The 144179-nt window shown below is 36.2% G+C and overlaps 1 protein-coding gene across 2 annotated transcripts; it reads right to left on the bottom strand.

The window, feature by feature from the left end:
* Window positions 1-67509: 67509 nt before the first annotated feature.
* Window positions 67510-141979, bottom strand: LOC149578278 (glycine-rich RNA-binding protein 2, mitochondrial-like). Of its 2 annotated transcripts, none has more exons than XM_089828071.1 (4): window positions 141577-141979; window positions 68260-68328; window positions 68011-68117; window positions 67510-67917 (listed from the first exon to the last, which is right to left on the bottom strand). In XM_089828071.1, exons 1-4 carry the CDS (start codon window positions 141698-141700, stop codon window positions 67783-67785), a joined length of 435 nt encoding a protein of 144 aa, XP_089684197.1. In that variant the 5' UTR covers window positions 141701-141979; the 3' UTR covers window positions 67510-67782. The 2 variants fall into 2 exon arrangements, with proteins under 2 accessions (XP_089684197.1, XP_089684201.1); XM_089828075.1 differs by having other exon boundaries at window positions 68011-68090; window positions 141577-141970.
* Between the last annotated feature and the right edge of the window lie 2200 nt (window positions 141980-144179).

Here is a 144179-nt window from a genome sequence, read left to right as displayed (position 1 = left end):
ATCAAAATAACATCTAAGTAAACAATGATAAACTTACACATAAATTCCTTCAGTGAATCATTCATGAGCCTCATGAAAGTGCTTGGAGCATTGGGTAGCCCAAAAGGCATGACTAACCACTTGTACAATCCTTCTTTGGTCTTGAAAGTAGTCTTCCACTCATCACCTTCTTTGATATGAATCTGATGGTACCCACTCTTCAAATCTATCTTTGTGAAATACTCAACTCCACTCAAATAGTCCAAAATATCATCCATCCTTGTTAATGGAAATCTATACTTAATTATGATCTTGTTGACAACATGATAAACTGTGCACATCCTCCATTCTTCATTCTTCTTTGGTGCTAATATTGTTGGTATAGAACATGGACTTGGACTCTCTTGAATCAACCCAATCTATAACAACTCATGAACTTGTCTATTCAACTCTTCAATTTCTGTTGATGTCATTATGTGCACTACCTTGTTTGGTAAACTGGCTACTAGAACCAAATCCATCATTTACATTATCTAATACAATATCAAAAAACTCTCCCAACATATCTACAACTTCCACAGGTACCTCCTCTACTTCATCTTTACTATCTTTTGGAATTATGGAAAAACACATATTCTCACACTTCATATCTTTGAGAAACTCTTCTCCATCAACAAAACATATTCTGGTAGAACTACATACCTTTTCTTCTTTCTCCTTCAATGGCTTTAACTTGTGTTTCAGTCCACCCTTGGTCAGAGTGTAGGTATTTGCTCACCCATTGTGTATTGTATGTCTATCAAACTGTCACAAACTACCTAGAAACATATGACATATGTCCATAGGTATGATATCACATAGTGGCTTATCCTAGTAGCTTCCAATCTTGAACTTCACTGATAGCTTCCAATCTTGAACTTCATTGGTCACTTCTCATTGACCATGACCTTGTGGTCATCTTTCACCCAAGAAATATGGTATGGATGTGGGTGTTTCTGTCTCTTCAACTTCAACTTTGAGACCATTATTTTTAACACAAAATAGTCAGTACTTCCACCATTAATGATCACATCACAATGATTATCTTCACATCTACACTTTGTGCAAAATAAGCTCCTTCTTTGATTAGGTTCATTCTCACCACTCAATAGGACTCTTCTAGTTAACTAGGACTTTTGATCTGGCATATCAACATGTGCAACTTTGTCCTAGCTTTTTATTCTTTGATATATCCTTCCTTGGAATTAGGTACATTCAAATTCTCTATGCCCTTCTTCTCTGTAGTGAAAAAATTTCCCACGGAAGCCTCCTCTTTTAGATCCTTTTCCTCTACCTCTTCCTCTTTGATCTCTATTGTTCTGATCATAGAAACAATTGGAATTGTTTCCCCTTTGGTTTTGACTACTACTTCTAGCCTTATCCTTGTTCTTCCAATCATCATTACAACCTCCATAGGATCATCTGCTAGATCTTCCACTGCAACCTCTTCTTCTATTCTTGTCAAACTTCTTGCTTAATTTCTTTTTAACTCTTAGGGAAAATTGGTATGCCTCCTCAATATTTTTCATTTGAACCAAACTTAGCTCATCCTGAATACCTGGCCTTAACCCATTAAGATAACACATCACTTTCTCCTTATCAACTTCTGCATGGTTGGTTCTAATGAGAACTCGATAGAACTCTTCAGTATACTCTTGAATTGATTTTCCTTCTTGCTTCATCCCTTGCATTTTCTTCAACAAATCAAGCTCATAATTCATAGGAATGAATTTTCACTTTAGTTTAGCTATCATCTAATCCCATCTAGTGATTTTATCCTTTTCCTTTCTATTTTGTTCAACTGAACCTCTTGCCACCAGATCTTTGCATGTCCTTTCAGTTTCACCTTCACAAACTTGACCCTATCAAGATCATCAATATCTTCATACTCAAAGTACCCCTCTAGCTCATTGATCCAATTGATCAACTCCTTTGGGTTAAGATTTCCTAAAAATGTGGGAACCTCAAACTTAGGTCTTTTTCCAATCTTGGAGATGGCCCTAAAAAGCCTCTCTTCTTCTGGGTTTAGAACTACCTCTACTTTTGACAAAGTGCAAGGCTGGAGTATCCCCAAAGGAGATGCCTTAGCCCCCAGCTATACAACCACATAGCAAAAACACAACAACAAGAAACAACAATGCAAGATATAATACCAAATTACGATAATATATTCATAATATATAACTAATTGCATGCAATGTGTTGAGCTATAAGGCCTTCCTGGTTATAGCCAAATACAAAGCAAGTAATAGTTTTGCAAGATCCCTCAAGATCTAATCCAAACACTAGCTAGTCCAGATCCACACTCTGGTACAAACCCTCAAGGAAGATCTCAACTTGTGTAAGCAAGCCCCCAAGTAATCTCATTGTTTCATAAGCCTTAGCTACTAGCTCTCTTCCCCAAATTCTCTCTTCAAGCTCCTCTTCTTCTCCATGATGGATGAATAATGACTAAAGACTTCCCCACAACCCCTACTTATACCAATCTAAGCCACAAGTCATTCCAAAACACAAATTAAATAACAAATACATATATTAAATGCCACTAAGTCAGCCAACAACAACAATTAAATGATGGTGAGAGGGAGTGATTAGGGAAGAGGGTGGGGTAGTGCGCATTTTCAAATTTTGAAACTTGTCTTGGGAAAGATTCCACAAGGAGGAGGGAATCAAAAACCAGGAATGAAGGAGAGGTTTACAAAGTGTTAAGGGACAATAGAGATTAGAGATGTGATGGATAATGGGGATGGGGACACATGTGACAAGAGTAGAGGTCTGGACAGGCCTTTTTTTCCACCCAAGGAGGATCAGTCTATGGTTCTTTCGACGAAATGGTCATCTCTTTTTGGTGTTAAACCTTCTAGTAAATCTTCCTTTCCTCCAATTAAATTATTTCTAGCTTGGAAAAGGGGTCTTGTGCAATTGTTATTCCAGATGAGCTGGTAGATCATAGTATTTCTTCAATGGCTTCCACTCTGGTCAGAAAGTTTATTGGGCAAAGGCCAAACATATACATAGTGAGATCTTTCACTCAGAAGAAATGGATCCTTAAAGAATAGGTCAATGTTACAGCTATGGAAAAAGGCTTCTTGTCTTTTCATTTTACATCCAAAGATGACTTGTCAAACATTCTATGTGAAGATCCTTGGAGTATTGTTTGATCTATTGTGGTGCTTTAGAAATGGTCATCAAAGTTGGATTTGAATGAATCTTTCTTTGTGTAAGCACCGGTTTGGGTTAGACTTCTAGAGATGCCTTTGGAATTCTAGAATGAGGATGTGTTTGTGGGAATGGAAAATTTCTTTGGGGAACTTTTGTCAATTGACTCGATAAAAGTTTCTAGAAGTAGATTAACTTATGCTAGGATATGTATCAGAGTCAGGGAAGGGGATGATATGCCAGAAGTTGTGAGCTTTCACTCTAAGCTGGGAACTCATACTTAATAGTTGGTTTATGAAAGAATTCTTTTTGCTTGTTTTCACTATTTGAAATCAGGGTATAAGGTGGATCATTTTCCAAAGGTTAAAAGAATAGGATTCCTTCTTCCTATCTGGGAAAGGAGAGAAATATTTGGGAAAAAAGGGATACCAAGGGCGGCCAAAAGACCCAGTTTGTTGAGGTTTTGAATGCCCCAATCAAAGGAGGAAATAAAATGACCCAGATTGATCCTAAGGTAGACAGGAGAGTGGATGATGTCATCTTTGGACCAAAGATTATTGATTGGCAGATCCATTAAAGATAATGGAAGGCCCTACTAAATGATGAAAAGAGCCAAACCTCAGAGTCTCAAGGGAAGATGAGATAGTTAAAAATGTTTTGTCTAAAAGAGAGGAGGAAGAACTAATAAAGAATCCTAGATTCTCAAAATTTAAGGAGGCTAATGGAGAATTATTGGTCCCTTCTCAAGTATTGAGGAAGGATATCAGAATAGAGAATGATGGTCAATCTCAGGAAATGATTGTGTCAGATTCCCAAATGTAGAGAGTGGGGGAGTAAGGCTTGAATATAGAAGGGGAGTCAGGGTGGGAACAACAAGAGGATGTCTTGGGTCTCCCCTTGTCTCCTAGGAAGGACCAAAATATTTCATGTAATCTAGAAAAGAGATTAGAGAGGTATAACTCTGTATCTCCAAAGCCTAAAAAGAAAAGTAGTCAAGAGCCATCCCCAATTTCACCAATTGAGACCAAGACTCATAGTAGACCGGATGTGGGAGTAAGGTCAAGATCAAGAGGAAGGAGATCTTCTAGTCAAGTCAAAAAAAATGAGACCAAAAGAAGTGTGGTGGATGGGAGCCAAAGAACTCTTTTGGAGTGCACCTCTAGTTTTAAATGAAGATAATTTCTTGCAATATTAGGGGTCTTAATGGAAGCCATAAGTAGGAAATCATTAGGAATATGATTAGAGATCAGAGACCTAATATTTTGACGATACAAGAAACTAAAATGAAGAAAGAGAGCTTGGGTAAAATTTCTTTGGGCAATAATATGAGTGGGGAGGCCTCAGATTCTGAAGGAGCATCTAGAGGTTTTCTTACCCTTTTCAATAACAAGTAGTTCAAATTTACCACTTTGTACAATGATGGCAATAATCTTTTTTGTAAAGTGTTTCATATGTTCTCCAATGATATCTGGTTCCTTTTTAATGTCTATGCCCCTAATTCCAAAAGGGAGAGGAATTTTTATTGGTCTAAAGTTTGTGATATGGTTCAGACTAGTAACATAAAAAAAGGTATTATTATGGGGGACTTCAATACTTTGTTGTTGGATGAGGAGAAGCTAGGAGGTTTTGCTCCAAACTAGGAAAGAAAAATGGATCTTTTCAATTTTATAAATAGCCTAGCTTATTTGGATATGGATCTATCGAGTGGTGCTTTTACCTGGTCCAATAAAAGAATTGGTAGGGATTGCATTCAGGTTCAGTTGGATAGAGCTCTTATCTCTTTGGACATGCTGCAGTCTTTCTGCTACAAGTTGTCTCTAATTCCTAGAGTTTTCTCTTATCACTCCCCTATTTCCCTCTTGGTTGTCTCTATTGAACCAAGGAGGAACTTCCCTTTTCAATTTGAAAAGATGTGGACTTCACATCCAGACTTATTGAATAAGATAAGCCATTGGTGGGGGATGGAAGTGGAAGGAATGGAAATGTTTAGAGTGGTGAAGAAGTTTACTAATGTGAAATGAATGATAAAAGTCTGGAATAAGATGGATTTTGGCCATATTTTTCATGATAAAGATGACCTATCTATCAAACTCACCTCAATTTAGGATACTATCCAATAGGAAGGGTATAATGATTTGAACAGGAATGTTGAGTTGTCTATTCTGACTAACCTGCACAATATTATAAGTAAAGAAGAGAAGTTCTGGAAGTAAAGATCAAGGATTAATTGGCTGAAAGAGGGGGATCAGAACACTAGGTTCTTCCACATTTCTACTCTAAAGCATAGAGATAATAACAAAATTTTAGGATTAAAAAAGGGGCAGGATCTTTTGACTAAAGAGAATGAAATTTCTACTGATATTATTTCCTTTTTCTCTTCCCTTCTATCCTAGGATCCCTTGTTATCGGAGCTAGACCAAAATGAAATTGTCTCTTGTCTTCCATAGATAATCCAACCATATCATAATAAAATTTTGAGGGTTATTCATAATGTGCAGGAAGTCAAAGAAGCTTTATTTTCTCTGCCTGTGAATAAGTCCCCAAATCCGAATGGTTTTCCAACTTTTTTTTTCTAAATATATTGGGAGGTGGTTATGGAAGATGTGGTGAAGGCTATCCAGGAATTTTTTGGAGGAAGGAGCATTTTGAAAGAGATCAATTCAACTTTTTTGGTCCTTATTCCTAAAGTCCCAGGGGCTAATTCTTTGGATAAATTTAGACCTATTAGTCTTTGTAACTCTTTCTACAAGATTATTTCAAAGGTGCTAACCTCTAGAATTCTTAAAATTCTTCCTTTGATCATATCTAAGCAATATATATGATTTTTCCCTAGTAGAAAAATTTTAGATTCGATCATGATGGTGCACAAAGTGATTCATTCTATGGAAGCTAGAAAAATAGATGGAATGCTCCTTAAGTTGGATCTTTCTAAAGCCTATGACTGGGTTGACTGGACTTTCTTTGGTTCGATTCTCCAGGCTTTTGGTTTTGATCAAAAACTTTGCAAGCTTATTTCTCAACTTATTTCTACTTCTTCTCTTGCAATCTTGGTTAATGGAACTCTCTCTAATTTTTTCAAACCCGTGAGAGGGCTTAGGCAGGGGGAACCTCTTTCACCTATGTTGTTCATTATTTTGGCTGAATGCACTGGAAGGTTAATTGAGAAGTACAAACAAGAAGGGAGACTTAAAGGGATTAAACCGTCCTCAAGGTGTGATCCTTTTTCCGATTAGCAATTTTTGGATGACACTATTATGGGAGGGGAAGCTTCAGTCAAGGAGGCAAAGGTGATGAAGGAGATTCTAGATTTGTATTCTAGAGGATCAAGATAGCTTATAAAATTGGATAAAAGCTTAGTTTTCTTGATTAATACTCCAGAGGATAGGCAGAGGAAAATAGCAAGGATACTTGGGTGTGGAGTGGGAAAGCTTCCTTCTAGTTATCTTGGTCTCCCTTTGGGTACTAAGCCTCCTAATTCCTTCTAGAATGGGATCATTGACAAATTTAGTAAGAAGTTGGTGGGATAGAAAGGGGCTTCTCTTAGTCAAGCAGGCAAGTGCCTTTTGGTTAAATCTACTCTTCAGAACCTCCCAATGTATGTCTTGAGCCTCTTTAAGATTTTGATTAAATTTGCAGAGAAAATGGAAAAGATTCAGAGAGATTTTTTGTGGTCAGGTCTTGAAGGTCAGAAAAGATATCCCCTTGTGGCTTGGGATAATGTATGTCTTCCTAAGAGCTTTGGGGAACTAGGAATTAGGAAATTAAACCATCTCAATATGGCTCTCCTAGAAAAATATATTTGGTGCATCTTTAATAGTATAGGGGAATGGAGAGATATCTTTGTTAATAAGTATATCAAAAGACCAACTATTCAATTCTTGCTTAATAATGAGAACATCTCGAATGGGTCTGTTATTTGGAATCATATTCTTAAGGCAAAAGACCTGGCCAAGGCTAAGGCTATTTGGAAAGTGGGTAATGGGGAGAAAATCCTCTTCTGGTAGGACAATTAGTTGATTCAAGGACCTCTTATAAATAATCCAATATTTGAAATCTAGGCTAATGATTGTATTAGGCAATTTGGTTTGAAAGTTAGTGATAACATAACTGACTAGGGATGGAGAGACTTGTCTTTCATCTCTAAGGATCTCAAGCCGATTATGACAATGTTGAACTCTATGGTTATTAACAATAAGAGGGATGAGTTAATATGGGGAGACAACTCTAATGGTTGTTATTCAATGGCTTTGGGTTATAACTCTCTTTGGAGCTTGAATGAGAAACGCCCTTGGGTGAAAACCTGGTTACCTGGTCTTACCCCAAAGATTAATATTTTTTACTAGCTGACCTTGCAAGACAAAATTCTTACTTAAGATAATTTAATAAAAAGAGGACATATAATGCCCACTAGATGTATCCTATGTAAAAACCAATTAGAATCAGTCAACCATATGTTTATCCACTGTCCTTACTCAAGGGAGGTTTGGGACAACATAACAAAGAATCTTGGGGTAAGTTGGTGCAAAATAGGTATTCTTTTGGATTTCTTTTGCCATTGGATAAGTATGTTCAAAGGCTTAGATTTGTAGAATTTAAGCACCTGGACTTTGCCTCATTTCTATTGGGGATTCTGGAAGGAAAGAAACAATAGAATTTTTAGAGATAGAGAGGAACCAGCTTATGTTCTAGGGGAAAATATTTACAAAACCATGAAGGAAAATTACCAGCTATTGAAAATGGTGGTAACAGGAAGGAGATAGATAAGGACATGAGAACAAAAAGACAGGAGGTTAAATGGCTGCTCCATCCTAAGGGATGGCATAAAGAAAATTTTGATGGTGCAACAAAAGGAAACCCTAAACCTTCGAGTTGTGGAGATATCATTGGAAATAATTATGCAAGAGGGGTGGTGGCTTTTTCTCATCCTTTGGGTTTTTAGACTAACCATTTTGCAGAAGCCAATGCTACTCGCCACAAAATGAAATTGGCCTTAGACATGGGGATTAAAAAATTATGGTTGGAGGGGGATTCTAATAATATTATTAGATGTATTAAAGGAATCACTCAACCTTCATGGACTATAGCTAATCTTATTGAAGAGACCCACACTTTCCTTGACAATTTTGAGTGTGTCCATGTCACCCATGTTTATAGGGAGGCTAACCTCGTGGTAGACTGGTTTGCCAATGAAGCAGTGAAGCAAGATAAGCTGATGATTTGGAATTTAGGATGAAATATTCTGGAAGAAGCGAAGAGTCTTATTGATTTGGATAAAATCTAGGGAGGTACGATGGAAATCTTATTGTAATAATGATCATAAATGGTAGTTTGGGTGTAAGTTTTTGCAATTATGGTGTTTACGAAAAATGTGGTCAGGTGAGGTTATCTATGTCATATTGACACATTTTGTGGGTCAATTTTTTCATCCTCCACTATCTTTTTTGGGGTACCAAAAAATATTCTGGCACTTATCAAAGTAGCAGAAACCAGGGTGTTCAAAGGCTTGAGAAGGGTTCTCAGAGGTTGGCATTTATGAGAATTGTTGGTGTGGAGAGTTCTAAAATGGTGGGGGAGAGAAGTAGGGAGGAACCTATTGGTGAAGCAGAAAAATGGAAACAAAGGGAAAAATTTTGGGAGAAATTGGAGAAGGGAGGTGTAGTGAATTATATTGCTAAACTCCATGGTTTCGACCCAGCAGTCACTAACAGTATGGTAAATTCTAGGAAGGATGGGAGGGTTAAAGTGGAGGGGGTTTTGTTTCATATTATAGAGGATTTCATCGCTCTTGTTTTTGAAATTTTGGCTAAGGGGTTCAAATTTTATAGAGACAAGAAGTTGTCAGCGAACACTGTCAAGGATTTCACAAAGAAATCGAAGGAGAGGAATGAACTGGTAAAATGTGAAATGTACTATGAAGTGGACTCTATCAAAAAACTATGGAGGTATGTTTTGTGGGTTGTTATAAAGTACATTTCTTTGGATACTAGATTTGACCGAGTGAGAACTCACCACTTTGTTTTTCTCAATCATTTCCACCATGGCATCAAGATTTCTTTTCCCTTTTATTTATTTATTTCCATGAATAAGGCTATCACTGGGTTTAAGAAAAAAACCTCAGTGAATCCTACCCTACATGAGGGATTATTGCTTCTAATTTATGAGCATTTTAAAGCTCAAACCATTAGCAAATCTCCTCTGCATGGTGTAGAAGCTTCTGGGGATTCAAGTAGCTCTAGTTTTTCCTCTAATATGGAGGATGTCCAAAGTATTAGTTCAAAGGGTGAGGAAAACATCTTTAGTGGAAAGAAGGCCAAAGAGTCAAAGAAGATTCTACCCTTGTTTATTACCCCTAACAAGAAGAGCCCTAGAGGACATGGGTCTAATACTTCAGGCAAGGGCAATCAAGATGACAATGAGGATGGGGAGAATATGAAATTTGATGAAGAGGATGAGCAGGAGACAAAAATTAAGAAAGAGGAACCAGTCGCTAAAAAATAGAGGAGGTCAAAAGAGAAGGATGTTGAAGGGACTTTGGGTTCGGGGCTAGATATCTCTGACATTCCTCTTTCCCCTATTAATCCTCAGGAACAGGAGAAGGAAGAAATTTATGGTGAGGGAGGAGAGGTGGTTATGAAGGATAGGTGAAAGGCTTGGAGAAATTTCAATGTTAGAACTGCCAAAATGGGTATTTTTAGAGAGACAATGAACCCCAAATTATGGAAGAAAAATAGGGTTAGCTCCAGTTCGAGGATCTCGTTGATCCAGCTATGGTGGAAATAATGGATAATGCTAGGGAATATAGCTTTAACCTATTGAATAAGGCTAGAAATAGCATGATCAGTAATTTCAAGTCAATCAAATGGCTTTACCACGAATTAGAAGAGTTCAAAGAAAAAATTGGCCATATGGAAAACAAAATGAAGGATCCAAATTTGGGAAATTAGAAGGATCAAGGGGATCATCTTAGTTTGGCTGAGAAGAGAATCCAAATTTTGGAAAACTATAATTATAATCTAGCAAATCAGATGATTTCCATTCTCAACTCTATCAATGATAACATTTTATCCCTCACTAGAATGTTGAAAGCCAGAGGTCTACAGGATGAGGCTGAGAACAAGGGTAGAGAAAGAGCCAAGATGGAAGAGGATGTGATGATGAAAATAACTTTTAGCAACTTGGATCGGGAAGGTCAGAAGATTCAAGAGCAGATGGCTGAGGAGACTCACAAAGTCTATGAAGTAGCACAGATGATGCAGGAGCTCGAGCAAAAGACAGACGAGTAATCTTGGTTTTTTTTTTTCCTATCTTTTGTTGTTAGTTTTTTGATGTTTTTTGTCAAGTTGGCTTTTTTTGGTTCTGGCTTTTTGGTTGTAAGTTGAACTAGCCCTTTGGTTGGCCTTTGTTTTATGGTTGGGCTTAACTTGCTTATTATCAACATTTGACTTGTTTTTTGGCTGGGCTTTTTCTCCTTATTATCAGCCTTGGATATGTTTTAACTTTTGGGTTTCAAGGCCCCTATAAAACCTATTTTTCTTATCAAAAATAATTAAATGCCCAAAATTGATATCTAAATAAAATCGTGATATCTCCTAGGTCAGATAGAATTAGAACTCATGCTTCAAATTGTAGTTATTACTCTAGGCCCTCTTCAATCCTTGAAATTTTTATTCTCTAAATCCTTTTGTAAAATTAGTTACACGGCTTACAATAGGAACCAAATTCCTAAGCAAGGTTGAGCTCCTCCCAAACCATGTGGAGCAACCAAACACCATGTCGAGTAACCAAAGACCATGTCAAGCAACCATAGACCATGCCAATTCCCAAGAATATGTTGAGCAACCATAGAACATGTTGAGCAACCAAAGACCATGTCAAGTTCCTAGTGTATGTTGAACACTAGTATCTTCTTTGACTAAGTACCAGTCCAAGCACCCTCCAAAGAAACTACCGAGCCTCCTCCCATGAACTCCAAAGTAGTCACCAAGCAAACCCAAGATGCTCCTGCATCAGACTCCCCAAGTAAATATAAAAGTGTGTCCCACACTTTGATGGCCAAAGAAAGAGCAACAACCAACTTCATCTTTACCAAAGGCTCCCCCTCCAACAAGGCCAAGAAAACCAATATGCATATCATCCACATCTGCATCATTCTATAAAACACCAAAATCTCAACCATCTAATCAACATGCTCACACCCAAGAACAAACTAAACATAATGCTTAACCAACAAACCTTCATCCACATCAGCAACTAGTGAATCCATATCAGTAGCAACAAACCCCACATCAACAGCAACAAACTCCATATCAGTAGCAACAAACTCCACATTAATAGCAACATGTAGATCTCCATCACCACATGACAAAATCACAACACCAACAATCTCATTGCTCATAACAAGATGCTATGCAATACATAACTCACCACCAACAACAACCAGATCATCCACAACCGAGCACTCTGCAATTTCCATGCTAGACTCAACCAACTGATCATGAAAACCAACCTCTATCCTAGCATCAACAAGGATAGGAATATCTTTAGCAACAACCTCTAGCTGCTCTGCAAGTTTTCTATTAGACTCCATAATCTGATCAATAAAACCAAACTCAACTACCTTAACCTTGGTATACCATCTTCTCTCACGAACAAGTCTCTTAATTGGCCAAATAACTCTCTTTCATATCAGTAGACTCCAACTCCACAAATAGCTATAGAATTCCTTCCTCACCCCATCCTTAACTCAATTAGCCAAGCTAGTTTCAAACCAAGCAGACATCTTAGAAAACCTTCTCTCCACCACATCACAGAGATTCACAATCATCTCAAGGTCGAATCCTCACAGAGCCATCTCCCAAGATCTTCGTAAACCCTCTATAAAAAATCCTTCCCACACTCCTTCTGATATCCTCAAATTTTTTACAAGTCAGATCACATCCTGCCACATTGCATGAACAATCAAGAACCACATCACAAGTCTAGGACCACAGATCTGCAATACACAAACTCTCTAAGATCATGCCTCAACAAGATCAGTCTTCCATCTTCACATCCATCGATCCATCTGTAAGCCCTCTGCAATGCCACCTCACAACCAAGAGATCTAGGACTCTAGAAAGAAAATCCACCACTAGATCAAGATCAAATCATATCCACTTCTCCACCCAAGTCCTAGTGCGAACTACCTTAGCTTCAATGATCTATCTACACACTCAGGAACAACCTTTGCTCTGATACCACCTAGAGCAGTGCAAGGCAGGAGTATCCCCAAAGGAAATGTCCTAGCCCCCAACTATACAACCACATAGTAGAAACACAACAACAAGAAACAACAATGCAAGATCTAATATCATATTACAATAATATATTCATAAAATATAATTGATTACATGCAATGTGTCAGGCTATAAGGCCTTCCCAGTTACAGCCAAATACAAAGCAAGTAATAGTTCTAAAAGATCCCTCAAGATATAATCCAAACACTATCTAATCTAGATCCACACTCTGGCACAAACCCTCAAGGAAGATATCAACTTGTGCTCACAAGCCCCTAAGCAATCTCCTTTTTTCACAAGCTTCAACTACTAGTTCTCTTCCCCAACTTTATTCTTTAAGCTCCTTCTCTTCTCCACGATGGATGAATAATGACTAAAGACTTACCCACAACCCCTACTTATACCAATCTAAGCCACAAGTCAGCCCAGAACACAAATTAAATACAAATACATAAATTAAATGCCATAAGTTAGCCAACAGCAACAATTAAATGCCCAAAATTGATATCTAAGTAAAATCATGATATCTCCTCACTCTGATGGAATTAGAACTCATGCTTCAATCTGTAGTTAGTAATCTAGGCCCTCTTCAATAAAATTTTCATCCTCTTAACTCATTATGGAAAATTAGTTACATGGCCTGCAACAGCCACCAAATTCCTAAGCAAGGCCAAGCTCCTCCCACACCATGCCGAGCAACCAAAGACCATGCCGAGTAACCAAAGACCAGGTCGAGTCCCAAGACCATGCCGAGAAACCATAGACCATGTTGAGTAACCAAAGACCATGCCAAGTCCCAAGACCATGCCGAGCAACCATAGACCATGTCGAGCAACCAAAGACCATGTCAAGTTCCTAGTGTATGTTGAACACCAGTATCTTCTTCGACCAAGTACCAATCCAAGCACCCTCCAAAGAAACTACAAAGCCTCCTCCCATGAACTCCAAAGTAGTCACCAAGAAAACCCAAGATGCTCCTACATCAACTTTAGCATTTTCTTCTTCTTCTTCCTCATCCTCACTTTCATCTCTTATGAGAAGATTTATTCCTCTACGCATTTGTTCTTCCAATGCTTGAATTTTTCTTTAGAGGGATCAGAAACCCTCAGGCGTAACACCTACAACTCTTCCACCACACTCTCTTCATGGAGGCATTTTTTGCACTTTCGCTAAAACCCTAGTGCAAACTACCTCACAATCAATGATCTGTTTACATGCTCAGCCTAAACCAGAGTCCTAGTGTGAACTACCTCATAGGTGGCGATCTATCCACACACTCAAGAACTCTAGCTCTAATACCACATGATGAAGGGTGCTCCCCTTAGTACCATAAACACATAATAGAAACCAAGAAACAATAGCAAATGTAAGAACAAAATATGGACTTCTTATTTGTGCCACAAATGTGGAATTACAAAATTCACAAGTACAATATGCTAACCCACATGGGCACCTTCATTACAGTAATTTGCAAGACTATGTTGTGAACTACCATCCAGAGTTGTCCTAGACAATGTTTGGGCCTTTCTTAAATAGGCAATTTTATGCCACCCAGGAAGGTTCTAGATGCTCAAACTTAATACTTAGGGTTGATAGACCCTAACAATACATATAGAGTCGGATAAATACATCTTTGACAAATTATTGTAGAAATTTTAGTAGCCCAACTTTGGAAGGCTATAACTCTCAAACCATTGCTCTAATTGGCTATTATAACCACTTTTCAGAAACATCAGCTCATGATCTACTAGCCTAAAATTGTGCAAGTTCCCTTTTGTTGAGTTTTTGGACCTCATCTGGGCACTCTAAGGCCTCCAATTGTGAGCTTGAAGATTTTTCTACAAATTTTTCCACTAAAAATTTGCAATAACTTCTTCAATACTTAAGCTGGAGCAATAAGATTTTTATGGTAGGATTATAATTCCAAAATGAACCTTCATGTAAAAAATGAGAACATTATGAGCTCGTATGAAAAACTTACTAAAAATAGCAAGTTCCCATAAATAGTAACCACCCTGTCTACTAGTCCTTATTAAAATAGAAAATTCTAAAAAGAAAATATTTTTGGGTGATGCAAGATTGCTCTTACACACAGGATGCTCCTATATCATTTTTTTTCTATTCATATTTTTGTAAATCCAATTAGGTTTGTTGAGTCTATTTGGAATCAATTATTTATGTATGTTTGTATGTATGTGTAAGGTTGCAAAAATAGAGTGATGGTGAAAATAGTTAAATCCACACCTCTCTTTTCCATAATTGTACATTTGGGAAGGAAGATACCCCATTATGCTCAAGGGAAGACTCAAGCACTAAATTGGACAATGATCATTCATTGAATATTTAATGATGGAAATGAAAATGATAGAAAAATGTAATGTAAATGATAAAATAGATAAGATACTCAAAAACTAGAATAACAAAACTTACTTAAATTTGAAATGTATAGAAATAAAAACTATAATGGTAATTTGGATTATAGCTTGCAAAACTTGATAGCTTGATTGTGAATTTGTAGATCATGAATGTAAAATAATAGTTTCCAAAATGGAGTGAGATGTGGGGGTTTTATTCTCAATCCATAATTATGGGATTAAAAAATAATCTAGGTTGACTATAGGATCAAATCTCTTGCTTATACTTTGATATAGAGCCTTGGGAAAATTTGGATCCCAATCCTCAAGGACAGAATGCCAATGACATTTTGTGCCTTGGAAAATAAGCCAAAATTTTGGAACTGTGTTAGGATAGGTGAAAAGATGTGAGGGGAAGAATAACAGGTTGTTAACATCAAGCATAATAGGCATTCAGAACTCACAATCACCCAATGGTGTATAATATATCTTAATAAAACATCCAATTATGGATACTAACTATTTATAATGATATAGTATGTATGTATAAATATATTAAAATGTAGGTGAAACATGGTAGGTCTAATCATGCATATTACATATCAAACCTACTAGATTATTCTATTTATTCTTATTAGGAATTGAAGGATCAATGCTTGATTCAACTTCAATCCAATCGAGGTAGGAAAGAGTTGAATGCCAAGTGGTTTGAAATAATGCACTCTGTTGTATTTATTTGGTAATATGATATGTAATAAGGCTAGGTAAATATGTGATACTGAACAATAATTATAATTAATAGAGAGTTATAGGTCTAATAGAATAATATATAATATATATTAAAAAAAAATGGATGTTCAAAGATGAACTTGAATTTTAAATTTGGGCTCATAATATTAGGACTAATCCAGGTTCTTTTATTTCTAGATTAAGCTATTTTCAAGTTTTCATCATCAAATTTTTGGATCATAGTACATGATCCATCATCAGGATGAAGCAATAGCTAGATTGAAAGAAATACAGAACACCTACAAAGTCAAAACTTTAAATAGAGACAAGAAGAGGAAATTAGGTAAAGGGGAAGAGAAGAGGGAGAGAGTAATGACTAAAAATACCCAAAAACCTACAAAACTAAAAAAACTAAGAACAATTAAGAAAGAATAGTATAGATATATAAGAACCTAGATATAAATAAAAATGTAGAATACACATGAGAAAATTTGTTCAAATAAGGACAAGAAGGATTAATAAGGAAGCAAGAATCTATATGTGTGTGCATGTAAGATGTGAATAGGAATAAAATACATAAGATCATAATATAATAAGTTATAACAAAATTTAAAACTAATCTAAATCTATAGTCAATTTTGAAAACCTAGTGTATTCTTTTCTGTGAAGTTATAAACTTTGACATTAAAAATATTCAAAAGCATTATTTTCATATCAAGAAATTACCAAGCATGTGAATAAGAAATAGGGTCCCAATCTAAATCGTGGTAAGATTTTTTAATTTATCTTTTAAATTAAATTTTATGGGTTTGTTTCTTTGAAGTGATGTCTACAAGGGTAGTTTCAACTACATCCTTAAAAAAAAATCCTCTTTCCCTATCCAAACACTATTGCAAAGCTCCAATTTTGGCACATGTAGAGATGGGTGATGGAAAAGATTGTGTATGGTTTGGATTCAAGAATTCCAAATTATATTTGATTCAAATTTGTTAAATCATTGTCAATGTGCATTTTATTCATATTCTACAATGAAAGTATTAGATAGACATATTTGTTTTGAGGCATTCTATCAAATAGTTCATGTGATTTGTCTATGCTTCCACACTTTTGCATAGATGAGTGCCTAAGATTTTACAACTAAATTTTATTGATTATAATGTCTTTTCTATAAGATGATCTTATTCTATAACTTCCTTTGTCCTCTTTTCTTTGGCTAGAAGGGCTAAAATCATATCCTCTAAAGTCTATGAGGTGATTTGGCTAAGTATAAAGATAACATTACTATATTTAGAAGATAGGCTATTTAAGAGAATAAGAGAATGACCTTAGCATCATCATCACCAGTCAGAGCCTTATCTTTTTCAAGTTTCCTAATGAGGTACCTTAGGTTACTTATATGGTTTGACATTGGTGATACCATTCTCTAGTTTGATTAAACAACAAAAATTTTAAGAAAAACTTTACCTTAACAATTTTTGCTCCACATAACTTGTTTAAATTATCTCAAATATTTGTAGATGATTTATCTAAATCTACATGATGAATCTTAGATTTTGCAAGATCAAGATCAATAATAGCCTTGGCTTTGTCATCTCTATTGCACCACTCCATAAATTTACTTGCATTTGTAGGTAATTTTTCCTTGTCACTTAATATCCCCCATAGGCTTTTATTTATTAGCTACATTTATATTTATATTTTCCATATATAAAAATTAAAACCTAAGTATTTATCTAATAAAATCTCCATTGAATAAAAACACTTCCACTTTTAAATCAAATACTATGTATTGCTAAGTGAAAGTGTATACATACAAAATCAACACATGATTGTACTATTCACTACACTAATCTTTCAATTTTGTACTCGTGGTAAGAAAAAGATGTTAAATTATGTGTGCTCAATGTGTTATTTGTCTCCATAGACCATTCTATCATAGATATCTCTCACACCAAACCGTTGTCAATTAATTGAATATCAATAAGTTTCTTGAGAGTAATTTTCTTGTGGCATGTAGAATAATTTGTACACCATTAATAAATTAGATTTAGTTGATGGATGCCTCACTCATATCATAATTTCCATACAAGGTCAAACATAAGTTCAATATCATCAACAAGTGGTGGAAGCCCCTACACTTTCTAGTGGCAAGTGCAAAGATGGGAGTTTAAAAACTAGTGCCACCTCAGTATAATGACTAGACCCAATAGGAAATGAGAGTGATAACTAAATAGAGGAGAGTAGTGCAAAAGGAAACAAATCCATCTATGGAGGTTACAGGGATAATTTACTCAGTTATAAAGCTATCAGCACCGTAACATATTCTCTATAAAATAAAAAAACTCACATGACGTGTAAAGACATCAAAGAATTTCATAATAAAACTACATTACTAAGAAAGTTGGTAATGGAGGATTAACATCATTGAAATAACCATTGTTTCTCTACTACAAATATCCAAAGTGTCTCTGACCATCATTGATCACAAACAAATTACTGCTCAGTGTTCTTATACCAAATGATAGAGAAAAAATGATAAAATGTTGTTGTGTATCATTCATCAAAGTAGAGAAGGTTTTGTACAATGCATGATTCAAATAGTTGGATGGTTACGAACCAATATATAGGGTAAAAGAACAAACCTGTGTCACCTTTTATAAAGAAACGAGATATTAGAATGTGACAATTCAACATTAATGTTCAAGAAAAAAGGTATTTGTGTTTAGAATATGAAGATGATGTAAATTGATGAAATGTGTAGAATTGGATGAATTTTATGCCTATAGTTTTTATAATTTTTTTGAGTAAGAATTTATTCATTTTACTCTATTTTGAAGTCCCTTTTTTAACTGTAAAAAATATAGGGTGTAGTTCCTGTCAAACAACTATATGCAAATCATTTTTTTTGTTCTGATTTGAAAATATCTTATAGATGACATGTATAGCTAGGGAATAAATAAGAAATAATTATTTTTGATGTATATTTTCTTTGTTATAAGTATTCAAATTTGACCTTATCAGAATCCAATAGTTTTTCCTCCCATCAAAACTTCCCTATCAAATATACACCTTCTTGAAAAAAAAATTACATATTTGTGAAGAGGATTCTCTCCTCTAGAGATAAATATAATTTTTTAATTTTTTTGATAATTTATTATTTTTTTCCTTTTTTAAGGGAGCATCTTCTGAAATGTTGAAATGTTGACTTATAATATTTTGAGATTATAACATATTATAACTAATCAAAACACTCAAAATTTTATATAATGATGATATTGAACCTGAGATCTATAAAAGGGTATTTTTAGTTTTTGAAAAAAAATTGAGTTTTGATAGAGAAATGAGATTTGACCAAAACAAGTTTTGGTATCCTAAACGGTGACACAAATCTGTGCTTTTACCTTATAATTGGACAATTACCAATGGAGTACAACCCAATTATTAATACAATGTTATACTATGCATACAATTATGCCAACACGTCCTAGAATCATTTCCTTTATTCCTAGACAACTAAGTATTAATTTAATAGTTTGACAAATTATTTCTTTTGAAATGAAGATAAACTAAATTAATTTCAAAGGCCCTACTATATAACTCATAATGCAAAAATGTACATTTTCATTCTCCCTCTTAAATATTATGGCCCAAAAACCTTATCTTTATTATTACATATAAACACTTTCACTTCTAGCACAGTTATCTTATCTTCCTATTTATGTAACTTAGTTGGAACAAAGGTTTTCATACAAGCTTTTTATTTTTCTTATAATAGGTTGTACACTCTCTTTGTATGTTAAGATTCTTTTACATTATAAATGGGCACCTAATACACACTTTCTTATTAGGACAAATTTAATTGTGATCTTAATTACATATAGGATGGATTAATCTTGTAATTTATATTAGACCTATTTTACTTACTCTACTTTTATAATTTATTTAATTGGATAGGATGAGATAATAAGTTCAGTTCATTCCATTTTTTTTGGAAATCTATTTTTTCATTCCCCCTATACATTTGAAGACTCGAAGATTATCCCACTATTTTTCAAGAATGTTACCTTTTATTTAATCTCATTAGATATGAAAACCTTGATTATATATATTATAGTTATTTCTTTCATTTATACAAAGTAACGCCCCACTTGGGAACCCAAGAGAAATTAACCTATTAATTTATAATGTTTATTAAACAATTTTCCTTTCCTTAAAGGTTTATGCAACATCAAGATAACAATACGGAAGCAATATAACACATACACACCAAATACACATAAGTAATAAAAATATAGTATATGTTTCTCAAGGGTTCCTTCACATTGAGTCATGTGAAAGAAAGTTTTATTAATTAAGTTTAATCTTAAGTATAGTGTCCATAACCATGATGAAATAAAATATACATAATCTCCTAAGTAAATACATGTAAGTAAAATTGATACAATGAAGTGCATCTAAATAAATGACATCAAGGTATGTAATAATCACATAAGTACAATAGAATACAGTACATCATCCCATAAGAACTCAAGATACAAGATAAATAAATACATCAACTAAATAGAAAGTCTCCAAAATAAGAACAAAGATGGTACAATTGCATCAAATGAATGTCCAACATCAGTGCAAATTTGTGGGGGAACCCAAAAGGTAAGAAGTCACTACCTCCTAGCCTCATGGTAACTTGTTCAGACCCACTCCCACTATGCATGGAAGATAATGTACGATCCATAAATGGATATCACACCACAAAATTGATTCCTAGGAAAGGAATCCTAAAAGTTCTCTCTCCTTTAAGGGTACCAAAAACTACCGATAAAGAAATATAATAAACGTTGAAAAGATAATCAATCAATAGAAAATCCTCATACCAAAGTCAAAAACTAGATACCAAGTCCAACCTAAGTATCAAAGCCAAACAAACAACCACTGAAAGAATTTTTAACTTCTAAAATAAATTTTGATTGTCAAAAGGATATAAAACCAATCAAATAAATCACTATCATCAATGAGAGTCAACCACCAACAATAAATAATAATCCAACAATAAATAGAACTCAACATTAAGAAACACCCACTAGAGGCAAATACAAAATCTACGAGGAGACTCGCACTACGTACTAGGGAGTTTCATCACATGATCAAACTACTTGAGTTACCTTGGATTGGTCTCTCACTAGACCCTAGACCCTCAAGCACTAAGTTGCTTGGATTGGTCACTCTATACCCCAGACACTCAACGTGACTCATATAGAACCAGAATACCCTCTCATAAAGATGAGGAAAACTAATCATACCTCTCACTAGGTATCATTGCATTCCCATTCTTAGCCTATATAAGCATTCAAGACATGGGCAAGGCAACATCTCTAATTATCTTTTTAATGTTTTTCTCAATATTTTGATTACAATGTTATCACTTATTACTCAACTTATGATAGGTTACCCTAACACTGACCACTTTGGGGCCCAACCCCATTGTAAGTCACTCCCATAGAATGCACCTAGACAACATCTCCTAAGCTCACAAACTACAATTATTTCCCATGCCACAAAAGAATGATAATAAACTTGGTTCTATGACAGACAATCAATACCCACATTTGTTCTCAAAACCCAAAATACCATAAATATTATCAAAGCCTAAATGAAAAATATGAGCCTTAATGAAATCAACATATAAAGTAACAATGCAATTTACCATAGATTCCTAAGTGGTCAACTAAATTACTGCAATAAATAACATCACCCAAACAAAACAAAAATAAACACACCCAACAACTATTCACAAGATCAATCTCAGATGTATAAAGCAATTCTACTTCATATAATGACCTAAAAAAATATTACTAAAGCCATGCCACTCACATAATTACTGAAATATAAGAATATTGAATTTGTTCAATAAACTTAATTATAAAATATTATATTATATTTTTAAAGACTATGTAATAAATATATCTATAAAATATACCACGATTAATTTACAGAAAATTCATGTATACACAAACTCAATTTAGAATCATATTTATGATATATATTGATATCAAATAATATATCTATTCCACAAGAAAATTTAACTATTTAAAAGACCATTTACATGCACAAATATAAAATAAATTTAAAAGGTTATATAGATTTTTTCTTTAATTAAAAATTAAAAACATTTATATGTATAATTTTTTTCTTAAGACAAAAAGATAATTAATATCATATTAAAAAGACATATATAATAATAAATTTTAGAAAAGGGTCCTCTCCTTCCCACATAAGAAGTGTAGTTTTCTTTCTATAAAACCATAAAACTTCTCTCCATGATGTAAGGCCATAAAGTCATAAAGGAAGCATGGCTTTTTTTAACCAAAAAAAAAAAAAAACTACTCACATGAATTTGATTTTAAATATAATAAGAAAGATATCTAATTTCCCCCTAAAATGTGTCACTAAACTCGAATGGGTGAAGATTCAAAATAAATAAATAAAATAAAATATGAATTTTCTTGGTGTGGCTTGATTTAAAATGACATAGGTGGATATAATTTTAAAGACTTTGATCAAAATAAGTTTGACCTCCACTTTAAGGCCCTAGGTGAGAAAGTTTCATGATCTAAATACTTTATCACGTTGCATTGCTTAGTTTTCTCAAGAATTTAAACTCTAGATTGTATTTTGTTTTGGTTAGTTTTAGTTGTTAGCCTATAAATTCCTTCTTATTATTTTTTAGCCAATAGGCTATTTGTGGGAACTTTGTTCCCGGAAATTAAAATTTTCACAAAAAATTTGCAAGAGTTTGGCCGAAAATTTGAAAATCCTTCCCGCTAATTATTTACCGGCCAATTTTTATCTCCCTCCACTTTTAACTATTGTTTTGACATTTATTAGTTGTTATCTCCACTTTTAACTATTATTTTTCTTTTTCTATTTATTAGTTATGATCTCCACATTAGCTCATGTTGTGATCTATTCAATTAACTTTTGATTTTTAAAATTGATTTAGATTTTAGTTTTTAAATTATTTTAATTTTTTTTAATATTAATTTAATTTTTTCTTTAAATATTATTTTTTAGTTTCTATAATTTATTCAATCAATAAAATATTTATTAGACATTTTTTTTTTTTGTATTTCTCTTATTAATTTTTCATGATAGAATTTTTAATGGGTTTCTTTAAATGATTATTTTTTCCATATTTGATAAATTTAATTTAAATAAATAATGTTTATTAATCTATTTAAAAGATTTTAGTAAATATTATGTTATTTAAATTAAAAATTATTAATAATTTAATTTGTTCACATAAGATTATAATTTAAATATCCACTTTTAACTTCTTCTTTTTTCTTATTTATTTAAAAAATAATTACTTGTGATCTCCACATTAGATTATGTTATGATCTCTATTTATTAAACTTTTGATTTTTTAAATTGATTTAGGTTTTAGTTTTAAAATTACTTTAAATTTTTTTTTTTATATTAGTTTAGTTTTTTTCTTTAAATATTTTTTTTCCAATTTCTATAATTTATTTAGTCAATAGAATATTTGTTAGAGATGTCATTATTTTTCAAAAAAAAAAAAATTATAATTCTCTTATTAATTTTTCATAATAAATTTTTTGATGGTTTTTTTTTAAATAAATTTTTTTCATATTTGATAAATTGAATATAATTGTAAAATATTGAAATTTTTGAAAGCATTTTTTAAGCAATATTCAAATTTTTTAAATATTGTAAATTTTATATCAATGTTTTAATCTTCAACATTTTTATTTTTGTATTTTCATTTTAAAAAACTTATATTTACATTATTTAATGTTCATTCTACATTTGTCTCTTAAATCTCATCTCCTATTAGCACACTCATTGCATTTACAAAAGCATACGACTGCTAGTTTATAGTCTCATGTGGATTTGTAACTCTTATTACTGTAAAATGCAATGTTAGGGGTTTTGTTTCATGCAATAGAATGTGTTTGGTTCATATTTAGTCTACTTTCTTATGGTAAACTATTTATTCAAGTTTCATGCAAATTATACTATGAGTATAAGATTATTCTAAATGTTTTCAATTTTTTTTTATCTCATTCAAAATAATCTTAAAAATTCTAATTTCAAAATTTGTAGGCTACATGTGACTAGTTCTTCTAATGGAAAGGTTCTTGAGAGTATATGTGGAGAGGAGCAAGGAAGTGTGAGGCAAGATTCCCATTCAGAAATTAGAACCCGTCCTTGTCACTATTTTAATCAAAAATTTTGATATTTCCTTATAATCTTTGTCAAGACCCAGTTTCATTTCATACTCATTATTTCAAACTCTATTATATTTTTTAAAAGTTTTAATTTTTCATTATATACTTTGAGTTAAAAAAATTAGTAACTATTCAAGAGATGTTAATGAAGGTTTCGCAAAGTAATACAAAAATGAAGCTTCTCCACCCAATTGTGCAACAATTTTATTTTATTTTAATTATTGAAAGTTTGTTTATTATCTTAGACTTTAAAAAAATGATTGTTTGTTTGTTTCTAATTTTCAGTTTTATAATAATAATTTTCTAACATTTATTTTAAACTTAAATTATCATTGTATAAGACATGTATTTTATCATTGATTTTTTAATCTCATAATTTTATTTTATTTTTTTATCAGTAAGAGGCCAAAGCCAAGATTAATTATTATGTATTATTATTAATTATTATTTTATTAAGCATAGGTAGATTCGATCCCAAGACCTCTTCGATAAGAGGCTCACAATTTATCATTGTGTTGTAGGCTCTTGCCTCATGTTTAATCTCATAATTATTAATAAGATTAACTAGATTTATAAAAATAAAAATTAATATAAATAATTTATTTTATGAAGTTAGTTACAAATAATAAATCAAAAAATATATATTATTAGTAAATAATAAATTTAACATATTTATATTTAATTTTGATTGATTTTTTAAGAAATTGTGTAATACAATTATATAGTGAAAGACAATACAATCTTATGTGAAGTAATGCTTGTTCCTACCACCTCTATCTATTCATAGGCATTCCAATATATCTATCCACATGTTATCTCTATTCACATGACATAAAAACATTAGTTAACTATGCAACATTTCACATAATGAATAAAAAATACTATTAAGATAATATCTTAGACTTTCTATAATGATCAACTACTTGTATGTAGTTCGTCTTTCACTCTAGATAGGAATGTTTCCTATCATGTCTTCAGTTTTGTTTCTAATTTCGTCTTCAGTCTATGTTGTTTCTTTTGAAAACAATGTCCTTATAAAGAACACATTTGTTCCTCTGTTAATCAATCAATCATCTGGAAATCCATTAATCTGCCAATTCTTGAATTCTGTAACATGGTATCAGAGCCAATGCTTCAAATTTTTTTGAAAAATTTATAATTTCTATTGAAATTATTTGTTACGTTTTTTTTTAAATTATTTCTGAGATTTCACCAAGAACCCAGCTAGGGTTTCTGCAAATCGTGGTCCAATTCTAGTCGAATCTGAAAATCACATTTTTTTTGGTGTCCAATTTTGGAAAAATGTGGGTTTTGTTTTGAAAAATTGTAGCATCAAATCACGAATTTTCTATTGATGTTTTTTTCAAAAACAAGTCAGTCTAATTTCACACCTGAGTCTGCAAGTTTGTGCAATATTGTGAGTTATGCACACCACAACAATCGTCTCTGCTCGTAACCTACTGGTCTACAAAATCCATGCCTATATCCTTGGGAAAGCTCACGATTTTTTTTTGTAAATCATGTCCAAATCATGTGCATTTGAAGCAGCTCACCTCTGTATATTTTCAAGCTCATTTGACAGTAAAATCATGATTATAGGGTCAAGGATCAATTCGTTTTGTCTCCATTCTTCATCGTTTGCACTCTCCCTACGAAAAAATCTGCCATTATAATCAAGAAATCTGAATTTTTTCAAGCTTTTTTCAGCCAAGGCCCTTTTTTTTGAAAACCTAACTTGGGGTTAAAAAAAAATTTGTTTTCAAATTCTTGGTGGGTTTTTCAAGATCTCAATTGGGTCTTCATCAAACTTTTGTGGGTGCCTTGTTTTTTGTGCCTCAATTTTCGAACCGATGGATTTGAAATCTGACTTCAAATTCTTTATGGGTTTTCCATCTACTCTTCTAGGTACTTGTCAATTTTTTTTGGGTCAACCTCAACATTGCCTTGAACTTCATGCAAATGGCATCTTTGACTAATCTGATGTTGGAGGGCAGTCTATGATTCAATGGCCACAATTATAACCACTGGAAGTAGCGCATATTAACCACTGGAAGTAGCGCATATTAACCATCTTCAAGTATCATCGTTTGGATGAGCTTGTTCTAGGCACAAAGATTTGTCCGACCTCCGACCAAGCAGAACAACACAAGTTTGATGATCACAATCGAGAGGCTGCTATGCTTCTTAAGCTCTCTGTTATCGATGATCAACTACCGCAGATTCCTTCCGACAAGTCAGCTACAGAAATCTAGAAATATCTGAAGGAGTTGCATGAAACATCTAAAAAGAGTCAGGCATTCTTTCTGAAGAATCAATTGTTCTCCATTATGATGGATGAACGCATGTCCTTGCAAGAGCATCTAACAAAGATTAAGAAAATCTGTGATCAGCTTGAAGCTATTGGTTGGAAAACGGAGGAAAAGGATATGGTAGTCATCACTCTGAAAAGTCTACCATCGTCCTATGAGAAATTCATAGAAACACTCAACATTACGTCAACTAATGTTGATCTGAAGTTTCTAGAATTATGCACCAAACTTCTACAGCAGGATCGTTGGAAACAACAATTTGGCAACAGTGCTTCTACAGCCTCCTCAGAGCAGGCATTTTTTGCAAAATCCTTTCAATAGAACATCAGCAACCATCAATCTTCTCAGCCTTTCCAGCATCAACCTTTTGCTCAATCCCTAGATAGCTCTACGAAGCAAAATGTACAGTGTAATTACTATCACAAGTTTGGCAATATGAAGTTCAAGTGCTGGAAACATTTGGTTGCCCAAGCAAGGCAAAATGCTTCCTAGCCAATAGCACAAGTTGGCGAGCTTCCTGATCAAGGCAAAGCTACATTTTTCACCTTCTGAATCTATTTCTATTTTTTGGGGTTTGTTGATTTTCTCCTCAAAAATCATATCATGTTGTTTGTAATAGGCAAGGTTGCATGAGATTCTGGGTTTTACTATTTCTCCACCAAAAATGAAGTTTTGCAATTGCAATTTGTTTTGATTCATAGCACTCTTTTGGCAAAACTTCTTGGTTTCAGCATTTTGTAGATTCAAGGAGGGTCTCAGTTATCCTAGACTATTCTAACATCCATACGTTGACCATTAAGAGAGGGTATTAAGATAATATCTTATACTTTCTATAATGATCAAATACTTGTCTATAGTTTGTCTTTTAGTCTAGATAGGAATGTTTCCTCTCCTGTCTCTTTTGTCTTCAGTCCAGATAGGAATGTATCCTATCCTATCTTCAGTTTTGTTTCTAATTTCATCTTCAGTCTACATTGTTTCTTTTAGAAACAACATCCTTTTAATTCTTTATAAGGAACACATTTGTTCCTCTATTAATCAATCAATCATCCGAAAATCCGTTAATCTACCAATTATTGAATTTTGTAACAAATGCTACCCTAACATTATGGTAGTTTATATCAACTTTCCAAGAAAGCACTTAAAAAGGAAAAATATGATTTTTTATTAAATTAGAAATGAAAAGGAAAGAAATAAATTTAGTTTTGGTTTAGAAGATCTTGAAGAAATTTTTATTTTTATAATATGGAATCAAAGGAGGACTTCTTTAAATTGTATACCGGTTTTTATTGAAATACAAAATATAATCCTTCCATTTAACTATTAGTTGTTCTATTTATTTTTTATTAACCAATATGTTACTATGTGTACTTAGATGTGGCATTCTTTTTGTTTGATATCAACCTTTAATTTTTTTACTAGCCTTCAACTTTTATGGGTTTGCAACACTTTTGACTTTTAAGGAATCAAATAGATCAATTTGCTATTCTGGGATCATATTTTTTAAATCAATAAGGAAAGCTATATAGGAGTAAAATAGTAGTAGTTAAATATGAAGAAATATTGTACAAAAGTGTTGGGATTGTGTGAAGTTGATGCTCTTAAATTTTATTTTTTAATTGATCTATGTAAAGAGGTATAATGTCTTAATGTAAAATAGGAAGGATATCATGTCTAACTTAAATCAAACTAGAAAAAATAAAATTGCATCCTACCAACAATGAAATAATTTTGTTTAGGTTGAGAAACACAAAATTTCTAAATATAATGTGAAAGTGCCAAATAAGATAAAAACCTAAATCACTAGGAATTTTTAGACGTCTCATTTGAAAGAATATGACATATTAAACAAAGAATTTTGTTCTATCATCATTGCAAAAAAAGTTGCTTTGAAAGTTTTTTAAAAAAATATTATGTTTCTTTGAGTATGCTCTAAATTTACATTTAAAGTCAAGAAGTGGGGGATTTCTTTACTCAACATAGATTATGTGGAGTAAGTCCATGTCATCATTGTACATAAATTATCTTGTCAAAGAGAAGATAAAATCATCTTGGAAACTATAACATGTTTTTTGGACCTACACTAAAATATACATTTTAAGTCAACATATAAGATGTAGAATAAGTATATATCACCATTAAAATAAAATAATTTTGAAACTATTGGCTACATTTGGCACTATTTAGCGCATCATGAATAATTGATCTAAGACATCTTCATCATGTACTCGAGTTCTATTAAGGCCAACATGTCATGTTCTCATCCCAAGTGGGCCAATATTTCACATTTTCCCTCTTTCACAAGGGCAAAAAGGCATCTTTGCAAAATGGTGAATTTTTTTACCATTTTATATTTCCTTCTTTTAGATCATTGTAGTTAAGTTCAAAATAGATATAGATCTCCACTTTTCAATTTCTTCTTCCATCTCACTAGAGTGAAACTTGTGCAAAACCACACAGTCAATAGGTTAATGCCAAGTTGGCAAGGTGGGATAACATGTCATGTTTACCGATAACATAACTTGTTGATCCTAAGAGAGTTTTATCCTATGATGAAGATCTCTCAAATTAGTTACCTATGGTGAGATAAATGGTGGGAAGAGGTTTAGAGTGCAACACTAATGGTACAAAGTTTACGATACATAAGGTTGAGGTTATTTCATATATTAATGCTTCTCTCCATCCATTTGTCTCCCTATCTCTTCAATACAATATATCTAGGCCTCTCCTTCTCTTTCATTTCCAAATACACTTGATTATATGATCATATCCCTTATAGTAATGACAAGAGTACTCTATGCTATTGTCCCTTCATTTGTAGAGTTCTAGACCTACAATGATTTATAGCAGGATGTGTTCATAAAATATCCAAGCAGTGGTTCATAACATGACATGTTCACCACAAATCTATATAATGGTTTGTAACACGATGTGTTGGAACAAAGAAACAGTTGGATGGTCCCATAATCACTTCCAAGAAAGGTCCCCCAACTATACTTGCTACTAAACAATAAGACCAAAATACTGAATGGTTCAAAGAGATGACTGTACTTGGTCATGGAATGGAGATTGTCAACTTAAAGGAAGTTGTGACTCTAATTTATCATAGTAGACCCACCAATTTTAATTATGTGATTCCTAGGAAGTTAAATAAATTCCTGAAGTGAACCATGAAATATAAAAATGGGGATAACATCATGTACTATCCCACCCTATATATGACATGATGTGTTACCATACTATAACATATCTTAACCCATGAAGAAATGTATTAAGTAGGTTGTTTTTGATGGGCTATGTAGTTGGAAAAATAATTGAAAATATTTTAGAGTTTTTAAGATAACTCTATCACAACCAACATATCATATCATATTATCTACGAAATAGTGAAATGGGATAACACAAAGGTTACCATAGATAACTTGGCACATTAACTGACTATGACAAATTTTAGCCTATTGAAAATTTCTTAAGTTGGTTATTTGTAATGGGTTGGATGGAGGAGAGAAGGAAAGGAAAGGGAGAAAAGTACAAAGAGAGAGAGAGAGAGAGAGAGAGAGAGAGAGAGAGAGAGAGAGAGAGAGAGATAAAATGATATGAGGGAAGTGAGATAGTATCATCTCTTTATGTACCCCTCCATATCCACCTCTTGATGTACCCATCCATATATCGCACCCCAATATTTCCCTATCCAAGTTTCTCGTGTCACTCTCCCCCTTAGGATTCTTACCTCTCTATCTATTTTCCCACATTCAACACATCATAGATAATCTTTGATAATATTTTAATGGGTTTAAATCTATCATAGTGCGTTAACGTGTCAGGTTTTGGGCAGTTAACCTTCATATTAACCCTATTTTTCTATTTCATGATAGGCTAATTTAGCAGCCTAGGAAATAGTGAAATCTTTCACTATTTCCTTGGGTTCCCTTTTTCCCCATGGAAAAACAAAAAAAAAAAACCAGTTAGGTTCATCAACATGGCAGGGTTAACATTGCATGTTATTCCATCCCATGGTTTCTTCAGCTGATTGGAGATAGTTATACAATAATCACAACTTTGAAAGAGAAATTTAAAAAGATCATCAATCTTAAAGATTGAGTGAAACTGGTAAAAATACATGTTGGCTATTTTTACCCCCATTCAGAAAATTATAGATAATCCATTTGAGAAATTTTTAATGGGCTAAAATTTGTCACAGTGCATTAATGTGTTCGATTTTTGTTGAATTTGATGAAAGATCAACCCTACAACTCCCAAGAACCACCTGCATGCAAACACCTATCACAAAAAGAGAGAAGCAAAAGCTATGGAGGTTGGAATTCCCATATCTATAGATGAGACATTCTTGATGAGCAAAAGATAGATTGCTATTATCAAAAGTGAATTGTCTAATAATTACAAAGAGAGATCATCCTTATAAAGGAGATTGAAACTCAAAAAAGGTTCAACCTAGGCTGCATAATAATAATTAATAAAAGAATTAATTATTATATGCCTAAAAATTAGCTTAAGCAAACTAGAGTTAATTAGAAAACATCTAATTACTCTAACACCCCCTTTAAGATAAACTTGGGGAGTAGCTAAAAACCTAGAAACTACTATAGAAAGTAGATTAGGGTCCTGACAACAAATGCTAATGAGGTATCCAAGCACAACCAAATCTCTGAAAATAGGAGAAATGGAGAAAACCACATGGAAAAAACCCTACTCCAAAAAGAGATGGAAAACATGCTAAAAGGAACTAGTGAAGAACTGAGGAAGCCTCCAAACTAGAGAATGTCCTAGAAGATAGGAACAAAAGATGATCATGAAGAACACCACTAAAGCATGTAGAAGCTGCAAAGCTCTGTCAAAAGTAACTATTGATCTGAAGAACCTCCATTGAAATAGAACCTAAGTAGGTAGAGAAGACTGTAATCTGCATCAAATCAGGAGGCACACAAAGACAACAACTGGACTCAAAGATACAGATGGCATGAAATATCAAAGCCTGAAGAGTTGATCCTAACCAAGGAAGCATGATAAAAAACAAAAGAAACCCCCCCCCCCCCCCCCTAATGCAGACAAGGGTGAGGTGACAGGCAACTGGAAAAGTAGGCCAAAAAGAATTGTGTGTCAAGAAACCACAATCAAGATGCATCAAAAGAGTACAAATTTGTGTACTAAGGTGATCAATCTTAGACATGTCATGAGGCTAATGACATAGAAGGAACACTCACTAGACAAAGGAAGATGGTAAACAAAAGCAAAACATCAACCCCTCATGGCACTTTGATTAGAGTAGTGCATGTGCAGTAAGGTACAATATTTGGTGAATCCCAAGAATACAATAATCTGCATGAGTGTCCTTAGATGACATTGCTCGAATCAGAAGGAAAAGCAAGGAAAAACAACTAAAACAAAAATACAAATGCAATATGGCACTTTATTTCAGTGTGTTTGCAAGAATACATACAAATGATGTTTAAATAGACCAGAAGAGACATAAAAATAATAGAATAGATAGTACAAGTCATGACAAATCATCTGAAGCAACTAAATTGATTCTCAGTCTTGAAACAACCAAGATATCCATCAAAATGCAAAAATGCAAAAGACTAAATAGAATGTGTCTGGAGCAGAACTTGGGAAGACAACCAACATCACTGAAAAGAGCTCGAAAAGACCTTTTAAACGATATAAAGAATTCCCAAATTAGAGATCAAATGCTCAAGATATGTCTCCCAGAGTACAAAAAGGAACTTCTAACTTTGATAACAAAAAAGTCATAAAAAAACATTAAAACTAAAAATAACCTATACCACTGTGACAAGCTCGAAACCATCTTTCTAGCGATATCTCATTTTTGGAAAACGGAGTCCATATGCCCGAGATATGAGCAAAAAACCAAAGGTAGGTCCAAACAGATCTCGAGGAGGTGACAGAAATGTTGATGCAGTGCTGACATGGCACTGACATCAGCAAGTGGCAAGCCCAAATTTGATGAGAAAATGGTCATCAAGGTAAAAAAAAAAAGCCAGAAAAAGATCCCTTCTCGAGAAAAAGTCCAACCGCCAGAACACAAAGGGTCGGTTTTGGATTAAAAATCGGTGGCCAAAATGGTTGCCACATGTCAAAACTTGTGTTTAAAAAAAAAACAATTTTGTATATAAAAAATGCAATAGAACCAATAGTATGGGTGCCACGTGGTCACAGTAGAGCCGAAAAAATAGGCACCATATCAAAAATAATGTGTCATTTAAAAGACACAAAATTCGCCTACAAACCACCAAGAAAAATCTCCACACTACCAAAGTTTGAGTACAAACATTTACTCTGCCAAATTCATGTGTTGATTGTGCGGAATCCAAAAAATGGAGTGAAACCTCATGCATGCCAAAGCTTCAAAGCAAGATATGTTCGTCCAAAAAAATTACTCCACGCAAAACAAATCACAGGGTGTGAAGGTGGGAAAGTCCTCAGACCGATGGAAGCGGATGTGGCCAAAACCTCCCCACCAAGAACATGTGAGGCTGTCAGCAACAAGAAATCACTATGAACCACTAATTTTCCAAAAGACAGGACAAGCCTAGAAAAAGAGAGAGTGCGGGCTGGCCAGTAAAACTAAAATATGGTTGTCCAACAGCTGCCATGTTTCTCAAAAAGGAGCCCAATAAAAGAATGGAAACCATGAAACTCAAAAGTTGCCAAATAATCCATTAACACTATTGAGCAAGTGTACTCCGCATTGCAAGCGCAATGAAAGCCTCACTGATAGTCAATCCATAAGAAAGCCCAAGCGTGCTCCTTCCTCCAGTCGGCCTCCTTGTGCTTTAGTCACGAGCTTGGCCAAAATAATACAGGGGCTTGTGATTTGACGGGGTAGACAAGACAACAAGGACCTACCTGAAAAATCATGCCAAAAATGAGGCAATAAAGCCAAATGAAAGCCCAATCAGCACCCAAAAAAGGTGGGGCGAGAGATTAAAAAAGGTGAGAAGCCACTCATGAACTTCTGTAGCTCAAGATGAGAGTTTGAGTGGGAGTAAGGCCCAAGTAAAAAGAGAAAATCTCATATCATAATGCAAGAAATTGCTAGAACAGGCTTGAAACCGCATGTCTTGGAAAACGCAAATAAGAGATTCTTGACAAAAGCACTCAAACTGTGTGAGGTCACTACTAATACAGCCATGTGGCAAGGATAACCACCAACACTCTCTTTTAGCCAAAAATCATGGGCTAGAATAGCTTTTGTAGATGAGGGACCACCAACAAGGACAGATTGAAAATTGCCAAAAAACAAAAAACGTGCCTCTTCAACAAAAGAAGAAAGGTGCGCATCAAAAAATGTTTGCACTCTAATGCATGGATTCCAATGTGCAGCTAGTAACTACGCTAAAAAGAGAAAAAAAAAAAAAAAAAAGGCCTCAAGATAAACAAAAAAATACAGACCTTCTTATGCAGGCACGTGAGGGTATGACAAGTTTAATGCACTCCCCCTTTGAAAAAATCAACACCTCCCTCCTTGCTTGTATGCACATGTTGAAAGCCATGCAAAAAAACATTTTTGTTAAAAGGAAACCAAAAAGATTACCACTTCTATATTTTTTATTTTTTAAAGAAATCGTTGTCTCATTTTGTGTGCCCAAGTCAATACAACTTGGGTGTAAAAAAAATTGCCTTTGATTTCAATAACATCCAAATTAGACATATTTTATATGGAAATGGGGGGTTTTTAGTGATCTGAGCTCAATAGTGATGTCCCTTTTTTCTCAAAGTGCCTCAAAAAATAGTGACCCCCCAGATCTGATAAAAAAATTTCTATAAGGTTGGATATGAAAATCAATGTCAAATCTCTCAAGAATAGAATAGGGGTATGAAGATCTGGAGCTCTGATACCATGTTGAAGTTGATGAAAGATCAACCCTACAGCTACCAAGAATCACCTGCATGCACACATCTGTCACAGAAAGAGAGAAACAAAAGCTATGGAGGTTGGAATTCCTAGATCTATAGATGAGACATTCTTGATGAGAAAAATGATAGATTATTATTATCAAAAGTGAATTGTTTAATAATTAAAAAGATAGATCATCCTTATAAAGGAGATTGAAACCCAAAAAAGGTTTAACCTAGGTTGCATAATAATAATTAATAAAAGAATTAATTATTATATGCATAAAGTCTAGCTTAAGAAAACTAGAGTTAATTTAAAAATATCTAATTATTCAAACAATTTTTTGAGGTTAACCTTCATGTTAACCCCATTTCTCTATTTTGAGAGAAGTCAATTTGGTAGCTTGCAAAGTGGTAAAACCTTTTGCTATTTTGTTGAGTTCCCTTTTTGCCCATGGAGAAATGGAAAAATCAATTAGATTATTTTGCGTGGCATGGTTAACATTGCATGTTATCCCATCTCGTAGTAAATATTTTTATTAAGAGATAGAAACACAACCACAGACGAATAAATCCTTTAAATCAGACAGTGTCACTATTTTTTAACAAATGATAGAAGAACCCAACAGAATTGTGAAAGTTTTTGCCATTTCATAGGTTGCCAAAATGACCTCCTACAAAATAGTGAAATGCATTATCACGAAGGATAATCCCCCACTACGTGCAATTATCTTGTTAACTACTAAAAAGATGCATGATATGAAAATTTGACAAACATGACACTAGGGAGGGCCCATAACCCATGTTGGTCCAACAGAAGAAGAACACATGGAAAAACCCTTTGAAATGGTTTCTCCATTTTGAAAGGCGCAAAAAGGAATCCTTGCAAAATAGAAAAACTCATCATTTTGTAAGGTGTAATAAGGAACCTTGCAAAATAGTGAAATATGAATAACACAATAGTTAACCACTGATTTGACATGTTAACGCATTGTGACATATTCCAATCCATTGAAGATTTCTCAGATCAATTATCTGTGGTGGGTTGAATGGGGGCAAAAAGCTTTTCTCAAATGTATGACAAGTTTGAAACTTGGGCATGATTTCCCTTAGATTGTGTTCCTAGTTCTTAATTCCTTTTCTAAGGGTTAGTTGGCGGGGGGGAGGGAGGGGGCCTATTGACACCTATTACCTATCTCTTACTTGAGGTAAATTTGATCTTCTTGGACCATTGACCTCTTCTTGGAAATGTATAGATCTTTGCATAGGTTCTCTTACACATTATCAAGGTGAAACAAAAGAGAGAAAAGTTTATTCAAACAAAAACTCTTATTATAAATAAATATGTCAAAGAAATGATACCTCAAAATTACCAAATTACCTAGTTCATTTTGGGTAAACAATAAAGGGAAGATCCGTTGCCCTATCTAGGCTCTATAATTGGAAATTTTAAGTTTCCAATGATAAAGAAACTAAAAAACAAGTCAAAGAACAACTTTGAGAATTGAATTATTTTTGAAAGAAATTTAATAGCTCTAATTACATTTGTAGTTGTTAATCTTGTGAGTTTGATATGATCTAATTACATTTGTACTTATTAATCTCAACATGGTTACATTGTAGATATGAAATTTTTAATGTGTTGAAATCTGTCACAATGAGTTAACGCGTCAGGTTCACGATAGTTTTTTATTAAGTAAAATAGGTTTTACAGGGATCCTGAAACCCAAGAGTTTTTAAAACATATTTGAAATATAGATATAAAATAAAGTCCAACACCCATGCAACTGCCTATAAAAAGCCAAAAACTAACAACAGGCCCACGGCTAGGAGACAAAAAACCAACAACCCTATAAAGAGACGAAACAAAAAGAGAACACTAAAAATTAATTCTCCTTATCAAGAAGTTGCAAAGTCTCTGCAGCTTCATTGTCCTTCCGGTTGTCTACGCCCTCCTAGTCCTAGTTCTAGATGTCCACCTAATCCCTGGTCTCTTTTTGATCATCCTCAGCCTGCCCAATATCCAAGCTGGCCTTCTCCATCGCATCCCCGCCAAATCTAACACTCACTAGAGAATCCCCCAGGCTAACAATATTCTCGTTCAGGGTATTCAATGTGGCAATCATCTAATTAGCCAGGTTCTAGTGTGTGGATTCCAACCTTTAGACTTTTTGTTCAACCTTGGTGATTATTGATAAGTAGGAGATGATTTCCACAGCTAGTCAAATTGTGATGTGAATATCAGGATTTACCTAGATCCAATGAGTGCTAAGTGTTCCATTTATTCTCATGAGAGATGGATTCATGTTGAATCACTACTCATGAAACATGGGTCATCGAGTTTGACTCAAAAATCACACAGTTAAATCCTGATATTCACATCACAATTTGACTAGCTGTGGAAATCATCTCCTACTTATCAATTGACGAGCTTAAGGGGCTTTCTAATGAATGGTTCATAAGGCACAACACTTGGTGAAGGTTTTGCAAATGGGGTTGCAAGCTTTGGGTTTAACTGTGGAGGAAACTCCGTAGTTAAGCACGCTCAGGCTGGAGTAGTACTGGGATGGGTGACCTCCCGGGAAGTCCCGGTGCTTCACCCCTGTGAGCATCACCTAGATCCAATGAGTGCTAAGTGTTCCATTTATTCTCATGAGAGATGGATTCATGTTGAATCACTACTCATGAAACATGGGTCATCGAGTTTGACTCAAAAATCACACAGTTAAATCCTGATATTCACATCACAACTTGGTGATTATGTCCTCCTAGTCGGTATTGTGTCTCTCGATGTTGTTGTGCCCCTGGTCACTGATATTTTTCTGGTTTCCTTCCTAACTTCTTTTCCCATTGAGGACTTCAATTTCATGAAACAACCATTTGATAGACCAAAAATTGTCTGTCATGTTGTTCTTAGCATTGTTCAAAAGGTTAAACCCAGTTTCCCATGCACTATATGAGATAACGACTATGGCCGGATCAATTAGATCATCATAGTGGGCATTGCCATATAAGTCTTCCATCACTTGGATATTCAACAGTTCCCTAACAATCCCCAAATTTGTGGTGTTTGTGTTAAACTTCCTCCATGCCCTCCTCCTGTTCTTCGTTATCACTTCCCTTCTTTTTCCACCAGCATTTCTATCATCTCCTCAGGTGGAGAAAGAGCAGGGCGAGAGGTCTCTAGAATCTGGACATTGGTATCTTCCTGCAGTGAGGCCTCATCAGCTTTTCTTTTCCTGGGGTTCCCTAACATATCAGCTAAAACCTCCTCCCCCTTTTCACTTTCCCTCCCCTTCACCTCCTCCTTCACATTTTCCTCCACCTTCTCCTCTTCCTCTAAATCTATCTCATCATCTTCATCGTCATCGTCCTCCTCCTCTAGAGGCTCAGACTTGGGGGGAATGAGGGGAAGGCTTCTAGGGCTCTTTCTACAGGGGATGCAAGCAAAAGGGGTGACATTCCTTTCTTCCTTAGGGATTTTTCCTTTACAGGAGGTATTATCCTCATCATCTGATGTTATGGTGTGCACTTCCTCAGAGTCTGAACTCCCAATTTCCTCATATGCACTCCCAGTATCATCAAGGGATTTTCCCCTTGTCTGAGTCTTCAGATACTCATAGACCAAGAGGAGCAATCCTTCGTGAAGGGCAGGATTAGCAGTGGGTTCATCTTAAAACCCTCGATACCCTTTCTCATAGAGGTGAAAAGATGAAAAGGAAAAGATATTTTGATACCATGCCTAAAATGATTAAGCAGAACGAAATAATGTGTTCTGATCCTATCAAATCTAGGGTCCAGAGAAATATATTCAATGACGACCCTAAAGACATACCTCCATAGCTTTTTAATGGACTCCATCTCGTAATACATCTCCACCTTGATTTTTGCAAAGAAGAATAATGAAACATGCAAATTTGAATCACTGAGTAGATTCTCTGCATCACATAAGGCCCAAGACCCAAGAAAGTTAAGGTCATAGAACAGAAGAAGATAGATAAAGGTAGGAAATTTTTAAGTTAAAATATGAATATGAGGAAGAAGAAGAAAAAACATCAAAACTCACACAAACTAACATTGAAGAGAAAAAAAGAAAAGAAATTGAAACAGGATTTGAAAAAGATAATTGCAAGGATTAAGAATGAACGAAAACTGGATCAAACCCCAAGATGTAACTAATGATGTTAATTAGTTCTATAACACTGTTAGAAAACCTACAGGGAACATAACCTACTGTTGGATCATAACCTACAGCATATCACATTTACCATTGAGCCTATGCAACCTACAAGGAACATTGGAAATTACTTGTGTGATCTTACTTGCAACCTTAGCATGCATGGAATTTTGATCAAGAGAGGATAAGATACTCCAATATTTTATTCTACGATTAATATGGTCATAAAACACACATCAACACTCCCCACATACAATGATTTTACAGTCTAGATTATTGTCTCGCATATTTTTTGTTGAGGAGTTCTCCGTCCTAGTTATGTTTCAGTGAAGAAATCTATATATTTTATATATATCAACATTCTTGGAACTTTCTGTGTAATAACTTGGTAGTCATCCCCTGAAAGTTGAGGTTATATTGATGTAAGATATGCCTGGCTGGATACTACTGGATTAGGGTTTTTTTCCTGTATTGAGGACTATCATATGTTTACTGCCCTAAACTCTGCCACCATTTAAATTTAAGTAAGAAGGATGCCCCTTGTGGTCCGCAGAAGAATGCCATATTAACCTTCTCCATGTTTAAAATTTTATAGAAAAGCATTTATTGCAAGTGCCAATAACCTTGAACAACTGCATCAAATTTCTCCATGTTCGGAGGTTGTTGCTTTGTAGTGTTCTGATTCTATGGATTGTTGGCTTTTTTGGTCTAGTCCTATCTCACTGTACATTCCCTAGTCTAGTTCCATGGTTGAAACTAAGTGTTTCCTCTTCTAAAGGGCTTATAGAGAATCTGGTCACATAGATCTGCCTGCGAATAAGGAAAGTGTTGGTTTGGGGCCTTCGATTTTGTTTTTCTCACTTCTATCTACAGATATAGGTGGTTTACTGACAAAAGTGAATGTTATCAAATTATTTGTGTGCTTGAAGACATGAAATGGGTTTCCAGGAGAGTTATTTACTATATTTTCCTATATCTTAAAGAGTATTTCCATTTCCTCCATTTTCGAGTCTCCAAGGACAGAAATAGAAATGATAAGACCATAGTTGATGCCATTATTAACATAACATCAAAGCTAACTGATTAAAGTGTAAATATTTAGTGATACAATAAATGCTACAAAAACTTTAAAATGTGGAATTGTACAAGTTAGTGCCAAGAACTTGATTTGATCCTCAAGACATTGCTGGAACTATTGAAAATTGTAGCTTGGTCATGAAATTTATGAGAAGAATTTACCAGTATCAAGAGGTATCAGTAAAAGATGCAATAGCATCCATTTCCCCTTTTAAAACAAGAGCATCAACAAAATTATCCAAGCCTTCACCCTGCATTATATCTTCAATAGGATGATGAGTTATCCCAACTCGGTGATCTGTTACATATAGCCGGACCCACTCTAGGGTCTGACTAATTGCTCTACATTGATGGGTTGATTTGAGATCATAAGAGTGTTTTTATCTAATGAAAGAGGATTCTCTACACATATTAAAAGAGACAAAACCCATGACTACACTGGCAAGGGTCTGTAACTTTATCAGCATTAAGTGATCTGGCGTGAATGCCACCAGCATCAATGTGAAGAGGTTCAAACTTGTGAGCACATTGGATAAACAAGGGTACAATTGATGTAGATAAGTTTTATTTGTGAATAGAATCTGTATTGAATAAAATGGGGTACATAATTGTTGTATCAGTTTACACAAACTCTAGCATAGTTTTAATTGTGTGAATTATTTTGAACTATCTCTTTTCTATAATTTTGCCATTCTTTCACCCATTGGCTAAATGGTTTCTTGAAGACTCTACAAGCTTAATTTTTATGAAAAAAATTAAAAGTGAAACATAGGAAAAAGAGGCACTGAATAATTGAGGAGCTATAGTCAAAAGAGAAGCCAATATAGTGGGGCCACCAGTATCACAATTACTTGAAGGCTTGTTCGAACTGGCAGATTCTCATTTTATGGATAAGTGTTGAATAGAAATTATTATGTAATTGTGAGAAGCAAAGAATCCATTATCAGCTATCTCAATATCTTTTTGCATTATGGTGTAGGTGATGGATGCTTAAACAGGGGAATAGAAATTGAAAAAATGTTAGATGAACTGGCAGACTCTCTGGAAAACATTAAAGCTATGGTGATGGAAAACTGGTGCAAGCTAGTGGTTGATCGCCTTTGCAGGGGGTCAGTTGAATCAAAATTGGAAATGGCAAAAGCTCTTGCAAAATTTGATCTTGATGATAGCCGAAGAGATTCATTAATTAATGCACATGTAATAGAGGCTTTAGTTGACATCCTGAAATCGAGGCAACTTGAATCAAAGCTTGCATCTCTTAAAGCTTTGGAAAACCTTTCATGCAAATCCAAAGCATCAAACCCGCAGTTGGGGAATCCACCATGAAGCTAGCCAATGGCTAGAAGATTATAGCTTAAAATAGAGGTGTCTAGCAGTGAAAAGAAAACTCCCAAACCAATAAACAGAACATCCACGCAAGGCATGTAAGGTGGGAGCCCCTGAGGAAAATTATATGTTACAAATTCCAATCACATTGAAGATGATGTGCTGAACAACGAAAAGAAGGAGATATAACAGAGAGAACCTTACTATTCCGGTAGAGGTTGCACTGAAGCTGCCAAACACTGCTGGAACTCACACAGTAAAATGCTAATCGAACGTAATCTTCAAACCCTTCCTTTGCATGTAATGGCGCCACAAAATGCAGTATACGACAAACATTGACCGCACAGCCTTTCTTCCGATCACGCAAGATTGAAATTAGGGCGCGGCAAAGAGCTTGTTTTTAATTTTGGGAAAGTGTAAGTTCGTGTTGGTCGAAATTTCGACTAACACGGGCTTCTAGTTTAAAAAATTATATACATTGCCTGCATAAAACGACCAATTTGACCCCATTTTTTTAGGTGGTCAAAAATTCTGGTCTAAAAATGGGGTCAAATGTACTAGTGTGAGTTTCTTCCTTTCATCTTTGTCCTTCACAAATTCTTTGACAACATTGGCCGACATTTTCTTATCCCTGAAGAAGTTATTCCCTTCCAGAGGGATCTCTGTAACCTGGGCAATCAACTCTGCATTGACATGGTGGCTAATCCCATCTACTTTCCCATTTTTCCAAGAGTCCACCATTAACTTGGTGATTTCCACATCAAAACTATGGAGCTTCTCTAGAAATTTAGTAGTACCACCCTTTTCCAGCTTATGCCGAACCTTCCTTTTATTTTTCCAGTTCTCCACCTCCCCCAACATCTCCCTTTTGCTTCTCTCACCCACCATGGTTTCTTTTGGTTCAAAAAGCCTCCCACTACTCACAGAATTACAGACTTTGGCTTGCTTTGAAATGCGAAACTCGAAAACATTTTTGCAAATTTTAGTGGTTTTGTTCATGACAGCCCATAAAGCGTGCCAAACGTACACACTATAATTATTTGAAAAGAGTTTTGCATGATTTTTAATAACTCCCAATCCCACATGCAATCTAGCATATCTAACCATTATTAAATTGGGATTATTTTGGTACTTCCCTGGATTAGGTCCTGCCAGATTAAGTCAATCATAGCTGTCGGATAGGCGTCATTGACATGCCACATCATCACCAAATTTTTGGCTACCGCTTCACTAGTGAACCAATTTGCCGCTAAATTAGCCTCCCTGTACACATGGCTAATATGAGTCTTTTTGAATTTACCTAGGTCAGACTTTAGCTCCTCTATTATGTTCACTATAGTCCAGGAAGGCTTAGACTGGCCTTTAAGGCAATTTATGATATTTAAAGAGTCCCCCTCTGGCTAGAGGTTCTCAATCCCAGAGGCCAGGGCCAGCTTAACAATGTGACTAGCCGCACTGGCTTCTGCAAAATGATTAGTTTGATGTCCAAGAGGGTAGGATAAAGCCGCTATACCTCCTCCATAACTATTTTTGATGATGGCTCCACTACCAGCGGGATCGGGGTTCCCTTTGGCCGCCCCGTCAAAATTGGCTTTGTGCCAATTTTTAGGGGGGAATAACCACCTGGCCTCTTGTCTTTTCCTGTCCCTATCCTTTTTCCTAGTTCTGTTGTTCCCACCTTCTTCAATGTTTCCTTCCTTTGTGATAGTGAAGTTCTCCTTCATTGATCAGTCAATTTTCTCAGCAATGACAAACTTGGGAGATTCTTTGTCTCTGAAGATTTGGTTATTACGTTCTTTCCAAATTCTCCAATAAAAGTGGGGAAGGGACCATGAGCTAATTAACTCTATTATCAAGCCAAGGTGTGAGCTCTTCCATTGGCTGAAGAACTCTTGGATGTTAGCCGAGGGACACCAGCTAACCCCAAAATCCTTGGTTAGAAGGTTCCAAACCCTGGAAGAATAGGGGCAGTGAATAAATAAGTGATTGACCATCTCCAAATCATGCTTACATAGACTGCACTTGTTGGGGATAATCTGACCTCTCTTAGCCAGATTGTCTAAACTAAGAATTTTGTCTTGGAGGAGGAGCCAAAAAAAGATGTTGATTTTTGGTGTAAGACCAAGAGTCCAGGCCTTAGCCCAGATGGGTTTCTCCATTTTTCCCACAAAGAGAAATATCCAGAGGCCATAGAGTATAGCCCATTTGGGTTATCTCCCCAAATGACATCATCCCTCTTCTTCTTAATAATTATAGCATTTAGGTTGATCATCAAAGAATTAAGGTCCGGAGATATCATAGATAGGTCATGCCAACCTAGGCCAAATCTATGGTCATTGACTTTCGGGCCATATCTTCTTATGCATAACTCTACCCATCTTCCATAACTAGGATGATCACTAAGAGGCCACAGGCTCATCCAGTTGTCCTACCAAAACAAAATATTCTCATCTTTGTCAACTTTCCATTTGGCCTTGGACTTAGCTAGGAATTTTTCCTATAGGATCTCATTCCATATGTAAGATCCTTGAGGAATCTCAGTCTCATCAAGAAAGAAACTAAGAGATTGCTTGCTCAGGTATTTCTCAATCATGATATCCCTCCATACTCCAGTGCTCTGAAAAATGTGCCAAATCTATTTGGCTAATAGGGTGATATTAAGATGTACGATTTTTCTAATACCAAGACCCCCATACCATTTGGGAAGGCAAACATGGTCCCAAGAAACAAGATGATATCTCTTGTGCTCTTCAACTTCTGTCTAGAGAAAATCCCTCTGAATCTTCTCCATTCTATCAGCGTGCTTTGTTGGAATCCCAAAAAGGCTTAAAGCATAAGTGGGAAGATTTTGGAATATAGATTTCACCAAAGTACATTTTCCTATCTGGCTGAGGGTGGCACCTTTCCAGCCAGCTAATTTTTTGTTGAATCTATCTATGATGTTGTTCCAAAAAGAGTTTGGGGGTCTGAACCCGAAAGGAAAACCAAGGTAAGTAGCTAGAAGGGTCCCAATACCACTTCTCAGGATCCGAGTAATTTTCCTCTGTCTCTTCAATGGTGTGTTGATAAAGTAGACCGAACTCTTTTCCCAGTTTATAGCCTGGCCAGAACCCCTAGTGTAGGCATTCAACAAACCCTTGAACACTCTGGCCTCCTAAACAGAAGCATCTCCCCCCAAAATAGTATCATCCACAAATTTTTGGTGAGTGAAAGAAGAATGACCTGAAGAAGGCTTGAGACCTCACAGACTCCGATCCTATCTTTTTCTCAGATAAGCCTTCACAAACATTCAGCCAAAATGATAAAGAGAATAGGGGATAGGGGATCACCCTGTCTCAACCCTCTCAAAGGGAAAAAGAAATTTGAGGGGGAGTCATTTACCAAAACAAACAAAGAAGGGGAAGAGACAAACTGAAGGATAAGTTTACAAACTTGTGCATCAAAACCAAAAGTCGGGAGGACAGCCATCAAGAAATCCCAATCCACCCTATCATAAGCTTTTGACATATCCAACTTAAGCAAAAAGCCTTCCTTCTTGCCCACCTCAAGAGAGTGAATCACCTTGTGCACCGTGATAATGGAATCAAGAATCTACCTCCTTGGGACAAAACCAGTTTGTTGTGGAGAAATAATCAAATGGAGAACAATAAGAAGCCTAGTGGTAAGGACTTTAGAAATGATTTTGTAGAAAGAAATGTATAAATTGATAGGCCTAAACTTATCCATCGAATCTACCCCTGAGATTTTGGTATGAGAACCAGAAAAGTGGCATTGAGTTCCTTCAGAAGATTTCTGGCCCCGAAGAATTCTTGCACAGCCTTCACAATGTCATCTTTGACTACCTCCCAATACACCTGGAAAAAGAAAGATGGGAAGCCATCTAGGCCAAGAACCTTGTCGCTTAGAAGGGAATTAAGAGCTTGAAAGATTTTCTTTGGGGATGGGATAGCTTTCAACATAGAGTTGTGGTGGGCTTGCAACATAGAGGGGATAGCAAATAAAATGTCCTCTTGGTCAGGCACCGAAAGTGAAGGGTCCTTGGTGAGAAGAGAGGAGAAAAACTGCATAGCTTCTTTCACTATCTCATCATCCTTGGATAGCACAGTCTGACCTTTCTTGATGCTAGAGATCTTGTTGTTAGCATGGTTTTTTAGGGTGGAAAAATGGAAGAACTTGGTATTTTGGTCCCCTTCTTTAAGCCAATTAACTCTTGATCTTTGTTTCCAAAAATGGTCTTCCCTGGAGATGATGTTGTGGAGGTCAGAGAGAATAGACCTTTCCTCCAATCAATTATGGTCGTTATATCCAACTGGTTGGATCTCTTCCTGGACTATGCGAAGTTGATCAGTCTTCTCATCCTTGTCATGAAAAATGTGGCCAAAGTCTGACCTATTCCAGACTTTAATATTTCTTTTCACATTCTTCAATTATTGGGCTACCCTAAACATTGCAGTACCCTCCACCTCAATATTCCACCATGAAGAGATCTTGGTTTCCAGAGCCGAATGGGAAATCCACATTTTCTCAAAATAAAAAGGAAATGTTTGTTTGATCATTAAAGGGAAAATAGAGAGTGATATGGGGGAATGGTCCGATCCCACTCTAGGGAGAAGGGAGCCAAATAGGGGAAATAAGGGCTCTATCAAGACGGACCTCAATGCATTCCCCTCCAACTCTCTTGTTAGACCAAGTGAAACTACCCCCCAAGAGATCAACATCCATGTAAGCCAAATTGTTAATGAAATTCGAGAGGTCTAACTTACTTTCCTGATTCAGAGCAAGACCTCCACATTTGTCATCATCAATGAGAGGTGAATTGAATTCCCCCATGATAATCCCTTTTTTATGTTATTAGATCTAATAACCTCTAATATCTTAGCCCAAAAGGCTTTCCTCTCCCTTTTAGAGTTGGGGGCATACATATTAAGAATAAACCAAGAGTCATCACAATGAATGTGGGACACCTTAAATAGGAGGGCATTACCTACATTATAAATGGTAGAGATCTGATATGCCTTGTTGTTGTAGAGAATCAACACCCCTCCTGAAGCTCCCTCTGAGTCAGTGGCCTCATTGCTCATGTATTTATTAAAAGAGAGCTTGCCTACTACATCTTTTCTCATTTTGGTTTCTTGGATCAACAAAAAATTAGGTCTTTGATCTCTTATCATATTCCTAACTATCTCATGTTTATGAGCCTCATTTAGGCCCCTTATATTCCAAGATATGATCTTCATTTTTTACTTCTAGAGAATTCCTTGATGGTTCTCTGGCTCTCGTTTGCCAAGTTTTTTCTAGTTTCTTCTTGCAATACCTTATTAGATTTTTTCCTTCCTAGATTCTTGGGTGTAACCCCAACATCAGCCTTAACCTTGCTTTTGGTCGTCGCTGGTGACAAAGGGTGGTGGTCTGACCTTGAGACAAAGGAAACAGGCAAAAGGCAATGTTTCATAGATCAATTTTTGAACATGCACTCCAAGTTTGGAGTGGAAAGCCACAGTTTCTAGCATGTCTATGCCTTCCCTGACCACTATGTAGATGCGAGCATAGTTGAGACATCTTTTAGAGGCTATGATTGGATCAATAGATAAAAGTTCTCCAAAAGTCCTGGCTGGCCCTACAAAAACATCTTCATTCCAGAATTCTAAAGGCAATTCAGGAAGCCTAACCCATACAGGGGCTTGAACAAAGAATGATTCATTCAAATTCAACTGAGATGACCACTTCTGGAGAGCTAGTATGGAACAACCAATAGCCCACTATCATTCACATAGAATGTTAGAAAGGTCTTTCGTGCATGTGAATTCAAATGAAAGAAAGCCCTTCGCCATAGTTGTGACCAAAACTTGACCTTTGAAGACCCATTTCTTTTTAATGAAAGTCCTGACATCATCTATGTTTGGTCTAGGCCCCAAAAATTTACCAATCAAGGTAGAATCCATGGATCGAATGCTATGATCCACAACTTCATCCGGGATGGCAATGGCACAAGAACCTTTCTTAGTCTCAGGAAGAGTCTTAATAGGCAGAGAAGAAGACTTACCTGAGAGCTTAATCCCAAAAAGAGATGACCATTTAGAGGATATTGGCTGACTCGCTTTAGGAACCGAAGGAATTTTGTCCATTCCCTTAGGGGGAACATCTGGTCCCCTTCAGCATTCTCCGATTGACCCCCTGTACCAGAAGATGCCTGACCATCCCCGGTCTACGACTCGTGTTTCAGTCCAGGGTTCGAATTCTGACATTCCTAAGGAATCTTGCCTTTTTTAGAATTCAAATTTTGAAACCCTCCCTTACCTCTGCTCGCGCTTGCCATCTTGAACAATTACCAAATCTAGGTTCATGATAGTTAACCTTCATGTTATCCCCAATTCTCTATGTCACGGGAGGTCAATTTGGAAGCCTACGAAATGAAGAGACCTTTCTCTATTTTGTTGGGATTCCTTTTTTCCCTGGCAAAATGGTGAAACCAGTTAGGCTCTTCCATGTGGAAGGGTTAACATGGCATGTTATTCTTCTAAGAGAAAGGCATATAAATGTTTGAATAAAGCTACTAATTTATCTAGCCATCTCCTTCTATTTCTTCCCCAATCCATAAATGTTTTTCCCTTCCTTATTGAACCCCTATATCTCCTATCTCTCCTCCTCTAGGTATTTCATTTCTCTTCCACTCTATTTCCATTTTTCCTAGGTCTCTCACTACCTCATATCTCCCTCATAATAGTTACAGTGGAATTCATAAAGGGAGAAGAATTGAAATACAATATAGGACCACCCTCTAAGCAATGTATCCCTATAGTCAAGGCCTATATTAAGAGAAGGGCCAATGTCAATCCACCACTCATCTCCATAAAGAGAAAGATCATATGGTAAATATAAGTTGATAGGATGGTGATTTTTATGTCAAAGATAAGGGAATGATGTTTGGAGAAGGCTTTAAATTACTTGTGCAACATGAGAAAAAGATAAGTGCATATAGAGTAGATCCAACTAATCATTTTTTCGTCGAAAAGTATGTAAGATCCATTGAATATTTGAAAATTAAGGCATGAAAAGTACATACCGGATGTCTAAACATCCATGAAAAGGAGATCTAAACACTACTAATGCAAAAAATATTAGATCTACATGGACAAAGAAGTAATATAACTTCGGGTAAAGCACACAGCCATGTCACCTTTTATAAAGAAAAACGATCCCAGAACGCAAACTGTTCAACTTTAATGACATAAAAATTGTATTTGTGTTTAGAATTTGAAGATGGTGTAAACTGATGAAATGTGTGAAATTGGATGAGTTTTATACCTATATTGTTTTTAATCTTTTTGAGTAAGAATTTCATCATTTCTTAAATTTTGAAGTCCCTTTTCTGAGTGCAAAAAAAATTGGGTGTAGTTCCCATCAAACAAGTATATGCAAATCATCTTTTTGTGCTCTAATTTGAAAATATGTTATAGATGACATGTATAGCTATGAAAATTGCCTTGACAATTTTTGAAGTTTTATCCCTGTTTTTTTGCCTTAGGAATTTTTTCAAACACTTCCCTTGCAACCTCAGTTTGTTGATGTTTGTTGTTTTGCTATGATTTTTGCATGCCAATGATATTGATGAATACAAATGATTGCAAAATAACTAATTGGAAATCAAAGTGATATGCAACTTCTTTTTATTATTTTCCAAATGCAAGTACATGAAATTCTGATGTAAAATGCACACCTATAGCCAAGAGGTATTTTCACAAACACTTGGTATGCATCCTATGACTATGCAATGAGACCTTTTTACAAACATTTGGCATACAAACTGAACAGCTGAATTAAGTTGATTTCCCTTCAATACTTCAATGTTCATAATGACTGAATACTTTGGTAACAAAAAGACATATATTACTTGTCAAATGTATCCATCTACAATTGCCAAATGTAAATACCAAAAGAACCTGGAATAAGTAGCTGAGATGACATGCTTTTTGGCTTTGCTTTTTTCGGATTTTCTTTTTCGGACTACTTTTTTAGACTGCTTTTTTAGACTCTTTTTTTGGCTCTATTTTTTGCTTTGCTTTTTTGAACTGCTTTTTCAGATCTGCTGCAAAAACTGAAACCTTTCTCCTTGCCAACTGATGTCAAAAATTAGATGCACGGGCTGAACAAAAATCACTAAATATTATTTCCCAATTAATCACAAATGAATTGGTTGAATACCAATTCCTCCACTCCCAACTAGGGTTGATATCTCACAACCAAAATTGGCACTTTAGAGTTTTCAAACCCTCAGGCAAGTATGCAAGCACTAAGGCTCTCAGTACAATAGATGAATATGCAACTCAAGATGTGTAAAATGATCCCCCAGAGGCTCCTTATAAAGATTTCACAAGCAACTCCAAGAAGCTTCTAGAGGAATCCAGCACTTTATTCTTTTAAGTGACTTTTTGATATTTTATTATGTTAGTCACTTTAAAATTAAATCAATTAAATATAAAGTTACTTTTTAATATGTTATTGTTTAGTAACCTTATAAGTAATTAATTTAATATATCTTTTCTCCCTTATTTCTTCCTTTTTAGCCTCCGAGGAAAATAAAGGCTAAAATAAAATAAGTAGCTGGTGCCTGTCAAAAAGGGGACATTACAATCCTCCTTTCTCGAAATTGCTTGTCCTCAAGCAATTGCAAACTCGAGTGCTATAAAATCTGCTCATTCTCCCATGTGGCGTCCTCTGCAGGCAGATCCTTCCATCTCACCAAGTACTCCTTAATCACTCTGTTCCGCAATTTCCTCTCTCTGACATCAATGATCTCTTCAGGCACCAAGACCAAATGTCCCTCCTCATCAAGTGGTGGAAGATCCGTGGAAGAGATAACCTATTGACCTAATGCCTTCTTGGGGCATGAAACATGAAATACATTATGAATCTTGCTCCTCGCAGGCAGCTCTAACTCATATGCTACCTCCCCAATCCTCCTGGTAACCCTATATGGACCGTAGAACCTTGGTCTTAGTTTCTCTACTCCACTCTTTTTAAGAGAGGACTGTCTATAGGGCTGCAATTGTAGATATACTATATCACCAATCTCAAAGCTACGCTCAACTCTGTGTTTATCCGCATAAGTCTTTTTCTGATTCTGTGCCATTACCAGATTATCCTTGAGTGCCTTCAATAAATCTTGGCTTTCCTGAATCGAATCTTTTGCTTTAGGTGCCCTACTCTCACCAAAAGCCATCTCCACGAATGAAGGTGCATCATACCTGTACAAGGCTCTGAAAGGACTCATTCCAATGGACATATGGTGTGTGGTATTGTAACAATACTCTCCTAAATGCAACCACCTGATCCAAGCCCAATGTTGTCCTGCCACATAATTACGCAAGTACCCCTCAACCCACTTATTAACAATTTCTGTTTGTCCATCAGTTTGAGGGTGATAACTGGTACTGGGTGTCAACTCAATACCTGTCAGTCTAAACAACTCCTGCCAAAAAGCACTCATAAACCTACTATCCCTATCATTGACTATGTTCTTAGGTAGCCCATGCAATCTAAAGATCTCCCTGAAAAATAGCTCAGCCACCTGTGAAGCCTTGTACTCTGTCGAAATAGCAAAGAAATGTGCGTATTTTGTGAGCCTGTCTACCACAACAAAGATGTTGTCTCTCCCCTGTACCTTGGGTAGGCCTGTAATGAAGTCCATCGAAATGCTCTCCCACTTCCACTCAAGAATGGGCAAAGGCTAAAGTAACCCAGCTGGATGTGTATGCTCAAACTTATTCTGCTGGCAAGTCACGCACTCCTTCACACATGCTTCAACACGTCATCCTTGAGGCCTTTCCATGAAAACCTCTTTCTAATCTGTCTATAAGTTTTGAAGTAGCCCAGATGGCCTGCTAGGGGTGTATCATGGCAAGATTGTAGTATTTTCTCCTTCAATTTTGATTTTGGTACCAGGTAGATCATATCCTTGTAGTAAATCACATCATCAACTATCTTGTACCTATCATCCTGAATCAATCCATCCATCAACTCACAAGCAAATGTATTCTTGGAGTACTCCACCAATAAGATGGATTTCCAATCTACCGAAATCTTAGAGAGTCAGCAAGCTGAAGGCCTCCTAGAGAGGGCATCTACAAAAATGTTCTTCTTCCCCTTAACATGCTCTATGTCAAAATCATATGCCTGTATCCTGGTAACCCACTTTTGTTGTCTCTCGTTCAAGTCCTTTTGCTCTAAGAAGTATCTGAGACTGTTATGATCTGTCCTCACCACAAATTTTCCCCCAACTAGATACTGCCTGAACTTCGCCAAGGCATGCATAATGGTGAGCATCTCCTTATCATAGATGGAGTATAGTCTCTCAGCTCCCCTCAACTTACAGCTCTCAAAGGCGATAGGGTGTCAATTCTGCATCAATATTACACCAATACCTTCCCCTGAAGCATCACACTCTAGAATGAAAGGTTGCGTGAAATCAGGAAGTGCCAACACTGGACAACTTCTCATCACCTCCTTGAGCTTATCAAAAGCTCACTGCGCCTCTATTGTCCAACAAAATGCACCCTTCAAAGTCAAATTTGTCAAAGGTGCCCCCAATTGTGAGAAACCCTTAACAAAACGCCTGTAACTACATAGTCTGAAGAAGCCTCGTAGCTCTATAAGTGACTGTGGTGTGGGCCAATCTAGAATAGCCTGTATTTTCTCTTGGTGCACTTGGACACCCTCTGTACTGATCACGTGTCCCAAATAAAGAATCTCTCTAAGGCCAAACTCACATTTTGAAGCTTTAGCGTACAAGGACAGCTCCTCCATGATGGTAACGATCTCATCAAGTTGCTGCAAGTGTTCTTCCCAAGTTTTACTGTATATGAGCAAATCATCAAAGAATACCAAGAGGAACTTACGCAACTGTTTGTTGAAGATATGATTCATACAAGACTGGAATGTGGCAAGTGCGTTAGTTAATCCAAATGGCATCACCAAGAACTCATAGTGCCCATAGTGGCATCGAAAAGAAGTCTTGTGCACATCTTGTTCCCTCACTCTAATTTGATCGTAACCTGATCGAAGATCAATCTTTGAAAAATATACTACCCCATGTAACTCATCCAATAACTCATCAATCCTGGGAATTGGGTACCTGTTCTTGATTGTTTTCTTATTGAGGGCTCGATAATCTATACACATTCTCATGGTCCCATCTTTTTTCTTCACCAGGACCACTGAAGAAGCAAAAGGGCTAGAGCTAGGACGAATGTGTCCCATATCAAGCAATTCCTTGATTGCTTTCTCGATCTCATCCTTAAATTTCTTAGGATGGCGATAAGGGGTAGTAATCACTGGCTTGGCCCCTTCTTCCAACTCAATAGTATGCTCGAAGCCTATGTCTGGTGGCCTCCCTAGGGGTATCTCACCAAAACCTTGTCATGTTTGCCCAATAGCTCCTTGATGTCAATGTGGACTGGTTGTCCTGAATATATAGATTCCTTAGGAGTGATCATGCACTCTGCTACCCAAACTATATCATCATGCCTAAAAATACTCTCCATATGTCTAGCTGAAACAATCTTAGGTGCTTTAGATGACATACCTCTAAGCACCACTCTATGCCTATCAGCATCTCAGAACTTGAGTTCCATGGTTTGGAAGTTCTGTGAGTACTTCCCTAATGACTGCAACCATTGGACCCCAAGTATGGCATGGATATCACCCAAGTCAACCACATAGAAATCATCTATAACTGTGTGGTTGCCCATCATAATAGGCAACTGTGGAATCGACTGAGTACAAGCTATGTTACGCCCATCAGCCACCATCACATTGAATCCCTCAAAATCCTCTAGAGGAATTTTTCGCTTGTTCACCAATAATGCATCAATGAAGTTATGAGTAGCTCCACTGTCAATCAATACTGCTATCTAATGACCTTGTAGGACCCCATGAACTCTGAAAGAGTTGAACTTAGGAGCACTGGAGATAGAAGCAATGATCTCATCGTGATTTTCCCCATATGAACCGTTATTGTCTTCCCTTTGAGGTTCCTCTTCCTCAGAACTGCTCTCATCATCTGATATCACCTCAATTAAGTGAGCCTTGCCTTTCCCTAGGCAACGGTGTCCACTAGACCATTTCTCCTTGCAATGATAGCAAATCCCCTTAAGCCGACACTCCTGTCTATAGGCTTCATCAAAGTTCTCCTTATTACTTTTTTTCTGGAATGGCTTCTTCCCCTTATCCTTATGGGATGTGAAAGGCTTGCTAGGAGCCCTAATGCTAGATGTAGAATATTTCATGTCTCTAGTCTTCATGATAGCATCCTGGAGAGAATCTGGTTTGAAGGCCTTAACCTAACCACGAAGAGGCTTTGTCAATCCCTCAATGAAGAGCATAACCAACCACTGTTCTAAAATATATGTCACCATAACTGCCAATCGTTGGAACTCTGTGATGTAAGCATCCACTGAATTAGTCTACCTGAGTTGTGCTAACTCCCTAAGGTGGAGTTCAGGTGAGCTTCTGGGTGAATTCCAAATATGAAGTAATGTTGGCATGCCCCAAGGTGACAAGTCCATGGTACCACCATTCATGTGCTTCACCTTCCAAATGGAGTGTGGCGTACTGGATAGCCTCTGTTTCCATCATAGGATTGAGCTGCAAATATGTGTTGAGCTTCTGAACCCAAGCTCTAGTTTAACCTTTGTTACTTCCATCAAATGATGGTAAGGTTAGTTTTCCCACCTTACGCTGCAAGTTTTGATTTTGCACTCCCCGTTGATTGTTTCTTGGTCTATTTCTCAATTTAAGACCACAAAAGTCTACTAGTGACATGGCAACCTTGAAATCATCACCTAGAGAGTTGTACTCCCTCAAATAATCACCATATCCCTCTTCTCTTACTTGCTCGTCGTGATTTGCAGCACCCTGTTCTCTCAAAAATGTAGGCATAAGAGGCCTAGGAGTAGCTCTACTTGTTGTTCTAGCACTGCTTTGAGCTATGTCATTGTTTTCTTGACCCCCATTGTGTCCATTCTGCCCATTAGTCCTATTATGGTTCCTATAATTTCCATTGTTTCTGTTATCTACTAGCTATCCAAGGATAAGTGACAGTTCTTCTCTTCCTCTTGCCATTTCATCTCTCAACTCATGTTGCCCTCTTGCAAGAGCATTAAGCATTTGTTGGGTATTGCTTTCTTCCATGAGGTCTAAAGGACTTAAGCCCTTTCTTGCCCTGTTATAGAATTTATCCAAAGGATTTATGAATGGAACATTTGGAAACTCTTCACTCATAACCTGTACAAGATGGCAGGAACTTTAGCTCTGATACCACAGTAAAGTGCCTTGACAATTTTTGAAGTTTTATCCTTGTTTTCCTGCCTTAGAAATTTTGTCAAACACTTCCCTTGCAGCCTCAGTTTGTTGATGTTTGTTGTTTTGCTATGATTTTTGAATGTCAATGATATTGATGAATACAAATGATTGCAAAATAACTAATTGAAAATCAAAGTGATATGCAACTTCTTTTTATTATTTTCCAAATGCAAGTACATGAAATTCTGATGTAAAATGCACACCTACAGCCAAAAGGTATTTTCACAAACGCTTGGTATGCATCCTATGACTATGCAATGAGACCTTTTTACAAACATTTGGCATACAAACTGAACAGCTGAATTAAGTTGATTTCCCTTCAATACTTCAATGTTCACAATGATTGAATACTTTGGTAACAAAAAGACATGTATTACTTGTCAAATGTATCCATCTACAATTGCCAAATGTAAATACCAAAAGAACCTGGAATAAGTAGCTGAGATGACATGCTTTTTGGCTTTGCTTTTTTCGAATTTGCTTTTTCGAACTGCTTTTTCAGATCTACTTTTTCGGACTGTTTTTTCGCTTTGCTTTTTCAAACTGCTTTTTCGGATCCGTTGTGAAAACTAAAACCTTTTTCCTTGCCAACTGATGTCAAAAATTAGATGCATGGGTTGAACAAAAATCACTGAATATTATCTCCCAATTAATCACAAATGAATTGATTGAATACCAATTCCTCCACTCCCAACTAGGGTTGATATCTCACAACCGAAATTGGCACCTTAGAGTCTTCAAACCCTCAGGCAAGTATGCAAGCACTAAGGCTCTCAACACAATAGATGAATATGCAACTCAAGATGTGTAAAATGAAACCCCAAAGGCTCCTTATAAAGATTTCACAAGCAACTCCAAGAAGCTTCTAGAGGAATCTAGCACTTTATTCTTTTAAGTGACTTTTTGATATTTTATTATGTTAGTCACTTTAATATTAAATCAATTAAATATAAAGTTACTTTTTAATATTTCATTGTTTAGTAACCTTATAAGTAATTAATTTAATATATCTTTTCCCCCTTATTTTTTCCTTTTTAGCCTCCGAGGAAAATAAAGGCTAAAATAAAATAAGTAACAGGCTAGGGCACAAGAAAAGAAATATTGGTTTTTGTGTATATTTTATTTGTTATAAGTACTTGAGTTCGACCTTATTAGAAACCAATAGTTTTTCCTATCATCAAATCTACACCTTTTTCAAAACAAATTAAATATTCTTGAAGAGGACTTTCTCCTCTAGAGATAATTTTAAATTTAAAATTCTTTTATATGATTTACATAATTTTTTAGGGAGGATCTTCTGAAATGTTAAAATACCTACTTATAATATTTTGAAATTATTACATATTAGTACTAATCAAAACACTGTGAAATTTATATAATGATGGTATTGACTTCAAGATCTATAAAAGGGTATTAATAGCTTTTGAAAAAAATTGAGTTTTGGTAAAGAAATTTGATTTGACCAAAACAGGTTTAGACGTCCTAAAAGGTGACACAAATCTATGCTTTTACCCCTCGAAAATCAAACAAAGGAGGAAAGCGTTGGGTTCTCGAAAAGAAGATGAACACCTAATGCACAAAAGCAATCTAACTCCAATAAGAAAGGGGCACTAGTAGGGCTCACCAAAATGTTTAGGGGAGAATTGAAGGTGTTTAAATAAGATGTGAAAATATAGGGCTGCCACTTTGACACTAACATTCAATACAAGAGAAAGAGGGGCTTCCAAACATAACTCTCAATGTAACTCAAGTTAGATTAGAAAAATCCAAATGGATAAAGGAATGCTAATGCTAAACCTAAATTATATCAAGGAAGTACACAAGAGAGAAAGAGAGATAGTCTTGGACTTGTGGTTATAGGTTTTAGTGTTTAGGAATTAGTATAGGGTTATAGAGTTTTAGGCTCTAGGTTACCATAGTCCTAAACTTAGGGTTAATATTAGGGTTAGGAATAGGATAAGATTAGGGTTGGACTATAATTATGACTAAGATTCTAGTTAGGCCGTGAATTTACATCATGCTTAGTAGAGCCAAGATAGTAAAGTCTCTACTACTTCCCATAGCTCCCTTTCTCTCTCTTACTCTCCTTAAACCCTAAACCCTATGTCTTAAAACTTGTAACAATCAACCCTAAACAAAAAATCATTTCTCCCCTTTTTCCTTTCTTAGATCTCTGCCCCACCCTCTCACTCTTTTTTTGTGTCATCCATCTCCCTCCCTTGCTCTCTACCGTTCCCCTCTATCTTTACCCTGCCCTGTTTCTTTCTCTCCCTCATTTCTTTCTCCCCTAAACCCTATAACCATAAAGTCTAAATTGTATACTAGTCTGTAAATCCTAAACACACCATAAGCCCTACCTTAAATCTTTTCTTCCTTCTCCTTCTCTCTTGCTCTTCTCACTCTTTCCCTCTCTCCCTCCCTTCTCCTTTCTAACTCCCCCCTTTGTCTCTCTCCACCCCCTACCCCTCCCCCTCTCATTGCATTCTCTCCATCTTCCCCACCTCTCTTCCTCTCTCTCCCTTAAATATTAAACCCTAAAATCTAAACCCCTACATAATTTTGATACTAAATCCTATAACTATAAACTCTAAACCTTATACGAGTTCTTAAACCCTAAACCAATAACCATAATTCCATAGCTCTAAATCCTTTCTCACATTATGCCTCTCTCTCTTTTCCCATATCCTTTCAAGCTTAGGTTCCCAATTTTGTAACCTAGCCTCTTTTTATATTCATCACCTTCATTAAGTCTCTCTAATCTAATCCAAATCTCATGAGCAAGATCAAGACCCTTACCTCAGTAAATTTTGATTCTGGAAGTGTAGAGATTAGTACTTCTCTAGCTTATATATTGTACATAAAGATCTTTTTAACTTTATTTCTACATGAGGGTAGATCACTTTCCTTGTTCACAAAAATTTCATTCTTTGTAATCAAGTAGTAGCCAATTCCCATGCAAATCAAATGAGTTTGCATCTTATCATTCCAACTATCATAGTTGTCTCCATCAAATTTCGTACTATCGTTCTTGAATGCCACAAATTTCTTCAAACTTCTAAGCATCATGATCAAAGAGGACCTAATGCTTAGATGCTAATTATCAGAATGTAAAGCCCGCACACACAAATTTTCTTTTCTTTTTTCTTTTTTTTTGGGGGGGTGGGAGGGGGTAGGGGCCAAGGGGGGTGTATATTGCATGCATTCATTCATGATCCATGATTTGGTAAGTATGGATATATTGCATTTATGAAGACATCCTATCGTTCTACAACTCAACATTCAATAAACCAAGTATACATATTTGTGGATATAATGAATCCATATCTAGCCATAAGAGTATGCCAAGTAAGCTATTACTTACATTTATCTTGTTTTAAATACTTATTTTATTTTATTTCAGGGTTAATTCCTATATTGACACTTGACCAAGGCAAGTCTCTTCCCCCTAATGATTTTGCATTCTCCTATGTGCATGTGTGGATTCATGGAGTTTCGAGACCTCCAAATTTAGCCCTCCCAAGTATAGGTCAAACCTATTTTGACCTATACCAAGAGAAGTTAAGCCTTTTTTGACCTTTTCTTGCAAACCTAAGATTAATAGCCAACAAACACAACCTTTAGGTTTGTAGATCCTAATGTGTTCTAGTTCGAACACAATTTGACAAGGTTTCTATCTAGATATTAAGTTGATTCCTCTACTAGCCATCAAGGTGAGTCAATATTCATCTTTCTTCTTTCATAGCAATTTCTTGGATACTCTAGATCTAATATCTTATTGTCTATTATTGTGTAAGTGCTTACTTTGCTTTACTTTACTTGCATATACATTACACTTCTATCCCTACATTCTTACATTTCTATACCTAGATGGAAATGACCCTAGAATGAAACACCACCTTTTAGGTCTAGATCATGCATTAGCATGCCTACACCTACTTGATTTTGTGCTCATTACATTTAGTCTCAAAAAGGTGTTTTTTTAGTAAAGTGGTGGTCTACTATTGATAGCTATTTCTACTTCATACATTTATATATTATAAAATATATATAAGCTAATAGTAGCTGTGATGCAACATGAAAGATATTGAATAAATTATTATATAGTTATATTGTATTAGGTATATGGTTAGGGTTAGGGTTGGTGTTTAAGATCAAGTCAAACTTATGGCTTGGGTTAGGTTTTAGGGTTAGTACTTTATGGTTAGGATATGGCTTCACAATATAGCTAATATTATGATTAGGATTATAGTTTAAGATTAACATCTAGGGTTTAGGATTAGGATTAGGATTATTGTGGGAGTAAGGGCTTACATCATTGTTTGCATTACAGTTGGGGTGAAAAAAATTATTAGGGTTAAAGCTTAAGGCTATAATTAGGATTATCATTTAGGGATCATGATTAGGATTATAATTAGTATTGAAATTAGGGTTCATATATGATGGATAATATAATGGTTGATAATTAGAGCTTACAGTTAATGATAATCACAGATTTGTCTTTGTGATAGTTACTTTTGAAACTGACCTTGTTCGTCCTGTGAACAGTGACAACCGTGCCAACAGTTGGAGAGATTGCAACCGATCAATACCAAATTACAATCTTCCTCTATGTTTGAGAGGGGAAACTCCCTTGTATGGTGGGTGTATTTGATTTTTCAACATAAATGAATTAAAACTTTGAAAGATAGAGAGAAAGCTATTGATGACGAATGCACCACACAACTTCACAGCTTTCTTGAATTAACATAAATCGGTAATAAGTGATATCAAGAGCAACGCTTGAAGGCCCTCAAAACCTTCATTTGATATGTCTTTACATTCTTAGAAGACTAGACCAAAATGTAAATCTTGACAGTCCTTGCTTTTATTCTGGGTTGGTTTTAGCCCTCTTGTTGGGAACTTTGGTTTTTCCCTCTAGTTTGTTGGGTGGTGTTCCATAGTAGTATTAAGATCCTTCATTGTTATATCTTTTGGTCTCTTTGTACAAAGTTTCGATTCCTTTCAAAACATATTTTTACTTAATCAAAACATTAGTACAATGTTGATTCGATAATTCATGAACATTTACACAATACCGTGAAAACAACCATTATAAAAAGAGTCAACAATTCAACATTTCAGGTATGTAGAAAGAGAATCCAAAATGTTTTACCTTTTTATTTCCTTGCACCAAGAACATAAAAGAAATTTTTGATTACAAGAACAAGATCTGTACATACTTTCCAAAAATTGTATTGTTGCCAAAACTCCAACATAAGTGTTCTCTCTTTTCCCAATTCAAAAAAGAAGTCCTCTTACAAAGCCAAAATGATTCCTTATATAGATATTGAGGCTAAGAACTACTCCATAGTTAATAACTACTTCCCAAATACGTGATTTGGGTGAGGTTAATTAACCCCAAAATGATAGAAGTCATTGATTATGGAGATAGAAGATTAGAACCATTATATCACAAGAAGGATAAGGCATTTATAAAGCCTTGTTATGGCTTCAAAATCTGTGTACATTTGAAGATTTTTTGCAACTATTTCACAATCCTTTCCAAACTTGACAGCTATCCCTAAGGGACCAAATATTTCACCTGAAGACAAAGTAATAATACATCCGAATAATTTACTCTTTGAAGAAATCCACTCAAATTTCACCGAAACAATATTGATGCTATCAAATTCTTGTATTGTACCTTCTTCACTCCTACCACTTTTTCATATTCAATATGTATCATGATGGAACAAAAAATCTAGATGCAACTTTATTAAAGAGTTCCCTCTTCGGGTGGCAATATCTACTTTCCGAACAAACAATAGAATACTTTGTACCATCTATGTTCATCATTCGTGACTGTCTACATACTACATGTACACTATATCACTTATCCAATCCATATTTATGGTGACATTGCTTGAGGCATTTCGTCAAACAGTTCATAGGCTATGTCAATGCTCTGTCAACACTATTCTGGTGGTCTTCAATGGAATCGAGCTGGAGGATGAAATTGTCAAACAATTCACATGTCGTGTCTATAATTTGATATGTGCATGCCTTTGGCTTCATTGATGGAAACGATGTCAAGAGTTCACATGCTTTGTTTTTGTTATATTACTACCATTCTGCATGTCGCGAGTTGGGAGGATGATAGACAGATAGTATGACAAAACATGATATACCAACCACCATTTTGAATGTTGTGGTCTGAAGGGAATAAGAGCTCAGTTAAGAAGATTATGTACCTTGTTCATTCTTCTTATATTCTCTCAGCGAGTCATTGAGGTTTGCGTGGCATGGTCTTGTGCATTTGGTCAAACACTCACCATTTGATCCCTCTGATTTGCCTCTTAACCACATGAGGAGAAGGCTCTCGTTCAGAAAAACCAGAGGCCGATGGGACCATAGCATGCATTTGGGTAACGACGCAACTCTATGACATTGTTCAGTCTCACCTTCAAACTTGTGTAGAGTGGTTAAATTGTCGGCATAACCTGATACCAACTTCTTCACCTCTTTGTGTTGAACTTCAAATCAGGAAGCGCTTGTTTTGGATTTTCAAATACTTCTTTCAAGGTTCACAATTTCTATCGCATCTGATGTCCACATGGGTTGGAGCTAGGACCTTGATCATGGCACCACTCACCAAGGCTTTGAATCTTCTTCATTGAGTGCTTTAGAAGTATCAAAGATGAGCGGGTTGGAGATAAGGTATGGGTTGCTTCACATTCTCTTTACAAGACTCTCGACTCTCTAGTGATTCCTCTGCACATTATCTTTCTTTTAAGACTTGAAAACCTCCATCGAATAGCTTGAATATCTTTGTTCTTTCATTTCTGAGACGTATTTTCATATTTTCTATCATAAAGAGGCCTTTGAGATGACTAGTCTTTCGATTCTTATCTCTTAGCATTTAGAAAAAGGAGGCAAATAACTGTAGAAAAAGGAGGTTAATAACTGTTTTAGAAATGTGTATTTTGAGCCTCTAATCTTAACCTTTTTGGATGAGAGGTTAAGGTTAATAGTTCGAAATATGTGTTTTGCAAATTTATCTTAACCCTTTTTAGATGGAAAGGTTAAAATTTCAAACTGAAACACATGTTTTGGAGCCCGAACCTTAACCTCTTTTAAAAGTTAATGGTTAATGATCGAGTCAAAAACAGGTATTTCAATGCCTTCCATTAACTTGCAACAGGTTTTGACTTGGGAGTCAATTTCCAAAAATTCGAAGTGCTAGGGAGAGATAGGAACGAGCCAAAGATATTTGAAAGGTAAAAGTACTTAAAAGGATTGAGGAGAAGCAATCATTTAGCCTTGAAAAAGAAGAATAATCATAATTTTACATGACAAGGATTTTGAAATTTTGGAACAATTTTGATGTCTGGACAACAAATATATAATATATTGAAATAATATTAGATAGTTCATTTTATTTCTATAACATTTTAAACATAAGTAAATTATCTTTTTAAATGAAAAAGAAAAAAAAATTAACGTATTTATCAAAATAGATTATCTAATCAATATCTTTCAAAATAAAATAAAAATTTGTTATTAAGATAATTATGAATAGAATATATATATATATATATATATAACAAATTTAAAAAATTAAATTTTACAAAAATAATATAATAATATTTTTAAAGAAATATTTAGTAATGTTAAATAGGACTTCAATCTATTTTAAGAAAATTGCACTCTAGGCGGGAGAAACAATTTAGAAAATTGAAAGGGATGACAAGCGGGAGAAATAATTTTGATACTTAAATTAATAAAAAGCACTTTCACAGCAATTTGACGGATTGAAGTGGGCCCTCCAAGCGTTTAAGACTTATATGATATGCATTCTATGTATGGCATGTTTTTTAGTCCCTGCCTATAACTAATACTCCTTTATGATCACCATTATTCTATTTCTAAAGTTCTAAGGTTGATTTACTTTTAAATTAATTTCTAATCAATAATTACTGTTTTTTGATTGGTTGATTCTAATTTTTGTGGGGTTTTATTCTTTTTTTTTCAAAAATATCAAGAATAAAATATGTGAGAATTTGTGATAAATGTTGGAAAGTTCCAGAAACCTCTGCAAACAATATTGCAAAGCTGCTCTTCAAAGTGTTGGCATAACACTGACTGATAAGAATTAAACTTTCTGGAATGAAGCTATCAGTTCAGTGGCTTGAAGTTCATTGGAAGCATGAGAAACTTGGATCCCAATTCCTGAAGATCCATATCCTCAAGTTTCTGACAATTGCAGCAGTTCAAACAAATAGCTAGAACTGATGCTACCACAAGCATGGAGGAGCACACAATCCCGATTGAGACGATACTCCGCTTTGCCCCTTTTCTTGCTCTCCTCCTTTGGCACAAGAGAAACCAATGCTTGACTTGAAATTTCGTATAAGTTTCCTTGCTTATTGTTGAACGCTTGAACACAGCTGATTACAGCATGGTAGAATTTTGCATGAAAACCCAAATGGATTACCATATAGCCCTAACATGTCTGAAGAGAAAACACTGCTAATAGTAGTCGTCATTGTTAGTGAAATGAAAGCCCCATCCTTGAGTAATAGAAGATTAATTGAAACTCGATGGCTAAAAGCTTTGCTTCCTGCTCTACTTTTTCAAATTAGCCCACACTAGGTGTGTGACTGGTTTTGGAGCCCCTGTCAAAATTGCAAGGTCCAAAAAAGGTTTGAATGTTCGAGAAGCCCATGGAAGCTTCGATACACAAAGAATGAAGTGCCACAAAAATATTGAAAGTTCCAAATTTGTTTATTGCTAGCTTCCTGATCATTTATTGTTCAAAAAAAGTAATATTAGTTTGAAACAAGTATTATTAGTTTTCAAATTTTATGAAGGTCTTTTGGACTAAAATTTTAACTATTTTTAATTATGATGGATGCTAAATTATTTTTTTCTTAATTAAATTTATCAATATTTTTTAATAATATCTAAAATATTAGTAAGAAAGTATTAATATAGTTCATAATATTTATTATTTATCAAAGTTATCTCTCTGCTAGTGTCGTGGGTTTTCGAGAGGAGTGTGCCTTGTGTTTGGCATAATACCATTCTGCTAAACACAGTGATGACGAGATGCAGGTGAATTGTTTGACAAAATATTTGTCCTCTATTTGCCAGTAAACCTCTGATTTGGGTCTCTATTGCAAGGGTAAGTGGTCAGAAAACTGTATGATAGAATGCATGAGCTGTATCAACGTGGTGAGTCCTTAGCAGTTGACTTTTTCTGGCTGGTTGTGCACCTCCTTATGTGCCATGGACCCCCTAATTGTCCTGGTTACTCTCCAGCATCTCGTTGACCACTTGACTAAAGTGGACCCTGAGAATGCAGTCTTGAAAGTTGCAGTTCTCTTGTCATCCTCACTCTCTAAGAAAATGCTCGGTCAATTGGCTATATTGGAAGTTGAGAACCATACACTTTGGGATATTGTGCAATCCCTAGTCACTAAAAACACAGGCTTTAGATCAGATCTAAACTCAGTTATTGAGCAGCTCAAGGAATTGAGTACCATCAAACAGATACAAACTGAGGTTGTGGAGAGGCATTCCTCCTTGTTGACAGAAACTGAAGCTAAGGTAAATACTTGGGCCTCTTTGTGTAACTAAGTTGTTGTTGCACCACTTTTAGATGTCAAGAAGTTGGTTCAAGGGAAGATGGATGATGAGCATGTAAGGTGGATTCGTGAATTAAACTTAAGGGTTCGTGGTCTCCCCTCCAACGCTGACCCCTCAACGGCTAGGCACTCCTTCCTTAAGAACCAGCTTGGCATCTCAGACATCACACTTGGCAAATGTTGGTTAGGCCCGGATGACACTCTATTTATCTGATTTCTCTCCCTCTTTGATAGGTTACAGGTTCTTAGGGCGAAGAGGAAGTTATTCCCTCTTTCCCCTAAGATTTACTTAGATGAGGATCTCACGAAATCCCAGTTGGCAAAGCTGAAGCATTCCAGGAGCCTTGTGGCTGAGGTGAGGCACAATGTTAAGTGGGCAGTTATTCAAGATTCTCCCCCTAGAGGTTGGGAATCGAAACAGGCTCCCAAGGTCACATGACACCCTCAAAAGTAGTTGGTCAAGGATGGACCCTCCTCTAACTCCCTTCTTATCAACTACTAGAATGGCAATGACTCTTTATGATCCCTCCCAAGTCTACTCCATGATTATGTTGGTTCTGCAAATATCTTGGTAGTCACCGAGACACATGAGAATCTTGTTCGTCATCTTCCAAGTTATGCTGGATATTAGTGACTTTTAATTTGTAGGGAGGAGGTTTGTGCTTCTGGCGTTGTATGGGGTTCTGGTGGTATTGATTGTTTGATTAGACATGATTTGTTCAGCACTACGTCGATGGTTCATTATGATACTTATGCTAGATTTATGTGGATCGGAATTGGTCACACCAGCCACTGTCAAAGAGATGTTTTCATTGTTGCTTGTTACTTCCCATTGGTTTCCTCGCATTACGCCTTGCACAGTGTGGAGGATGGGAGCCCTTTTACTGACTTATATGACTTCATCTCCAAGTTTGGAGCTATAGGTGATGTCATCATCTTAGGGGACTTCACTGCACGGACTAGAGATCTTTAGACTCCTTAGGGCGACTACGGTTCCAATTTGACTTGTACTTCGGAGGGAGGTCTTACCAGTATGGGGCTTCCGCACTTATCCAAGGATCACAATGGGCCTCTTTCCTACTATGGTGGCCACCTTCTCCATCTTTGTGAGTCCTCTGACTTGGTGATCCTAAATGGCCTATCTTGTTTCCCAAGCTCAGCGACTTTTATCTGTTTGCCTCATAGTGGGGGTGCGAGTGTAGTTGACTACATTCTTAGTTTTGATTCCTTCATCCCTCTCATCCACAGCTTTACCATCTCTTGCCTTCCCCTGGCCGATCACGCTCTCCTCAACCTCTTGGTTCATGTCTCTTCTTCTTCCCACCCTCTACCTCCCATCTCTCACTCCCCCATCGCTTTGCTCTGCCCCCCTACTCATTTCTACTTCTATGAGAGTGACCAAGACCTTTTCATCCTCCATCTGAGATGACTGCTCTGCTCTGATAGCTTTACTCATCATAGCCAGGTGTCCACCATGTTCCACATGCTTGCCTCCGCGATTTGGAAGTCAACTCTCCTCTCTATCCCCCACTGCCCCTCCTCCCGCACCCCTGGATCTACGCGGCAGAATACGTGTCCCACGAACCAATGGTATGATGATACCTGTAAAAATTTCCACCGCTCTTTGTGCTCGGCCTTTGATGCTCATTCCCCCACTTTCATAGACTTACGACTCTCTCACTATTGCTTTCTTCGCCATAAGAAGCGGTTACTCATTACCTCGCAGTGTAGGTCCCTCTACAAGATGCTTACTCACTGTCCCAAGTTGTTTTGGCACATCTTGTTCCGTTGACACTCCCAACCCCCATCCACCCCAAACCCTCACTCCGTCACCTCTCACGTTTCCATGCTTTATGACATCCCTGGTCAACTTCCTCCCTGTCCCATCTCGCCTCCCCATTGTCACCTATTCTCCACCTCCAACATTTATGAGGCCATCAAACTTGAGATGCAATAGGGCAACTAATGAGGAGGGTTTTCAGGCTTAGCTCTTCAAGCTCGATGCCTCGATCCTGGGTCCTTTCCTCTCTACACTTTTTAATAGAGTGGTTTGTCCTAGGTTTCTAGACTCTTGGTCAATGCACACTATCCACCCAATCCACAAGTCCAGGTTCATTTCAGGCCCCAGCAACTATAGGACCATCATGATCAGGCATACCTTTGCCAAACTTTATGCCACAACTTTGAGTACCACTATATCTAGAGAGCTAGACATGAGAGGGTGCAAGGCCAAGGGTTAGGCAGGCTTTCAAGCAGACTACTAGACCATGGACCATATCTTCACACTGTGAACTATCATTGAGGAGGCCCGCCATCACAAGATGAAAGTCTACTGCTATTTTTTGGACTTTCATAAGGCTTTCGACTCCATCCCTCGTGCAACCCTTTTTCAAAGGCTTAGAGATATTGGTATTTCCGAGATCCTACTGACAGTGATCATGAGGTTATACAAGAAGGTGGTTGGTAGACTCAAGACCCTCGAGGGCCTCTCCAATCCTATTTAGAGCACCATTGGGGTGAAGTAGGGTTGTCCACTCCCACCCACCTTGTTCGGGATTTACATTGATGAGCTAGAGACCTTTCTCAATGACTCTTCTTCCCCAGGTGACAGCTGCCATCTACACCAGGTACTGATCTCAGTCCTCCTTTTTGCTGATGATGTGGCTCTTTTAGCTTCTTCTCCTGAGGGGCTTCAAAGGCTCCTTGATAGACTTGCATCTTTTCGTGACTTGAGACAACTATTTGTGAACCTAAAGAAGACCTGTGTTATGGTCTTCAATGGTCTGAAGACCTCACATCTCCATTTCCACCTCCAGGGTTGGGAATTTGAGATTGCTTCATCTTACACATACCTTGGGGTTAAGTTCTCTCGGCTCCGATTCAGCTTGTGACTAGCCATTCAGCCTCAAATTTGCAAAGCATTGGGTTCCCTTGCCATGCTTGAGAGACAGTGCTTTACACATTGCTTCCAGGACACCTCGACTAAGTTATCCCTCCTGGATTCCTTAGTCAAACCCACAGTGCTCTATGGTTCGGTGGTATGGGGGCCTTCCCTTTTGGACTCAAATTGGGCCTCAATTGAGCGTATCCAAATTTTGCTCCTCCATCGGATTATCAAATGCCAGAGATCCACCCCCCACAATGTTATTTTGGTTGAGTTTGGTGCCTACCCTTTCAGATTGGCGGCCATTTTTGGCCTGATCTAGTTCCTCCACCGCCTTCATGGTTTTGCGGACTCTGTTGAAGGCCAACACAGATACCCTCACTTGGCATATTGCTCTTCAATATGGTGTATATGTTAATTAGAGATTGAGATATTTTAGGATGAAAATCTTCTTTGTTTTGATTATGTTCAATGACATGTTTAATCTAATAATCCAATAAAATAATTTAACTATAAAATTAAATTATTCTACTACAAAATTATTAGAATGCAATGCCAAAATTAACTTAATATGAATTAAAAATAACTCTTAGATAAAATAATTTTAAAATTATACATTTCTAAATTAATAGACTTCATTTTTATTGGTGTAATTTTGTAAATTCATTTGACATTTTCTCCAACAAAAGGTTTTCTCTCCTTTGGAGCATAATCTATATTGGAGTCTACTAGACCAAAAACTGCCCTTCTTATTAAGAAATGACAACTACCACTTAACTAAGCTACCTTCTCGCCTGTCCACAAGGTAGGGACTCAAGCTCTCCAGAGCACTTGTTTTGGTTTGTTTTTTATATATTTTATCTACCATGTCACTTTTTGCATCAGGATAGACGGCTCCTGTTTACTAATGGGGCCATTTTTTATTTATTTTTAACTATATCCCGTTTAATTGGCTGTATGACCACGCATGGACTTTTGTTTCAAAATCTTCTTATATATTGTTTAATTGGCTAAATGACAGCTACTTTATTTGGTGAAAGCTATCAGTAAACAGTGTAGCCATAATGCAGTCCCCATAGGAGGCCAAGAAAGTAAGAAAAAAAGAAATGCTTTGCATTCCTGAGTTAAAATCACTGCTTGCATACAAACTTTCTCTACATTAATCATAGGCATTCTCAATTAAAATCACTGCTCGCATACAAACATGTCGATGATCATGAATACGCATTCCTATTATGCCAAAAAATTACCTGTGTTCTGACATTAATTAGGAGGAATAATATGGTGAATTCTACATCATACTCTAGCACAATCCCAGAATTAGGTGCCAGAAATATTTCACATTGATCAAACATGGAAACCTTCTCAATCATCCAAACCCTCAATAAAAGTTTCTTTGTTCAGACTTGAAGGTGGGCTTGCAGTATTTTGGGGAGCTCCATCAATACGAATTGGTCTGCTATTTGGAAATTCTACACGAATATTTCTGCCATCCAGTTCCTGCAAAAACAATTGAATTGCCCATTGAATACAACACAATTCTTTAATGCTGACTTTCAAGCATTGAATTATACAGACATTGGAGGAACTCACCACCCCATCCATTTCTTTTCGAGCACTATCTGCCTCTGTTTCAGAAGCAAATTGCACAAATCCACACCCTTTTGACCGTCCTGTTTTTATATTAACAAGCACTTTAACTGCAGGCATTATACTTTACTTTCAGAAGCCATTACGTGCTCTCAAACCCACACTCAATTGTATAACAATTGAGCCAAATTGATCAACTGTAAATAATATTACCTGGATTCTTTTGACGATAGGTTTACAGCATATTCTTACCTTCAAGCACTTCACCATAACGAGCGAATGAATCTTTTAAAACTCGCTCATTCGTATCATAAGACAGCCCTGCATTTCATCAAATGGTAATTAGTGTACAGCACTTCTCCAGTCATTCAGCCTTTCAAAATAAAAGCACAATATATTTAGGCTACATATTGCCACAATGTCACTACATTTTCAGAACCTCTCCCAACATCTAAAGATTAAATATAGAATACAGATCTCTTCTTTCGAAGTAAATGTGAAAGGAAAGCTAAGATGGAATTCACTTTGAAATTTTCAAATCTAGTTCTCCAGTATTAGAATGACCACCTTCCAAAATTTGCACAATTATCATAAATTTATATCTATAATCTACACGAATCACTATTTACTATACGGTACAAGGTGCATCGGCCATGTTGTAAGGGGAACAATAAGGAAGGCATCAAGGGGAACAATAAGAAAGGCATCAAGCTTAAAGTACATCATATCTTCTCCACTAAGTTAGCTTAAAGTATGTCATGTCTTCTCCACTAAGTTACAGATTGTATTAAAAATAAAGAAAAGTGTCATATTGTACAGTATCATGAAGAAAATACCAAAGATCGGTGATCATCTGAAGATAATGCATTTTTATAAGGAAATTGGGAGTAATCTATAGCTATGATACAGAATATTGATGCGAGTAGAGATTTGCTGTTTCCTTGTCATGGGAAAAAAGACAAGGCAAAAACTACACATAAATTTTGTGATCACAACATGCTGGATGGGGAGCTCCCTGAGAAGCAATAGTTGTATTATTTCCTCCATGGCCTAGCAGTTGAGGTTGACTGGAACAGCTTGGAGCCTAACTATTGTAACATCTCAGGTAGAAACCCCCCTTCTGGTGTAAGGGGCTCTTAAGTTACATGCCTCTATGGATAAGGGTCAGTGCCTGCCACCTTCTAAAGCATATTAGCGATCCTCAGATAACAGTAGACTCTCAATACCTCCAAGTCTTTTGTTGAAGCTGATATATGATGGTTTCCATTATCTCAAACCCTCTCTTGAACCTCCATACTCTCCTGATGTTTTTTAACACAGTGAAATGACATCCCAGGCAATTTGCAAGGTAGGACAAGTAGACCCATTTTCTTTGATGTTTCTAATGAGTTTTTGCAGATTGGTAGTCATTTCAGTTACAGCAACAATTAGGGTAGGGACACATTAATGCATGTTTAATAAATTTACTCTTTGGGGATTCAAGTTCAAAAGCTCAGTTGGCTCTAAACAGAGAATTGTATTCCATGGAAACTATTGGTGAACATGAAACTGTTAAGAGTGGTGGTTGCCATTGCACCAAAAGATTGACCTGATAATGCCCGATACAACCACAAGACTTATAGAAGACGCAAGAGGTTGTTAAACTATGTCACAAATCTTGAAGGGAGATGTTGGCGATTAGTCCAACAACCCCCCCCCCCCCCCAGCATCACCGAAGAGGATTTGAACTTGTGACCAAGCTCTAGTACCACTTGTTAAGTTCTGATTGCCGCTGCACCAAAAGATTGACCTGTTAATGCCTAACACAACCACTAGACTTATAGAAGAGACAGTTAGGCTGTTAAATGATGTCACGAATCTCTAAGGGAGACATTGGCAATTAGTACAACAGAAAATGGAGGGCAGAATTTGGAAATTGTTATATCCACCCATTAGAATGGCAAATCTGTCAAAGGTGTGTGCCAATGAAGACCTAAATTCTTAGGATCGTCTTATAGAGCTCAGCTACAGAATAAACTTTAGATGTGAGCTGAATTTTAGGATAAATAGAAGGGTGATCAGCTTTCCAAATATGCAATGAACCAGGGATATCAATCAATACTAGAGTAAGATTCAACTCTCTAGTATTATGTATGCCTGAGTTTTAGAATTATTGGACAGTCGTTCTTGTAGGTGCTTTTGCAAAAATCTCCTCCACATCAATACAGATATGCTCTCTTTCCCTTTTCCCCAAAGCTTTCACTTATCACTTCCTTCAACTGGGCCTTCTTGTTATGTATGCCTTTTCTTTTATTTGGCTCTTTTCAACCAAATTTCTAGTGTTTTGTTGCCACTATTATCACACTGGAACTTGAAAAGCATAAGGTTCCTTAGTTTTGCATTTCTCTTGGGCTTCATCTTTGTGAGAAAATTGGTCAATGCTAAGTGCCATACTCAGCACTTCATTGAATAAACTGAAAAGATATTTCACAAATCCAAGAAAGTAGGATGCAGTTAAGCAGTTGGAGAGGGTGGACAAAGCAAAAGAGTTGAATTGCTAGGGCTTGTGTCATTTTTTCTTGGTTATCTTCCCCCATCCCTGAATCAAAAAATAAATCATCCAATTCTTTATCGACTCAATTTCTCTTGAAATAAAATTCCTTGTCAACAAAATGAAGCCCAAGTCGCCACCCCATTAATTTGAAAAAAGTTAAAAGATCAGAAGAGGCAATATTGAAGACTGACAATGAAATTATCTCTCAAATATTTTTAATCTCTGATGCTGTACACACAAAACCAAACCATTCTCCAATATTAATTTTGTCCTACAAAAGACAAAAGTACGTCCAAATTGCATGCCCCTAACAAGGACGTTCTTGATTGCAAATCTCATTAATGTCAATGAAGTTAGCATTCAGATTATGGTTGTATTTGTTAGTGTTTGTCTGCTTCACCATGGTCATGCCTAAAGAAAGCTGAATTTTATGGAACAAAAGTGAAAGGGGATATAAGATAAGAAAAGATAAGATAAAATATCAATGTCCAACAGGAGACCACAAAGGGGCCTAAGGGGCTGAAAGTACAAATCGAGGCCACCAAATGGTGTCCGAGAAAAAGGAAACCAACAGAGAAAGAAGGAAACAAAGAGAAACAACACTATACAAGAGAAACAAAGGGAAATGCCAGTTAGATGGATGCTAGACTGGATTTTATGGATTTTATTAACAAGGAAGGCTCAATAGATTTAGATCTTCATGGTATTGAGTTCACTTGGAGTAACAAAAGGATAGGTGATGAATGTATCCAAGCTCGCTTGGATAGAGTTCTTATATATCCGGATTGGACTAAAGATTTTGTGCGTAATCTTAAGGCTATTCAAAAGATTGGTTCGGACCATTTTCCTTTGATTTTTACTGCTGAGACTATCCATAACAGAAAGAATTTTCCTTTTAGATTTGAGAAAATGTGGTTGCAACATCCACAGTTAGAAGACCGGTTGGCTGAATGGTGGAACATTAATATTGAAGGAACTACTCTATTTCGTGTGGCTTCTAAACTCAAAACAAAAAGAAAATTAAAATTTGGAATAAAAGATGTTTTGGTAACATTTTTGATAACAAATCTAAAATTAAAGAGGATTTGCAATTAATCCAAGATAGGATTCAGAGGGAAGGGTACTCTTTGGATTTAGTGATGGAAGAAAATGAGAAGATGGTGGAGTATCATGATATTGTTACTAAAGAAGAAATTTTCTGGAGGCAGAGATCTAGATCTATTTGGTTGGATGAAGGTGACAAAAACACTAAATTTTTTCATTTATCTACTTTAAAACATAGAGCTAAAACTCATATTTCAAATCTTAAAAAAGGTAGTACGAAGTTAACTGAGGTAAAGGAAATCTCGGAGGAAATGATCTCCTTTTTCTCTTCTTTGATGTCTTCGAATCCTAATATTGACTTGACTCATCAGGTAGAGCTATTGGATGTTATTCCTTCTTTGGTTTCTAAAGAGCAAAATAGAATGTTGTGTTCTATCCCTAAAGAAGAGGAAATTTATAAGGCTGTTTTCTCATTAATTGGGGATAAATCACCAAGACTGGAGGGTTTTCCTATGTTGTTTTTTCAGAAGGAATGGAATCTAGTTGGAAAAGATGTGTGTGATGTTGTTAAAGAATTTTTTGGGGCTAAAAGGATGTTGAAGGAAATTAATTCTACTTTCCTATGCCTTATTCCAAAAAAGGTTGGTGCTGATTCTCCGGCTCAATTCAGGCCTATCAGTCTATGCAATTCTTTTTATAAAATTATTTCAAAAGTCCTAACTTTGAGGTTGTTGCTTTCGCTGCCTTCTCTTATATCTGAGCAACAGAATGGTTTTGTTCCTGGTAGACAAATCCTTAATTCTATTATATTTGTGCATGACAATATCCGCTCTTTATCTCTTTCTAATAATCGGGGCTTTATTATGAAAGTTGATATTGCTAAAGCCTATGACAGAGTAGAATGGTCCTTTCTTCATAAGATCTTATTATCTTTTGGCTTTAATGTCAATGTGGTAAGGTGAAGCTAATTTTGCAAGTGATCTCTACTGCTATGATTGTTGTTATGGTTAATGGATGTTCCTCAGAGTTCTTTAAACCTACTAGAGGGTTGAAACAGGGAGATCCTTTATCTCCTATCATCTTCACTATTATGGCTGATTGCTTGGGCAGATATATTGGGAAGTTGGTTTCTCTAGGGGAAATCAAAGGTTTGCAGCCCTCTTGTCATCCTCTTATTTGTTCCCATTAACAATTTGTGGACGATACAATTTTTTTGGGAAAAGTTGAGGTTAGGGAAGCAAGGAATCTCAAAAAGACCCTTAACCTCTATTCTTCTACTTCAGATCAATTGATCAACTGGAATAAGAGTTCTTTGTTTTTTAATCAATACCCCTGTTTCTAGACAGAGTAAGATTGCTAATGTTCTTGGTTGCTCCATAGGGTCTTTTCTTTGTATTTATCCAGGTCTCCCTCTGGGGCCTAATCCCTCGGATTCTTTTTGGGAAGATCTTATTAAAAGATTCAACAAGAAATTGGCAAGATGGAAAGGTAATTTATTGAGTCAAGCTGGTAAAATTATTCTTCTCAAAGCTTGTCTCCAAAGTATTCCTATGTATGCTTTGAGTCTCTTTAGGATTTCAGCTAAATTTGTTGATTCTATTGACAAAATCCAAACGAACTTCCTTTGGTCTGGTTCTGAGGATAAGAAGAGAATGGCTTTGATTGCTTGGGATCAAATTTGTAAGCCTAAATGGATGGTGGTCTAGGGATCAGGTCTATTAGAAGTATGAATAAAGCTCTTCTTGCTAAGCAGGGTTGGAGACTTTATCATGAAAATAAGGAAGTGGAGCACTATTTGGGAACATAAATACCTCTTTGATGCTCCTTCTTTGTCTAATTTTCTTTCTTATCCTAATGTTTTATCTCCTACTATTTGGAGAGTTGTGCAAGGAGCTAAAAATATTTTAATCAAAGGTTGTTTTTGGAAAGTGGGTAATGGGCAAAAGATCAGGTTTTGGGATGATGTATGGATTCTAAATCATCCTCTAATTGAGAATTATGAGGATAGAACTCTTGTTGACAGATGTAAACAGACTTTTGGTATTCTTGTGGAGAATTACTGGATTCATAATGAATGGGTTAACCTTGTTGAAAGTAATAAGGCTTTTTATAGTATTCAGTTAATCTTAAATGCCTTTAGCCTTTATCCTCATATTGAAGATAAAATGGTTTGGGGTTTTGAATCAAGAGGTTGTTTTAAAGTCTCCTCTGTTTTTAGAAATGAGGAAAAGGGATTTAGACCTTTATGGACTAAAGCTTGGATTAAAGGTCTTATTCCTAAGATAAACAATTTTTTTCTAGATCTTGGTTCAAAACAAAATTTTAACTTTGGACAATTTGCAAAAAAGAGGGGTTTATGTGGTTAACAGATGTAGCCTATGTAAAGAGGACTCTGAAGACAAAAATCATCTTTTCGTAAATTTCAATTATAGTCAAAAAGTGTGGAGTTACATCCTTAACTACTAGAATTTAGATTGGGTACAATAGAATAATATTGATCAATGTTTCCAGAGTTGGACATGTCCGTCTAAGGAGGTTAATATTGGTTTTTTGTGGAAAATAACTCTTCCCCATCTCTGTTGGGGAATTGGGAAAGAAAGAAATAATAGAATTTTAGAGATAAAGAAATTCTTGAGTGGGTACTTGGTCATTATATAATTAGAGCTATCAAGGAAAGCTTCAATTCTCATAGAAAACTAAGTGATGATATCCAAATCAAAAATCCTATGCAAACTAAAGGCTATAAAATCAAAATTGATAATAAGAGGCAGAATGTTAAATGGGAATCTACTCCTATGGGTTGGATTAAAGATAACTTTGACGGTGCTGCTAAAGGCAATCTTGGCAAAGCTGGTTGTGGAGGGGTTTTGAGGGACCATGATAGCAGAATTGTTGATGCTATTACCATCCCTATTGGGATTTCAACTAGCCATAAAGCAGAAGCAACAGCAGTGTTGTATACTATGAGGCTGGTTGTGGAAATTGGTTATCGGAATCTTTGGATGGAAGGAGATTCGCTTAACATTATTAATATGCTCAATAACAAGAATCCGGTTACTCGGACTATTGAAGGAAGTATTATGGAAATCAAAAACCTTATTAACAAATTTGATAATGTAATATTCTCTCATATTTTTCGAGAGGGTAATTCAGTTGCCGATTGGATTGCCAACAAAGTTGTCTATCGAGAAAGCAAGTTGAGGTGGCATGCTGACCTATACAAGGAAGTGGTGCTAACAGTGATTGTTAATAATGACAGGACACATGCGAGAAGGAAAGATTTCCTAAGATTAGAAAATTTATGAAGAGTGGTGGGTTTACAGAGGACAGTTTGAGATTCCCTAGGAAGTACCTTTGCACTATTATGACTTGCATTTGGCACGTAAGGTTATTAGCTCCTCGGTAATCTTCAATACTTTATTACCTTTTCTAGTTTTCGCTACTCTGGTTTTCTATAGAGAAAATCAAGTTTTCGAGATGGGCGAGGAACCAAGAAAGCAAGAGCCGAGCAATTGCAAGGTATGGAAGGCTAAGGCCTGTGTGGTAAAGTGACAACCTGCATTGAGAGACTCCATGGGTATAAACCTCACATGATGGAAGCCTTTTTTAAAATCTGGTTTGAAGATAGGGTTACTTTGCATGGGGTCACGGTGAAACTGATTGAAGAATTTATTGTTGAGGTTACAGGACTTCTTATGAAAAGGATTAAATTCAGCAAGGAGACTAGCATCTCTAATGTGGCTTTCAAGAAATTTCCAAAGATGGAAGCTGAAGAGAAGAATTTGGAGAAAAATGCAGACTTCTACGAACTGAATCAAATTAAAGTTATCTGGAGGGATGTGTTGTCATGTATCTGTGAGTATTTTATTCTTGATGGTAGGGCTAAGAGAGTCCATAAATTTCACTTTGTTTTCCTAAATTATTTTAGGCACAAAAATAGGATTTCCTTTCCGTTTTTTTCTTAAATACTCTTTGCTTCTAAGCCTTTATGCACATAGGAAGAAAGAGTCTTGTCATGTGCTTCATGAAGGTTTAATTTTACTTATTGAAAACTTTTGTAAAAGTAAGGCTATAAAGCCATCTCCGGTTCTTGAGAAAAGGAAAGGGTCTGGTAATGATCCCCACTCTAAGAGAATAAAGGTGGAAGAAGGGGCTAGTGTTAGCAAGAAGGTATTCAAACGGGAGAGGACTAAGAAACATGTTAAGGAAATCACTAAATCTAAGAATTCGGATAATGATGAGAAAACGGAAATGGGGGATCTTAGTTCTAACCTGGACGGTTACTTTGGGAGTAAAGGGGTGTCAACTAGTAAAGACAATGTGGAGGGAAGTAAGGATAGAAATACAAACTCAAATGTTGGGTGGGAAGCCCTCGGGAAGGATGATGAGAAACAGAGTGATCACCCTTCTCTTAATGCCAGTGAGGAGAAAATGGAGGAGGATATGGGTAAGGAGATTGAAGCCAAAGGCCCTGTGGGTAAGGACAACAACCAGAGTAAGAAGAAAATGAGGAAAGGACGGAAAATCTGGACATTATTACCGATACCCAGATCAAGAGTGTGACCATTGCGGTTGGTTCTAAGCCTAGGAATGTGGTTGACGGGAGGGATGACTTTCAGGATGCTAAAATTTCCTTTCTTCACACTGCTAACCTTAAAGAGGAGACTTCTCTTCAGAGTAATTCTTGGCTGTATAATGAAATAATGGTTTTCAAGAAGAAAGTGGGGGTTATGCAAAAAGAATTAGATGTTGAATGCACTAGGAGAACCCAGATGGAAGTGCAAATAGGTAACATCCCTGATAAGCTTAAAGAATATGAGCAGGAGCTTCATTACCTTATAAAAGGAAAGTGGTCAAAAAATGGAACAAGTCACTTCCAGTCTGTGTGTTGTGACGGCCAATATGGGTAAGAAGAGTAATGAGGAGATAATGTCTCCTAGTAATGCAGGTATGGGGAGTCTAGGTGGACCTAGTAAGAGAACTAGGCAAACCACAAGGAAAAAGGTTGTTGAGGCTCTTGAGGCTCCTGTTCTTACTCCGGCTGACATTGTTCAAAGTATTGCAAAAGTAGGTGAAGTGGTGGCGAACATTATCAAAGAGTTATTGTAGGTGTTGGCTGTGGAGCGGGTGTGCTAGTTGCTGGACTGGGCGATTTTTCTGGTTTTTACTTTTTGCTTTCCAGCTTGTTTAAACTCTAGGTTCCAGGTCCTTGTAAAACCTAGTCATTTTTTATGGTTTAAACTTTTGGTTTTAGGTCCCTGTAAAACCTAGTTTTGATGTTTTAAACTTTAGGTTTCAGGTCCTTGTAAAACCTAGTGGTGCTTTAATGTTTACCTTTAGTTTTTTGTAAAGGGTTTCGGGTCCCTTCAAAACTTGTTTTTACCATAATCTAACACTATACAAGAGACACTACGAAACCGTGAAACAGCTCGCAATTTGTAGTCGTCAAAAAGAAGCTCAAAATCGAAGGATAACTATTCGTGTAAGGAGAAGTTTAAACTCGTTGCCGGAGAGAGGAGGGCAGTTGTCGTTGATGGTGCATGTGTATGTGATCTTGGTGCGGTCTCACCAATCTAATGTGAGTAGCAGTGAATGGGCTCCCAACCGCTCTATTCCTCTAGGAGAGGTAACCAGAGTGAAGGAAGTGATAAGCTAATGCGGGGATGCAAATCCAAGGGGGGAAGACTTCCTAACAGTGAGATCCCAAAAACGGAAGACCTCTTAGAGAAAGAGTGCAAGGCATCATTGATCATCATACCTAAAGGAGGATAAGTATCTGCACTCTCTGAATAAGCAATGGAACCTCCCTCGAATCTCATAGTAAATCGGACGGTAGAATAGGAAATGGATCTTAGTCTTAGCCACACCCATGTCACAACACAGACAAAACCACTCATCTCTACTAGACTAATGGTTTGTCTAGATACAGAACCGGTGAGAGCCAACTCTAAAGGAGCCTAACTAGATACGTAAGGCATGAGGCTACCACCGGGAACAGTAGTAAGGTCAAACATAATACCATCCTAAATGTCAATATAGTGCTTAGCATAGAAGACCATACGCAGGCAAAGGCCCCCTAGCAGATTGACCCAAGTCACATGAATAAACCTCCTATAGATATAAATGACTTATAACATTAAGGTGTTGTTGTTTAGGAAGAAGCCTGACTAGAAGAGGGGTATTAAGACATGGACATGGGGATGACTAGCCTGAGCATAGATATTAAAAAGATTATCATATATTTTGTGTGAAACAAGAAGTTAAAATGGGAGTTTAGGAAGTGAGCGTAGGGGAATTTGTATAAGAGGGAGTCAAAAAGGTGCTAACAATGGGTACCAAAGCATTAAAAAGTAAGTAGAAATATTTTAGGATATAAAGGATGAAGTGGTGTTCTAGACAATTTTGAAATAGAAATAACTACATGTCCAACAGTTCGTGTGAAAGTAAAGGGAGTGGGTAAGGATTGAATCATAGCAGAAAACTTAGAGATTTACATGTCATCTTGTGACTAATCATAGGCTAAACCAGTCTAGAAAATTGCTGGCAATTTTCAGCAACAATAAATAAACTCACCAGGCATGAAAACATGACAATCATGTTAAGAAATTACCAAAGCCACATAATTTCTCCTTTGAGATTTTGACCTAGCAATTATGTGGCAAGATTGTGTTCATTTCTAATTTTAACAGTTTTGAGTGACCATGGAATGGGTTGGAGTATTTATCAATTGCTGAGTTGCAAGGTTTGGACCCTACTAGGTGAGTCTGGGTTCGGGTCCTTAATTGGTGCGGATTCACCTTGGGTCTGTTGCAGGTCCTCACAAAGTCCAGGCTAAGGATTGTGGGTCTACGTAGGTTCGCGATGATGGAGATCCACGCGGACCCACAATCTGTGGCGCAAACCCTATAAGGACCGGCCTGTTTTTGTCAAACCCAAGAGAAGCCCGCGCAAACCCACAACTCTAGAGGCCAAAAAGATAGAGAAGACAAGTAGAATGTGATTTTTTTAATATTATTTTCCTTCTAACCATAAAAGGAGCCTATTAGAATGCATCGCACTCATTTTGTTTGTCACTTGCTCTCTTATTTAGCTGTCTCATTTTGGTGTGCCCATTTTGCATGTTTGAAGAGAACGTGTTGGACAAGAAACTATACTAAAAGGATTTACCAAATAGCTCCCCAATCACGAAGGACAGGAAACTACACTAAAAGGATTATCGAATGGCTCCCCAAAAATAGTCACTTGCAAAAAATGGAAAAAAAACTCAGTCACAACTAGGGCAAATGGATGGCACAATGCATGATACTAGATAAGTCAGTTCCACAAGGAAAAATTATCAACATACATATCCAACCTATACTGAATAAACATCAAAAAAAAATTGAAGAAATTCCTTCAGGGCTTCCTCCCAAAAGGGGTTTTGTAACATCCCATAGAACTAGAAGAAGGGGCAAAACCAATTATAGCCACTCCCTACAAACCCCCTCAAAAATACAAGGAAGAAATAGAAAGGACAATTAAAGAACTTCTGGAAATGGGAAATATCCAACCTAGCAGTAGCCCCTTTGCGTCTTCAATAGTATTAGTAAAAGAGAAAGATGGTACTATGAGGATGTGCATCGATTACTATGCTTTAAACAAGAAAACAACTAAAAATAGGTATCCTATTCCCAGAATTGATGAATTGCATGATGCATGATATTTTCCAAAAATTGATCTACGCTCCGGCTACCATCAAGTAAGGAAAGAGGATGTACCTAAGACAGCTTTCATATGCCATTATGGACACTTAGAATTTCTCGTCCTCCCTCTTGGTCTCACTAATGCTCCAGCAACTTTTCAATCATGTATGAATCACATGTTTAGACAACAGTTGAGAAAATTCTTACTCATATTTTTTGACGATATACTCATCTACAGTAAAACTTGGAAGGAACACCTTGGCCATATTGAGGAAGTTTTGAAGATTTTGGAAGAAGAATCTCTATATGCTAAGTTTTCAAAATGTGAATTTGGATTGGAGGAAATCCTATATTTAGGACACAAAATCAATGTCAAGGGTGTAAGTGTAGATGAAGAAAAAATAAGTGTCATCAGAGATTGGCCGAGGCCCAAATCCCTAACTCAGCTCAAAGGATTTGTAGGTATATGCAGTTACTATAGACGATTCATAAAAGGTTTTTCCAAACTAGCATCCCCCCTTACAGAGTTAACAAAAAAAGGAGCCTTCACATGGAATTACGAAGCACAACAAGCCTTTGATAAACTTAAGGAAATCATGAGTTCTTGTCCAATATTAACCATCCCAAACTTAACTTAACCTTTTGAATTACAATGTGATGCATCAAGGGAAGGAACAGGAGTAATCCTCATGCAAAGGAAGAGACCAATAGCCTTCGATAGTCGTAAGCTCACTAATTCAGAGAAGCTCTATCATATATATGATAAAGAAATGTTAGCTATAATGCATGCTCTGGGAAAATTCCGACAATACTTAGTCTACGGAAGATTCATTGTTAAGACAGATCATAATAGCTTACGTTTCTTTTTAAACCAAAAAGATCTTAATGATAGGCAACTGAAGTGGGTATACAAGATTCAAGCCTACAATTTTGATATTGAATATGTAAAAGGAATTAATAATGGAGTCGCTGATGCACTCTCCTGACGACCACATATCAATAGCATTACTAACATGATAACATCTCATAAGATTGGAAATGGGAAATCTTATCGGAATATGCTAAAAACTCTTAAACAAAAGGCATATTAGAAGGAAACCTACCCAAGGAAGACTTCAGAATTTGTAATGACATTATCCTTTACAAGGGACGGGTATACCTAATCCCTCAATCAAAAATGAAGGAAAGAATACCATGGCAGTCCACTAGCAGGTCATCAAGGGTACTATAAAACATACAATCATATTAGAGAGAAATAATGTTGAAAAGGTTTGATAAGAGATGTATGAAGACATGTACAAGAATGCATAACATGTCAGCGGAACAAAGCTGAATTAACGCACCCAACAAGATTACTACAACTTGTTGGTTCCCAAAACCGCAAATTGAAAATCCAAGAGCCTGCCACTTCTCCGATAGGATTCCGCAATCAGTTATGGCCAACGAACGAGAATCACCTTGATTGCCCTTCACTTCAGGCTCAGCTACACCTAAGCAGGTAGACCTTCTCCTTGAACCTGATCACTTGGTTCAGAGCTTTTCTAATGCGAATTTAAGCTTTGGAGTTCTCTGGCCGGCAAGGTCCTTGAACTCAATGAAACTAAAACTGAATGCTAAGTACTTGAAATAATTGAATTTTTTGTATAAGGTTTGTTTATACTGAATTTGATGCTTATAGGAAGGAATATATAGATTTTCTGACTTCAATAATAGACAAACCAATGCCTCTGCTCATCCAGGTAATAGAGTCAACTTCAGTGAATTTTCATGTACAACTTTATCTTGTTCTTATGCACTTGAACTGCCAACAATTAAATAATCAAGATGCGACGGACCAAATATTATGCAATCTTAAATTAGTCCAGATTGAACTTTAACTCATCTAGTAGGGAGACAAACTAGACATAGATATGACAACAATTTGATATTTCACAATGACTATGATGATTGAATTTAAAATGCTAAATGACCATGTCCACTTATCCGACATTTAAACTGTATACAAAATTCCAAAAAATAATTACAAAGGACGATTCATCTGCAGTTTAAATCTCCATGCTGTTTAAAAATAAACAAAATATATTTTATTTTATTATAAAAAAATAATAGAATTTATATTACAAAGTCATAATGTTGCTCTTTATCACTCCATACAATAATAAATATAAAATACTTTCTCCTAGGAATATGGATGTTTTCGAATATGTCTTGTTACAATTTTTCTCTTATTATTTATATCTTAAAAATTTAAAGAAATGTGACTTTCCAAAATTAATAACTTATGTCTCTTCAGAGATAAATCGCACCATTTAGTTTTATCCGGTGCCTTTGTATTGTACTTTACATAATGTTTAGACTAATTTCTTCCAACTTCAAAACATTAACTTCCAAATATTTTAGCGTAATCTTAGGATGATTTATTCTTGGTTTTATTATTTTATCATTATGGTTGATTATTCCAACTTCCATTGCCTCATGAATTGTCGCAAGATCTGCTCTCTCAACAATTATGCAGAGACTCGAAACCTCATGTCTGGGCCCATCAAGTTTATATTTCACAGACTGCAAGCAGCATTAAAAGATTGGGCCAGGTCACTTTCTATAAATCCTTCAACTTACAACCGATGAAGACCACTAACGGAAACTCCAACCTCATGGCAGTCGATAACCATCATTTGTCTCACTAGTGCACGCTCCTTATCGCTGCTTATCTTCACTATATAAACTTCATGGCTCCTCTATGTATTATCATATTCCGTTCTCTCTTTGATTTTCCTTCTGAAGCTATTGCCAGATGTACAAGACAAGCCTTATCTTCTTCTCTTCATTCAACGCATTCCATTCAACGGTCTGGCTTCATTTTGGAGTATCTGGGCATGATATTCTTCCAAATATGTTTCTCAATCTTCCTTTCATTACATATCGCAGAGGAGTGATGGAGCTTATCAGAATAGGGTCTCATGAGGAAATATGTTCATCTCGATATTGGTCTTCTTTAGACATACTCGATTCCTTGTAACATATTGTATTCTTCTGTCTGAGTAGTGATTCCAGACTTTTTTGATGATATGACAAGGTTATATTTAAGCTCAAACGTGAGAGCAAATATCTCACCTCAACTTGTATATCTTTGTCTGCATGCTTTGTAATTTATGGCTGTGTATATTATAGTAGGTGCCAGAGATTATTCACAACATATTAGAAGCTTTCTGAATGTTCATTAGTCATGACAGAATTGTGGTATCAGAACTGTTGCTGCAGACATATATATTGCACAATCCTTTTTTAGTGATAAACACATTTTCAAAGGTGCTATTGCAGAAAATCATGCCCACTTTCCATGTTCTGGTCCCGCCATCATATCACTTGGGACAAGACCCCGTATATTGTGGACATGATATAGAATGGATGTGTATAAATTTCAATTGCTTTTGTATGGATGGAGTTTCAAAAGATTTACACATGTTGCTGAAGCTAGCAAGAAGTTTATCACGAGCAGATCTTTGGATACAGAATGGAGGCCCCAAATATTTGAAACCAAGCAGTGGTCCTCTTGAGCATCCAGTCACAATTTTCAAAACTTTTTCTGTTGCTGTAGATTGAAATTTCTTAATAACTCTCCAGAACATTTGTATGACAGGATTTTCCTCTCTATAACCTCCCGCATCATGAGTATGGGACTGCAAGTCACCGACGTCCATGCCATCCACTGAACCTGATATCATAGGCTAAAGTTCATGCTTATCCAATCAGATTGTATGAGCTCTTTGAATCCTCACAGAAAATAAGAACATTGATTACGGATTTGATTATTCAGACAATTGTTTGCAATAACACACTATCATATTTGCATTAGTCACTTAAATATCCCTGTCACCAGGCAAAAGCTCCTTCTTTTGTTCAGGACATAACATATATCTTTATCAATAATGAGTGTCTTGTATTGTCTTTAATAATGCTGGCATTATTAGTTTTGTTTCACGCCCAGCTTTGATTTGACATTAATGATAATCCCTTTTCAAATTTCAAACATAGTAAATGAAAGCCTTGATTTTTGCAAAAAAAAAAGGGCTCCATCACAACCCTTGCCAATCCAGCTCAAAAATGAGAGAGCATATAAATGGATTTCATAACAGGATTCCCAAAGGTACAAGGGAAGAATAGCCTTTTTGTGGTGGTAGATAGGCTTACCAAATATGCTCATTTCTTCGCTACTTCAATAGAATACAGAGCACATCTAAGTAGCCGAATTATTTTCCAAAGAAATTTTTAGACTCCATGGACTTCCTCAAAATTCCTCAGCAAATTTTGGCAAGAACTCTTTCATCTTGTAGGGACAAAACTAACCCCGAGTACCAGTTACCATCCAGAGAATAATGGACAAACCGAGGTGAACAAATGGTTAGAAGGATACTTGAGGAATCATGTTACAAAACAAAAAAACACATGGATCAAGTGGTTACTCCTAGGCGGATATTGCTACAAAACAACTCATCACGTCTATTGGAATGAGCCCCTTTAAAACATTATATGGTTACGATGCTACAACATTTGAAGAATTGATATCCCAAGAAAGTCGAGATCTAGGTGCACAAGATTTCATTAAGCAGAGTGCCGACATTATTAAAACTCTTAAAGAAAATTTACAACAGGCTCAGGCTCAACAAAAATTGTATGCCGATAAAAGGCATGTCAAAAGATCCTTCATGGTTGGGGATTTGGTATTCTTATGGCTACAATCATACAAGCAATCGTCAATCAAGAGAAATGGAATGGAAAAACTCAAACCTCAATTCTATGTAGCTTATAAAATTATAAGAAGAGTGAGGGAAGTAGCCTACGAGCTTGAACTTCCTAGAGATAGTAAAATTCATAATGTATTCCATGTTTCACAACTGAAGAAAGTTTTGGGACAACACCTAATTCCATAAACTGAGCTACCTCTCCTAGACGATGAAGGATAACTTACTTTAATACCAAAATGTATCCTCAAAACACGAGAATGTAAACTAAGGAATAGAACTATCACCGAGTTTTTGATTAAATGGAGAAATCTACCAAATATAGATGCCACATGGGAGGAGGAAATTTTAAAATTGCTTGAGGACAAGCAAGTTCGGGACGGAAGAACTACAATGGACCTCAGCTAAAACAAAATATTATGTAAATACTATTAAGAACGATTAAATGAAAGATTATTTCTTATCGTTATGGCAATAAAATTACTCATTTATTAAAGTTGCTCAATTATAAAATTAAATTAATAACGAATTCTTAACTATGATTTAGTGATTTAATCATAATGAATAATAACAATATTCATTAAGAATATAAACCGTGTTCTAAAATATTGAATATAATCCCTTGTATAAAAAGGGGGACCCACCAAATATTAGGGACCCAAGTCGGGTCACGATCCCTCACACCCATATAACATAGGTATGCATCGAAGACAAAAAGGGGCAACAAACAGAGCGAGGTAAGAAGGAGAACACTTCAATCACATTGTACCAGATGTCATAGCACGTAAACACATGGCCAAAGACCAAGGGACAAGCGCACACCATGGAAACCGTTACCACATCACGTCTTGTGTTTAACTGATGACCACATGCAGAAGCATTAACGGAGAAGTTCACAAAGGCGTTAAGTTGCCTACGTCATACCCACGTTGAAGGGTAGACCCCCAATCAAAGGTAATGTATAGTAATTGCAATATAAATTACAAGTTATAAATTATGGTACTAGTTAAGATATAAATTATTAATTAAGATGTAAATTATCTTTTACGTTAAGGATTTAAGATGTAAATATTATTGAGAATATACATGTAAGCTATAACTTGTGTTTATGGCAAATATGAAGAAAAAAAATAATTGTGAATGTATTATTTATATGATGTGGAATAATATTGTGTTAACCTATGGGGTTAGCACCATGGATGATAATGAAACTTGAAGCATGGAGCATGTGCGATATTAAGATCTTCGTTGTCCACCATGGCCGAGAATCAATATCGAAGCATGGAGCATGTGAGATATTAAGATCTCGATTGTCCACCATGGCCGATAATCGATATGCCAGAATATTCTGATGTTGTCAACATATGCATATGTGAGTAGTCTTGGATAAAGGATGCTCGTCCAAGAAGAATCCTACGGGATGCGCTCCCGGGAAGACAGTGAGGTAGCTATGAGCTAGGAAGCCCGACCTAGAGACATCCTTAGGATTGGGGTTAACTTAGAGGGTAGAAGGATAGGATTATTATTGTTGTGTTTCTAACAAGCTTCTATGTGCAAGTCGAGCTAAATCAATTAACACTACTAAACAAGAACATTACAATATGACTCCTATTTATTATTTAGTTTGTTATCTATCAATTATTTATTTATTTATCTATTATATTCACCTATAAATATAAAGTATTAATAGTCTTTAGTTCCTAATAATTATACTATCATGATTTATTATGTTCTGTTTTGTTTTTTTTATTTTGATCTTCTGATAAGATATTATCATTTATTTAAATTGATTATAATTATTATTATTATTATTGTATTATAATTATGTATATTTCTAATTATATAATCTTATATTGATTATTATTATCGTAAAATTTCATTCTAGTAGGGGACATTACACAGCTGGTCATCACCCGCATTGGATGGGACTATTTATTGCGTGGTTTCATAATTATTAATTAATTATTGAGTTTACATTATTATAAAAGGCCCTTTATTATATTTAATGTTATAAAATGATGTTGTGTTGATGAAGCTTCTTAAGTGGAGTTATGTTTGGGAAACAAAGTATTATTTGGAGATTATAAATATGAGCCCATTGTGAAGGAAAAAAAACCTAATTGTCTATTTGTTTTTGTTGCTTGTAAAGGGTTTTCTGAGTGGTGTTTTTAAGTTCCCTTGCTGAGGTATAAGGATCTGATCAAAAGGTTTAATTATGGTGATTCCTCCTTTTATATCTACTACAACTGAGGAGCTATTATCCTTTAACAAATTTGGTGCCTTCTCTTTTGTGATCTCTATGGCTAAGAGGGTAAATTGACGCTAGAGAGTTTGGTAAACTCCTACTTCTGAATATTGACAAATTGTAATTCTGATGTGGAATTTCACAGCAATGTGATTAGGATTGGTTTGTGTTTGAAATCTAGGCATTGAATTATTGGAGATATATTCCATATTAATTTTATAGAGAACACATCTATATTGGAATTCAGTTTGTTATTTGGTAATTGTCCAATTCTGGTGTTAAGTGTGATTCCTACGAGTTGGATCAAGGAAAATTTGGTGATTATTAAGCACTAGAAGTTCTAATTTTGGCATGGTATCTTTTAGCATTGAATTACCTGTGATTGTGCACCTAGGGTTTCCATCATCGAGCCTTATTTCCCTTGCAGTCTAGGCACTTTTCTCAACCATTAAGGCACCTACAATCTCTGCAAATTGGCACACTGTTGTAAGGGTTTTTCCACAACAATTAAACTCCATATCAGTCACGAATTTGAGCGATAGGTCCAACTGAATCTCGTCTTGCAAACTTGCGACATTGCTAGCGCAGTTGAGGGGGTTTCCTTGCTTTTTGGGTGGATGATTTTCCTATCTTCATGTGGAGCCTATAACGGAATTCAACACCCTATCTCTGCAATTTTTGAGCACCTTGTAACATCCTTTTTAGCCACATTGTCTAGAGCTTGAACATTAGAGTGGTCGCCTAGTTTTATTCTACAAATCATGGGAGGTATTATTTTTGCTAGGGCCTACGATTGGGGAAAAAAATCCATCTAAGCATGGCATTTGATTGCATGAAGGGATCTACTATAAGTAATGCCTTGCTAGGGTCTGTTGGCAATTGTTTTATTTGAAAATTTGAATTGAGGATTGACAGTTATGAATTGAGACTCTTATATCAGTAAGTTGGGAAACTAAATGGTAAAGCCATAAATAGCAATTTTCTATTCCTTAAATTTCCAAGAATTCACACTTTGAAATTGTTAGAAAGAAAAGTCCACCAATATAACTGGGGAGGGGTGTGAATTTGTTATGTAATTAAAATATTCTTTATCAACTTTAATAAAACTGAAGCATGGAACCAAAAGATATAACAACCACAAGATGATAACCATGCAAAATGACACAAGATATGTTAACTAGGGAAACCCTTGATCAAAGGGAAAACCTAGGTGGGAATGATGCCCGCAAGATGATGTACTAGTATAAAATGTCCTTGTGAAAGAACGTGACCTTGTTAGGAGTCAAATAAATACATTTGACAATTTGTACATATAAGTCCCTGTTAAGGAACTTCGAATCTTTGTCAGAAGACTTCAACCCTATTAAGGAACTTTGAATCTCTATCAGAAGATTTCAACCCTATTAGGAGTTGATAAGAATCAATTGAACCCACTCTCCAAATAGCTTTAGAACTGTTCTCACTAAACAATTCAAGATAACATATCCAAGAAAAATGAGCTGACTAAAACAACAACTTATCTTGCCAATATAGTTCCTTTGATGTCCACAACTTATCCTCAGCATTAATCATTACTCTGACCTTTACAAATTTGCATCCAAAGCTCACATAACATTACATCACAATCACATATCACCATATATGATACTTTTACAACCAAGGAAACATCTTTCCTTTATACCTAGTCCTAATAACTAATTGAATAGGCCTCGAGGCTTCCCCAATGTACAATGAATAATATAGGACCATCATAGGATATTACATTTAAGTTCCACATGCTACAATACAAGTTACATCAATAATACAACACAGTCAGCCTCCAAGGAATAACCCGCACGTTATCCTTCACAAGTCTTCACAAACAACAAACCAAATTCCGCCATCTAGAACATAGCATCATGAATATGTCTCTGACCAAAATCCAAGCTTGTTGAACAAGCTTTAACTCCATCAAAAAGATACAACATGGACAACAACATACAATTCCTATACACTGGCCTGCAACCAGTCCTCAACAAAACTTATGTAACTCTCGCAAAACTCTGTAACTCTTTCTGCGCACATAGGCCTAGCATCTATAAACATCCATGAACATACTATTAACCCCATTGAATGTAACTCTACAACCAAAAACCTCGCCAAAACAAAACTATCTCTACAACTCTGTCTGAACTATCCAAAAAGTTGATATGTTGACATCAATGGATGCAACACATAAGAACTCAATCTCCCAAGGCATACTAGCAATCTCCATAAGGCATTCATGCCAACATAAGTTTATATTGTGCACTGAATAACAAAATTGTATTGGGGTCTATGGTATAACATCAATAACTGAAAGTAGGAATTGTCCAATTGTTTCCTTACGAGATTATACAAACTTAGTTGAGTGAATGCAGACAGAATTAACTAGCAGTGATTCATTGATGGATTTATATATAATTTCAATTTGTGTCATCAACATAACCGGCTGGAAGCAGCTACATGAAAATTCCTGGATAGCATTTGAATTTCAATAATATCATATGAATTTGGTAGTGTGAGCTAGACAAGGTCTTTACAAAATGGTGTCGTAGAGTGGCAGGAGTGTTGTACGAACTTGTATATCTGTACATTAAGGAAAGGAAAATTTTGGATCGTACAATCGTATGGTGGAGGGACGAGTGGATGTGTCGTATGGAGGTATGGAGTAGGATTATAGTATCAAGATTTGGTGTGTTTCATTTAGCGGCATCCAGGTATGTAGTGTTTGTGTAACGCCTTCAAGGCATGCAAGTCGTATGGCTAGATGCCAAAAGAGATGCGCACTATAAATTGGATGCCAAATATAAAAACATATGCCAACAAAGATATTTGCCAAAACACAATCTAGAAGATCCGCACACAATAGACTCCAGAGATAGTCACCAAACTTCCGACAAATACATTAATGTCATAATGATGAAAGTACTTGATTACATATTTCGAACAAGATCCAAGCAGATATAAAGCAATTGCCCAATGACGATGATTAACAAATCTAGAGCACACAATGAGATATCCAAGTGATATCCCCAACAGCTGAATAGGGTGGCAGTAAACCATTGAAACCATGACAAGTGAAATATGGAGGGTCTTCCACCATCATGTTGTGGCAGGCTGAAGAAGAACTCACATATGCTCTACTTCCATAAATCTAAAGAGTAAATGAAGAAATGTATCATGGTTTTTATGTTAGTATTCATTGGCATCATTCGAAAGTTCCTTAGCAGTGCCGGAAATCTTCATTCGCATGCAATAAGCAGTGTGTAGGCATCAACGCGTAAAGGAAAAATCTTCATTCGCATGCAATAAGCAGTGTGTAGGCATCAACGCGTAAAGGAAAAACTAAGGCATTATAACAATAAATTGTTCATTGCAACTGAATTATTTTGTGAATTTATATTAAAAGAAGTTATTCCGGTCCAAAACATGATTATCATTAATCGATGGTAGCTTAATTGCCATAATCAATCTGCAACAGCAAAAATGTGGTTTGGGATGATTTATCATTTCTATTAAGAATAATCACATGCTTTGAGAAGAGTCATGGTCCAATGTGTTATCAAGTAGTTTCTTTGTTAAAGTGTAATTAGTTGCTTGGAGAGACATGCCTTTTCATCTCCGCACCCTTTCATTTTCTTATAAATATAAAATGTAAATCAAATGACAAATACAATTTTCATATACAATTTTTAAAAACTTTTTGCATACTGAAGCTGTATACGCACTCTGATATATGATATTTTCATTGGCAAAGATTGAATATTGAGCAAAGGTCATGGATTCTAGATTATTGAGTAAACTTTTATATGCGATTTTGGGATTGGATTGCAGTGGATCAAGCATCAATAATGAGTGTCTTCATTGTATTTCCATCTCTCGCATAACCAGTAAGAATATTTGTTTTATTTATGTGCATGAAGCTTTAAAGTCTGAAATATTGTAGAGTTTTGGTCCTTTACAAATATTTTGAAATTTCTATAAACAATTTAACTATCTCATAAGTGGATTGGATCATATATAGTATTTCAAACTCAATTATCATAGATATCGTGAAATATTTAATTGTTTCCATATCTATGTCTAGTTTGTCTCCTTAAGAGTTAAAGTGCAATCTAGACTAGTCTAAAATTGCATATATATTTGATCCATCATGTCTTGATAATTGAATTGTTTATAGTTGAAATGCATAGAATTTTATAAAGTTGTACATCATAAACGTATAATATTGACTCTTGCCTATAAAATTTTGGCACTGGTCTTTATATTACTCTTGATTCATAATCTACATGCTAGTAATCATTTCATATCTTTCCTTTGAAAATTAGTATATTCATTTATTACAATTCACACACATTCCTATTTTTAAATCATTTCATTCTTAAGTAATCACATTTATTATTATTTTCAGAACATACAAGTTTGAAGTATTTACATTCTAAAGTTATTATTGAAGTTGTGAAATCAATATAATTTCAGCACTTTTTCGCAATCTTCGTACAAGTTGAAAGTTGTCTAAATTTCTTGCCAATTCAAACAATTTTCATTACATTTATAATCAACTTATCTGCTACAAACGTCCTTGGATTTTAACTATTTGTCCAAGATTAGGTGCACCTGCCTTGGTTTCGCAGAGCCAAAAAGGCAGGGGATTCAGATCATATCAATCAATCCCGTCATGTTGACCTTTTACCAGTTGGAATCCCAGTATTGAGTTGGCAAGACTCGTAGGATTTCAATCTATGGTTTTGGGAACCAAAGGATTGGCGACTCTACTGGGGAGAGTTGTAGGTGAGCTTTGCAAGTTTCTTGTTTCAGACCAGCATAGAGATTTGTTTAATCACGACATTTGGTGAGTTTCTGATTTTGTTTATTTACAGCATTCAATTCTTTATTGTTTATCACAGCATTTAAATAATTGCTGCTATTAGATTGGAAAAGGTTTTTGAATATTTTCAGCACAAGATATTTGTTTGCTGTTTTAAAAGTTGTTTAATTGATATCATTCAGATTTTTAAAAAATTCTGTTTTCTCATTTCTGACCTTTCTAAGTCTGAAAATACAAGGATTCTGATTTCTATTTAAAATTTTGATCTCTTCATTTCAGCATATTGAACATATAATATGAAATATGAAAATATTGAGACTCTAATTCCTGTCATAGTGCTGATTTTCAGAATTGTATTTCAAGAATATTTATATTTAAATTCAAGCTTTTGTGACACATATTCTGCCGAGAATATACCTAGACTTTCATTTCATTTCCCTTAAAGGGTGGTGACTCTATTATACATTGTTCAGTCTATTTTATGTAAAAGGAATTACCCATTGGATTTAAGGTTTATGTGGGGAAGGAGGTCAGGTAATCAAGGACCTAAAAGATTCACAGAATTAACCTTTGAAAGAAAAACAACAAAAAAGAAGAGTAAAAATCAGAAATAAAAATTGATTTAGTCAGGACAGAGATTTTCATGAGAGGACTAATAAGCAAAATGAAAGATGTAATTCAAAATCATACTAGTCCTGACAAGGAAGATGAACTTCAACCCATTCTTTCGAATCCCTAGAGTTGATGAAGAACAACAATGAGAAGTAACTCAAATTGATGATGATGTAAATGAGGATGAGGAAGAATTACAACAGTGGGATGCAATTGTTAAAAAAATGGTTGAGGCAATTAGAGGTAACAACAAAATATTAGCAAGAATACTTAAGATGCAACCTGATGATGTCTTAGAAAAAATAGGAATATCAAGAAACGACATTATATCTCCACGAAACAAGAAAACAATGGAGGAAGACAAGAGAGGTGGGAAGAAGAAAGAAGGGAACCTGTTCATGAGGAGATAAATAAAACAAACTAGTACAATCCTCCTCATAGGAAAAACTTGAATTCGCAATTTGCTACGAGCCATGTAAACCCTTTATATAATCATGAACAAAGTAGAAATCAAAATGAGGGTTTCGGAAGACAATATAGTGGCAATCAGCATGCTGGAAAGTCAGGACAGCATGATAGAGGCATCCTGAATAATAACACAAATTTAAGACAGCCTTATGATGCCCATCAAAATAATAGAAATATTAACCATAACAATCAAGGCTATGGATTGCAAAATCAAGGGACAAGAAATCATATTGCAAGACAATCTATGGTGATTGAACAGTACAGACAACTAGACTTCGATGGGATAAGAGGATTCCATAAACCCAATCTCTAATGAACTAAGAACTACTATCCAAAAAAAAATTGGTAATGGGGTCAAGTCCATTGAGCAACATGTTATAAACCTAAAAAACACAATTGAGGTGATGAATGGGAACCATGAGGAAGTTTTTATGAAACTCTTTATACAATCCTTAACAGAAGATGTAGCTGAATAGTATAGGAGTCTCCTAGATAGATCCATAACCGAATGGTGCGATTTTGTTGATCAATTCATAGAACAGTTCGGAAATCACAACGAAACATCTTTTGTCTTGCATGAATTAACAAGCATCAGGAAGAACGCCAATGAGTCTGTCTTAGACTTCAACAAAAGATTTAATAAAGTACTAAACAAAATTCCGAGAGAAATCGGACCGATGGTTCCATTCTTGATAGACTTTTATCTAAGTGAATCTAATAGCAAAACGCATTACGAGATAAGATCTCATAGGCTAAATTCCTTGCCACAGGCCTTCAAAGTAGCCATGACAATAGAAAACAATAGAAAGGTGGTTGACAAAATAAACAAGAGGGATGATGCGAAGTTATATAATCCTAAAGCCCCTAAAAAGATGAATTAAAAGAGATTATGGATATGCTTAAGGATATGAAGAAACAAAACAGAAATGAGAGACCACCTTTTCAGAGAAACGACTGACCAAGACTACAAGATTTATCATATAATACAAACTAGAAATATGGAAAGCTGGAAAGACAATGTCATGTGAAAGATACTCCAAATCCTCTATAGAAAGTAAATATGATTGATGACGAGCCATAGTGTGAAGTATGCAGGTTGCCCTAGGCTCCTAAACACTACGTTGTTGCGCAATCCATTCTAGAAGAAGAGATCAAGAAGGAGAAGAGCAACATGCTATTAATGCTCTATCATCTAAACCTTTGTGGGGCAGAGATGATGACTATTTGGAAGAAGTTCAGAATTCGGATTATCATTCAAGGAGAATAAACCAACAACACCATATTCAACAAGTATTTTTGGATGAGGAAGAAACGCCCACTCTTCGAAGATTGACAATTGAGGAAAGAAAAGCTTATACCACCGCAACAGTCAAACAGGTTAAACAAACATACTAGCAAAGAAACAAAACTATGGGTATAAATCAAGGTAATCCCGCAAGTATATTTGCAAAAAACCCGCAGCAAGGAGAGGCATCTAGGAGTGGCAATCAGAATCAAGGTAAATAGGTGGAGACTAATCAACCCCCTAGGTTAACCAAATAGCAGACTAAGCATAATAATGGCAAGTAGGTATCTGATTGTCACACTTTCATTAATCATGCGTTATCTCAGTTAAAAATTGTTGTCCCACTAATGGAGATGATGAAATTTCCTAATTACAGGGAGTAAACTATGAAGATTTTATCTAGCATAGAAGATGTTAATAATAAAAATGACACGAGATAATGAAGATCCTCCTATTGTATGTTTAGAAACAGCATTAAATAAAAAATTTAATCAAGTGGATCCATTTTATCTAACTTTATTGATTAATAACAAATTAGTAAAAAATTGTATGCTTGATTCTAGGGCAGCAATTAACATTATGCCTGTCGATGTTATGAAAGAAATTGGTCTTAAAGTAGATACTCCTTATGGAAAATGTTATGCTATGGACAATAGATTTGTTCTCATATAGTTGGTATTATAAAAATTGTTGAATTTTAATTTCCTGCATTTCCTCAAATATCATATAGGACATATTTTTGTGGTAGAAATCTCAACAAGTTATGGTATGTTATTATCTCGACAGTGGTCAAACTTGGTAGGTGGTCATGTGCAACTCAATTTATCCTATGCTACCATACCAATAGAAGGTAAGGAGATCAGAATTGAAAGAGAGCCAAGATCGTACCACCTAATCGAAGATTATAATCCTGACTCTGAGGGTAACTTTTGCCAGTCCGACATGGACAATTTTCAGGTAAGTGTATCCAAACCAATTTTAGAACTTAATGATCCCATTAAAATACATGTGCAGGTAGATTGTGACAGCATTTGGCAAATGTACTTTGATAAGGCTTGCAGCAAAGAGGGTAATGAAGTCGGTGTCATATTCGTTTCACCATCGGGAAAGACATTTAGTAATTCATTTTTACTAAAATTTGAATACACAAATAATATTGCAGAATATGAAGCTTTAATTATTGCTCTTAATATCGCTAGAGTTTATGGGATTAAATTACTTTTTGTTTAAGGTAATTCAGATCTGATTGTGTCTCAAATCAGACACAAATTTGCAACTAGAAAGCCAAATTTAAAACAATACCGAAATTATTTGTGGGATTTGATAGAATATTCTGACACATTTTCCATTAAATGGGTAGGCAAATCAAATAACTTTTTGGCTAACATAATAGCTAATCTTGCAATTAGACAAATTGATCTCCCGCTTGACAAGGTTGTGCAAGTAGAAATGAAAAATAGACCGTCAATACCTGAAAACAAGTAGAACTAGCAAGTATTCGAAGATGATAGGGATCTTATCAGGCTTTTGACTTGCAAAGAGATAATTAAAACCAAAACATTGACTAGAATGAGTGTGCAAACAAGCAGGACGGTAAGGAACTGTTATTTGGTAAGGAAGTAGTTCAATTGAAAACGAATAAAATGCCTAAGGGACTGGTAGTCTTCAAAAGAATTTTTGATGAGAAAGAGTTTAAAACCTAGTAGGTCAACTAAAATTTATAATGACATTGAGGAGATTAACCTAGGAAATGAACACTCTCCTAAAAATATTTTTATAGGAAAGAAATTGTCTTCCAAAATTAGGTCTGATTTGATTGCCCTCTTAAGGAAGTATAGGCATGTATTCTCCTCGAGTTATGATGAGTTGAAGGCTTATAGGGAAGATTTATTCCAACATGAAATACCCTTGAAGCCCAACACTAAACCTTTTAGGCAAAGAAAAAGACCTATTAACTAAACTTTAGCTCTTAAAATGAAGGAGGAGTTGATTAAGTTAAGGGATGTTTAGCATCATTAAACCCATTAGACATTCGACCTGGGTTTCCAACTTAGTTCCAGTTAGAAAGAAGAATGGTGATATTAGATAATGCATAAACTTTAGAAATCATCTCTAAAAGATAACTACACTACCTAATATGAAAATTTTGTTATAGAAAGTGACTGGAAACGAATTATTGTCTATGATGGACAGATTTTCAAGGTATAACCAAGTTAAGGTCAAGGAATCTGAACAATATAAAACAGCATTCATGACTACTTGGGGTACATATGTCTATGTCAAAATGCCCTTTGGTTTAACTAATGTAGGGGCTACTTTTCAAAGAGCAATGGATGTTGCATTTCATGGATTGATTGATTTGATTATGGTAGTCTATCAAGACAATCTCACTGCCTACTCTAAGAAAGTAGAAGACCATTGCAAATGCTTAGAAAATAATTTCACAAGAGCCCTTGAATATGGCATTTCCCTCAATCCAAACAAATGTCATTTCGGAGTCATAGAAGGGAAACTTTTAGGACACACTATTTCTAAGGAAGGGGTAAAAATAGATCCCAAAAGACTAGCCACAATCGACAATATTCAAATACGTAAAACAGTTAAGGGCATCTAATCATTCTTTGGATAGATCAATTTTGCAAGAAGGTTTGTATCCAACTTCGTTGAAACCATAAAACCAATAGCTAGAATGCTCAAGAAAGGAGCTAAGATAGCGTGGAATAATGAAGCTATAGATGCATTTGCAAATATAAAGAAAGCTATCAAGGAAGCTTCCGTTCTCAAATCTCCTGACTTTAAAAAGCCTTCCCAAATCTTCTCATTCACTTCTTACCATACTATAGCTATTGTGATATTACAAAAGAATGTCATTCTCAAATCTCCTAACTTTAAAAAGCCTCCCCAAATCTTCTCATTCGCTTCTTACCATACTATAGCTATTGTGATATTACAAAAGAATAAAGAAGGTCAAGAGCAACTGATTGCATTCTTTAGTAAAAGCTTACAAGCTTCTAAACTTAATTATGACATCAACAAGAACCAAACTTATGCCCTTGTTAAAGTGGTTATGTCCTTTAGACCTTATTTGGTTGGAGCCGAAATTGTTGCTTACGTGCCCAATATAGCTATCAAAGACATTTTTAGGCAATTTGAGACTACTGGATGAAGGTGCAGATGGATTAATCAAATTCAGGAATTCAACATAGATATTCAGATTACCAAATTGATTTGAGGACAAGGATTAGCTAAACTTATGGTAGAATCAAATTTGGAAGCTATGCAAGTTAATCAAATCAATCTTGACCACAATGAGGTTAGTATTGAAAGGTGTCCTTGGTATAGTGATATAGTTTACTATTTAAGACACATGAAATATAATGATAATCTAAATGATAATCAAAGAAGAACCATTAAGCTGCAAGTGCGAAGTATGTATTGATTCAAGGTGATTTGTATAAAAAGAACCAAGATGGTGTTTTACTCTTATGTTTAGGTACATCCCAATCCGAAGTCATTCTCAAAGAAATGCATGAAGGATTCTACGGAGGCCACTTTTCAGCAAGGACAACAGTGCATAAAATTTTATGAGCAAGTTACTTCTGGCCCCAACCTTTTAAAGATTGTCATGCATATGTGCGCAAATGTGAGGCATGTCAAAAAATTTCAGGGAAGCTGAAATATGACGATGCCCTCCCCTTAAGAAATTTACAAGTAGAGGAACCATTCCAAATGTGAGGAATCGACTCATCGAAGAAATTTGTGACAAATCAAGTGGAGGTCATAGTTGGATCCTGGTACCAATCGATTATTTCACCAAATGGGTAGAATACCTACCTGGCAATCTACAAGCAAAGTTGTGATCAAGTTCCTTACAGAGAATATTTTGACCAGGTTTGGAGTCCCACGAAAGATTATAGTAGACAATGACATGTGTTTTCGGTGTAACGAGTTTACTGACTTTTGCAAGAAATATGTATTACCGTGTCATATTTGTCTCTTTATCACCCTCAAGGCAACGAACAAACTGAATCTAATAACAAAAATATCTTGAAGATTATTAGAAGAATGTTGGACAATAACAAACGTGCTTGAGACTCTAAGTTAAACTTGACATTATGGGCGGACAAGATCACTGTAAAGAAATCTACTGGCTTCTCCCCTTTTAACTTAGTTTATGGAAAGGAGGCTAGACTTCCTCTAAACAATTTACTTCTAGTTTACAAATTTATCATTGAAGAACAATTAGATAATGTTAATTTTATGGAAATAAGATTGAATGCGCTAGTTGAACTTGATGTAATCAAGAGGCACGCACAAGAGAAAAATATTAATAAACAAGTAGTCAAATTTCTTCATGACAGAAGGGCTCAAAATAGGTGTTTCAAAGTAGGCAATTGGATTCTAAAATGGAATGCCAAGAGAAGGGCAAGCATGGGAAGTTTGAAGCCTTGTGGTTAGGACCATTTGTCATTTTTGAGAAGGCTGGAGATCATTCTTACTTTTTACAGGGCACAAATGGACGCATGCAGGATTTCCCAATACACAGATAGTATTTGAAGCCATTCTTCCAGTAAAAAATTTCAGGGGGTATTTCTTTCCTTTATCCATTCTCTTTCATGCTTATTTTAAGTTTCTATTGGTATTATTGCATGAACTAAATATTGCTTTTGTCTTGTTTTCACAGGTATGCTTCATCCAAAGATAGTTGGATACTCTTTGTGCCCACAAGAGGCATACGTCCCCAATAAGAGCCACTAATGGAGCCCAAAATTTCGCAAATTAAGGGCCTCCATTTGTGAAACAATATTGGAGAAATGAGAGAATTATTGTCAAAGATGTCAAAGTCATGCAGTGAGATTATTGATAGTAGTGTATACATATATATGAGTTGATAAAGAAAAGTGATGATGAGATCAGATGCACCTTGGCCTAGTAGATCATATAGTGAGCTATTGCGATATTATTGTATCTATGTGATGCACAAAAAAGCTATAGGTCATCACTGCCTGATAATAAAGGAGGAGTGAATAGAGCAAACAAACAAAACCAACACAAGGTGCAGCAAGGCATGGGAATTATTCTTGATTCTTACCCTTTGATGTGGTAACCTTTATATTATTATCTCTGCAGATGCAATAACGTAAATGTTGTATCACAGCCAGTCATATTAGATAAACGTGAACAAGAACTGACTTATAAAGAAAGTGATTGTGCAATACAAAAGCTTGGTTGATGACAAACAAATACAATGGCCATTGTGGAAGTTATAAGGTGATCTGTTAAATGCTATAAGAGAAGTATGTATGTGATATAAAGAATGATATTAAACAACACAATAAGAAGAGAAATATGTATATACAAAGATACATGGATGATAGACAGTTAAAAAATAACTTAACGGCAATTTATATAAGGACCCCCGTCAGAGATATTAAATGATGGACAGTAGCATCGATCAATGATGAGTATACAACTAATAAAATGGTTTAGATGGTACCAAGTTCTGGATTGATTTCTGAATGAATACTATATCAAGTGCCATTGCGGATGGTCATTTCTATCCGACATACAGATCAAAAGATTTGAATTGAACAATATCAATGAATAAGCATTCGAATACATTGAAGGAATATGAATCAACGATATTTAGAGGTGTTAATAGATAACTGACAACGATCAAGATCAATGAAAATAGACAGAAATTTCTGGCATATAGAAGTCGATGTAATGTGTTTGGCAAGTAACTGTGGAGAGTTTTAATGGTTACTATTCAAGTGTGCAGTGGCGAAGGTTTTAGTGCCCTCTTCTCATATTGGCGCATGCGCAAGGAATTCATGCTTCAATTATTATTTATTTATGTCTAACGATTCTTTGTTTTGGCACAGGTATATGGTTTATGCAATAGAGCAAATTTGGAATACCCAAGACTGATGACAAGAATATTAAAATGAGCTTCATTAGAAGGAAAACTGATTACCATAGCAAGCAACATCGCCTTTAATGGAGGGGGTAGAATAATCTTCCAAACAATTGTGATCACCATCGTATTGTGGTAGGCTGAAGAAGAATTCACATATGTTCTACTTCCATAAATCTAAGGAGCAAATGAAGAAATGCATCGTGGTTTTTGTGTGAGTATTCATTGGCATCATTTGAAAGTTCCTTAGCAGCGTCTGAAATCTTCATTCACACCCAATAAGCAGTGTGTAGGCATCAACGTGTAAAGGAAAAACTAAGGGATGTTGCATGAGAAGATTAAAACAATAAACTGTTCATTGCAATTGAATTATTCTATGAATTTATATTGAAAGAAGTTATTCCAGTCCAAGTCACGATTATCATTAATCAATGGTATCTTAATTGGCATAATCAATCTGCAATGACAAAAATGCGGTTTGAAATTATATTATTATTCGATTAAGATTAATCATGTGCTTTGAGCAGAGTCACAGTCTAGGGTGTTATCGGGCAGTTTCTTTGTTTAGTGTAATTAGTTGCTTGGAGAGACATGCTTTTTCATCTCCACATCCTTTCATTTGCTTATAAATATAAAATGTAAATCAAATGATAGATACAATTTTTAAAAACTTTTTGCATACTGAAGTTGTATACGCACTCTAATATATGATATTTTCACTGGCAAAGATTGAATATTGAGCAAAGGTCATGGATTTTGGATTATTGAGTAAACTTTTATATGCAATTTTGGGATTGGATTGCAGTGGATTGAGCATTGATAATGACCGTCTTCATTGTATTTCCATCTCTCACATAACCAGTAAGAATATTTGTTTTATTTATGTGCATGAAGCTTTAGAGTCTAAAATGTCATAGAGTTTTGTCCTTTATAAATATTTTTAGATTTTTGTAAGCAATTTAAGTATCTAATAAGTGGATTGGATCATTTATATTATTTCAAACTCGATTATCATAGATATCGTGAAATATTTAATTGTTTCCATATCTTTGTCTAGTTTGTCTCCTTAAGAGTTAAAGCGCAATCTAGACTAGTTTAAAATTGCATATACATTTGATCCATCGCGTCTTGATAATTGAATTGTTTATAGTTGAAATGCGTAGAATTTTATAAAGTTGTACATCATAAACTTATAATATTGACTCTATTGCCTATAAAATTTTGGCATTGGTCTTTATATTACTCTTGATTCATAATCTACATGCTAGCAATCATTTCATATCTTTCCTTTGAAAATTAGTATATTCATTTATTACAATTCACACACATTCTTATTTTTAAATCCTTTCATTCTCAACTAATCATATTTATTATTATTTTCAGAACATACAAATTTGAAGTATTTACATTCTGAAGTTATCATTGAAGTTGTGAAGTCAATATAATTTCAGCACTTTTTTGCAATTTTCGTACAAGTTGAAAGTTGTCTAAATTTCTTGCCAATTCGAATGATTTTCATCACATTTACAATCAAGTTATTTGCTACAAACATCCTTGGATTTTAGCTATTTGTCTAGGATTAGGTGCACTCGCCTTGGTTTTGTAAAGGCAAAAGCAAAATGGATTCGCATCATATCAATCAATCCCGTTACGTTGGCCTTTTACCAGTTGGAATCTCAGCATTGAGTTGGCAAGACTCGTAGGATTTCAATCTGTGGTTTTGGGAGTCAACAGGACCAATTAATTAATTAATTATTACATTAAAATTGGGGACATCACAAATCGTCACCACCCAAAGATTGCTTGCCCTCAAACAATTTGTCATTAGATGAAAGGCCATCAACTCCAAGGTCCCAAACTAAACACATAAAAAGAATGAGTGAATTAGCACCAAACCTTCACTGTGTCACATTGTTGACAAACTTTCACTGTACCACTCTGATATAAACATTGTTCTATCCATAGTCATCAGAATCTCAAAGACGCCACTCTTAAAATTCATTGATTTAATCCTTCATGATTGCCACATGAGGAGGATAGACTTCTACTCAAATAATGGTAGCAATTTTTCCTACAATTGATTGTTGATAATGCCTCCACCTCTAGGTTCGTGATTCCCTTTATGTTTTGATACCACTGTAATGTGCCCTTCCTGATCTATGAGCTCGTATGCCTCAATTCCTTCCACATGGGTGCATTGACAGGGTTTGTACACCAGTAACAAGTCAAATGTGCCAAGGGCGTACGATCTGAGCATGGAATGTTGTTGTACGGTGGCAACAGGAGTGTTGTACAGGCTTGCATATTCGTTCACTGAATGTTATGTCTGTATGGTGAGGGAAGGCAACTTGTGGGGCGTATGGTTGTACGATGGAGGGAAGAGTGGATTTGTCATACAAAGGAGGATGTTGTACAGAGTTATGGAGTAGGATTGTCGTATGGAGATTTGGTGTGTTTCATTTGGTGGCAACGAGGTATGCAGAGTGTGTAACGCCTTCAGGGCATGCAAGTTGTATGGCTAGATGCCAGAATAGATGCGACTATAAATTGTATGCCAAATATAAACAACATACGCCAACATAGATATTCGCCATAACACGCACACAATAGGCTCCAGAGATAGTCTCTAGACTTCCGGCAAATACATTAATTTCCAAATGATGATAGTACTTCATTACATATTTCGAACAAGATCTGAGAAGAGACAAAGTAGTCGCCAAATTACGACGATTAACAGATCTGGCATACACAGTGAGATATCTGAGTGATCTCCAACAACAAAACAAGGTGGCAATGAACTACTAAAACTACAACAAGCGAAATAGGAAGGGTCTTCCACTACCGAAACTGCACACAACTCCCCCAGCCTTCAACCTCCGAAAATACAAAGAGAAATCAAAACCAATCCATGATGAATTGCAATGCCCAACCATCGCCTTATAAAAGCCTCCAAGAAGCATCTAGAGATTTACAATTATGGGCCAACAATATTAATTATTTCATTATTTTATCAATTTGGGCCTCATATTAATTAATTAAATTTCCTTTATTATTTTATTTTATTCCTGGTATCAATTAAGTAATTAATTATTACATTAAAATTGGAGAGATCAACAAATACTAGCAAAAATCAACATTTGCCAACTTTCCCATGTCATGCTTCTCTTGATTCCTCAATATCCACAACATCTAGTGAAAGATGCTCATTACCAGTGTTGAGATGTAAAGAAATCTTGTGCTTATGATTGTTCCATTTGAACAAAACTATCTAGAATAAGATAACCATACTTGGAAAACTCTCACCCGGCAACAACTCACCAAGCCCCCCCCCAAAAAAATTAGGAAAAACTCGGCCAATTTTTCAAAAAAAACTCAGGAACCTTAAAAACAACTTAAATTTATTTAAAAATATTTTTTTTTGCAAAATTCAAAGAGAAGATGCATGGAATGAGTTAATTAAAGAGAACACGAATGAAACAAGCAGAGATTATATATATATATATATATATATGCATAGTGGGTACAAAATTGCATTCTCATGCAGAATGCTGATGGTGGGAAGAAAAATAGTAAATACTTTATGCTATGTACCCTGGGGACATGTTCCAAGCAAAAAACCTCGGGTTTTTGAGACGGGGACGTCCCTGGGATGGGGGGATGGGTATGGGACATCCCCCCACCATCCCCAAACTGCCTTGAAAATTAGGGGATGTTTCCAGTACGCAAGGACTCCTAGGAAAAAAACAAGAGGACGGTTAGCCATTCCTAGTACAAAAAGGGGATGCCCAAGCGTCCCCTAACCGTATCGGGGATGGTCAACTGTCCCCTATTCGTTTCATGCATAAAAATAAAAAAAATCAACAAAAAAAATAAAAATAATGCCTCCTAGTTAGTCGCCTAGGTGGACCCCACACCTCCAAATGCCCCAAAAGGTTAAAAGAGACCAAATTTTGATTGTTTTGTCATTTGCTTGGTTTTGCTAGTGAAGTTGGAGTGTGTTGCAGCTGGCTGGGGTTTTCATTTTGCAAGAGGAGAAGGTGTTTTTTTGCTTCTAAGAGCTTGAGCAAGGATTTGAGCTTCCATTTTGTGCACCAAGTATGAAACTCTTTATGCTTCCATTTTCCATTTTTTAAATAAATTTGCAACTTGAAAAGTAGGATTTCTTTTTATTTTTTTCATTGTTTCAGCTTATATTTCCATTGCATATCTAAATCTCCAAACAAAGCACAATGAGCAGCAATAAGAGTACTGGTAGTAGTGATGATGAGATAGAGGATGTGGTTGGGGGTGATGTTGCTAGTAATGAGACTAGGAAAAGCGCTAATCCTAAATCTGATTTGTTTAAATGCCCTTCCACCATCATGAAGGATTTTGCAAAGGGTCCTTTCAATAGGAAAAAAAACCCTTCTCCAATATGTCACACCTAGGCCAAAAGATAAAAAGAACTTAGAAATAATTTTAGGGGCAACTATATTTACGTGTTGCATGCCATAGAGTCAAAGCTCATCCTAATTTGACTGATGAACAAAGATTAAAATGCCAAAGATTGCACTTAGAGGCTGAAATGGAGGGGCAAAATTTGATAGTGACATCACCATCTATTCTGTCACAATCATCTAGGCATATGTCATCTGCCATTGGTACTAGTGGCAGCCCTACTGAATCTAGAGGGAAGAGAAAGATGAGTAGTGGTGAGAAGGGCTCAGTGGAAAGTATGTTTAATGCACAGGCAAAGGAAAAGTGTGAGGCATCCATTGGTAGATTCTTTGTTGCTAATGGTATCCCATATCATGCAGCCCGTTCCACTTATATTAAACAAATGGTGAAATATATTTTGAATATGAATCCCTCATTTGTACCCTCTAGTGAGCATAAGCTACGAACCACCATCCTAGATGAAGAGTACTCAAGGGTTGCTTTGTTCTTTGAGGATATGAAATGCACTTGGGTTAGGACGGGCTGCTCTATTGTTATGGATGGGTGGATTGATGTTAGACATCGGCCACTCATCAATATCATTGTCACATCGCCTGCTAGCTCTTATTTTTTGAAAGCCATAGATTGCTCAGAAAAGAAGGATGCAGATTCCCAGTTCACCATTTTGAAAGATGCCATAGAGGAGGTTGGGTCGGCTAGTGTTGTACAGGTTATCACAGATTCTGCACCTATGTGCAAATCAGCTGGTTTGATGCCTATTTCACCCATTCAATCTTCCCTATGTCTATCAAGATGAACAAACTTACCTCTAAAAGAGCGAGAAGCTAGTGACAGTGCATCATGCTCTTCGACTTGCAGATCGTTAGACTCCAGAGTATAGGCAGACACCAGCTTTGTGGTGGGATGTTGAGCCTAAGGATGTGGCCTAGATAGATGAGGATGACACAGCACAAGGATTGGTTGGGGTTCTAGTAGATGAGACTATACTTCCTATGAAGGATGATAGTGAGGAGGATTATGATTTTGATGCCATGGTGGCAGAGGCAAAATAGGAGTAGCGGTCTACTTCATTTTTCTATGTTTTGTTTTCTATGTTGAACTCAAACATCATGATGATACATTGATACTTTATGGCAGCCCTCTAGCCTTTGGGCCTATAGCTTTGGGCATATTTAGATTTTCAATTTTTTATGATATTGTTCACTGCTAAACTTATATTTAAATTTTTTGTTCACATATTGACAATTGAGTACTAAAATCGGTTATTATTTTCTACATGGCATTCAAATGTTGTATGTTATAGTTCTATAATGTTTAAATGATATGCTTTGTGCTTAGTTTCATATAAATGACATGTATATTTACAAATTTTAGTATATATTTTAAATTTTCCCTATATATATATACAGCCATCCCCATTTCCTTGTATTATTTTTTATGCTATTATGTACCTATAAGTTAAATATTGACTTACATAATGTTACTTACATCAGAATTCTATTAGGGATAGGGAATCCCTACATTGTCTTAATATACATAAATATAGTAAAGGAAGTAATGGTAAGATCTTCGTTATTACGTTAGTGATGAAGGAAGGCTGAAGCAACTCAAGAAATGGCGGTCTACATCCAAAAAGGATAGTTCTCTAGATACGATGGGGATCAGTGACCTTGAGCATCTCATGGGCATAGTTTCCAATATAGGGTAAGGGCATGCACCTGTAAACTTTGAGGGAATCTATCAAGTAGTCTCTAAGCACCTTGTATTGTATTTAGACCTCCTCTTTCCTTATAACAAACTAATAGAGGACCAAGCTTAGCAACAAGAGATATAGGTAGCATATGAAAATAAATTACTTAATACAAATGGATGATTGTCCCTACTCATACCCTATGTTTATGGAAATCAATGCATTTTCTTGTTGATTCAACTTAGGATATAAGAATTGAGATTAATTAATATAGCAGTTGAACATAAATTACCAAAAGACACTACAAATAATATCAGAGCATCATCTTGTCATCCTACAGGGTATGAGATTAAACAAGGAAACATTCTAAAAGGAATCTAACAATATGTGTATGATGTGTATACTTTGTGTCTTCATGCATCAATGTGTATACATCGTGTATGCTTCGCATCTCTCTGCATCAATGTGTATGCTTCATGTCTTCCTGCATCAATGTGTATGCTTTATGCTTTTATTCATATCATATTTTCAAGTGCATATCCCTTGTGTGGTTCAACTTTGGTTGATCTAGCATAATAAAATAGCTAGAGAGTTGAATTAGAGAACATGGTTCTTCTAATTGGCACATTTATAATATCGTCTAAGATCATCCCTCTCAAAAATGAGAGAAAACTTAAGTCACCAAATGTTATTATCAAATTATTAGGAGAAAGACTTTTAATTGCTTGAGGACAAGCAATTTTGGGGAGGGAAGGATTGTAATGTCCCCTTTCAGAAATGAAATTTAACAATATGTAATTTAATAATGGAATAAATAATAAAAGAGAGAATTAGTAGACATGCTAATTAATCCCCATAGTTTTGATTAATAAGGATTGGTTATTCTCCAAGAGATACGATTAGTAAGAAGTATGTCTTAAAGAATGGTTGTGTCTATTTGGAGAGAGGTATTTCAAGGAAATGAAGATATAAAAGGAAGATGAAGGGGGGAGGGATGTACGTTTATAACAAGTAAATCTGATATACACACAGTTATAGAGAGATAATTGTGGCAGCAAGAGATTATAAATATAACTCATAGTCTTCAAGGAAGAGATGAGAAAGGGAATGAATCATCTATAATGTTGGTAAGCATCGTGTGATAGTAAATTATTCTATTACATATCTATGTTAGATACTGATTTGCATAATATTATTAATTATACCACTAAGTTATTAGGGATAGGGAATCCCTACATTGCCTAATATATATAAATATAGTAATAGAAGTAATGTTAAAATCTTTGTAATTACTTTAGTGATGAAGAAGGAAGGCTGAAGCAGCTCAAGGAATGGTGGTCTAAGTCCCAAAAGGATAGTGCCTTGCAGGCATAGTTCTGAAGACAAGTTAAGGGCTTGGTTCTATAAACTTCGAGGGAATCTATCAAATGGTCTCTAAGCACCTTGGATTGTATTTAGACCTCTTCTTTCCTTATAACAAACTAATAGTGGGCTTATCTTAGCAACAAGAAATGTAGATAGCATTTGAAAATAAATTACTTAATAGACAACACAAATGGATGATTGTCCCTACTAATAACCAATGTTAATGGAAATAAGAATTGCAATTAATTTAAATAATAAATCAACCTAAATTATCAAGAGGCATTATGAGTTCTCAAAAACGAGAACCTAAATGGGAGAAAGTGTAAGACCCCTCATCTTATGCACTTAATAAAATTGTATCTTTAAGGATGTATCCTTGGATTGAGGATTAGAAAGGTTAAATATGAATGACAAGATGTCCTCGGACGAAACCTTCCAAGAGAAATGGGATGTAAATCACACATTGTTCACCCATGTGGTAACTTGATGTAAATACATTTTGTGAATGGATGTTAACATTAGTTGATGTATGTTGAGAACCTAATCAGGGTTAATGTAGCTTTTCGCTCATTTCATTATAGATCTTCTATTTGGTTATATTAGATTTATATGTTTAGACGTTAACGATCAAATGTTTGATATGACGTTGTATTGGTTCATAACCTGGGAGAATGGCTTTAGGATATTATATTCTTTATCAGGGATAATTAATCGGTATGATTATCATGGTAGAATGATGCGGATTTCACCTTCTTGAGTATCATTAGTAATTATAGATGGAAATTGTTAAGAAGTGTTTACATGGTAAAGTTGATGTATGATGTTAAATTTGTCAAGTGAATCATTGCACTAGTAATTTTAGGAGGATATTTGTGTGGGATGATAAATTACTATGTTGATGTTGAGTTAGCATATATTAATAGGGATTGATAGCATAGGATGTGATGTTACATTACGCTTGACTATTGAACTTATGATTGCATCCTGATTAACTGACTTATTTGATGTTAAGATTATACATCTTATCTTTTGATGGTTATCTCATGATGATATTGTTAGTAATATCATTTTGGTTTATTGGATGAGAGGGATATAATGTGGTGATGGATATTTTCAATATGCTTGATTCTAAAAACAATGAATTAAATTAGTGTGACGTGATTATGGGTTTTATGAAGATTATTAATGTGGTATTACATAAAATGGAAAATAATTGAATTAAATCGAATTGGTGAAATGGTGATTTGAATGATGTGAATGTTGTGATTTCTACACATTGTTTATATATTTATGTGCGATTTCTTGGACTACTGATATTTGAATTGAGTTGTATAGGAAAGTTCGGGGAATTTAATCTGAAGAACTAAAACCAAATAATTGTGAAACAGTAAGCCAAGGTTGCATCTATTGCAGAGACAAAACCTCATTTGTGACAATGTTTTATTTGTAAATATGTTGGTAAATGTATGTAATTGTTATTTGTTATTTGCAAATGTGTAATTTTTAGGTGGACAATACCATGTGTGTGTTGTGATGTGTAATTGAGGTGTCACTTGACACATGTGATGTGTATATGTGGCAACGATATGCCACTTAGAAAACATGTGAAGCCTACCTTGACCATAGTACCCTATAAGAATTCCCATGTGACCCACTTGGTTAAAGAGCCTTAAGATGGGTCAAATCTCTTAAAACTCGTACAAAAAGTTTAGGTGGGTTTCGGAGGGATCAAATGAGCACCTAGGGTTGAGTTAGGCCACTTTTAGCAAGCCCACTTGGTATACCTATGGGTAAGGGCCATTTTTTATCATAAGACAACCAATAGTTGACTTGGGAGGCCTTCCAAGAGTTGGTTTTTCCAAGATGGACGAAAATCAACTTTTGAAAGCATGACCTTGGATAGGCAACCTTCCATTTTTATGCAACAGACCTTTTTTCCCCTTTCGAAAACCACCATTTTAGTTGCCAAACATAGTAACCTGTAAGGGGTTGGGAAGAGGGACCGATGAGAGCTCATGCTTTCTCCAAGAGAGCTGTGGGAAATGTGTAGAGGCTTTCTAGTGGGTTCTTTCATTGTTGGCTAGGTGTTCAACCACTCTACAACTCTGGAGACATTCTAAAGGTTAGAGATTTTTAGGAGGAATTGGAAGGAGGAGCTTCATCAACTTCCCTTGCCATAGCTTGGATCAAGGTTAGTTTCCTCTCAAGTTGTATAATTTATGTTCTTGATGAAAATTGTAGATGAAAGATGTGTTGTGTGTTTTGTTGTTTTGTGGTGTTATGGGTGTTTCAAGACAAATCTCTTTCTTGGGAGGTTGAGATGGCCTTGGGGGTAGAGGAAGGTGACTCCATTAGAGTGTAGAGTCTCTCCCCAAGGAGGAGAGGGATGCAACAAGGATGTTATGGGCTCCTTGTGCCACTTTGCAAATGAGGGGGCATTAGGGGAGTTATGGCTAGCAAGCCTTATGAGAGGTCTTAAGGGTTTTGAGAATGTTATGAGAAAGCAATGTGTTATGGGTGCCTTGAGAAGGCATGTTTCTATTTGGTACTTTTGTGGCATTCTCCTCAATGAGATGCCCACCTTCACCCCATATGTTGACCATTCAAGGTCATTGTGAAACTTGGGAAGGAAAAGGGTGTTTCTATGTTATGTATTTGCAGATTTGTAAGTTCCTATGTTTTTTTATTGTGATATGTGTGTGTTGTGAAGTTTTCACACCATCGCCCCAAAATTTTGGGGACCCCCCTTTTTTTTTATCGCCTTGGCAATAGTTTTTCGAAGTTGTCCAAAAGTTTTTTTTTGAGTTTTGAAAATTTTGAGCCTTGGACACCTTCAAACCAAATGTGGGAGAGACTTAGCTTATTTTCACCCGGTTTCCTTGATTTTCTAGAGCCACCAATTCTATCCTTAGGCCGAACAAATTTCAAAGTTAATTCCAACTTGGCAGGATAAAATTGTGAATTTTGTACTTCGACATTTGCTTTTGAAAATTTGGATATAATTGTATAAATTTGGATAATTTTCAAAAAATGAATTTTTTGTTAAATTTGGTCTTTTGAAAAATCTTAATTATTTTTTGGTGAAAAAAATTAATTTTTGCGATGATGAAATCAAATTGCAAAATCAATTTTAGACTTTAGAGAAATAATTTTATTTGTGTTAAAATGCTAAAATTGCTTAGCAAAATCGATATGAATTAAAATTGCAAAATTTGGCTTTAAATGGATTAAATTGCCTTGAAAACTTTTTAGACTTTGATGAAATTAGTAATTTAATATTGAAAAATGGCTTTTGGTTAGCCAAAATCCAATTTTAATGATGCATTAATTACTAAATCCTCATTAAATGGAAATATTTAACATCTCCAAGGCACCATTTAATTTCCTTTCGCAATTTAGAACTAATTGGCATTTTTAAAGGCAATTTTCATTTTGGCAAAATTAATATTTAGCTAAGTATTTAATTGTGGGCCATAATTTTGCATTAATTATTGTTTTTCTTGCTCCCAGGGTCCAAGTCGGCCAGCTTGGAGAGAGTAAGAAAGTTGGGTATAAGAGGAGGCCTCTCTCCCATTCCCTCCTCACTTCTCACTTCTCCTTCTCAAGTTGTTGGCGATTTTGCAAGAGCAAATCTGCACTCTTCTTGCTTGGCGAAATTTGTGGAAGGCGAATTTTGTGGAAGCCGAAATTTGTGGGAGCTGAAATTTGTGGAAGCCGAATTTTGTGGGAGGCGAATTTTGTGGGAGATAAAATTCTGATTTTTGCAAGAAGCTGTGATTTTTGCCCTAGGTTGGGTAATTTTATTTGGAGGTGAATTACATGATAAATTTCTGATTTGCAAGTGGATTTGAAGTTCTTGAGGTCTAGTCCTAATTTCGAAAAGTCGCTGTACGATTATTGGTTAAAGTGAATTTTAATCATTTAGAGTTGCAAGGGGTCCTTAAGCTGACATCCTTCTTTTGTTCTAGTCTAAGGATTGCTTCCCTTGGTTCTACTTGCCTTCTGGTCCACCACTCTACCATCCCGTAATAGGGCGACGAGTATGGAGGATGTTAGTGCAAGTAAGAATCCCAAGCGGACAAACACTAAGAAAGACAAAGAGGATATGATGCCCAAAACACCCTTCTTCTCGAAAATGAAGCGAATAACCGACACCAATATCGATGCAGTGGACATGATACAGATGAAGGACAGACTAAAGGAAGAACAATCCCCCTTGGCTATTGGTAAAGGTAATTTCAAATCATTTAGAGTTGAAAGGGGTCCTTAAGTGGATTTCTCTCTTTCGTTCTAGTTTAAGGATTGCCTCCCTTGGTTCTACTTGCCTTCTGGTCCACCACTCTACCATCCCATAATAGAGCGACGAGCATGAAGGATGTTAGTGCAAGTAAGAATCCTAACTCACAAGCAAGGCGAATAACCGATACCAATGGCAGTACAATAAAAGGATATACAAAAGGCAGTTGCACATCACAGCCCAGGCATCGACACTTCCATTACGACCATGATGAGCGACAACGGAGCAGCCCTTGATTTTGAAGACATCAAAGATGAGGATATCAATGAGATAAGACTTAGATCGAGATTGGATGAGCTAGAAAAGGTTGCCATCAGGAAGAAGCATCTAAGCACCCTTTCCTCTCTCAATGCTCTTATTGGATTTGCGAAAGAATATGAGAAGGATCATGAAAAGATGCTACAAGCAGCAAGCAGCATGGTGAAGTCAGTGGAACTCAGAGCGAAGCACACACCTTGTCCTCCTATGGAAGAAGTTAACGAAAGGCTAGCTAAGTTCATTGCCTTAGCTAAGAAAATGAAAAAAAAGGGAAGATTTATATTAGAAGATCATTTGATGTAAGCCCAAGTGGCAATTTCCCTTTCTTCTAGAATAGGACAAGTGTCTATTTCCAATTGGCCACCATTTTGGTGCCTTCTCATTGGTTGCCACTTTTTGCACTTTTTTCATTGGCCCATTGATGAGGTGACAGCTTCTCATTGGCCGATGGGGTGGCAACCCTAATTAGGGTTTTGAGAATCCAATCTGGATCGTTGATCTTGTTTTGATCTCCAACATCCGTTGTGTTTTTGGCCCCTATAAAAGGCCATTTGCTCTCATTTGTAAAGTGTTAGAGAAATTGTTGCGAAGATAATACCAAAATTGCTCTTTTTTTCATTGTTGTGATTTGCATGTTGATTAAGAACATTGGGTATTATTGTATGTTTTCTACTTCCACATAGTTAGATTTCTTTTCAAGTTGTTGAAGTAAATTTCATTTCAAGTTGTTTAAGTGAGAGTAAAGTAGATAGATAGTTGCATGGTAGCATTAGTAGGTGTTTGATAGGGATCAATACTAGACAACTAGCATCCTAACAGCTGGTTGGGAAGCCTTGTGTGGTAAACTGGTCTATTATTCCTTTGAATCATTGCACCTATGGAAGTGAGGCCGCTGGTCAGCTCTCATTAGGTTCGATCCCCGTCCATTTGCTAACCTTCCATTCATAGGAGTAGGAGTAAAATAGTGAGTAGCTGGGTAGTTGAAGTTTAGAGAAGGAAGTTAGGGAAGTTAGTCAAATATCAGAACTCACCCATTCACCTTCCACCACCACCTCTTTCCATCAACATCATCATCGGCAGACACACCCTCCATCATCACTACCATCAACATTATCTGCCACCCGCACATTTCACAAACCGAGCCACCATCACCTTCATCCCACCAAATTCCAAGTCATCCTTGAATGAATAGCGTAAGGCCGCCTACATGAGTACCAGCAAATCACATCGATAAAACTGAGCGAGTATCCAACGGTGTAAAGAACATTGGAGCTATTCTCATATCCCATGAGTAATAATTTTTCAAGAGAGAAGCTGCATGGTTGATATCTCATATCGAATATTCAAATCCTAATATGTTATGTAAGTGATACAAAACTCACATCAACGGTGTGTAACCTAGTTTGGGATCTAGTTCTCCTAGCTCAGGGGTGGCCTTGTAAAGGCCTAGGCTGGGAGGTGGGCCTTCCATGGACTGTTTGTTATTGAAGGTTCAGTTGCATGGATTCTAAAAGCTTAGGAGTGAGAAAAGTGGTTGTTAATGTTTTTCCCTTATGCAACTAAGCCTTTTCTTTGGTGATTACATGTTAGAGAGAGACTCCCATTGATTAAGTGATTTTCAGTTTTATGTTATATGGCAAAGAAAACAAATTGTAAAAGTTCTAGTTGGTAAGAGAAAAGATTGTAAAATGAATAATGAATGATGTGCTATGTAATGTTCCCATTTTTTACGAGCTCCTGCAGTGGATTGTGTCAGTTCATTATAGCAACTCTTGTGAGTTAACAGGGTGTTTTGGGGGGTCTCAATTGTGGACTTACTATATTTAGTAAGTCAAATTTAGGTAGTTGCCACATTTGGCAATGCAGATGGTGGCACTGGCAGTTGGTTGTCCCCTGCATCGGATGGGGCTATTTATTGCACAGGTTGATATTTATTAATTATTTATTAAAGTTTCATTATTATAATAGCACTTTATTATAATAAAATGTTATAAAATAATGTTGTGTTGGTGAAGTTTCTTAAGTGAAGTTGCATTTGGGAAAATTTGTGCCCATGGGAGTTAAAAATATGAGTCCATTTGATGAGAAAGACATCCGATTAATTATTTTTCTTTTGTCTTTGTGAAATTTCCCAAGTTGTGAATTCAATTCCCTTGCTGAGGTATAAGGGTTCGATCTGGAGAATTGAGATTAAGCTGGTGTTCAGAAATCACTGCTGAAGTATAGTGATTCATTTGTATTCTGAATATTGATTGTGTCTTCTCTACTGTTTCAGACTGTGCCTGAGAAGAGGTTTGGTAATTCTGCATGTGTTCATTTTTGGAGTTCAAGGATAAGGGTTTGGCATTATATAATTCTGAATTCAAAACACCTGTGATACATTCCAACTATATCATCTTTCATTATTAAATTATTTCTGGCCTGCATATCCACATGGAAGTTGCTGCTGTGCATGTAACGTGGATTTGGAATTGAGATTTGCAAGCATACAGTACCTGCAAAGAGTCTGGGAGAGCCTGCGTGTGGAAGAAATCAGGCTGCAATTCCAAATTTGGAATGCACAGTCCACCATTAGCTGCGTCTACCATCTAAACACATTCACATGGCCACACATATCAATCACAGGGCATATTAATACCCACGGAAAGCATCAGAAGTTGGTGTCTTTTGCAACAGGGGTGATGTGAGGCTAACAGCAGATAACCAGGCTGCGTTTGGAGCAGCAAAATCTTTCCTGGCACTTCACGTGGGTGGAATTTATATACCAGGTTCTACTTTTAATGCAAACTATTGTATTCAAATTAAATATCTTGCAGCGCATTCAAAATATATATATATATATTCAGCTGAAGAGTGTTGGGAAAATTGTTTAGTGTGTTTGATTTCAATGTTACTTTACAGCATTAATAAATTATGCAGTTCAGTGGTTAGTTTAAATTATTAATTTAAGAATTTCATTCAAGCATTTCTTTCAAATGCATTTATATCCAAACACTAACAAATCAAGACAACATACAAATTCAAGACATCATTATCAATTTGGAAACAAAGGACAACGGACTTGCAAAGTGTTTGACAAAATGCCGAACTTCTGAATTTGTCAAGAAATTGGGGTTGTTGAAGTTATAGCCAAGACAAGGTCATTACATGCTAAAAGAATCTAGAATCAGATTATAGTTGAAGCATTTGATGTAAAGAAAATTTTCAAGTATCATTACTTGACTGGAGAGAGGGCTTTTATGTGAACAAGAAATTTAAAATGTTTTCCTTTGTGTTCATCATAAGATTGCTGCTATAGTAGGTAGAAATATGAATGTCAAATATAATAAAATTATATTTTCAATGGTATGAGCTACAGTTTATACATGTGGAGTAGCTTTTATTTTTATTGTCTATGCACTCTGCTAACAATGATTTAAATAGATGCTTTACAGATTAGATAAACAACGGTTGCAGAAATAAAGTTGTAGAATGCTTTTTGATTTTCAAAATATAATATGCCTTGTACTTCACCTAGTGATAGCTATGCAAGTTACATTTGACGTAAAGAGTGGGGTTGTCGTTGCACCAAAAGACCGATCTATCAATGTCCGATACAACCACTCAACTTATAGTACACAGGAGGTGGTTAGCCCTTGTCACAAATCCCGAGGGGAGCGCTGAACAAATTTCTAACAATCTCCCCCTCAACGTTACTCGAGGGTTTGAGGATTCAAACCTGTGACCAAGCTCTGGTACCACTTGTTAGAGTGGGCTTGCCATTGCACCAAAAGACCAATCTATCAATGCCCGATACAACCACTCAACTTATAGTACACAGGAGATGGTTAAGCCCTTGTCATAAATCCCGAGGGGAGCGCTGAACAAATTTCTAACAAGATATACCTATTTTGAAAGATTATAACCTTGTTGTTATTTCTCTAAAATCAGAATACATGAACATACTTACTTATACTAGTCATTTAAATATTTCTATGATTATCTTGTAACTTTCTAAGTAAAATGTGATGGTTTCATTTCTTAGATCTTTAGGCTACGAATTCTATTTGTAAACTCATATAAGCTATAACAAAATAACAGAAAAGATATAATACATATTATTATCTCAAAATATATACAATACTTTCAGTTCATTAACACATTAATATTCAAGAAGGTTTACTGTTTTGTATACACCAGATTATTCGCAGGCAGGTAAATGTTATAACGAAAACCTAAGCTCATAGAAAATGTTGAAATAGTGCTATTAGTACACTGCTGTAAAACAGAAGTAAATCAAACCAAGAGGACACAAATTTATCCATATTCGCAGCAAAGTATATCTGCAGTTTAAACACGTAATGCTTTCATGGCACTACCCAATAAACCAATAGCGGATGTACTTTTGTAATATCAATAAAATGTATAAAATTATAATAATAATTTATACAATCTAGAAGGGAAATGTGTTATGTACATACTTGGACATAAAATATACATAAATATATAACTAGATATATTTATGTGTATATATGATGTACCTTGCACATAAATTAAACTCTTATTTTTAAATCTGTGAAAATCTCGGCATGCGTAGTTTAGCATTGTTACTTATGTCTTCAAATCTAAAATAATGCATCTTAGCAACCAATCTCACATAATAGATACATCATATAAACAAGACTGTCACGGGCAAGCACGACAAAGATATATAACATATTGAATTGCCCTTGTAGTTAATAGATAAACATGCATATAAATAAATCTATATTATAATTTTTTAAAAAATAATCTTGGTGTCTATATACTTTGTAGGGGTGAGCAGCCTTGGCCACACCCAACCCCTTTGTTGGAAATGTAGTATAGAGTGGGTGACTGAGAGGGGGGTGGGCGGGGAAATAAGGAACCAATAAAACTTGTACTTTAATTCACCAATTAAACCTTCACAATATAATCTGATCTAATTGCATGCATGAAAGAGTGAAAGCAATAAAACATTCATAACACTCGACACAATATTTGGTAACCGAGAAAACTTCCAAATAGAAAGTAAAAGTGGGGTGGGGATTATACCCACAAGCTTTATTACTACAGCATAAAGTTAGCCTGTTAAAGCTTACAATTGATCACTTCTGGTGATCTGCCCTATTAGGAGCAATAAGGAATATTAGGTCCACCTTGTGAAAGGATTTACAACATACAATGAAGTATGCACTCTGTTAGGTGATTTGGAAAAGATTGTTAAGTCCACCTTGTTAGAGGATTTAATGCACTTGTTAGGATGAATCAGTGGCTGATCTCTGATCTACAACTCAATTTGTTGAATGAGATTCCTTTAAAATACAATGATCACCTGATTGTGATAGATAAGACTCTACTTTTCCTTATACTTCTTGTAGCCTTCTTAATTCGCACTCATTCTGCTTCTTGCTTGTTATATTTTTGTGGATGAAAAGATGTATTACATGTATACCAATCCAATGAATTACTTTCTGGAGTCAGCTACAGTACCTCATTCAAACAGTCTAAACTAAGTGGGCTTACTATTGTAACTTGGGTTCTAAAAACCACTCGGGTGATATTCTGACACTCGGCAACACTATCAACTCGGCAAACTCTGGCATTCATTCGACACTAGTGCTCAGTCCACATTGATCACTCTAGAGTAGTAGGAACTCAATTAGCATTGGGTGACTAGGTGAATACTAAAGAACTTGGTAGACTCAATTGACACTGAAGCTCGGTCAACACTACCTTCATTCTACTTTGTTAACACACTGTAGCTCGATAGACATTGATAAACTCGGTAGACACCACAGAGCTCAGTTAACACTAAAATCTTCATCTATTACACTAATGTGCTCGGTAGCAACTAATATCTGCTTCAGCAGCTCGGTAGACTCTATTATGCTTGGCAAATACTGCTATCTGTATATGGAGCTCGGTAGCAACTGTGAACAACTGAGTAAGTGTTAAGTCACTAATTGGAAAATGATTTGACCATAAGGTCAACACCCTTTCCATTGTAGTTGCAGGTGACACCCCACTATGGGTGACGCCACCACAATGGCGTGCGGCACCGCTATGGTGATGTTGCTGACACAGTAGCACATTACCCCCCATGTCTACCTATTTACCTTGTCATTCGTTGCAAACTTCACTGTAAAAACCGCGGCCTTAGCCACATTTTCTTCTCACCTACATCCTCTACTGCAATTGCTATCCCCTATGAGCACACAACGCACTTCCTTAGCAACAACCATTGCATGTTGTCCCATCTCCACGTTGCCCTCTACCCTCTTGTTGCACGTTGCCCCTTCTCCATGCAACCCTCCATCCCCTTTGATACTATGCCACCAAGCGAGAGAGGGCAGTCGCTTCCCAACTCGCAGCCTAACCGCTTCCTACAAATCCTAACAAGAGTTTAGGGTTAGAAGACATTGAGGGATATGGGAAGTAATATAGGGTTTGTAGCTAGGCTTTTGGCAATATAGGGTTAGGATATTCATCAAAGAATATCTAACGATATTGTTGGGAGATGAAATGAGATCTCCAGATTAGGTTAGGTAGAATTATGTTTCCCTTTCAAAAAATAATTATGGAGACATTATTAACATGTCTTCTTCCATATATATATATTTGAGATTTCATGTTTTAAGTGGGGTTTTTATTTTAAGTGGATTTCGTAGGGTTTCAATCCAGTAAATTGTCAAAACACAATATCTAAGAAAAATAATTAGTATTGCTAATAAAGAAAAATAGTTAATACATTTAGTGCCCCCATTTTCATATGTAGAACTTAGCATTTAAGGGTCTAGGTTTATTGGTTTTATTTTTGTTTATGCTTAAAAGTGTGTATGCTTCTTTTAGAATTAATTTCGAAGTATTTAGTCCTATGATGTTTGGACCGATTATAATGTTTTGACAAGATATAAAGTTAGAATTATTAATAAAGCTTCTAAGTAAAAATAAATAAAACCTACATTAACATAAAAGATATCATAGCGAAACATGTATGATATTATTTTTATAACCTTATTTTAAGTGAATAATTAGATTGATAAACAATATCTTACTAATGTCAAGTCTATTTAAATGAGATTATGATATAAACATTTTTTGAGTCTTTGTAACGTCTATAAGGTAGTTTATTTCTAGCATTAACTTAACAAATTAGTATAACATAAAATGAAATGATTATTAGTTTTAGTTATTAGTGTTTGTGCATAGTTTAATACATAAGCAATGACATCTTCAACTTAAAAAAGGGAGTTCAGCGCCACTATTGCATTTAAAATTTTGTTGGGTATGAATTGTTTCAATCAGACTCCATCATAGAGGTTTTCTTTCAAAGCTAACAAGACTCAATTATTACTATTATCCTTGCCTTTACCTTATAGTTTTATATATTTTAAAAGAGGTGATCCATTTTAGGGAAGTGCCAGTATTTAGTTACATAGGGGGTTTGGTCATACTAAAGCTGTAAGGGTTGTTTGTATAAAGGTAATATTTAAAGTATGACTTTATCAAGCACATATTAACGTTTAAAGGTCATCACTATTATATTTAACTTTAGTACTGGGTTGATAAATTACTTATTTTTAAAGGCATTAGTGCTTAGGGGAAGTTAAATTAATTAGTTTCAGAGAAACAATAAAGTCTTTAACCTTAGGGATTGCAAGAGAACTAGGGTATGAACTAAATTAACATTATTAAGCATTATTGCATATAGTAAGCCTAGAATTAACATCCTCTAGCATAGTTATGATCTTAGGCAATAGTATTCGATAAATGAGTGTGAAATGGTTAAACACATTATAGCATTAGATAATCCAATATTAGGGGTTGGATGAATTATCAAAGTTATCCCTTAAACTTATTAAATTAAACTTTGGGGAGTGGGTGCAACCCTAGAGGGAGGTTGACTAACTTAGACGCGATGGTGGGATGACCATGCAACTGATGATTAGTCATGATGCCCCTCAGTTATAACTCTAAGTATCATACAATCATGAGCAAAACATAGTTTAGTATGCATATCAATAGTTAACATAGTAAACATTCATGTTTCAAAACAAAAATTGGGGTGTGTTTTTTTGCCCTAATTTTTTGGGCATGAGAGTTTTTTGCCACATGCACAAATGACTTTGAAGTTATTGAATACAAAGTGGAAGCTATACCAAGTTTACCAATGGAGGAATTTGACATCACGTCCAAGTTCATTATATTTTCCATCAAAGAAAAGGATAAGGGACACATGCTTCAAGAAGATAGTTTGTTATGATCCAATGCGATGCAAAATCTTCCTATTGGCCATTAGAGGATGCCTTTTTTTTTAATTCACTATCAATTAATGTTTGTATGTAATAGTTATAGAAAAGCCTAATTAGTGTTCCATTTACTTATCTTGGTTGTTAATCTTGAATCAATTTGGGCCCCTAGTTGTAACTAAAAGCCCTATATAAAGGCTTGCTGATTTCATTTGTAAAAAGAGGAGAAATGTTTGGTGAAATTCTTACTGAGATAGTGCAAAATGATACAAATTAATCGACGCTTGTTGAATACTTGTGTTATTTTGGAGTGTTGGCATTGTTTCCTACTTCTCAATTTGTTTTGAATTTGTTTTTGTTGTTGTTGGCAAAAATGTATTAAACCGTCGAGGAAACATGTGTTGTCTAAAATGTGTTAGCGTTAATCATGTTGTTGGTGGTTAGTATAACCGAAGGGTAGGTAGTTGTGGTCACGATAGTTCATGTCGAACCCCCTTGAAAACTACATGTACATTCCCTCGGATGGAAGAAGGAGGTAATCTTATGTTCTATCATTCTCGCTTGTGACCTAATGAATGTAATCTATTGCTCAGACTAATGAAATCCATGATAGTTCTCTGATAATGTTTTGCAATTGCTCTTTATGATATATCTCTTATTTCAATAGTATGCATTAAATATCGTTTATGAGTAAGCGGTAAACATTTGGCATTGTTGCCAACCAAATTTAGGAAGTAATGAAGGTAATGGAATACAAAGGATAAATGAGACTACCTGTTAATGAGAATATCATAACCAACGAAAATGGAGTCAAGGAGCTTTTTAAAGGGGAATGTGCCCTGACAATGGACTTCCACATTCTGTTTTGAGCAACCAATAAGACTTTTGTATGAAGGGAGGTCATACGGGCAGAAGTTTCCAAGGATATTATGTAGGACGTGTTGAACATAAGCCCCATTGCAAATAGGTTGTTGCACCACCTACCCCTTCTATTAGCACAAGCATCCCTCGCTCAGAGGAACTGAAGGGAGGAAATCGAGTGGGAACAATGCAGGCAGCAAATCTTGCAAAATTTTGCCAAAAATAACTATCGGGAGGAAGAACACAATGGAACCTAGTGAAGGACCAATCTTTGAATTGTAAACCCTTAAGAAAGGGGGGAGAAAGGACATTGTGAATTTGTAATGAAAAGATCACATAGTTGACCCACGTTGTACAGAAACATGAATTAATTAAAAAGAAAAAGTGTTATGTTTAAGCATGATATTTTGTTAGACAATTGACTCCCAATTTATTAAATAAAGATAGGAATAAGGAAAAACCAGATGTCTTGGAAGCCACACACGAAGCTATAATCCTTGCACAACAAGTAGAATGCCAATAGAGGTTAAGGCAACTCATCAAGGGAAAACCATCCGAAGGGGGCCATGGAGGTGTTACCAAAAGTGACCATGAGGGTGTTATGGGAGGTGCAACAATCGAAGGGGATCGCTACTATTCACCAGAACACCAGTGGGTGAGAAGTAGCGAAGAATTACTTGACAAGAAACAACAAAGGCTAAATTTGATTGGGGAAACACAAGAGCATTTTATAAGCCTGTCTTGCATAACACAGATGGAGGAAACCCGAGGCAAAAGTGAGGTAAGGGAAGCCCGAAAGGAAGGGGGAGAAGAAGCGAGCAAAGTCAAGGACACCAGGTCAGCAAGGAGTGTTAGAGGGACATCGCACGGTAATCAAAGCAACCCGTCGAGATCCAACCCAACTAGTTCGAGAACACAACCAATGGGAGGCAGCAACAGTCAAAACAACCCGTCAGGCTCCAATCAAACTGGTTTACAACAAACAACCGGAGGAAGCATAAACATGTCTCAAAAACAAAAACTACCAAAGTTCATTGGCGACGGGAAGGAGGATCCCATGAGACCAACAGTTCCAAGCGACCCTACATGGAGTTGTCATTGATTGGTACTCAGATATGGACAAGTCAAAGATAAATACATGGGACGATCTAAGGAAAGGATTCCAAACGGAATTCAAATTACTTTGGGATGAGAATGAAATAGTTGTAGAAATGTATAGGTCAAAGCAAGGAAAGAAAGAGACGATAAAATCTTATCACTGAAGGCTTGAGGAATTGCTTGGGAAGATGGAAACTCAGTCGATCGAGAAATTAAAGAAGAGATGGTTTATTGAGGGATTAAACACCTCCCTTGGGAAGAAGATGAAAATAGTGTCACCTATGTCATATGCAGATGCTTAGGACAGAGCCATGAACCTCGAGAACGGAGATAAGACATCAAAGAAGGAGAAAGAAGCAAGTCCTCATCCGGAAGTGATGAATCATCTAGAGAGAGCAGCAATGAAGACAAGTCCAATAAGAAGGTGCAAGCTCTCTAGAAAGATATGGAACAGATGATGAGGGAATTTAAAACAATGAAGAGGAGCACAGGACAAAGTGATGAAGGAGAGATGTGGTGCACAAAGTGCAAGGACAATGGGCACAAAAAGGGGTCGTGCCCAAGAAAATCATCTTGCAACATCTACCAAGTGATGTGTCATTCCACTAAGGAATGCCCATATAACATGAAGGCAAGGAGCCAACAAGTACTCTTCACACAGGAGTAATAGTCTACCTCCTTGGCAACCAACCGTAACCAACAGACAACTAATAATGCATCATCTGGCGAGTTCCGAAACAATAGGCATGGGGAGAGAGGAGGTAACGATAACAAAAGCCGAATACAATACTACTTGAAGGAACGGTCGATGATCCAATGTTGGGCGTGTAGCCAGTGGAGCCACTTTGCCTGAGACTACCAAAAAGGTGACACACCACAAAAGTTGTGTTGATGTTGTAGGCCCAAAGATCATGAAGACACTAATTGTCTGAAACTTGGTATAACCCTTCTCAACATCAAAGAAGAAAAGGTACTTGTCATCACCTGAAACCAAGCGAAACAACCCTTGTATCCAGATCCGCATACTGAGAAGCAGAGGATACAAGAGGTAAAGGAAGAAATAGAGAAAGCCATTAAAGTAAGAAAGGATACACATGAGAGAGAGAGAGAGAGAGAGAGAGAGAAAGCACTTTTGGGTGAACAAAAGCAAAAAACAATATAATATGGCAGATGTTACGAATGGAGGTATTGGTCAAAATTCAAGACCACCTCCATACCATGCCTCAATTGAGGATGGGATTCCCGCACATCCTAGCACCACTTCTCAATCCTGCACTGTACAATAGATGTATGTCCCAGGTGGGTCGCCAATGGAACCTATGTGGGTGGTAGTGAATAGCAAGGAGCACCCGACAGTTGTAGAAATGAGCATTTTGGGAACAATTCTAACAGACACCATAGTCAATGGCGGGTCAGGGGTAAATGTCCTTCTAGAGGAGACATGGAAGAAACTCGAGAAGCCTACTCTATGGCCCCTAACCTTTAATTTATTGGGTGTGGACAAACAAGGAATAAAGCCCCTTGGAACACTAATGGCCCAACATGTTACCAACGGAACACAATCATTCATGTTGGACTTCGTCATTATCCCTCTTAAAATGAAAGGATATGATGCCATTTTGGGTGGGGGATGACTAGTGATAGCAAAGGTAAATCATAATTGGAAGAAAAATACCCTCTCAATGTGTGGCAAAAGAAAGTTCATCATTGACCTCTATACACAAATGGTAAGCGAAGAAATTGCATCACCCTCAGAGTCTAAGTCCAACAGAGAGCATGTTGGAATGGATGAGGGTATTAATCAAACAAAACCCAATGAGGAAGGTGTACTAGAACTCAAGGAATGTTCGGAGGATGACATAAGCTTGATGAATGGACTCTTCCATTAGCAGATGGAAGACTGTCAGCTCTTTCACAATTACATGTTGGGAGCGAAAGAGATAGAACAATGGTTGGAGAAGGATGTGTTTTCCCCGAAGTATGGGGAATACAGAGAAGGAAAGGCTCGTGTAAATGAGAGCCAACCCACAAATTTGACACAGAAGGACCAATCAAGTATGAAGAACTAACCTAACGAATTACCAACCTCGGGGATGAGGAAAACCCACACGATATATTGGTTGTGGATGACTAGGATCTAGTGTTGAAAGTCGCAGCATTCAAAATATTCATGGAATATAAGGATGTGTTTGCCTGGACCTACAAAGAACTCAAGGGTGTACCACCAGAGTAGCATGTGCATTAGATGCCTTTGGTACTAGGAGGCGTTCCTATACAAAAGAGACCGTATAGGATGAACAATAATTATGCAGCCAAGGTAGAAGAAATTCGACGGATGCTTGAGGCAAGGATTATCTTCAAAGTACAGACAAGTGAATGAATATCACTCATAGTAATATCATTAAAGGAGGCAAACCAAATCAGAATTTGTGTCGGCTTCAGATGCTTAAACACCATCACCATAAAGGATCCCTTCCCTATTCCATTTACGAACACAATACTCGAAGAAGTTGCCAGACATGAGATGTATTCGTTTATGGACAGATTCTTTGGGTATAACCAGATACAATTGCATAGGAAGATAAGTTAAAAACCATGTTCATGGTGAAGGACAGGGTGTACGCATATAATGGCCTTTGGTCTATGCAACACACTTGCAATGTTCCAAAGAATAATTCTTCACATTTTTGATAAAATGTTGGTGGGGAACTTCTCAGCTTTCCTTGATGATTGGTCTATCTTCATTTAGCACTTGGCGATGCTAGGAGAATGTATGGAAAGGTGTCAATGGGCAAGGTTAGCACTCAATCCAAAGAAATGCAGATTTATGGTCCCATAGGGCAAGCCCTTAGGCCACATCATATCTAAAGACAGAATTAAAGACCGATATTGACAAGGTATGGGTGATAGTTGAGATGGAGGCCCCCACTGATGTAACTAGGGTAAAATCCTTCCTAGGGCACATGAGCTATTACAAGCAATTTATAAAGAATTTTGCCCAAACATCCTACCCTCTTGATAGGCTGGCACGAAAAGGGGAACCTTATATTTGGGGTACAGAGCAAGAGACTTCCTTTGGCAAATTGAAAACCAGACTGCAAGAGGCACCAACCTAGCGTATCCCAACTGGATAAAGAATTCCGCATACATGTGGATGCTTCCAACTTTGCAATCAATGAAACTTTGGCATAGATGGGTGAGCATGACCTAGACCATCCCATCTATTTTGCCAGCAGACTATTGTTGAGATTCAAGAACTATAGCATGACTAAGCAAGAAGCCCTCAGAATGGTCTACTTTGTACAAAAGTTCAGACACTATTTGTTGGCAACACTATTCACGTTTTACATGGCCCACCACGCACTGATGTACCTGGTGAACAAACCAATCATATAGGGGAGGGTGAGTAGATGGTTGTTGCTACTTCAAGAATTCACCTTCACCATTATTGTGCGCCCTGGAAAGAGCCACATCATCGCACATCAACTCTCTTGGATCAAGTCAAGAGAGCCGCCAGAAGGAATTAACGATGACTTTCCCAATGCACACCTATTTCATAGTGTTATTCTTCGAGAGTGGTATAAAAGCATTGGAGAATATCTGTCAACCTTGCAATTTCCAAGAGAGATGTCACCGAGTGAGCGATGGAAGCTAGTACTGAGGAGTAGAACGTTTCAATTGATCAAAGGACTCTTGTATAAATTGGGTCAGGACGAAGTGTTGAGGTGTGTTATGGAGGAAGAAGTGCAAAGTGTCATAAGGGGAGACCATGAAGGTCCGACAAGGGGGCAAATGGGACCAGACACGACGACACAGAAAGTACTCTTGGCAAGGCTATTATTACCTACCCTGTACATCGATGCCAAGGAGTGGGTGGTCAGTTGCAATACTTGTCACCAAGCGGGGAAACCCTTGAAAAGAGATTTCATGCCACTCAACCCCTCACAAGCACAAGAATTTTTTGAGCATTGGTACTTAAACTTTGTGTGACCTCTGAGGGCAAGTAGGGCTTAAAGATGTTGGTATGTTGTGGTAGCAACTAAGCATCTAACAAAGTGGGTGGAGGCACGGGCACTTCCAAATAACTCGATTGTAAGTATGACAAAGTTTATTTATGAACAGATCATTACATGATACAGTATTCATATCCAGATGACCAGTGATAGGGGAGGTCACTTCGTCAACCATATTGTTCGAATACTCACAACAGAATTTAAAATTTTCCATTCCTTGTCAAGTCCATACTACACATGAACAAACGGCCAAGCGAAGGCAACGAACAAGATCCTGGTGTCAATGATATACAAATCGTGTGAGGTAGAGCAAGTTGATTGGGAGGAAAAGTTATTGTCTGCACTATGGGCATACCGCACAACTTACAAAGTAACGATAGGACAAACTCCCTTTTAATTGATGTTTGGACAAGAACTTGTAGTCCCGACAGAATTTATGGTCTCTAGCCTCCAGATAGCAATTGAAAACAGGCTTGGAGATATAGAAAGCCTACAAGAAAGATTATACAACTTAAATAAATTGGAAGAATGGAGACTGATGGCATAATAAGCCATGAAGGTAGCACAACAGAGACATAAGGCGTGGCATGATAAGCACCTTAAACACGTTTGATTTACCCCTTGACAACTAGTATTGATATACAATGGTAGAAATGAGATCAAACCTAGGAAGTTTAAGGTAAAGTGGCTTGGTCCATTTTGTGTGCGAGAAGTCGGTGACAACAGCGCCATCAAATTATGGACATAGACGGGGCAAAGATCCCAAAAGCAGTGAATGAATCAAAGTGAAAACCCTATCGTGAACGACAATTAGGGAGACCTAGTCAGAGGACCGCTATAACAAATAGTCTAGGAATTTATTTTTTTAAATTTGAGAAAAAGTCATTTATAAATATTTTACGGAAGTCTCACGGAAAGCAAATAAAAGAACATCTGAAGGCGAAGGGAAAGTAAGGTTGAGCGAAGGCATAAGGGCACGTCAAACAGTCAAGGAGCGCAACCAAAAGCAATAATATATAAGTAAAGAAAATACCTAAGCCGAAATAATTATATCGTAAGGACTTCTGAAGACGAAGGCACAAGGTCATCTCACTGGCTAAACAAAGAAAAGGTTAAAGCTAGGGTAGCTAAACACCATACAGTCGTGTTGGTTCCCAAAAGCGCAGATTGGATTCCTATGAGCCTTGCCTGCTCGATGCTGGGATATCCAACTGGTTAAGGCCAACTTGACGGAACTGAACAGTGTAGTCCGAGTTCCCTACACTTCTAGCTCTGCAAAACCAAGGAGGGTGTACCTAATCCTGGACAAAACACGTGGATCCAAGACGCTTATAGTAGATTGATTAGAACGCAAATGTATTGATAGTTTTCCTTAACTGCAAGAAATATAGAAAAACTTTAAACTTGAAAATTATGAATTGAGAATAATAAATAAATATACAAATGTTTTTTAATTAAAAATATAGATTAATGCAACAAATGAATATATTAATTTTTCAAAGGCAAGATATGATATAATTGCCAGCGTATGGATTGTGAATTATGAAAAATATAAAGACTAGTGCTGAAGGGCGATAGAGTCAGTATTATAAGTTTAAAATGTACAACTTTATAAAATTCTACGCACATCAATTATAAACAATTTAGTAATCAGGATGCAACAGATCAAATATATGGACGCAATTTTAAAACAGTCTAGAATGTATTTTAACTCCTGTGGTTGGAGACAAACCAAACAGAGATTCGGAAACAATTAAATATTTCTCAATATCTATGATGTTCGATTTTAAAATGCTATAATTGATCTTGTCCACTTATCTATCATATAAATTATTTATAAAATTAAAAATAATAATTACTATATAATATTTTAACTCTAAAGCTTCAAGCAAATAAAATAAATATTTCTTATTGATCATACCGGAAATAAAATTGCACTGGAGACACTCCTTATAGATGATCCATCCAATGCAGTTTGACTCCAAAATCGCATAAATATATTTACTCTATAATCCGAATTCACGAGCTTAGTTCAAAAAAATCATTTCTTTACCAATGAAAGAATAAAATATATCACAGAGCATATATATAACTTTAACATGTAAAAATTTGATATGAATATGAATTGTGTCTTGTTTTTCCAATGGCCTATATTTATACACTTTGAAGGGTGTCCATAAACCATCGCACCCCTTTATAACAAATAACCACCAATATAAAATTTTAATATAATCCTAATTAAAACAATCGGTGGTTTAATAATTTTTAGGCCTTGTATCTTAGCGATGACAAAGTTGATTTGAAAAGTCCAAATATGTTTGGAATTTTTCAACTTCGGACAATACTCCTCTCCCTTGCACATGTTCACACACATTCCCTTCACTTACATCATTCTTTGGATATTTTTAGTCATGACAGATATCAAGTCTTCTGGTGGAAATTATTTTCATTATGCACGCATATGTCCAAACCTGCAAAAACGAAAGGCATTGTTAGATACAAGTCACTAAGAACATTCGCCTATGATTAATGAATACAACTCACGGCTTCTATTCCATTGCTATGCTCAGCAATTGATCCTGACACATGTCATTTGGAAAGATTCACATGTCGAACTCCATCATTTCTGTTATTGCCGAAACTTGCTTCTAGGACGCTGTAATTGTTTGTGAGCACATCGTAAATCATTCGTATTCAAAGAATGACCATCAACGCTACGGCTCGATGATGGTGGTGACTTGTTTACTTGTTTGCTGTTAATTTATCACACGATATTTTCTTTTATTGAGCATGGTCTTTTCCAGATAAGAATTCCAATCCACTCTTCTCATCAGAATTCATATTCTTTCAGTACTGGTTGTTCCATCGATTGTTAATGATTACTTTCAAATCTAAAAATCTCTGTTATAATGAGATAGTTCAGACTTTTGCTGACGGTTCGACTTCTTCTTTCTGCTATTTGATGATGTTTTTAGAACTATTTGCTAATGGAAACGTTGACTGGGAGTCCTTTGTTGATTGTCATGTCTGCTGTAAAAACTGTACGTAGAAGGGATCATCGCTGCTCTTTTTATTTTACTATTATATTATTCAGTTTTCACAAATGAATATTTCTTATTTAGATTTGCAGTTTCCAACTTCAGAATTTGAAATTCAGGCTTACAGGCATCCAGTTCATCTTCATACACCATTGTCAAGGATTTGCCCTTATAACTATCCCATCCTGAAAAATTCTCCAACTGCAATCTACATGATATGATTTTGGATCTGCATACATTGGTTTCCATTTGTGCAAGCTCCAACAAGTCTTCAAATTTTGGATCTGAATCTCTTTGCCCTCTAAATTTCTCAAAGCATTTATTTGAGAATCTGCCTGCTCCTTGCTTTTATGCATGGCTTCCTCATCCTTTCGGTGTGAATTGCTATTCCACAAGCATATATCTCCTTTTTATTCTGATGTAAGTCAATATAATGTCGGACATCCTATATCAAGAGTGTATTATATCCATTCATTGTGAAGGATGCAGTGGCACACTAAAACATTTTGAGGTCCTTGGCATGGCATTTGGGACTCTAAATTTTTGCAAAAATTTAGAGTTCCATCAGGTCGTACAACCTGCAAAAGGAGTAAACACTACACAACCTCCAATCAAAACCATTGTACGGTCTTTCAAAAGAAATAAACACCACACAATCTCCGAGCAGAAGCACCGCACAACCGTATGGCCTGTAGGAGAAGCAAAAACCGTATGGTCTCCAATTTGGGCAAAGGGGACACCATACACTATACGGCCATCAACCAAACACCGTGTGGAATAATCAGGGAAAGGGAAAGAGACAAAGACAATAGAAACCATATGGTTTGCAAGGAGAAGCCACTACCGTATGGATATAAATTACTAAAGGGCATATTAGACACCGTACGTTGAGCTAAGGAAAAGAGAAAGGTGCATGGTGACACCATACTATAAAGGAATGGAGAGTCTATAGAGTGACTGAAAAGAGAAATCAAAGCCAACATTCAAGGATAGAACCAAGTACTAGAGGGCACCACCATAGATACCGGACAGTGACCAACGTTCCAAAGGGAAATAAAAGGCAAAGACAAAGGCATGCGAGGAAACATCCTATGAAGGAAAGGGTATGGGATGAATCCGGTCGATACCATATGGTGTTGAGCAACACAAATCTGAGAAACTATTGGTGACACAAGAATGCAAAGGGGCCGCATTGTGATAAGAGTCTAGGGAGGCCAAAGTGGTGCTATTCAAAACAAGAGCTAAAAGTCAACACAAGGCATCACCTAAGGAAGGAAATCCGATTGGTACGGCGGCAGTAGCTAAGGACAAGTCCCTCGCTACCACAGATAACATGCAGGAGAATATAGAATGCAAGGACTTTCGTCAGACCAAATCATACAAGTTGTCACGCGACCAGCAACAAGGAGGAAGGTGGTGGGAAAGGAAGTGTACCGTAACCATTTTTTCCTACACAAAAGACAAGAGGAAATGGTTATGCAATCAGCTGGCAAACGCAGTTGGAGGGCATAGCTACAAGCAGATGGCTCCAATAGCATGAAAATGAATTGCAATGCACAGGTATTACGCTTAGGTGTTTTGCAGGAAACATGGACAATGGACGAAGTAACAAGAAGGCAAAGATGCAGCCAAAGGTGCAAGCACAGGTAACCAAAGAAGTTATCATAGAACAGACTATCACATTCGAAGCCCTGGATAGCGGAGAGTGCAAGAAATGATGGATGGATACACCACATAATGATCCCATTAAAAAGCAATTCAGGCACATGCAGGACCATTGGGCAATTCAAATGCCCATCTTTTGCATACAAAATTTTGATGGAGTCTTGCTTATCATGACTCAGGCATATGACAGGTCTCGGAGACAGTTTGTATTCATGTATCAGCACCACCAAATTATTGTATCTTTTGGGTAGACGAATTCACGAAAGTGTTTGGGATTCCTAGCAAGCATGGCAAAAAGATTGATAAGGCAAGGAAGATATCACCAGATTTCGGCAACACACTTCTCCAGTTGATGTACAACGATGATCTCACGCCCACAGAAAGGGAACATTTGGTCCATACCAACAAGGGTGGGGGTGTAAAGAAATCATACCTTTGGTAGGGTGAGTGGCAATGCCTTTGGATGTTTTGAGGATCTAGACGCTCTTTCGATATTGCCATTACTTAAATTACCCTCATGAATGGGCTTAGAAATGGCACAGTATATGATTGGGCGACTCTGTTGGATGATTAGATGGAGGAGTTCATGATACTCCAACACAGGACATTTTACATGCCCTACCATGCCATCAAGTTATTTTTGGAGGTTGTGTGCATGCAAATACCCCCTCAAGTTTTACACCTAATACCTCAGGGCCGCGTACACCCAAAGAAGCCACCTATTTTCTACTAGTTACATCTAGATATGATGAGGCCTAGAGGAGAAACTCAATTAGTCAAGAAGCGAAAGAAACAGGTAGTGGTCTCGGAGAACGACTACGAGATAGAAGGTGAGGATGATGGTGATAGCAGCTAGGAGGAGACAAAGGAGACATCACAGGCCACCAAGGCTAGGTTGGAGGACCCCTTGGGGGAAGATTTGGCTATTGAGATAGAGGTAGCAGAGGACCCCTTGGTGGCAAATGTGGCTATTGAGATAGAGGTAACAGAGGAGAGATGTGCTACGACCACCCCTACACCTCCACCAATCAGTTTTACTTGCACTTCTTACTTGTTTGGGTATAGTGCAGCTCCCAACGATAAGGATACTAGGATTGGTGAGAGGATGAAGGTTGTTGTCCTATCACCACAGCTTGTTCCAGTAGCTAAGGTCGTTGAGATGGAGGGGATAGTAGCAGGAGAAGCGACGGTTGGTGAGAATGGGTAGTTGGACGAAGATGAGATCAGGCAATATGGAGTGATAGCACCTCTAGGCATTGTGTCTGAGGCTGCTATGGACACTTGGCTTGATCAGTTTCAGCTGACACAACAAGTTCCAGTGATCTCTGCAGTCCTTTCACCACAGTGCTTGTTGCCACAACTTGAGGCCATAGTAGACTTTGTAGACAAGATGCCAAACTCAGAGATCGTGCCACAAGTAGAGTCTAACGAGATGCAGATGGTGTTGCAAGTAGAGCCTTCAAAGAGCATAGAGGAGACATTCATGGAGCCGCCCATGCAACAACTAGCACGGTCTTAAAAGGAAGTGTCTGATCCTATGTTGAATGGGTACTTGGCGGAGATAATTGCCACTGCCCGATGGGTAGTTACATCGGCATGACCTTGGGCTCATGAAGGGGTAGAGCGGAAGGTTGAGCAGCTCTTAGCCTTTGTCATTGATGGGTGTGTCGCATAGTTTGATCGGTGTTTTCGAGCTAGGGGATGGTCGACTACGAAAACACTTGAGATGTTGGACAATTGGTGTATTTCAGGACGAAAGTAGGATAGGCACACTCAGGCTATGCTCAGGCAGATTGAGGAGGTCTTCCAAGAGGGGTATTATGAGATCCGAAGGACTCAGTATGTGGTGTACAGGGTGGAAGCACAGAGGCTGGCAGCAATAGAGGCTCGAGAGCATATGGCTACTCATCTCACAAAGATAGAGGCAAAGTTGGTTAAGACGGATGGAGAGTTGTCCCATTACTAGAACAAGAAAGCAAAATTGGAGGCCCAATTGAAGGACAAATGACTGCAAAAGGGCATGCTGGAGACTTGTCTAGTGAGCAATGTGGAGTTGGTAGATAAGAAGGATAAGGAGATCCTCAAGGCTACTATGATGGTGAAGTCTACCCAAGAACGCTTGATAATCGTAGAGAACAATCTCAAGTTACGATAGAGCAAGTGTACCAATTGAGGGTACAATCCAAGGACACTCACTCCACTTACTCTTCATGAATTGCTATTGTATATAGTTGTCTTATTTTTGTTGTGTGTCATTCGGAGACGACTTTCTTTTTTGGGTGGATGATGCTGTTGGCAAAAATGTATTAAATTGTCGAGAAAACACATGTTGTCTAAATGTGTTAGCGTTAATCATGTTGTTGGTAGTTAGTATGACCAAGGGGTAGGTAGTTGTGGTTGCGAAGGTTCATATCGCACCCCCACTATATGTACATTCCCTCAAATGGAAGGAGGCAGCAATGTTATGTTCTATCATTTTCGCTTATAACCTTTTGAATGTAATTTGTTGGGATTAATGAAATTCATAGCAGTTCTTTGATAATGTTTTGCAATTACTCATTCTGATATATCTCTTATTTCAGTAGTATGCATTTAATATTGTCTACCAATAAGCGGCAAACAGTTGAATAGTTGAATGGAAGAAATTGTTGTTGATTAATGGTGAAGCCTCTGTATTCATACCATTTGTAATTTGTTGATAGCAAGTTGCAATGTATGATTACTCTGAATTCATTAAAAGCTTTACTTCAACTACTTCATGCTCATTGATTCGCATACCCTATGGTTTTCATGTGTATAAGTCATAGTTCCCAGAATCGCGCGAAAATCGCCGAAATCGCTGATTTGGTGATAAGATTAATGGGCTGCAATTTTTTCTGAATCAAAAATCATGATCGGTGATTTTTTCATGTGAATCACCTAAATCGCCAATATCAGTGATTCATGGCAAAAATCGCCAAAACCGCCCATGAGTATTGGCATGAATCGGTCGGCGGTAGCAAGATGTAAAGTTGGACATAATAAAAAAATCACTTGTGTTTTAACTTTCTTTTTTACCTTTCCTCTTTGTTATAACCCTAAAGGGCCTTCTAATTGTTAAGCATGAGTAGAAGAGAGAAAAAGTGAGAGAGAAGAAGATAAAAGAAAAACCATAGGTTTCCAACCGGCAAGAAGGAAGAGCACCAAAGAGATCAGCAGTCCATCTAGGGAGGCCATAAATTGCATTGGGAGCATTAAGGAGTCAATATCAACACTCCTCAACTCATTTGTAAGAGGTAAGTGCTGATTTTTTTTTGCATATTAGTGTATTATGCATTTTTTGTTAAATTTTTATAGTTTTCAAGATTTTTAGTTTAAATCTTGAATGTTCTTTATTTTTACTAAATTGCAAACTAGGGTTTGTTGTTTTGTAGTTTTTATTAGTTTCAAACTTTGATATTTTACATGAATTTTTTTATTGCAACAGCCCTTTGCTTTCATTTTCCGCAATGGGTAAAAAAGATGAATGTTGGAAATATAACGAAGAGTTTCCTAGAAGAACCAAATATCAAACAAAATGTATGTTTTGTAGAGAAGAAATAACTTCTAGCGGTATTTATAGATTGAAATACCACATTGCTACTATACCTGGACACGATGTTACAATTTGCACTCAACAAACTACTGAGGCAAAACGAACTTGTTTAGTGGCATCAAAAAAGATTGAACAAGACAAAGCGAATAGGAAAATGCAACTTGAAGGGTTAAGGGGTATTGGCTCCCATGTTCCCGTATCCGCAGCCGCATCTACATCTGCATCAGCTTCCGCATCCGTAGGTTGTGTTGGAGAGGGTTCTTCTAGGCCTTCTTTTCATCCTAGTTCTACTGCTCATGCAAGTGCTAGTGCTAGTGCTAGTCGGTCTTATACTAAGACAGAGTCCAACACCAACCTATTGAGGCCTAGAGTGTGGAAAAACAGAATGGATAGTTACTTTGTGCCCCGCACTACTCCTGGTTCCAAACCCACGCTTGAGGGCATGGGTTTCAACAAGGAGATTCATGATGCTGCCAAAAATGAGATATGCAAATTTTGGTACTTTTGCAACATTCTATTTGTTGCAGCCAGGTAATTGATTCTTTTTTTTTTGTTTTCTTTAAAGTTAAAATTAAAAGTAAAAGTAGAACTTTAATTATATCTACTTGTTTTATGATTTGAGTCTTTCACATCTAAATTTTTATTTGTGACAGGGCTCTTTATTGGCAGAACATGATAGATGCAATTGTTATTTGTGGTCTGGGGTTTAAAGCCCCAATTGAGGCTGAGTTGAGTGGATACCTCTTGGATGAGATGGTAGAGGACATGAGGGTTGAGCTCGAGGAGAACCAAAAGGAGTGGATTGCAAAGGGTTGCACCATCATGATTGATGGTTGGACAGAGAGGAGGAATGGAACACTCCTCAATTTTCTTGTATCTTATGGAGGTGATTGATCATTCTACTTTCCTACATACATAATTGTAAATTTTGATTTGTTGAATGCTAATTTGTTGATGATCCATTTAACATTATAATTCGTTGTTTTGTTACTTGTAGGATATACCATGTTCATCAAATCCATTGATTCTTCCGCGCATGTAAAAAACGCCACATACTTATGTGAGGCTATTGAGGAAGTCATAGCAGAGGTGGGGGAACAAAATGTGATCCAGGTGGTGACAGATAATGTTGCAAGTTATGTTGTTGCAGGTAAACTTTTAACTTTTCAAGTTTTGAAAATAAATTTATTTGAATTTTGAACTTTTTCTAATTCTAAGTTTCCTAAGTTCTAACATGTTTGAAATTTGAATTTCTAATTAACTTAAAATTGTTGTAGGTAAACTTTTGATGGAAAGGCACCCCACCATATTTTGGTCCCCTTGTACGGCACACTACATTGACCTCATGTTGGAGGAAATTGGCAAACTTGAGTTTGTCAAGTCATGTATGGAAAGGGCAAAAAACATATGCAAGTTCATTTATAATCATTCAATTGTCCTTAACACAATGAGGAAGTACACAGGAGGCAAGGAGTTAGCTCGCCAAGGTATCACGAGGTTTGCCTCGAATTTCATCACCCTGCAGTCCTTATTGACATCAAAGGATGATTTGAGGAGTATGTTTGTCGGCCAGGAGTGGATTTCATCTTCCTATGCTACGACCACTGCAGGGATAGATGTGGTGAATTGCATATTTGATGAGGATGGTTTTTGGAAACCTGCTAGAGAAATCCTTAAGGTAAATTTATTGCAATTTAACATTTAGTATTTTACTTTTACTTTAAGTTATATTATTTTATATTTAAGTTTTGACTCAAATTTTTGTTTTACTTTATATGTAGGTTACTGAGCCCCTTGTATCTTTGCTACGAACTACTGATGGGGAGAAGCCCTCTATGGGCTACATTTATGAGGGCATGGATAGGGCTAAGGAGGCCATTAGAGCCCAATATGCAGGAGTGCAGGAGAGGTATGCCCCTATTTTGGACATCATTGATAGAAGATGGCAGAATCAGCTCCATCGACCCATCCCTGCAGTAGCTTACTCTTTGAATCCGACATTTCATTTCCGTCCTGAGTTCAAGGCGAATGCGGAGGTTCTCACTGGCTTATACACAGTGATCCAGAGGTTGAGTAGTGATGAAGATAGCGCTGCTACAATTGTTGAGCTAGACAAGTTCAACAATAAAGAGGGGCCACTTTTCTCTGGCAGGATGGCCATAAATGTTCAGACAACACTATAGCCAGGTAAAAATTAAATAATATATTCAATGTTCATGAATCTAGATTCTAAACTTAAAGTTGATTATATAATGCATTAATTTTAGAGTTGTAATTTGTAAATGAAACTAATTGTTTTTTATTTTCCTTATTTCAGATAGATGGTGGCAAATGTTTGGGGCCACAACCCCAAAACTTCAAAAAATTGCCATCCGTATTGAATCAGCCAAGCAGTGCTTCTAGATGTGAGCGCAGTTGGTCCATGTTTGAGCACATCCACTCGAAGAGGAGAAATAGGTTGACAGTGCAAAGGTTGAATGATCTTGTCTTCGTTCATTACAACCTTCGTCTTAGAATCAAATAGATTTTGGGCGCAAACTCCTCTCCGATCATTCTAGAGGAGATTGATCCAGAATCAGAGTGGATCACAGAGGTTGTGGAACCAATCTTTACTGAGGAAGACCGCACGTGGGTTGACCAGGTGGATATAGAAGTTGAGGCTGTGGCCATGGCAGAGGAGGCAGCTAGAGCACGTTCAGGCATTGGTAGATGCACAAACGCAGGCCCTAGCAACGTTGTTCGTGAGCCCATTGCCCATGCGGGGGATATGGCTCGGCAGTCCTGTAGGACCTACCTTAGACGCCTTTCTAGTAGGCAGACTGGATACTCAGAGGCTGAGGCCGAGGCTGCAGCAGAGCTAGAGGATAATGATGAGGATGATGATGAGGCTTGAGCTGGAGCCTTGTTTTTATATTTTTTTTACATATATTGATAGTGATACTGAATCACTGATAGACATACGTTTCAAACTTTCATGGATCTTCATCTTAGATTCTTACATACATTTATGATTTGATGTCTTATGAATCTTCATCTTACATACATTCTATGATTTGAATCATTATGATCATTTGATTTTTATTTACTTCAACTAGCCTACAATTTACATTTTAGTACATAACATAGTTACGTATGTGATGGATTTTATGTTCCATGTTTATCTATGTTAAGTTTTAACTTATATTTGATGATGTTATAGGGTGTTTAAGTTATATTCAATAAAGGGTGTATGAAATAAGTCTTAAATTGTTAAAATCTCTACATTTAAAGGTTTTTTCAAATTCACCGATTCATCGCTGATTCACGATTCGATTCGGCCGTGCCGATTCCGATACAATTCCGATTCTCGTAACTTTGGTATAAGTGATCTGAATTCATTTGTATAGCTGTGGAAGATTGCACCATCTTTGCACTGTCGATTCTTTGGTGAAGTAAACATTGGACTGATACCACTAAGTCATCAATAATCTCTTGCATTGTTAGAAATAGATTAGATTCCGAAACCCATCTCTTTTTGCATTTTATTTCAAAACCCCCTTGTTAGGATCAGTTGAAGAGCCTCCATTATAAAATCATTCGTTGTTTGAGAGCAAGTTGTTAAGAAGAATAGCATAAGCCCTCTTGTGAGAATGAGAATATCACATCATTTCAACTTGGTTATGTCCAATAAAAAGTCACAAGTACACATTGCAAACTTTGGGGTTGCTTTAGTTGATCACACAATTCAATATTGCTCAGCATTTAAAGATTATTTGTTCAAGAGTGAACAGAATACTTAGTATTTTATTCTATGTTGAGAAGTGTCAGAAAACACCCATCAAAACCACCAAGAGTGGAGTGAGAAATTGAAATATTTCTAATTAATTTCCCTCCAAGAGCAAATTTGGTAAGCAAAAGGGGAGTGGAAAGTTGTTGCATGATAAATTTTAGAAAGTTTTCACTATTACAAGTGGAGAAGAATCTTGGACAACTCAATGACAATTTTTGGCAACTATCATAACCAAATTAGCAAGAATCCCTAAGGGGGATGCTTGGATTTGGGCACCAAAATCTTGCATGTGGAATAGACACAAATATTGCAATTTTAGTTTTTTGGAGGGTATTCTGGATATTCCTCTTTCTCTCATTTTTGCACATTCTCAAGAAGATTATTTTATGGATGAAACCAAGCCTTATGGACTAAAACCCCATAAGCAGCAGGTGGTCAGAGGATAGAAATCCTTTGCTCACAATGGACAACCTCATCCAGATTTTGCATATGGGCTGAAGGAAGATAGGAGATTTGTTGGTTTCCTCATTTCAGTTTGCAAGGCTTTGAGTTGTCTGGAGTAGTTTTATGAGCATAGTTGTGTATTTTTTGTTGTTGTGGGTTACTTGTGGGTGTATTACAACAGTATGCTGCTGTTATAATATTTGTGGCAGACTATATATTCTGTATATTTCCATTTGGAAGTCAAACAGTGACATTGGTGATGTATTAAGTGATTCCAGTCAATTGTGGGAGTGATAGTTCGTGAGTTTTGTATGATATTTTGGAGTTTGGGAGATTTTGTGTTGCTGCTATTATTAACCAGTATCAGACCTGATTATATGATGCTCACATCAGAAAAATGAATTTCAATAAGATTCTCTAAGGTTTAATTAAAATTGGCCTCTTATGTGCAAGACTAGCTAGCTTGTTTTGGTGTTTTCGGTGAAATTCAGTATAACATTTGTAAATCAAATTTCTAGAACTTGTAATATAAAATTTTGGATTCAGGACACTGCATGTTTTCTTTATAGAGCTGGGACTCGTTTGTCCCAGATGGGTTTTCCTTAGGTCCATTCTATCTACTTTCCTATCTTCACCTCATAGTAACTCAAATACCATCCACTATGGCTCCTTCATCTGTGTTAGTCCTAACACATCTGGAGAGAGCACAACAGACAAAAAGAAAAGGATATTTCCTCTTTTGTACAACAGAACTGTGCATCTACTTCAGAGTATTAGCTCTACTTTCAACAATTTGAACAAAAGTTACTAGGCTTGGGATAAAAGAGTATTAGCTCTACTTTCAACAATTTGAACAAAAGTTACTAAGCTTGGGATAAATGGGTCCTTCATAGACAGAAAACAACTGATGCTACCCCCAGGAGAAGAATAAACAGTAAAAGTAAAGGTGCTACTATGGATTTAATTAAGTGGGACCCTCCCAATAGTGATCACATGAAGCTCAATTTTGATTGTGCCCTGAAAGGTGGCCGTTGTCCCACAAGTCCATGAGCCATTCTAAATTGATGTTGATCCTTACTCTGCTACATGATCAAGAAATGAACAGAGGAAAAGTAGGGGCTTGATAGAAGACTTTAAGCTCATCGGTCATTATTGTAGGCTCCATGTTCCATAGTAGCCACTCTAAGTATCACCTAATTTGTCAGAAAATGAGGACTTTAGCTCAACTTCAACTCTATGCTGTAGTGACATTGTTACCAGCAAAGAGATAGCAAAAGATTCCCCTGCATAATGGCAGAGCGGATTTCTTGAACTTGAAAGTAAGTCTTGAACCAATGATATGGGTTTATAATTGAAGGTTTAATTCTAAATATTGCTAAAGATACTTGATGTTAGCCTTCTCCTTGTATTTTCACAATTACCGAGGGACACTTGAGATGCTTGTATTTCCACAGGTCGCACTCACTTGACTTTCTCTCATTCATTCTCATTGTAGCTGAAGTGATAGATCTTTGCGTTTGTCAATCTGCTTCTATTTATGGAGGTGTGGTCTGGTCATTAACTTGTCTCTTTTGTGGCTTTCTCCTCTGCTTTTAGGTTACGTTACAAAGCTTATGCTGTTAACACGAGTGGGCTATGCAACCATTGTTTCACTCAGTGTGTCTCTTTCTGACCAGATAGAGGCCATTATGATAACATAGTTACATATACTTTGTTTATGCAATTTTAGGGGAGGTTTTCTTAATAAGTCACACTTCAAAAGGCTCTTTGTCACTTTAAGTACCATCCGCATTGTTCAATCAAGGATCTCAACACAAGCAATCTGCTACTTCATATTTGTCTACAGAGATCAGGCCATTTCTTTGTTGCACCCATGCTTATGGACAAAAATGGCCTCAAATGTAGAGTTGCTAAACTTGAAGCTGAGTTGGGAGCTTGGCCAAGAACTAGAAGAGATATGGTGAATATCTTTGCAGCAATTGAATCCCCTGGATTTAAATATACCCATCTCCAAGATTCCGGGCAGGCAATCATTAGTACCATCCACATATTCCACCAAATAGGGCCATTCACATCCCAAGGAAGGGAGCTAGTGCAATGTGAAACAGGTGTAGATAACCTTGGTGAAAATACTAGTACAATAGAATTTAAGAGACTGTGAGAAAAAGATAAGCAATTGGAGGGTGGCATGACCCCATGGCTTAATGATAATTTCTTGACAACTTTGATTGGTGTTTGGCTGATTTTTATCTCAAACACTTATTTTTTGTCTTTTGCATTACAGGCTTTATTTCGTGGCTATGCTCTTTTAAAGCATTTCTAGTTGGTTAGTTATAATGATTATTTTTCTTCTGCTTTGAAAGTTGAATATTTTGTTCTTGTGGCGACCAACAATAGCCCTTGTGCTTCTGCTAATGAGATTAATAGTGTTTGTAACCTCTGCTGCTGAGAATTTTTATGGTCGGGACTCAATGAACCTTGTGTTTGTGTGTGGGTGCACACGTGTGACCCCAAAGGCTTGGCATAGAGAAAGGGATACATTGAAGATGAGAATCTGATTAAAACATTGATCCAAATGATCGCAAAATTATTGATATGAGGAAGTTGAAATAGCACAAAGACTATTAATCCAGTTTAATTGATTAAAATTATTTTATTACATTATAAGTTAAAGAAAACAAATATCGTTAAAGTTAGAATTAATACTTACGATCTACATAGAGAAACTGTTTGTTTGACCAAATTAGTGCATTTGTCAAATTCATAATACAAATAAAGAAGGATGAACACAACTTCCTATGGGAAATCACTGAAGTGGATAATTTAATTTCTTCTAAGTGCAAACATCAAATGCAAAAATGATCTGCCAATAGTGGCATGTTGTGATGGTTAAGATGTTGTGTTGTTATCCTTGCCATCAAGGTTCAAATCTCATGGGGATGAGGTCCCCCGTTTGTGGCCTCACTGGTTCATAGCTCCAGGTCAAAGCGTTTACCCCTCTTAAAATAAAATAAATGCAAAAATGATCTGATACAAGAATCTTATCTCTATTCATCATTATATATGAATAGCTAAAATCGTGTATTCTCTTTAGTGTTGCAGGTGAGTTTGGTTCAAATAAACATAAAAAAAGGATATAGATTGCAATATCCATCTAACCATAAAGACAGTGGTTTTACCTATGGAAAGTTGTATACTACAGTTGACTGGATGGAAATAACTATTAGCACACCTTTAATGATGGATTGTCCGACCAAGACAAATGACATCTTACATTAGTAATTAAATGGTATTCAAATAGGTCCTACAAATCAATTTGATCAAAAATATATGTATGCATAAATATGTATAAAGACGGAATCAGATAACCATAACAACGAACTGAAAGCAAATTGATAATAATTCTTAGCATAAAGGTTAAATTTTGAACTTGCCTCCAATGAAGAGCTGTGAATTTGTACTCATTCCCCTTATCGGAAGAAATGGAAAATAGCCACTGCTAGCGATGGTGGCGCTCCTGCCTCCAAATAAATATCTCAACCGTAATACCAGAGCCATGTTTATCCAAAGTTACATCAAAGTGGAGGCTATCTATGAGAAAAACTTAAAAAGACTGTAATGGTGTAATTTAAGAACGAAATAGCGAGGAAGACGAGCTTCGTGAAGCAAATAGCAAAAGCATATCTCGTCTGAAACAAACGTGCTATGCGTTAAAAAGAAGAGAAATGACTTCTCAGTGAGGTTTTGGAGAAAACTCTCTAGTTGTCGTTTAGCGTTGTTGAGGCCAATTTTGTTGCTCTTCCGACAATCAGAAGTTAGCATCCCATTGAAATGGATAGTGTACAAAATGGCGTATTTTCAATTAAAATGTTAAATTAATTTAATAATAATTTGTTTTTTCATAAATTTTGTCTAATTTTAATCTTGATAAGTAGGAGATAATTTCCACGGCAAGTTAAATTGTGATATTGTTATCAGAATTTAACTGTGTGATTTTGAGTCAAACTCATTGACCCATGTTTCATAAGTAGTGATTCAACATGAATCCATCTCTCATGAGAATAAATGGAACACTTAGCACTCTCATAAGGCACAACACTTGGTGAAGGTTTTGCAAATGGGGTTGCAAGCTTTGGGTTTAACCATGGAGGAATCTCCATAGTTAAGCACGTTCAGGTTGGAGTGGTACAAGGATGGGTGACCCCCCAAAAAGTCTCGGTGCTTCACCCCTATGAGCATCACCTAGATCCAATGAGTGTTAAGTGTTCCATTTATTCTCATGAGAGATGGATTCATGTTGAATCACTACTCATAAAACATGGGTCAATGAGTTTGACTCAAAATCACACAATTAAATCTTGATAACAATGTCATAAATTTAATATGATAAGTGAAGATATTTTCATAGCAAGTCAAGTAGGGATATTGCTATCAAGATGTAATGTACTTTTTGAGTCAAACTTCTTGACCCATGTTTCATGAGTAAGTGATCCACACATAAATCCATCTCTCGTGAGAATAAATGGAACACTTAGCATTCATTGGATTAAGTGATGCTCCCATGGGTGAAGCACTTGGACTTCCCGAGAACACTTAGCATCCATTTGGATCTAGGTGATGCTCACAGGGGTGAAGCACTGGGACTTCTCAGGAACACTTAGCACTCATTAGGTCTAGGTGATGCTCACAGGGGTGAAGCATCAGGACAACTGGGACTTCCCAAGATTACTTAGCACTCATTGCATCTAGGTGATGCTCACCCTAGGTGATGCTCACAGGGATGAAGCACCAAGACTTCACCCCTGTGAGCATCACCTAGATCCAATGAAACATGAAGCATGGGTCAATGAGTTTTGACTCAAAAACTACATAGTTAAAATCCTAATAGCAATATCACTAAATTTAATCTTCTATTTATAGTCTTTTACTTCCCTTTGCCAATTACGTAATTTGACTTTTAAATTTAAATATTAAGATTTTAAAACGGGTTCTTTCCAAAATTAAATATTATGAATATATTAGACTATAAAATATTTTAAATTGCACATTAGGTGTTGTAGAAAAAGACCTTTCATTCATTTAAATATCTAGGAGTTTGAAAAGCATTTATGAGCATCAAAGAAAATTACATGACATGAATATTATAGTTACACTATGTGATTGTTTCATGTTTTTTAGTTCATGTCGTATGCACCATATCATTCACTGAAATGCTACTTTTCAATTAGTTTGTCCAATCATAACATTTTATTTTCTAACAACTTTTTGTAAATATATAGTTTGAATTTATATTGATTTTTTTATAATCTATAAGAAATTATTTATCTAGAATGTTATTGGTTGATGTCTGCTACAATAGCGGTGTGAGACTTTTGTTGACAAAAAGCAACAATTGTTTTTTGTTAAGTCTACATTATATTGTTCCCAAAATGACAACTATAATAGAAAATAAAAAATGTACCAATTGGTTGGTCTTTTAACTTTTGACATATTAAATTAACATTAATAAAGAGTTCCTAGTTGGTCTTATTTGCTTTTAGCATTTAATTGTCATTAATAAGGAGTTGTTTCTCTTGATCATTCTAGGTGTTTTATTTTATCAAATTTTGTGAATAGTCAATCTTCCTTTCAAGTTTAGTGTAATTTTATCAATGTGATTTTTATTGTAATAGTTATTGGGATTTTTTATGACTTTGTTTTTCTCTATTTTTATAGGTTTTGTTGTGAATTTTTTTTGTTTTATTTGTATGTGATAATTGAAAATCTTAACTCAAAACAAGTGGATTTTCTTATAATTCTATTTTATATTTTTTGCATTCATTTTATTTTTATTTTTCAATTCATTAATGTAGATTTTGTTCTTCTAATTTTTTCACATAAAAAAGTTAAAGACTTAATTTAGGTTTGTTTTCATAGAATCTATAGCTATTTTATTGGCATTGAGAAGATTTATTAAAACATCTTGTTCATTTGTTATAAAATAGGCCAATCTCTTGGTCACTGATATTTTTAAATTTTAAAAATAAAACACATTACG

This window comes from Cupressus sempervirens, chromosome 1, assembly GCF_028749045.1.
Source record: "Cupressus sempervirens isolate cs-2001-9-10 chromosome 1, ASM2874904v1, whole genome shotgun sequence".
Lineage (NCBI taxonomy): Eukaryota > Viridiplantae > Streptophyta > Pinopsida > Cupressales > Cupressaceae > Cupressus > Cupressus sempervirens.
This window is presented reverse-complemented; position numbering and strand designations above follow the sequence as displayed.

Bases quoted from the DNA above. Each gene is read 5' to 3' on its own strand.
- LOC149578278 (XM_089828071.1), bottom strand. From the start codon at position 141,700: ATGGCTCTGGTATTACGGTTGAGATATTTATTTGGAGGCAGGAGCGCC. The intron at 68,329-141,576 runs GCAAGTTCAAAA...GATGAAATGCAG, and splicing joins TTCACAGCTCTTCATTGGAG to GGCTGTCTTATGATACGAAT. The intron at 67,918-68,010 runs GTGAGTTCCTCC...TTGTTTTTGCAG, and splicing joins GAAAAGAAATGGATGGGGTG to GAACTGGATGGCAGAAATAT.